A 144,179-nucleotide genomic window follows, 5' to 3' on the forward strand; every position below is an offset into this window, starting at 1 on the left:
AGATGCAAAAATACTCAACAAAATATTAGCAAACCGAATTCAAAAATACATCAAAAGGATCATACACCATGACCAAGTGGGATTCATCCCAGGGATGCAAGGATGGTACAACATTCAAAAATCCATCAACATCATCCACCACATCAACAAAAAGAAAGACAAAAACCACACGATCATCTCCATAGATGCTGAAAAAGCATTTGACAAAATTCAACATCCATTCATGATAAAAACTCTCAGCAAAATGGGTATAGAGGGTAAGTACCTCAACATAATAAAGGCCATATATGATAAACCCACAGCCAACATCATACTGAACAGCAAGAAGCTGAAAGTTTTTCCTCTGAGATCGGAAACAAGACAGGGATGCTCACTCTCCCCACTGTTATTCAACATAGTACTGGAGGTCCTAGCCATGGCAATTAGACAAAACAAAGAAATACAAGGAATCCAGATTGGCAAAGAAGAAGTTAAACTGTCACTATTTGCAGATGACATGATATTGTACATAGAAAACCCTAAAGACTCCACTCTGAAACTACTAGAGCTAATATCAGAATTCAGCAAATTTGCAGGATACAAAATTAAGACACAGAAATCTGTGGCTTTCCTATACACTGACAATAAACTAATAGAAAGAGAAATCAGGAAAACAATTCCATTCACAATTGCATCAAAAAGAATAAAATACCTAGGAATAAAACAAACCAAGGAAGTGAAAGACCTATACCCTGAAAACTATAAGACAGTCTTAAGAGAAATTAAAGAGGTCACTAACAAATGGAAACTCATCCCATGGTCTTGGATAGGAAGAATTAATATCGTCAAAATGGCCATCCTGCCCAAAGCAATATACATATTTGATACAATCCCTATCAAACTACCAACAGCATTCTTCAATGAACTGGAACAAATAGTTCAAAAATTCATATGGAAACACCAAAGACCCCAAATAGCTAAAGCAATCCTGAAAAGGAAGAATAAAGTAGGGGGGATCTCACTCCCCAACTTCAAGCTCTACTACAAAGCCACAGTAATCAAGACAATTTGGTACTGGCACAAGAACAGAGCCACAGACCAATGGAACAGAACAGAGACTCCAAACATTAACCCAAACATATATGGTCAACTAATATTCAATAAAGGGGCCATGGACATACAATGGGGAAATGATAGTCTCTTCAACAGATGGTGCTAGCAAAACTGGACAGCTACATGTAAGAGAATGAAACTGGATCACTGTCTAACCCCATACACAAAAGTAAATTTGAAATGGATCAAAGACTTGAATCTAAGTCATGAAACCATAAAACTCTTAGAAAAAAACATAGGCAAAAATCTCTTAGACATAAACATGAGTGACCTCTTCTTGAACATATCTCCCCGGCCAAGGGAAACAAAAGCAAAAACGAACAAATGGGACTATATCAAGCTGAAAAGCTTCTGTACAGCAAAGGACACCATCAATAGAACAAAAAGGTACCCTACATTATGGGAGAATATATTCGTAAATGACAGATTCAATAAAGGGTTGACATCCAAAATATATAAAGAGCTCACACACCTCAACAAACAAAAAACAAATAATCCAATTAACAAATGGGCAGAGGAGCTGAATAGACAGTTCTCTAAAGAAGAAATTCAGATGGCCAACAGACACATTAAAAGATGCTCCACATCGCTTGTCATCAGAGAAATGCAAATTAAAACCACAATGAGATATCACCTCACACCAGTAAGGATGGCTACCATCCAAAAGACAAACAACAACAAATGTTGGCGAGGTTGTGGAGAAAGGGGAATACACTGCTGGTGGGAATGTAAATTAGTTCAACCATTGTGGAAAGCAGTATGGAGGTTCCTCAAAATGCTCAAAATAGAAATACCAATTGACCCAGGAATTCCACTTCTAGGAATTTACCCCAGGAATGCAGCACTCCAGTTTCAAAAAGACAGATGCACCCCTATGTTTATCGCTGCACTATTTACAATAGCCAAGATATGGAGGCAACCTAAATGTCCATCAGCAGATGAATGGATAAAGAAGATATGGTACATATACACAATGCAATATTACTCAACCACAGGAAAAAAAACAGATCCTACCATTTGCAACAACATGGATGGAGCTAGAGGGTATTATGCTCAATGAAATAAGCCAGGTGGGGAAAGACAAGTACCAAATGATTTCACTCATATGTGGAGTATAAGAACAAAAGAAAACTGAAGGAACAAAACAGCAGCAGAAGCACAGAACCCAAGAATGGACTAACAGTTACCAAAGGGAAAGGGACTGGGGAAGACGGGTGGGAAGGGAGGGATAAGGGCGGGAAAAAAAGAAAGGGGGCATTACGATTAACATGTATAGTGTGGGGGTGGGGCATAGGGAGGGATGTGCAACACAGAGAAGACAAGTAGTGATTTTACAGCATCTTACTTTGTTGATAGACAGTGACTGTGAACAGGGAATGTGGGGGGGACTTTGTGAAGCGGGGAGCCTAGTAAACATAATGTCCTTCAAGTAATTGTGGATTAATGATACCAAAATAAAATTTTAAAAAAAGAGGGCTTTATTTCATTGCCTTGCTCCAGGCTGAGCAGAGGAGCTTGTGATTTCAAATCATAAACTGGAACTCTGACAAGTGGTTCCATAATCAAATGTAAGGCTTATTCAAAATGTGCACATTTCCTTTTAAAATAGTCTTGGGCTGAGTTGGCTTCATGGCCTCAGAGAATGGGCAGATACCTAAGAGTGGGCCTTCAGGGGCAAAGAATAAATCTCATGCTTCCTACAACATTTCCCCATTGTCTTACTGGTAATGAAAGTTATTTTAACTAGAACAAAGTCTTTTATTTTGCATTTGGTGCCAAGGATTAATATGCAAGTACTGTAAGTAATAAACTGACTCAAGTTCAAGAGAGAGATAACAAGCAAAATAATAGAGGCCAAGAAAAAATTTCACCTCCTTCTCAGTCTGGCTGGATATAGAAATGGTGGTATGGAACCCTTTTTACCCAGAGTAAACTGGGAAACACTTGAGAAACTTTCTTGAAAGATGATCAGCAACACAGTGTGATACTATTTACATAAAACACATATCAGCAAATCAACACCATACATTTTCTACATATTAGAAATACATCAAATACAGGTCTTGAGGCTATGTAACATGATAACAATGATTTCTTTTTTCTGGAGAAGTAGATTTGAGGATAGATCAACTTATCTGGAAATATTTTAAGTTCTTTGGAGATGTAGTCATACATTGTAGTCATACATTTTTAATAATTAGACAATAAAACTAAAGAAAAATAATCTAAAAAAGAAAAAGAGGGCTTTATTACATGAGACTAAGATGTGTGCAGCCATAGGAGAAGGGATTGCTATGTAAGCGTGAATTAAATTATAGGGAAGGAAACAAAAAGTTGATAGATTGGGTCTTTATAGATTTGGAAGGAGATAACGTGAATAAGCAGATAAACTAAGAGAAAATAAATCTTTCCCTTTACAGCATCAAAATGCAGAGTTGTGTGTGGTTTGGCTCTGACTTATGCTTGTCAGGCAGCTCTTTGCTTCCCATTGGAGGTCTGCAGTCCTCCGTTTCTGATTTCTCTGTGAGTGCCTCCTGTTATGTGTCTGTCTGGAGGGAGATGCCACAGCTCAGATCCTACCCCTCGTCTAATGTGAGGTAAGAAGGAAAACAGAGGTAGGTCAGGAAGCCCTGGGTATTAAAAGATGCCTTGATTCTGCCCTCTTCCAAACCCGCCTGGAGGGAACACTCAGTGAACCTTCTGATCACCAGAAGCTGGCCTAGTTCACCCCCATTAGCCCATCGCCCACCTGATACTGTCAGGATGCTGGTGGAACTGTGCTGCTCGGCCCTGGGGACTCCGCAGGTAAGGCTTTTTCCAAGGCAGTGTAGAGAAAGTAAGTGTGCTTCGCTAAAATCTCCTATTCCAAAATATTTTCAAGTTGTAAAATGTTCCTGTCCTTTTCTTTGTACCAAAACTTTCCCCCTTCCTTGTGACCCAATCACCTTTTGTCAATCCACTAATTCTTAGAGATTTTATGCTGGATTTTTTAGATGTCAACTTCTTTTTTGATTGTATGGTACCCATGGAGAGCAAACCACATTTTCATTCAAACATATGATTCAAACCCTCAAAATGAAATACTGGGAGAAGGAGGCATTCATTCATTCACTTAGTTTGCCTTCTCATCAGGAGCCAGTAGACAATGTCCTTCTTTTCTTTTTGTTCCCTAACGAATGTTATTATAAGGGGGCACTATTTCCTGTATACAAGTGATATACAGATGTTTTCTTCACAGCTCCCAAGTCTATTACTCTATCCTTCAGGGAACATTTTGCTGTTCACACCTTGTTCTCCCAATCTGACCCACAGAGCACAGATATGCTAAGTGAAACATACTCTGTCAGATAGCTGAATTCAAGAAAATCTGTTCAATGTCTTATGTTCACAAATAAAAATAAGTATCTCAAAATATGGCATCATGTTCTCATGGAGGCATAAATTAATTAGCATGGGAGAGTAAGTAAATTCATAAATTCATTATCTTGATTCTTTAGGCTAATTTGATAGAGATTTTAGCTCCATGTCACTTAAGGTTGAAAGGACTTTATTTCTTCCTAGTAGTGGATATATTTTCAGGAATAATTTTGTGTACTAACATATCTGTGCATTAAGTGTAAATCCTCAGACATATGAACTCTAAATCCATGAATATGAATCTTTATCTTAGCAAGGATAATTTTGAAGAAGAATTTCTCCAGATCCGTAATTAAATCGCAACAAATAATGGGCATTAAATAGACCATGTCCTAAGACCAGCTTATAATTAAGTTAGAAATACAATGTAAAATACAGCTTAAAATATCCTATATGTTTGTAAACTTAAAATCAGTTCAAAATACTTGAAGGAGCAAAAAGGAAATTGAAGTGGAAATTTCAAATGCATATGAGTGAACAGTTTAAATACTATAAGTGATACTTTAAGAATCAGCCCAAAATATTTACACAAAAATATATAGCCTTTAATATTACATTAGAAAATGAAAATTGGAAAATTGAGTATAATTGTTAACATTACAGAAGAAGATAAGCAGAATAAACTCAGGGAAGTTAGATGGAAAATAGTAACAATGGCAGACATGGATATAAATGGAAAAAAGGGAATACATGATAAAGAAGATTAAGAAAGCAGATAATTCATTTAATACTGATAAAATGATAAACATCTGGCCAGACTAATTAAATACATAGAAAATGAGAACTGAATAGCATTATGAAACAAAAAGGAACAAATTTTCAAAAGCGGAAGGTTTATAGTTTGTGTCCCTGCCTTACAAATGGGAAAATTCAGGTTTAGGGATACACCCTACCCTGGGGAATACAGGTTATGAGTAGGCCTAAATGTGAGTACAGCTCAGTGTGACGCCAGAGTCAGCACATTTGAATTTCATGCAATAGCACCATCCCCGTTATCTGGCAGACGAAACAAAAAGGGCCGCTCACCAGTTTCCCGAGCGCATGTGCATGGCTCACCCTTCCGTCCCTGGCCTCCTCTCTAATAACGTTTCTCCAGCTCTCCATCAAACGTTGATGTTGTGGAACACAGCTGATAAGAACGCAGCAACGTTCACAGTGCTGTTATTGACTTGCTACCCTGTACAGTTTGCATCAGTACACTTCCCAAAAGCAATAACTAAGGTGAATACGCTAATTAGACATAAATATATGATAAACATCTTTATAACCTTTGCTGTTCCCCCTCATAATAGCTGAACAGAATGATTTTGGGGGGGATGATCTTATAAATTTAAAATTAGGTAAACTATTTCTAAATTAGGAATTTTTTTCTGTTATTAAAGATATCTTCCAATATAGTTCTAATGGGAGATACCATATTTGTCAGATTTTATATTTAATTACTTAGCATTTACTAAGTTTTTAACATCTAAATTATATAAATAAGAAGAAACACAAAATATGGGGGAATATGGCAAATGCTTCATTAACCAAAGGATAATAGTTAACAATGAGAAAGACAAATTCTCCTTTAGGTCTAAAGAACAATCTCCCTTATACTGTTTTTATTCATATGAAAAAACATGAGCTAATCCAAGTTTAGTTGAAAAAGAACTAAAAGAATGAGAGATGAGAACTTTTGGAAGTGCTTCCTGTCAAGAACTTTACTTCAGAATAAATCTAAGGTATGGAAAGATGAATTAAGGTTTGACTAATGAAAAGAACATGCAAGTCACCTATAATGTCCTTTATTTTGAAAAAAAAAATTCTTTCATTTACTTGTTCAAGTAGCCTGCATAATGTGCTGATAAAAGTATATAAACCAAATACAGATTTCTGTGTCTTTCTGTAGATCTACCCCATTTTCCTTTCCACAAATTCATATACTTTTTTGATCTCTACTTGTGCAGAAACCATACTGACTAAAAATTTTCCAATAGCTAAGCCCTACTTCCTAAAATTATGTTATTCTTATAACATTGAATTGTTTTTTTCCAATTAAATAAGCTGTTTGAATTATTCTGAAAAATATTGATATTTTTGAATTTCAGGATCTATATTCAATAATGATCAATTCAACATCAGTACTGATTCAAAATCAATAATGATACTCAAAAATAACATGTCTGTAATTTGATACTTCTGTCATCTTTGAGAGTATTTATGCCAATTTCATGTTTTGTACCCTATGAGGTGAATGTTAATAGGAACCTAAAATTCTTAATATAACAGCTATATCTTTTAAAAAATATATGTTGATTGAGATAAAATTTATCGAGGGCAAAATTAATCCTTTTAGATACACAGTCCTATGAATTTGGCAAGTGAATACAGTAGGGCGACCACCTCCACAGTTGAGATATGGAATGTCTCTGTCAGCCAAGTTTCCTGTGTCCATTGCTGTTTGTTTCTGTACTCCATTCGTTTATTCGTTTCTGTGTGCTCATTTTGCAAGTGCTACACTGTCTTGATTGCTGCAACTTCATAGTATGTTTTGAAATCAGATGGTGTGAGTCATCCATCTTTTCCTTCTCTTATAACATACTCTTGGGTACTCTGGTTAATTTGCTATTCAATATAAATTTTAGACTAATCTTGTCTATTTCTACCCTCCAGATGTTTGTCTTCAGTGAATCAGGACTGCACTGAATCTGTAGATCAGTCTGGGGAGAAATAGTACCTTATCGATATTGGATCTTCTAAATCATGAACATAGGATACACACCCAAGTCTTTTGGTCTCCTCTGATTTTCCTCACTGATGTTTTAAAGTTTCAAACATAAAAAATCATGCATGTATATATTACTATATAGAAATTAGTTTTTGAATATTGACCTTGTATGTTGCAATGTCTCTATACTCACTTATTAGTTCTGAGAGATGTGTGTGTATTTATCATTTCCAGTATTCTTCATTTCTTCCTCTGTATAAAAATTAACATGTGGTGACATTTCCCTTCAGCCTGAAGTCCCTCCTTCTCGTATTGCACATATGCTGCTGGTAACTCAGTTAGCATTCATTCATCTGAGAACGTCTTGGTTTACCCTCATTCTACATGGATTTTTTTTATGCTGAATTTAGAATTCTGTCTGAACAGAATATTTTTCTTCTACCATTTAAAAAATATGAACTTTTCTCAGACATTCATTATTTCTGATGAGAAGTGAATTATTTATATTGCTTACTACATAAATTTTTTTATCTTGGATGTTTTTTAAGTTCTCTTTAACTTTGGTTTGCATCATTTTTCCTAAGATGAGCATGGCCCTTATTCCAGAACATCGGCCTATTTTTAGGCATGGATTGTATTTTCATGGGTCTCCACTCAATACCATGAGATGTCTTCTTTCCAGCTGGGCCAATTTGTTAACATTTCAGCATTGACTGTCCCTGGCCTCTCAGTCCAGGCATCTCCCAAGATCCCTTAGCAAGTCCCATGTACACTTCCTCCCCACTCCCTAACTTCCCCCCAGAACCCTCGTCTCTGATAAATTATCCCATTATATTCAGTTGCCTTCACAACCCAAAACATAGTGTCTGTGCTTCCTTAGCAAGAGATGGCTCCATTGGGTGATTTACGGCATATCCTTGTGTCAGGATGAGAATGAGACCACAGGCAGGAAACCAGTGGAATCGTGGTCTCATATCCTCATTTTTTTCCTTCTTCACAATACTGCACTGCCTGCTCTCAGGGCTATCTCTTGTGTTTTGTCCATCTTTATAATTTTTCTGTCAGGAGGACAGATCTAGTACCCTTGGCAAGAAACAGAAGTCTATTCCAAGACATATGTATGTTTTTGTAGTTTTACTGATTATTAAGCAAGCCGTTAGCTTTATTTTTTAAAACAATTCTCTATTAGTCAGAGGATGTTTTCTTTAATTCTCAGTTTGATCATGGATTGACAGACTGAAATTTATGAAAATGTAAAATTTCCCCAAAAGGATTTATGGATTCATTAAAATCTCTATCAAAATCCCAGCACCAAAACATTTAATGAGTCGTGATACTAATTCTAAAATGCATATAGAAACACAAAAGTCCAAGTATAGCCAAAATAATCTTGAAAAATGTTATCAAAGTTGGTGGGCTGACTCTAAGTTCCAAAATCAAGACAATACAACATGGCTTTGGTCTAGTAAAAACATAGCCTCTGCAAAGATCAGACGTGAAAAAAAAAAGCAACAGGAATACTTGGATGACCCCCAGTCAAAAGAAAATTGGAGAGAGAACTGTGACATTTGTTGACTGGTGTCAAATTTATTCAGGCAGAACAAAACTTGGGTTATATATAGTATGAGTTCTTTGTAATAAGGTGGTTTGATGCCAGAATGTTACAGAACCAAATAGTGACATAGAGAAAATGAAAGTCACAAATCAAGGTTAAAACAAAATACAAAATGAAGAGTGAATGATAGGAAATACATTTAAATGCAAGATTAAATGGAAAATTCGGGGAAGGAGAAGGTATAGTAAAGTTTGTAATCTCTGATTTTTACATTTGTGTGTGTGTGTGTGTGTGTGTGTGTGTGTGTAAAATCACATAACAACATACGTCATTTATTGTAAGAAAGCATTACATAGGAAATAATTGTAATTGTGGAGCCCAGTACCTTCTCAAATGTTCAGGCCATTTTTTTTTTTGCTTTTAATAATTTACTTGTTTGTTTGTTTTATTTTGGTATCATTAATCTACAATTACATGAAGAACATTATGTTTACTAGGCTCCCCCCTTCCCCAAGTCCCCCTCACATACCCCTTCACAGTCACTGTCCATCAGCGTAGTCATAGGCTATAAACCTGTCCAACTCTCACGTTTGTTCAAAAGACTTAGGAAATTAAATCAGTGCTGGAGAAAGTTGGATTATGCTGTAAATACTCTATTCTTTTTGTGCACAAAAGCTTAGGAACCTTGAGATTTATATATAGTGGTTGATGTGTTATAGGTATAAACAAAGGTTACAGTCACTGAATGATTAGCATGTACATTATTCAGTCCCTGGAAATAAGAAGCACCTATTTCAATTTCTGTATACAAATAGAAAGATATATCTTAAAAATATCCCTTTGAATGTATTTCACATAACATCACATATTTACTATTTCAACTTAATTGTGTATAAATTGCACTAATACATAAGGGACATTGGGCTCTTTCTACATAGCCCACAAATACATTAAATTAAATTATCAAAAAAAGAACAGCTATCAAGAGTTCAAGGTCTCCAGGAAGAGGTGGTTTTTTTTATAGCTTCCTGCAATGTGGTAAACATCCTTTTAATGTAATTTTTAAAGTTAGCAATATTAATAATTTTTTTAAACCCTCAAATATCTGTGCTAGACTAACCATCCCCTGGTACCCTTGCTAGTCTAGCATTTTAATTAAGAGAACAAAACCATTGCCCCATAGTCTCAAAAGTGGACCCTTGCTTCGAATTTAAGACAGAAATGAGAACGGCTATAAAATCATATCCTTACTTTTGTAATAGCAACAATCAGTCAAATTGATTCAAACTGTCTGCTTCATACCAGGCTGTGAACTTGGGTCAAGATCTTAGTGAGAAAAAGGACATGTTAACTTGTTTCAAATGGACAATAGTTTAAAAAAACTGAAAATCCATCAAATTACAGTTCTGAAGTTTCATTACATTTAACCACAAAACATTCAGTTTATCAATATTCAAGCTCTGTCTGACCCACAGAGAGTAATATAGCTGTGATTAAAATGAACAAGTCTCATTCAACATCATTTCACTACATATCTCATCCCAGGAGGAGACTTGTTGTAAAGTATTTTGTATTACTTATACCAGCTTTGTATTTCAGTTTAGTGTGATTTGGTTGCTTTCTATGAAAGAATTTTTGAGTTGTTTTTCTGACATCGTTTGATTAGCAGTAAATGACTGGATCTCAACAGTAAAATATTTGTGAACTTGCTACTCTCATCTTACAGGCTAATTGTCACCTCACCTGGAAGTGGCTTATTTTCTTTTTCCCCATCTAACTTTCGTGCTCACTAGCAATACCTTTTACTATCAAGAAAGTGAATTACACTGTCATCCTAAAGAAAAAAAATTGCTAAGTGAAACTGAAAGACCAAGTTAGATTAACAAAGAGTTGAGAGTTGTTTGTGCTAAGGTTAATTTTATTCCCACATGTGATATAGTATTTCAGAGACACTGTCAAAACAAAGCATGTCTTAACATGCATTAAATCAGAATTTTATTTATGGAGAAATGTTATCACATAAGTTTTATTTTTCCTAATGGATCAACTTGTTTTTAATCAGAGACCAGGATGGTTACAAATTCTTTTTAAGATAAGAATTGTCATGGAAGGTCAGAAAGGAACCTTAGGTACCATAATAAAAGAGGAATATATTTGAATCATATCACTGAGGGAACCACAGAATCGAGAAAAGACCACAGAACAAGAATAGAAAAATAGTTAAGAACCAAGAGATAGCAGGAAGGGTGAGCTTAAGGAAGCCCAAAAGATGTTGGCTAAAAGTTGGTTTTGCTGCCACCACTGATATTGCTTTTTATTCGTGTACTTTGACCATTCACATTTAAAGGGATTATTGACATAGTCATGTGAATATCTGTCATGTTTGTAACTATTTTCTATTCATTGCACTGTTCTTTAATTTCTAAAATGTATCTTCCTTTTTTCTGCCCCCTCTGGTTTTAAGTTTTTATATGATTTTACATGATTCCATTCCCATTTCTCTTAAAATATCAATTAAGCTCTTTTGTAAAAATTATTTTCTAATTTGCAACATCTATCTATAATCCATTTCACTCTCAGACACCCTGTTCTGCTTTACTGGTGGCCCAGTTTTCTAAAACAGTGTTCCCTAATCTTCCCTCCTGTCCCTGTAACTCTCCTGCCATTCATTTCAACTATCCATAAGATATAATCACTTGATACATTGTTACTAATAATACTTTGATAAGTTATCTATTAGATAAAGTAAGAATAAGACAATAATATTTATTTACTTTCATTTATTTCTCCTCTGATATTCTTCCTTTCTTTAGGGAGATCTGAGTTCTGACCATCTTAGTCTTCTGGGCTGCTATCACAAAATACTGCGGACTGAATGATTAAACAAACCGTCTGGAGGCTGGAAGCCCAAGAGGAAGGTTCTGGTAGATTCAGGTTCTGGGAGGGCCCTCTTGCTTGCTTGCAGGTGGCCACCTTCCTGTTGTATGCTTGCCTTGCCTGTCCTTGTTGGTGCTAATGCAGGCGAAGAGAGACAGAAAGATCTTGTATCTCTTCCTCATCTCACAAGGGCACTATGCCATCATGAAGGCACCACCGTCATTACCTCAAATAAACTGAATGGTATCCCAAAGGCCCCTCTTCTAAATACCATCACACTGGGGGTTAGGGATTCAACATGTGAATCTGAAGGAACACAGACATGCAGGCCATGACACTTACCTTTATCATTGTTTCCTCCCTGACGCATTTTTTAAAAATATTATTTCAGTGCTGTTCTGCTGGTGATGAATTCCTCCCATTTGTGTTTGTTTGATAATACCTCTTTTTTTTCCACCACTTCTGAAGGAAATTTTTGATGGATGTAAAATCCTAGGTTTTTCTCTTTCAACAGTTTAAATATTTCACTCACCTTTCCTGTTTGCATGGTTTCTAGTATAGGCAAGGTATTTTGTTGTTTTGTTTTATTTTCCCTTTGGATTCTTTCAATATTATCTCCTTGTCTTTGGTTTTCTGAAGTCTGAATATGATATCCCTACATACAGATTCTTCAGAGTTTGTCCCATTTGGTGTTCTCTGAGCTTCCTGAGTCTCTGGCTTTGTGTCTGCCTTTAATTTTGTAGAATTTGTGTCCATTATACCTCAAACAGTTATTTTGCTCCATTGGTTTTATGTTTTCTGGTATTTCAGAAACATGGTTATATCTGTTGCAACTGACCTATGATTCCTGGATTTGTTTTTTCTTTTTTAATTCTTACTCCTTTTTGTATTTCATTTTGGTAAGTTTCTACTTGCACATCCTTAAATTTATACATAGTTTCCTCAACTGTAACCAGTCTACTGATGAGTGAGTCTAGGGCATTCTTAATCTTCTCTGGTGTCTTTAAGGTGTTGTCTGCCCCTGTGGCACTTACACCTGTCATTTTACAGGAGCCTGTGACCTGGTAGTCATGTGTTCTATGAGCTTCTGATAAAATGTCAACATATAGTCAGCCCACATCTGGTTTGTGATTTCCACAAGTTTTTCTCCAGAGGTATAATTCCCCTCTCCACCTCCCTTTGGTGAAATGGGAGCACTAGAAAGGGCTGGGGTTGGAACATTTCTCTCCCTCCTGCTCCTATAAGACTCTAAGACTTTTTATTAGGGATCATCCTGTGCTCTGGAGAATTCTCAACCTGGCTCCAGTGACTTCTGTTCCAGATAAGGTATCAGCTATGACTCTAGCATTTGCCTGACTCTCCAGATTTTAGGGTGGTGGTTTACATTAGGACCTTAGCTCTCAGAAGGGTCCAAGAAAAGTCACTGATTCTCAGTTTTTTCACCTTTATCTTGTGAGGATGGTAATGATGACCTCCCATTCTTTACAAGACAGAACTCTACACCTAAAACTGAATCCTTGGGAGCAGAGCAAGAAATAAATATAAGCACAACAGCAACAGAAACAATGACTATATAAATGTACTTGCTTTCCTGTTTTCCTCTCCTCTTTATTAAGTGGTAATTTGCTCCTCAATCAAGCATATTGTTCTGACTTACACTTGCCCAGAAGCTGCCTAGCACTTCATGGAAACATATGAGGGTGTTCCCTTCCCTTGCACACATATGAAGTCAATCCTAAAGTGTGATATATCTCCAGAATGGGTAATAAAATGTTGTTACAGAAACATGGCAGATATTGGAAACTTAGTTTTAAAATATGCACATTTTATTTTGCGATGGTTTTAAAGCAGGTTTTCAAGTTTTATATATTTTAGCAGCAGTAATATAACCAAGGAATATAACATTTGGAAGTAGGAGATTAAATACCAGCACAGCTAAACATCTCCTGACAAAGCTACAATATTTGGCAGTTGTGAACTCTCTAAAGACATGCCAGTTTTATTTATTGGGTAAGACAGCCACAGTGTATTTGGGGACCCTGGTGTGCAGTGACCACAAGTAAACTTTGAGGGGACAGTCTCCACACTGCTAGCCCTGGCTGTATCCTCTTTGGGGGCACCTGTATGGGGAGTATTAAGCATCATGAAGCACCAAAGTGACTATTAACATACCATAAAATTCATTTTAAGTATGCAGCTTTAGTGGTTTTTAGTATATCTATGGAGTTGTGCCTGTACAACAAGTGAGAGTACAGCCTGGCATATGTGAAGTTTGTTACACAAACACACAAGGACTGACAAGTCTTATATAAAGAATAATGACTACGAAGATAGAGTCAGCAAAGAAACTCTGAAAACCCTGGGCAGAGGAACTCTCCTGGGGAATGATGTGGGGAAATCCCATCTTGATATTATTTTGAATAAACTGTGTGTTAAGCAATGAGTCTCCTCTTCACTATATTGAGAAGGGGGTGATTGATGGAAAGGAAGCTTATAAAGTTTTCTTACAATTTAATTGGAAAAAACAACCTAGAGCCTTAATACGCCCCATACAGGTGCCCCCAAAGAGGATACAGCCAGGGTTAGCAGTGTGGAGACTGTCCTCTCAAAGTTTACTTGTGGTCACTGCACACCAGGGTCCCCAAATGACGAGCATCCTAATCCATTTCAATTCTTGAAATATTCATAAATTCACTTACTTTGTTTTTGCTCATTCATGAAGCTCCCTCCATTGCACTACAATTTGTCCCATTTTTTTTTTACTGACCAAGTCATGTCCTTTCCAAAATGTAATGCATATAACATCTCCTCTAGCCCACCTTCTCTAATGACTTCATTGTAAGTTAATAATCCCTCCACTGTATTTTCTGTTACCATAGTCTATATCAAGCTATGCCAAAAAAAGAATTGCTCACATTTAAGAACATTTGATGGGACAATTGGTTGTCCATATGCAAAAGAATCACACTCTATACAAAAATTAACTCAAAGAGGATCAAGAAGCAAAATGTAAGAGCTAAATTATGAACCTCTTAGAAGAAAATATAGGAGAACATCTTTGTAATTTTGTATTAGCACGTTATTTCTTAGACAGGACACAATAGCATAAACAACAAAAGGAAATAAATACATAAAAATTATAACTTTTGTGCTGAAAATTATACCATTAAGAAAATGAAAAAAAAAAACACTTGTAAATCATATTGTCAGTAAAGCTATAAAATAAAAAGCTGTTAAAATTCAACAACAAAAAGATAAATAACCCAGTTATGAAGTGGGCAAAGGATATGAATATACATGTCTCAAAAGAAGGTATGCAAATGTCTAATGAGCACAAGAAAAGATGCTCAATATCTTCATTAGTTACTTATTACTGCTATAACAAGTTAGTACAAGTTTAGTTGCTTAGAACAACACAGACTTATTATCTTTTGGTTCTGGAGGTAAGAAATCTGATGTGGTTACCTCTGAGCTGTGTTCCTTCTGGAGACAGGAAAATTCATCTTCCTGTCTTCTCCAGATTCTAAAAGTGGCCTGCAATTTTTTCTCATGACCCCTTCCTCTGCCTTCAAAATGAGCAGAATAGCATCTTCCAACCTCTTTTCATTCTTTCTTCCAACATTCTACCTGCCTCATCCATATTTAAATGACCCAAGTGAATATACTAACTGCACTCAGGTAATCTAGCAATTTCTTATATTCAGGTCAGCTGATTAGCAAGCTTAATTGTATCTGCAACCTTGATTCCACTTTACCATGTACCATAATATATTCACCCATCCTAGGGATTAGAATGTGCGGCCATTTTCCTGCTGACCCCAATTTTATTAGTTCTGAGGACCATGCAAACCAAAACCACAGTGGGATATCACTCATACACACTGTTACAAGCAGACACAGCCAATAACAAGTTTTGGCAAACATGGAGAAATCAGAGCACTCACACATTGCTGGTAGATATGTAAACTGGTGCTGTAACTTTATAAAGTGACTTGACAGTTTTTCAAATGGCTAAACACAGATTTACTATAAGACCCAATAACTGTACTCCTACAACTTTACTAAAAAAGCTGAAGAGATATGCTCACAGGAAATAGATACAAAGGCCACATATTGTATGATTCCACTGGCATAAAATGTCCACAAAAGACATATATATATATATATATATATATATATTTAAAAAGCACCTTAGTAGTTGCAGAGGCTGGACGGAGGCACAGGTGTTTGCAAGATGATACTAGTAGACCAGATGTTCTTCGAGGGTTGGTGAAATATGAAATTAGTGGTAAAAGTTGCACAACTCCATAGATATACTAAAAACCACTAAAGCTGCATACTTAAAATGAATTTTATGGTATGTGAATTTTACCTTAATTTTAAAAACCAATAGTGTTTATGATGTGTATTAAGAAGATGTTAAGCACTTTCCCTATGCTTATTTAATCCTCACTACTACCTTCCAATGTGATTATTGCATCATCATCATTTTACAGATAAGGAAGGACTTTCCCAAGGACAAACAGTAAATAGGTGGCAGGACGCAGCAAAGCCTGGCATCCTCTGCACTGCCCGCTTCTGGAGCTGCCCAGCTGTGCAGTGGTTCTACCCACACAGTCTGATGGGTCTTGCCAACAGGATTCAAGTTCTTGTTGCAGAAGGATAGGATTGATAAGTCTTGGTGACCCCCAGTGTTCACACTGGAAGAGGGGAGTAGGGTTGTGATGTGGCTGTGTGCCTGTGTTGGTGATGAGATGTGTGGCTTTGAGAGGTTGAATCATATCTCTGACAATCATGTGTCCATGTTCACAACAGGGAGGGCACCAGAAGCCGGCTGGGGGAGTAACTGTATTAGCTGGTGGGCATGAAGCCCTAGTCACCATGTTTAGCATCCATCCATTCTTTCAGTATATATCCATCGTGTCTTCTCCTGGTGCCAGGGTCTATTCTGACTGCTGGTGATACGTCATGGGACAAGCAGGGAAAACCCTTGTTGTGCTCTATGACACTTGAATTCCAGTGAGAGGCTTACAAGATAAATAAATACATAAGCTATATTGCATGCTGCTATCCATTGGCAATTGAGTGTACTATAGAAAATAAAACAGAGCAGACTGTGAGGGTGACAGGTAATGCGAATATGGAAAGACCAAAAGGAAATGAGAAGATGTCTGAACAGGTCTGCAGGGCACCAGGAATGCATAAGTCTGGGGCAAGGTGCTCTGTCTGCAGCGAGCAGGTGAGGCCTGGATTTCCAGGCAGGAGAGCATCTGGGGAGTTTGCAAACACGTGGGCTGGAGTTGTGTGAGCACGAGGGAGGCCAGAAAGGTGATGGGTAGGTGGAGCCTTGCAGGCCAGAGCAGGCCAATCAGCCAGCCCTTGTAGATCAATTAAACATCGGGTTTGATTTTGAGTTAAGAGAGAGCACTACAGAATTGGTGATAGAAGAGCGATACTACATAACTTAACATTTTGAAGGATTGCCCTAGAAGGCCATTGCCAGTAATCAGGGTTACAGGTGACCTGCCTCAGCCAGGGTGACACCTGTGGAGCTGGAGATATTTTGGATGACTGGTGTGGGAAATAGGAAAATAGTCAAGGATGATTCCAGGATTTCATCCTGGGACTGGAAGGTAGGATTGCCATTAAAATGAGATGGAGCCAGTCAGATCAGGTGCTCGCTTTTGAAAATATTAACCAAATTTAACAGCTTCATGCATCCAAAGGGCCAGTAAAAGAGCATATAGAAGTTGTGAGAATTATCTATTAGGTACATGTTAGACATTAGGTAAATAGGTAAATATTAAACCATGGTGTTCTTCTACCTAAATAGCCATTTGGCTTGGTAATACTGTAAGAAAATAGTAGTTGCTTTCCTCAAAAATAAAAAGTTAGATTCTTTAAAGCTGCTGAAGATACTTTATTGTTTTTCTTCTACATCTATTCAAGTTTGACCCTACATATGAGAAATATTGTAGAGAATGGCTAAACAAGGTTAGCATATTTCCTCTCAAATTGACATGCATTTCTATACCTCTCTCAGCACAAGTCATTTGAAAATCAAGTATAGTCAAGATTACTATGGCTTAAATTATAGGACTTGAAAGTTACTTAAAAATTGCTAATTTGGCTGAGGCAGAACTGTTTTTTGTAAAAGCTAAAGATAGGAAAGGTAATTACTTTAATTGTCTTAGCTTTCAGTAATACATGACAACATAAGAGAAAAGTTCCAGTAAGAGGTCATTTTTTCCTTGTCTAGGAAAATGCTGTTATTAATTTAGCTACCAGAGAATGTACAAATTAATATAAAATGTCATCACCAGAAACTCCTGTGCACCTTAATTGCTTCTGTATTATTTATAATTAACACTGCAAGGAAAGACAGAAATGAGAAACTAGAAACTGGAGAGCTATTGTGTGGTACAGGAGACTAACCCAAGGAATTTGGCATGTAAGACATTTATTGTGTCTACAAATATTGATGAGGACTTATAATGTGCCAAGCAACATTTCAGAGAAATACAACTAAGGGATATGAAGCAGTTCTCCTGAAACACTGACATGCAGATAGAATTATTTTATCTTTTGTTGTAGGTGCATTAGCGGCAGCTATAAATCGTATGCTGAGGCAAATTCCTCCAGTAACCACCAACTCTGTGGAACAAATTTATCAAGTAGGTATACAGTTTTGACGTCTTCTTCAACTTTTCTTAGAATCAGAGCTGAAAGAGGATTCAGTTTCTTTGGGTATGATCCTCTGTGTCCATTAAAATTAACACCTAACCCCTTTGCAAGTCCAATGTCATTAGCCCAATCACCAATGTTTGTCTAAACAGGGAGCGGGATGGCTCCTAGCTGTTACGGAAGAACCTGATTAAGAACCAGTTGACAAAGTATGGTTATTATTAATCCATTAGGTAATCAAAGCCCCATTTACTGGATTTTTATGTCATGTAGTCAGGCAGCTGGAGAGATATCCAGCATTTGTCATCTGCTGTGCTCCAATGAGGCACTCAGTCCCGAACCTGGTTCTAGATCTGCTTGTCCTCTTTTCTCCTGTGACTGTTTTGGACCCCACACTTGCTGTTGATTCAGGAGGTACATAAACGTCCTTTCATGTATTCTTAAACCGGTCCCTCTTTTTAACACCTTTTTTATTTATTAACCAACTTAACAAGCAAAAGAGTTTTTTTCCAGAGTGTTACCAAACTTCCTTTTTGATAAAATCTTATCAGATTATTCAAAGGGAAACATACTTTATCTCCATCTTCATCTCATATATCTCTGCCTGAATACCTATGATTCTGTACAAAAACATTTGTCTACCCTATTCTGTAAAGCCAACGCTTATTTTTCTCTTGCTCATTATATGCACATTTCTTGACTTGTGACCACTCCCTTCCAGAATTTTATATCGTGGACTCCCTCCTGGCTACTTCTTCTCTGCTTTACCTGTACATGGGGACCCTATAGGGAAGTGTGTCCCTTCCTCACTTATGACACTTTTCATTTGTGAGGCCTGGCTCCACCTTTCCCACATTTTTTGCCATCCAGTCCTCCTGTCATCCATTTGTTTTGACCACAGACAGTGATACATCCTTAGCACCACCAGTCTCCTTCTGTGTAACATTGACTAATTACCAAAAATAATTACTGCTGTGTTTTTTTGAAATTCTCTGACACTGTTCTCAACTTTTATCTAGATTGTGCATTTAGTTGGAGGTTTCCTTATGGGAAAGAAAACTTGCTGGAAGAAGAAACTCTTCTGACAAAGGTGGGGGGCCACAGGACACACTGCCTGGGGAACCTCAGTGCGAACTGACAGTCTTCACCAGCACGCACTCTTCCATTGTGACTGTGCAAGTGGCCTGGAAGTTCCTGCACTTCTATGCACCACCTGTGCTCACACACATTCAATATCAAGATTATGGTTTTGTCTTATTATTCAAAGTCCACTAGACCCTTCGCAAGGTAGCTCTTTCCATATCTTGAGTCAGAAACCAGGGTCCACACACGTGAATAGAGTGCTCCATAGATGATGCATTAGCTAAATGTCCCACCATGTGAATCTAAAGGCACACTCTAGTAGATCCTTATCTGCTAGACAATTTCTGTGCATGGGATGGATAAGGCATTTGTAATGTTTGAAATAATGGTAGTAAATCACGTAGGTACATCACTACAAAGAGTAAATGGGTTATGCAATGATGGCCAAGGGGAACTTCAAAAAAGACAGTGTTTAGTGAGTGGGCGAGGGCAACACCATGTGACTCCCTACAGCTTAAATTAAAAAAAGATTTAAGAGACATATTCATCTGACAAGCGAAGTTTACTGTAAAAAGGAAACTCGATAACACGCTTTACATGTGAAATATCTAGAGTCAGTAATAAATAAGGATCTGGTGATTTATAACTCCTGTAAAATAATGTGATCTGGAATGGGAGGATTCTCTTTTGTGGGGCAGAGATGAGGGGTGGGGAGGTAGTCCTTTAAGATTCTTATAACCCTTTAAAGTACCATGTAAATATTGTTATCATTCTTAGGTGCAAAATTTTAAAATGAAAAATTATGACATGGATTAAACCATTGGTGTTTCAGTTTAGAATGGATTTAAATTTAAATATTTTTATGGGGTTTATTATTTTTTAAAATATTTGGGAAATTCAAAACATCAGACAAATAAATGTGCTACTGCATATTTAAATTTTAAGGGAATTTAATGAATTTGATTTGTGATCAATGTTGTTAAAACAGCTTTATTAGGACATGTTTTGTATGTAATATATGTAAATTTAATAAATTGAGCATGAAACACATTTCAGATAGTAGACAATCAAAAACCCTTAGTGCAATAACAAATATAATTATCCCAATGAAGCAAACAGTACTGATTTTCCTCTTTCCTTTTTGTTATTGACCTTTTGCTTTTATTGCAGCCTTCTTTTTACTTTCCAAGTATTTTCAGCTAACTACAGATTTTTTTGTTTTAAGTCAGTATGTATAAAAAGAAACATACCGATTAAAGATGGCAGAGTGAGAGGAGAGACAAAGGCTTCCTCCTAAAACTGGATACAATTAAAAAATTTAATTGGCGCAACTAATCCTGAGAGAGTAACAGGAAAGAGGACAATCAGACTGCACACACCTGGAGAAAAGAGCAGACCTCAGCGGGTAAGTACTGGAGCTGTGGCTCCGCGGGACCCGAGCCCCTCCCCCACCCCAGCTCACCAGCGGGAGGAAGACAAATGGAGCAAGGAGGGAGTGGAAGGCTTGGGCCTGCTGAATACCTAGTTCCAGAGATCTGCACTGGGAGCACAAACCTACATTTCATGGTGCTTTCATGAGACTCGCATGACTACTGGGTTGGAAAGTTAATACAGGCAGAGTTCCTGGGGAGACTTGGATTCCAGCTGCTTGTGGAAAGCAAGGATCCATATCTGGCTGCTCTGGGATAAAAACTTATACCTGTGTGCCTGGCCCACTGGCTCAGGCAGTGGAGACAGGCACAGGAGCCAGGAGGTGGGAACAGCTCTTTCCTACCCCAGTACCGCTCCCCTGCAACCCCTGCCATTGCTTCAGGGTCTCCGCAGCTCCAGAATAGAGCCTCTGAACACTAGAGGGCGCCATACACAAGCATGAAATGCCAAAGGAACCTTGTCCAGAGTAAAACTGTTAATACAACTCCCGAGAAAGATTTAAATGATATGGACCTCTGAAAGGGAGTTCAAAATAAAAATAATCAACATCCTAATGTTGGTTCTGTACCTAATGAGGTACGGAAAGACATCCAAGAACTCAGGAATTAATTCAGGTCAGAGATCCAATCGTTAAAGAACACGATGGAGGGTATTAAAAGCAGGTTGGATATGGTGGAGGAGACAATAAATGAAATAGAAACTAGAGAAGAGGAATACAAAGAAGCTGAGGCACAGAGAGAAAAAAGGATCTCTAAAAATGAAAGAATATTGAGAGAACTGTGTGACCAATCTGAACGGAACAATATTCGCATTATAGGATACCAGAAGAAGAAGAGAGAGAAAAAGGGATAGAAAGTGTCTTTGAGGAGGTAGTTGCTGAAAACTTCCCCCATCTGGGGAAGGAGATAGGCTCTCAGGCCATGGAGATCCACAGACCCCCCTACACAAGGGACCCAAGGAAGACAACACCAAGACACATAGTAATTAAAATGGGAAAGATCAAGGATAAGGACAGACTGTTAAACGCAGCCAGAGGCAGAAATAAGATCACATACAAAGGAAAGTCCATCAGACTAACAACAGACTTCTCAGCAGAAATCTTACAGGCCAGAAGGGAGTGGTATGATGTATTTAATGCCATGAAGCAGAAGGGCCTGGAACCAAGATTACTTTATCCAGCAAGATTATCATTTAAATTTGAAGGAGGGATTAAACAATTTCCAGATAAGCAAAAGCTGAGAGAGTTTACCTCCCACAAACCATTTCTGCAGTCTATTTTGGAGGGACTGCTATAGATGGAAGTGTTCCTAGGGTTGGATAGCTGTCACCAGAGGTAGTAAAATCATGGCAGGGAGGGGGGAGCAGCTGATTGTGAGGCAAATGCAAAATTAAATTGACTATCCCAAAAGCCAATCAAGGGATAGAGAAAAGTATAGAATCTGATACCTAATATATAAAAAATGAAGGAGGAAGAAAAAGGAGAAGAAATAGAAAAGAACCTTTAGATTGTGTTTGTAACAGCATACTAAGTGAGTTAAGTTAGACTCTTAGATAGTAAGGAAAGTAACCTGGAACCTTTGGTAACCACGAATCTACAGCCTGAAAAGGCAATAAGTACATACCTATCAATAATCACCCTAAATGTAAATGGACTAAATGCACCAATCAAAAGATACACAGTCACTGAATGAATAAAAAAAACAAGACCCATCTATATGCTGCTTACAAGAGACTCACCTCAAACCCAAAGACATGCACAGACTAAAAGTCAAGGGATGGAAAAAGATATTTCATGCAAACAATAGGGAGAAAAAAGCAGGAGTTGCAGTACGAGTATCAGACAAAATAGACTTCAAAACAAAGAAAGTAACAAGAGATAAAGGACATTATATAATGATAAAGGGCTCAGTCCAACAAGAGGATATAACCATTCTAAATATATATGCACCCAACAGAGGAGCACCAGCATATGTGAAACAAGTACTAACAGAACTAAAGGAGGAAATAGACCGCAATGCATTCATTTTAGGAGACTTCAACACACCATTCACTCCAAAGGAGAGATCCAACAGACAGAAAATAAGTAAGGACACAGAGGCACTGAACAACACACTAGCCAGATGGACCTAATAGAGATCCATAGAACTCTACACCCAAAAGCAACAGGATACTCATTCTTCTCAAGTGCACATGGAACATTCTCCAGAATAGACCACATACTAGGCAACAAAAAGAGCCTCAGTAAATTCCAACAGATTGAAATCCTACCAACCAACTTTTCAGACCACAAAGGTATAAAACTAAAAATAAATTGTACCAAAAAAGCAAAAAGGCTCACAAAGACATGGAGGCTTAACAACACACTTCTAAATAGTCAATGGATCAATGACCAAATTAAAATGGAGATCCAGCAATATATGGAAATAAATGACAACAACAAAACAAAGCCCCAACTTCTGTGGGATGCAGCGAAAGCAGTCTTAAGAAGAAGGTATATAGCAATCCAGGCATATTTAAAGAAGGAAGAACAAACCCAAATGAATAGTCTAACATCACAGTTATCAAAATTGGAAAAGGAAGAACAAATGAGGCCTAAAGTCAGTAGGAGGGACATAATAAAGATCAGAGAAGAAATAAATAAAATTGAGAAGAATAAAACAATAGGAAAAAATCAATGAAACCAAGAGCTGGTTCTTTGAGAAAATAAACAAAATAGATAAGCCTCTAGCAAGACTTATTAACAGAAAAAGAGAATCAACACACATCAACAGAATCAGAAATGAGAAAAGAAACATCACGATGGACCCAAAAGAAATACAAAGAATTATTAGAGACTACTATGAAAACCTATATGCTAAGAAGCTGGAAAACCTAGAAGAAATGGACAACTTCCTAGAAAAATACAACCTTCCAAGACTGACCAAGGAAGAAACACAAAAGTTAAACAAACCAATTACCAGCAAAGAAATTGAAGCGGTAATCAAAAAACTACCCGAGAAAAAAACCCCTGGGTCAGATGGATTTACCTCGGAATCTTATCAGACATACAGAGAAGATATAATACCCATTCTCCTTAAAGTTTCCAAAAAATAGAAGAGGAGGAATACTTCCAAACTCATTCTATGAAGCCAACATCACCCTAATACCAAAACCAGGCAAGACCCCACCAAAAAAGAAAATTACAGACCAATATCCCTGATGAACATAGATGCAAAAATACTCAGTAAAATATTAGCAAACCAAATTCAAAAATATATCAAAAAGATCATACACCACGACCAAGTAGGATTCATCCCAGGGATGCAAGGATGGTACAACATTCAAAAATCCATCAACATCATCCACCACATCAATAAAAAGAAAGACAAACACCACATGATCATCTCCATAGATGCTGAAAAAGCATTCGACAAAATTCAACATCCATTCATGATAAAAACTTTCAACAAAATGGGCATAGAGGGCAAGTACCTCAACATAATAAAGGCCATATATGATAAACCCACAGCTAACATCATACTGAACAGCGAGAAGCTGAATGCTTTTCTTCTGAGATCGGGAACAAGACAGGGATGCTCACTCTCCCCACTGTTATTTAACATAGTACTGGAGGTCCTAGCCACAGCAATTAAACAAAACAAAGAAATACAAGGAATCCAGATTGGTAAAGAAGAAGTTAAACTGTCACTATTTGCAGATGATATGATATTGTACATAAAAAACCCTAAAGACTCCACTCCAAAACTACTAGAACTGATATTGGAATACAGCAAAGTTGCAAGATACAAAATTAACACACAGAAATCTGTGGCTTTCCTACACACTAACAATGAGCCAATAGAAAGAGAAATCAGGAAAACAATTCCATTCACAATTGCATCAAAAAGAATAAAATACCTAGGAATAAACCTAACCAAAGAAGTGAAAGACCTATAGCCTGAAAACTATAAGACACTCTTAAGAAAAGTTAAAGAGGTCACTAACAAATGGAAACTCATCCCATGCTCTTGGCTAGGAAGAATTAATATCATCAAAATGGCCATCCTTCCCAAAGCAATATACAGACTTGATGCAATCCCTATGAAACTACCAGCAACATTCTTCAATGAACTGGAACAAATAATTCAAAAATTCATATGGAAATACCAAAGACCCCAAATAGCCAAAGCAATCCTGAAAAAGAAGAATAAAGTGGCAGGGATCTCACTCCCCAACTTCAAGCTCTACTACAAAGCCATAGTAATCAAGACAATTTGGTACTGGCACAAGAACAGAGCCACAGACCAGTGGAACAGATCAGAAACTCCAGACATTAACCCAAACATATATGGTCAATTAATATTCGATAAAGGAGCCATGGACATACAATGGGGAAATGACAGTCTCTTCAACAGATGGTACTGGCAGAACTGGACAGCTACATGTAAGAAAATGAAACTGGATCACTGTCTAACCCCATACACAAAAGTAAATTCAAAATGGATCAAAGACCTGAATGTAAGTCATGAAACCATAAAACTCTTAGAAAAAAACATAGGCAAAAATCTCTTGGATGTGAACATTAGTGACTTCTTCATGAATATATCACCCTGGGCAAGGAAAACAAAAGCAAAAATGAACAAGTGGGAGTATATCAAGCTGAAAAGCTTCTGTACAGCAAAGGACACCATCAATAGAACAAAAAGGTACCCTACAGTATGGGAGAATATATTCGTAAATGACAGATCTGATAAAGGCTTGACATCCAAAATATATAAAGAGCTCATGCTCCTCAACAAACAAAAAGCAAATAATCCAATTAAAAAATGGGCAGAGGAGCTGAACAGTTCTCCAGAGAAGAAATTCAGATGGCCAACAGACAGATGAAAAGATACACTACATCACTAGTTATCAGAGAAATGCAAATTAAAACCACAATGAGATATCACCTCACACTAGTAAGGATGGCCACCATCCAAAAGGCAAACAACAACAAATGTTGGTGAGGTTGCAGAGAAAGGGGAACTCTCCTACACTGCTGGTGAGAATGTAAATTAGTTCAACCATTGTGGAAAGCAGTATGGAGGTTCCTCAAAATGTTCAAAATAGACTTACCATTTGACCCAGAAATTCCACTTCTAGGAATTTACCCTAAGGATGCAGCACTCCAGTTTGAAAAAGACAGGTGCACCCCTATCTTTATCGCAGCACTATTTACAGTAGCCAAGAAATGGAAGCAACCTAAGTGTCCATCAGTAGATGAATGGATAAAGAAGATGTGGTATATATACATGATGGAATATTATTCAGCCATAAGAAGAAAACAAATCCTACCATTTGCAACATGGATGGAGCTAGAGGGTATTATGCTCAGTGAATAAGCCAGTGGAGAAAGACAAATACCAAATGATTTCACTCATCTGTGGAGTATAAGAACAAAAGAAAAACTGAATGAACAAAACAGCAGCAGAATCACAGAACCCAAGAATGGACTGACATTTACCACAGGGAAAGAGACTGGGGAGAATGGGAGGGTAAGGAGGGATGAGGCAGGGAAGAAGAAAGGGGGTATTATGATTAGCATGTATAATGTGGGGGGTGGGGGAAAGGGGAGGGCTGTGCAACACAGAGAAGACAAGTAGTGATTCTACAACATCTTACTATGCTCATGGACAGTGACTGTAATGGGATTTGTGAAGGGGACTTGGGGTAGGGGAGAGCCTAGTAAACATCTTCTTCAAAAAAATAAAAATTAATTAATTAATTAAAAAATAAAAGAAAAAAAAGTAAGCTGGTATAGCAAAACTCACAACAAAAAATAGACTTTAAAACAAAGATTATAACAAAACGCATAGAAGGTCATTATATAATGATAAAGGTGTCAATCCTAGAAGAGTATATAACATTCCTAAATATTTATGCACCTAAATATGTAAAGTAAATATTGATAAACAAAGGGAAAAGGTGACAGTAATATAATAATACTAGGGACTTCAACATTCCACTTACATAAATGGATATATCATCTAGAAAATTAATAAGGGAAACATAGACCTTAAATAAGACATTAGACCAGGTGGGTTTGATAGCTATATATAGAATATTTCCTAAAAAAAACTGCAGAGTACATGTTTTTTCAAGTGCACATGGAAGACTCTCAAGGATAGAACACATTCTAGGGCACAAAACAAATATCAGTAAATCTAAGACTGCAACCACATTGAACATCTTTTCCAACCACAACAGTATGCAACTAGAAATCAATTACAAAAAAAATAATAGTGATGTAAAAATTACAAAGCGCAGAGATTAAACACCATGTTACTAAACAAGCAATGAGTCAGTGAAGAAATTTAAGAGAAAATCAGAAAATACCTTGAAACAAGTAAAATTGGAAACACAACTGTGAATAAAGTGAAGGTTCCTCTGGCCAGGATTCTCACCTGACCCTGGTTGGCTAGCTCACTACACACATGTGGGAAAAACCTTCTTATTGACTCTATATAAGGAGTTCTGTCCAGTGCTCTGGGTGACATGATGGCACAACTGCAAGGCTGCAGGAGAGCAGAGATGAGACTGGAGTGGTGACAGTGCTGAGGACAGAGACTGAGATGGCTGCAGGAGTATAGAGGCCCACAGACAGAGACCAGCTTGCTGCATGCAGACTTTCTCTGAGTGGATGGAATTCTGAGTGGACAGGATTCTAGTGATTGACCTGCCACCATGGGAATAAAGCTGGTAACCCTTTCACCCCAAGAATGTTCTACTGTCATTTCTTTGGTCACACTGAATCCACAGTGAAATCTGGGGCTGAAACCCATTGGCAAGACAACTTTCCAAAATCTATGAAATACAGCAAAAGCAGTTCTAATAGGGAAGTTCACAGCAATACAGGCTGACCTCAAGAAAGAAAAAAAAAATCCCAAATAAACACTCTAATTTTATATACACAGGAGCTGGAAAAAGAAGAAAAACAAAGCACAAAATTAGTAGAAGGAAAGCAACAATAAAAACAGAGCAGAACTAGATGAAATAGAAACTAAAAAAAGAAGAAGAAATCAATTAAACTAACATCTGGTGTTTGAAATGATCAAATTAATAAACATCTAGCTGAACTCATCAAGAATAAAAAGAGAGCAGATCCAAAAAAAAATAAAATCAGAAATTAAAGAGGAGATTTACAACTGACACCACAGAAGTACAAAAGAACATAATGAATTACTACAAGCAATTATGCACCAATGAATTGGAAAGTGACAGGAAAGGATAAATTATTAGAAATGCACAACTTTCCAAGACTGAATCATGAAGAAACGGGAAATCTGAATAGACCAATTACAAATAATGAAACTGAATCAGTAATTTTAAAACTTTCAAAACACAAAAATCTAGGACCAGATGGTTTCACAGATAAATTCTACCAAACATTTAAAGACGAGTTAGTACCTACCCCCAGGCTGAAACTAAGATGTGAAACAATAAAAACATAGGTTTTAAGTTCCTTGACTTTGGTCTTAGCAATGCTTTTTCGGATCTGACTCTAAAGAAAGGGAAACAAAAGCAAAATAAATAAATGGAACTACATCAAGCTAGAAAATTTCTGCACAGTGAAGGAAACTATTAACAGCAACAAAAAAAAACCCTACTGAATTGGAGAAAATATTTGTAAATCATATATGCTACAAGGGGTTTATGTAAAAAATACATAAAGAATGTACAGAACTCAACACCACGAAAGTATAATATGATTAAAAAATGGGCAGAGAAACTGAACATTTTTCTAAAGACATACAGCTAACCAGCAGTCACATGAGAGTATGCTCAACAAAGCTAATCATCAGGTAAATGCAAGTCAAAATCACAATGAGATATCACCTTACACTTGTCAGAATGGCTATTATCAAAAGACAAGTAAAAGCAAATGCTGGCAAGTATGTGGAGAAAAGGGAACTCGTGCACTGTTCTGAAGAATGTAAATTGGTGCAGTCACTATAGAAAACAATACAAAACACAACAAATATTAAAAATAGGACTACCATATGATCCAACAATTTCACTACTGCTATCGATCCAAAAGAAATGAAAACACAATTTGGAAAAGATATTTGCACCCCTATGTTCATTGCAGCATTATTTACAATAGTCAAGATGTAGAAATTAACCAAGTGTACATCAATGGATGAATGGTAAAGAAGATGCAGTACAAATATATAAAGAAATATTATTCAGCTATAAAAAATAATTAAATCTTACCATTTACAACAACATGGATGGACCTTGAGGGTATTATACTCGGTGAAATAAGTGAGACAGAGAAAGAATAATACAACATGATTTCACTTATATGTGGAATCTAAATAAACAAAACAAAAAACAAAGAAAAAATATAAAACTCAGACTCATAACTCAATCTGTTACAGAAAACAGATTGGTTGCCAGAAAGGAGAAGGGTTGGGAGGTACAAAATGGGTGAAAGGAATTAAGAAGTAAAACCTGCAATTATTAAATAAATAAGTCATGGGTATACAATGTGCAACATAGGGAGTATAGTCAATAATATTGTATTAGCTTTGTAAGAAGACAGACAGTAATTAGATTTTTTATGGTGATCATTTCACAATGTATACAAATGGCAAATCATTATGCTGTACAACTGAAATTAATATAATATTGTGTGTCAGTTGTATCTCAATAAAAAAGATGCTTCATAAAAAAAGAAACATACCATTTTCTCCCATAAAAAAGTGTTACCTATATATATGTATTTTGAGTACCAACTTTCTAGACTCTAAAAATGCAAATCTTGAGTTCATTTTAGCTCATGTTTTTACTACAGCCTTAAGCCCAAATCAAGCATGAAATGTTATTTTTTTAAATATCTCTTGACATCTGTATCTTCCTTTATAATTTCCATGGCCATTTATTATTTCCATTATATTAAAAGTTCTTACCACTGAACAGGCTCTAGAACACACTGTACATTCATGACAAGTTTATTATATTGAGCTCAGCGTGTCCCGTAAATGCCATGCTCAGGGGACCTCTGAACATTTCACCTGTGAAATGTACTCTTTGTGTCTCCCACCTGTACACCTTCTACTCAGCCTTTGAAAATACTAATTTCCAGCTCACCTGTGACCCATCCTCCTACACAGTTAGCTCTTTCTCCACAGTATTTTTGCATTTACAATACTGCACCATGAATATTAGTTGCTTCCACAAGTAGATTAAAAGCGTGCTACGGAGGACATCCTTTTTTTTTAATGCATTCACTGTACTATCAAGCAGTGTCCTAAGCACATAATAAAGAACTATTAAATTATTTTTATAGATAATTTTAGATTCTAATTCAGCAAATATTTATTTTGCAACTTTTCTATGAATATCTGCTCGACATTACACAGAGAAAATTATAGTCCCATTTAGATAGCCTCTTAATCAGTTTGCAGTGGGGAAGACAAAGAAAGACAATTTCAATAAAGTAAAAGGAAAGCACATACAATTTGCAAAGGAAACATAAAGAAGGAAAGAGGAATGGAATTTTCAGGAAGAGGGTACTGTATATACAAAAGATTAAGAAATACAATAGACACACATAGTCTTGCACATTGTCAGTCTCTTACTATTTTATTTTATGTGGTTGGTTACTTGTTTATTGCCAGTCTCCCAGATTAAAATATAAATCCTATCAGAGAATAGACCATCTCCAGCCAGCTCTCCAGCATACTGCCTCACATGTGGTATCCCTAAACAAATAATTACTGAACCATGAACACATGAGGCTCACAATCACTTGGTTAATAGATACATACATACATACAACAGACTGAATGTACGTAAATTCCTTTCTGTGTGTCTATTTGTGTTTGGCAGAGGCATAGGCAGCAAGGAAGATGGAAAGTTTGAAATTAGTTATTTATAAAGATTTTAATGTATTCTGAAGATGAAGAAGACCCACAAACAAGACAGTAGAAGGAGATGCCAAAGTCAGACATGCTTTTGGAATGATCAATCTGGCACTGGTATGGGAGTTAATTAAAAGAATAAGCTAAGACACTGGAAATCCACTTGTAGGTCATTGCATCTGTAATTCAGGACCTTTAACAAAATGAACAGTGGGATGCAAATGAGGGTGTGGATTCCAGAAATATTAAAGTTGTGGGAATGTGGACTGATAGAACCGTTCTGGAGAACATTCTAGCTCACGTGAATCATATGCTCCTCGGTACAGATCACATAAAAATGTTTAGCTGGGTATGGAGGGATGTACCAGAATATTACTGTGGCATTATATCTGGCAGGCAGGCATTTTAGATAATGTAGTTGCCTATGATTGACAGAGTGGATAGGTTAAATGTAGTATATACACAGTGTGGTGTATTAGCAAAAACTATAAGCAACGGATTGAATGTATGTAAAGCACAACATAGATGGATCATAAAAAATATAGTACTTGGTTGAAAAAGTAAGGTGGAGAGTGCAATATCTAAGAAAATTACATTTACTTAACAAATATGCATGCACACAAAGTTAGCATCCCATTTTGCAATAAATAAAACAAAATACCTAAGTATCAGGAAAGAAACCTACCTTATTTCAAGACAAAAAAAATCTGTTGTTATTTTTATTGGTATTGCAGAAAATTTATTTCCAGTAGTGATATTAGCAACATCATCATGTTTAGTTTTCTTATTCAAAACCAGTAATACAACTTTTCATTTGTTCAAAACTCTTAAAGGTGAAAATTTAAAGGCAATAAAAACAAGGAGGCACGGTAGCGGTGTTCCAGGTTTGGTTTCCGTGAACCATCAGCTTGCTCCCCATAGGGTGAGATCCACTGGATTACCTGTGTTGTGGGTTGCTAAGCATTAGTTTGGCTAAGCAAATTAGCCAAATGACACAGGATGACTGATGAGTAAAGTGGTTTCCAATGCCTGCCCTCTTCAGGAAAGGCAAGGAGCATTGCAACGGCCTCTCATGTCCCCTTTACGTCCAGCCTCTGATGCTCTTGTGGGTCTTATCCTAGAAGTCACACTGAACAAATTCCTGTTGCACAATCAAAGGCTTTTTTAGACATCCCTGGCCCCAGAAAGTGATGGGATTTTGACATTCAGAGCATTATGCAATAATTAAATTTAAGCAGATAAGTAAAGAAAAATATGTTAATGAAGAACATGTCTTACTTTGCCAGTTTTTTTAAACAATAATTTATGCCTAGAGACCTTTTTTTCCAGTTACTAACACATCCCTAAGTGAAATCACTGATGCCGAGCCAGGGATCTTTCTTCCATTCTATCTTTATCTCACAGATAAAAGAAGCAATCACTCAGATTAAGTGGTTTGTGTTGTAATTATTCTCTAACTCCTTGTCTCTATTGATTACTGACTGTGTCACCACTTTGAAGGTGAGTTTTTTTCACTCAAATGGCTCCTTTGATGATGAACAGATCCTCTGATGACCCTTGAACTAGCTCACCCTTGGCAGGATGCTGCAGGGCATGAATAATTGTTGAAGTGTTGTAGACTCTGATCTTTATGCAACTACTCAACACTCCCTCAAGCCAAGTGCTACGGAGCTTCCACTCCCTCTCGTCTTTGTTTTCAGTTCATTATGAGAGAAATAATAGACATTTGCTTTCAAAAGAATAATGACTTTTAAATACATTATGGACATGGTTTTCATTGTATATCAATTTAAGTGAAAAATATAACATTATACTTGGTTTTGTAAAGATCCTTTAATTTTTAGTTTCTTAGAAAAATTAGAGAGATCCCTTTAGATATTAAGTTCCCTGAGTTCAAGTTCCCTAAGAGGCAAGACACAGCTGGTGGGACAGCTGAGCTGGGCTTTGGGTCTGTCTTTCAAGCTACAAAACATCATCTGAGGTACTTGAGCTCTCCTAATATCATCGCTCTTGTATGTAAAATGAAAATCCTGTCCACTTCTGTATTGGAATTCTACAAAAAAATGGAGCCAATGGATACACAGAGAGATATGTCAAAAAGGATTTATTAGGAGGGACTGGCTTGCACAGTTGTGGAGGCTGAAGTGTGATCTGCCATGTATAAGCTGGGGACCCAGGAGAGCCAGTGGCTCAGGTCCACTCCAAACCTGAAGACCTGAGAGGCCAGGGATCCCATGGTGTTAAGTCCCAGTCTGACTCTTAAGGGCCAGAGAACCCAGAGCACCAGTGTCCAAGGTCAGAAGATGGACATCCAGCTCAAGCAGAAATCAAATTCTCCTTTGCTCCTGCCCTTTTGTTCTGCTCAGGCCCTCGAGGATTGAATGATTCTGTCCACAGTGGTGAGGATGATCTTCTTTACTTTGTTTGTCAATTCAAATGCTAATTGCTTCCACAGATGCCATTGAAGACACACCTAGAAATAGTATTTTACTAGCTATCTGGGCATTCTTCAGTCATCAAATTGACCCATAAAATTAACTATCACTGCCTTACAGAATTGTTGTGCAGACTAGCAATCATAAATAAAAGGTGAGTGGCCACTGCAGGTGCTTAATAACCGGGAGATAACATCATAATTATTTAGAGATGTAACAGTGTAGAGAAATAGAGGACAGGGATTTTAAAGGCAGTCATAGATGGATTCAGATCTTAGTTCTGACACACATTAGCAATTTAACTCTTCTGAAATTCACTTCCATCTCAGTAGTGTGTGTGGGCTTTGTTATAAGAGATTCATTTCTAGATCTTCATTAATATTTTGTTGGGTAAAAATGGGAAAGTCCCAATGAAGAGTCCTTAAGCGTTGCTGTTCTGAGTATCTCTTTATGTGTCTGAGTGATGACTCAGAGTGTTTTGCAATTTTTATCATCTCTTCCAAACAGGAGTCTTTCTTGTGCCTTTTTAAATTTCTGGTCTTGGGTGCTCTTTGAGATTTTATTCCATTAGACACCAGTCACAGATAATCAATAAATCTTTCAGTTACATCCACCCACAGAAATATTCATTTTGCATCCTCTTTCAAGATTATCAAAACCTCCCCTCTGTCATGGCTGTGATGTTTCCGGCATCCCATCCTCATTGCTTGCAGGTAGGAAGTCAGTGATAGTAATTTGAGATGTGTACTTTCAAGCTATTTTCAAGACAACTTGCAATTTTCCAGATATAAGCCGCAAACCATCCTGAGTAGCATTAATTAGGTTTGTGTCATAATAACCATATATCCAATAATTTTTACCAAATATCATGTCTGCTTCGTAGACAATTAACATTGGCAAAACACATTGCCAACAAATGATTTCTGAAACAAATGCAGAAGGACAAGGTGTGATTACCTCTGACATGTTTCAAACAGCCAAAATGGGTATAAATTTGCCTTTTTTCTGTGAATGAATTTAATTAAATTTGGGGATTTCAAATTTTAGTCCCATTTTGCATTTGAAAATGTTTATAACAGGCACCAACTAACTGTTTCACATTAACTTGAAGTAAATTTTCATGATCTGTTGTTGATTATGCTACAGATAAAAGGCGGTAAAATTTGTGTAGAGACCTGTGGTTGTATAGAGGACCACATTGCAAACGAACATATGTAAATGCACCAGAAGACGGAAGTGAGTAAAGGGACCCCTATACAGGCTTTTACATGGTTTAAGGTTGCCTTTGTATTGATGACCTCATTTAAGCTAGTGGGCCTTTTTAGACCTCTCTAAATGTGATTCTATTTTTTTTGTCACTTCTTTATAATTTATCTTTTGTTGGTTAAGAGTGATATTAAGAGATGGTACACACATCCTAGAATTTTCATAAAGTGAATACATTTGGTCCATCAGTCACCCTGATCCAAACTATACCAGCACCCAGTGACCTCTCCTGGTTACACACAACCCTGCTAGGGTGACTATGATCCTGACTTCTGTCACCACAGTTTAGTTGGCCTGTTTTTGAACTTTGTGCCTGGCTTTTACTTAGCACTGTGTTCATGAAAGATTCACATTGTGTGTGGCAGTTATTCATTCAATGTGATACAGTGCTCCATGGTATGAATTCACCATGATTTATTTATCCAGAATCTGCCATCAAGGGACATTTGAGTTGTTGAACATCTTTGCACATCTTTTGGTGCACATATTGGGTGTATTTTTACAGGTTAAATATCTTGAGGTAGAATTAGCCAGGTCATTGGGTGGTGTGTATAAATGCAGATTTAGTAGACATTACCATTCAATAAAGTAGTTGTACATATTTACACTCCCAACAGGGGTTGTGAGAGATTGGTATTGTGGGTCTTTTTCCCTTTAGCTGCTCCAGTGGGAGTGTAGTAGTGTGTAATTTGTTGTAGTGCAATTGCTGGATAAATTAAAGACAACCTCCAAGTCCAGCAAGCAGTCAGGAATTAGTCACAGCGTGGTCTTTCTGCCTAATGTAATACAGTTTGGCCATCCACACTGATTGATGTCTGTGGAAGTGTATTTTCTTAGATGATGCAATTACAAAGGCAAAATATGCTCATACAGAAATGTGATATGGAAGCATATGCTTCCCCAGTTTTTTCCCCACCACTGACATACACATTCACACATGGACACAGCCATTCACCCACTATTTCTGCAGCTTGGTATTCTAATTCAACCATATTTCTTGAATATCTTCTTAGGTCAGTTTTTTTTTAAGCTTAATCTCTATTACATGACTGCTTATTATTGTATTGAGGTACCATGATCTATTTGGTCCCATCTACTAAGGTGAGCCTTTGGGTTGTAAGAGCACATTTACTGACTCAAGAAGTAGATCACAACATAAGTGAATAATTGAAACATAATTGAAACACCACAACATAATTGTTAACTGAAAGAGTATGCTGCAAAGCAGTAAATCCAATGTAATCCCATTCTTGTTGGAAAAAAGTCTATATTAAACTACAATGTATGGCCATATACCAAGGCATCATGTGTCATGATTCATTTTTCTTGGTCTTACTACACATTCTTTAATAATTATGTATTCCTTTGTAATAATAATAAGAAAACATGGGGTCATTTAATTGCATCTATATTCACTTAAGTTGCTGTTAAGTAAGGAAAACTACTGCCATGGGTTTGTTTGTGGGACTTTCCTTTGCCAACTCCTTGGAGTAGGAGCTGAGGGTGAGGTGGCCCACCTGCTCTAGAACCTTCCCTTGGTTACTCATGAGCCACCCCTTCTAGGCTAGCTTCACCCCAACGGAGGGCAGACTCAGTAAGGTGCACAACGATGTCCAGCAACTGAAGGCATCGGTTAAGACTACGAGGGGATGATCGACAACTATAAGAGTCAGGTAGGCCTCTCAGGCCATGGCCCTGCTTCCCAGTAGGCTGGGAGATAAACCCTGTGGCCTCTCCACGGAAGGGTTGAGTGTGGAGGTATTTTTCACTAAAATCTGGCTGTGTCAGGATGGGCTGATGCTTTGTTCGTCCCTAGGTGATGAAGACCAGGTTGGAGGTTGATGAAGTGGCTACCCAACTGGAGCTCTGTGGCAAAGAGAGCAAAATCCTTAAAGATGAGATGAACAAAGAGATTGAAGAGGTACTTCTTCCCTTCTCACTTTCTTCCCCCCAATTTCACATCTGTCCATCTGCCCCTCTTGTTGCCTTTGACCCTCCCTGATTTGGACACAGATTAACAAAGTTTCCTTTTGCTGAGCTGGTCCAGCCTGACCATGCATGTGCTCTCTCTCGTCTCTCTGGTCTCCTCCCTTCTCTCATTCATGTTTCTTTATGCCTTTTTCCCTCCTAGTTTTCTTCTTTCTCTAATTTCCTTAAAAAAAAAAAAACAAATCTGCCCTGCTTGGAGCATCCGAGTGGATTCAAACCCACATACATACTAGGACTTAGGCATGCCTGCTTCAGTCTGCATGGGGCCTTTATTTTGCACCAGGTAAAAATGTGCCTTCTGTCCCCTTCTCCAAAAATCATGATTCTTCTAGAATGTTTGGCTGTCTAGAAGAGGGACTATCTTCATAGTAACCTTGGAGATGGGCTGAGGTCAGGCTCAGCCACTAGCTTGATGTCTAACCTTGGGCAAGTCATTGCTGCTGGCCAGAGCTCATTCTCCTTGTTAACACAGAGGGGGACTAAAACTGGCTAGTTCTTACCTTTCCCTCTGACCTGTGGCATTGTGAGGACCTTCCTTAGGACTTTGGAGTTAAACTAGACTTTGATCCTGACTACCAGTTTCTAGATGAGAGGCCTTGCTTGGGCAAGTGACATTGCTCCCTTGCTCCTTAGTGTCCTTGTATGGGGACAATAGCACCTACTTCATAGGTCATTGAATGAATGAGTGGAGTAATTCAGAGAGCCCTTAGGACAATGCCTGTTTCCTGGTGTTTGCTCTGTGGTTATCTGATAACTGATTTAGTAGCAGGCTCCAGGGGCAAGTCAGGGCCAAGTGTGTTCCCCAGAGAACAGCTGGACACCCTCAGTGGCCTGTGGTGCAGACAGGCTGCACTTTACACAGCAGATCTTGCAGGATCCTCTTCTGGGGACTGAGCGCAGCCCTACTCTAACTCCAAAGAGCTCTACCAGCCCCAGCAGCCAGGTCCTTCCCAACAGTGGACTTTTTCTCCCACTGCAGGCACAGAGGCAGTTCCAGTCCCAGCTGGCTGACCTGCAGCAGCTGCCTGACATCCTCAAGATCACAGTGGCCAGGACCAGCTGCAGGGCTATGAGAGGAAGAACATTGACCTCACAGCCATCATATCAGACCTGCACAGCCGGGTAAGGGACTGGCAGAAAGGGTCCCATGAACTGGCCCAAGCAGGCGCCCACCCACCAAAATGAGCTGTGTGCCTCCCAAGGGAGGACTACTTCCTTCTCTTGGCTGCTGCTCTCTGACAGGAGTGAGCCCTCCTCAGTGCTGTGCAATAAGTCTGGTGTGCCACACGTCTCACGTTTGCACAGTAATTGTGGTCACAGGAGCCGCCACTGCCCTGCTGTTGCCCTGCCCCAGCGCTCCACGTCTCCACCTGCCTCCGGTCTGTGCACGTTGCTGCTGCCCTCAGCTGAGCACCCACAGATGGCAGGCCCCACGCCTTAGCGTTTCTTTCCAACTTTCTCTTGTTGCTGCCTTTCCCTGCTCTTAACAGACTGCTGCCTGAGATTCTGTCCTGAAAGAGGGCTCCCTCTGGGCTACTGTAGTCATACGTACAGCATCTAAAGAAATCCTATGTGTCTCTTTTGCAGTGTGACCTTGGGCAAGACCCTTCCCCTCTCTTGACCTGCTTCTTTGTAGTAATCATACAGTAGCTACCCTTTTTTTCAGCATGTGCTCTGTGCTCCTGCATTCTCTCAAGTATTTCTCCCAGAAGGGTGTGAGGTGGAGGTATTCTCTCTGTTTTAAAGAAAGCAGCTGAAGGGGTGAGTAATTTCCTGAGGTCACAGAGCTAATGCTTAGTGAACAGGGCATGGAACCCACCATCTCTATCTGGTTCCCCAAGACCATGTTCTCAGTATTCTTGAAGGCCTGCCTTCTATTGAACCTGGGCATTCTCAGGGCCTTTTGAGCCCTGATAGTGGAGGTTCTGCATAGAGCAGCCCTCTGGATGAACTTGCCAACCTGAAAGACTTGACAGATTTCCTATTTCCTGGCCTACACTTGTTCCCAGTTAAGGAGAGGATGGAATCGCTGGTGCCGACAACATAATTGGTAAAGCTCTGTGGGGTGTTGTGTGGGCCAGTTAGGCCTGCCATCTGCTTCTGCCTTATGTCTGCCCTGGATCCCACTGAGTGGCCTCCTCTGAACAAGAAAGTGTTGTAATGGTTCTTGAGGATCAAAGCTGGCTTCTCTGGGTGTGGGAACACCTTCAGTCACGGGACTGGGGCTAACCTGTCCCTGCTCCGTTCTCCTCCAGGTTGTGCACTGAGACCTGGACGCCTGCTGAGGGCAGTGTGCCTCTTTCCTGGGTGTGGATGACAGGTCACAGGGAGAAGAAAGGAGTGCTGTTCCACAGTTCTTTCACAAACCAGTCTGTGTTCCTGTCATTTTAGATGGAACATCAGGGGGACAAGCTGGAGATGGCGAGAGAGAAACATCAAGCTTCCCAGAAGGAAAATAAACAGCTGAGTCTGAATGTGGATGAACTGGAGAGGTTACAGGCACCTAGTCCAATCTCTGTCCTCTTCCTAGGACCTGAGACTTTCAGCCACTTAGCTGCTTTGGGCTTAGTGTGCGGAAGTGTTTGAGGGATTCAAAGCCCTGGAAGGTACTAGGCAGACCTCAGAGGAGAGCTGTTTCCATTATGATGGTGAGCATTGTGTGAGGAGAGCAGTCTCTCAGCCAGGGGGACACTCTGTAACAGTGCGATCAAGATCAGACCACCCTGAGGCACCATCTACCAGAGGGGTTCCATCCAAGCAAACCAGCAAGGCCGGTATGCTGCAGAGTGGGGCATTTACCCCCCATATCTGTTCTCTGTTTCTGATCCTCCTTCCCCACGACCTTTCTGATCTGATTCTTCACTGGTACTTAAGGACTCTCGGAAGCTGTCAGAGGTGAAGAATAGTCCTTTTGGAATCAGAATCCCTGGCCTTGGGTCCCAGCTTGGCCAGATAACCTGCGTTGTAATGTTGAGTGAACCATTTAATGCTTTTGAATCTGTTTACTCATCTTGAGATGGAGATCAAGGTGGGGATAACAAAAATCTAGCTCCTGGGATTATTGCACATCTTCAGTGAAATAATCCTTAGAGGGCTTATTACAATGCACGTTGCTTGACATACAGAAGTGCCCAATAGCGTTAGTGTATATTAGTTGGTATAATCCCAATTTTAAGTATGAGGAAACTAAGTTCAGAGAGAGGTTAAGTGACTTGTCCACAGTCACCAGCTGCTACCTGGAAAACCTGCAATTTAGGCCCCTAACCTCCTTCAGAGCTTTCGGCATCTGTAAAAGGAGGGCTGGAGCCTCAGTTTCAGAGGTGAAAAGGCCTGAGTTTCTTGCGGGGCTGTACAACCTCAGGTGGCTCATGCGGCCTCCAGGCAGGGACCAGACTCAGTCTCCTCCCGGGCTCCATCTTTGCTCTGTTCTGCTGGCCTCGAAGATGCAGCTGGATTCAGCACGACTTGCAGGGTTCCTTTAACTGAAGGTGTTCTGGAAGTGCAGTTGGGACCTTGTGTATACATCGGGATGGCCACGACTGCACCATGACGGGTCACATAAGTCCCTTTGCTAAAGGAGCCAGCAGTGAACAGGTGGAGCTGAGGGCATGGGTTTTGGTGACAGACCTAGCAGCACTACTGAACTTGGGCCAATGACTTTTACCTCTCTGTGGTTCAGTTAATTCATCTATAAAGTGGGGATAATGATAGAACCCACCTTCCATGTGGTGACACGCATGCTTAGCACAGCCCAAGGTACATCTGTGCTTCCCTGCATTTCAGACAGTCCTCTAACCTGCTGCTCCACTTACCAAGTTCCTTGCCGCCTTGCTGATTAGCAGATTTCTTTGCTTTATTCCTGTGGTTCCTTGGAGATTCTGTCGTGAGGAGAGCCCTCGTCCAGGGGTGACTGGCAGCCCCCTGGTGGGGTGGAACAGACAGGCAAGGGTATGAGCAGGATCTAACTGAGTACTTTCACCTGGGAAACTGGAGGTGACCAGTGCCCAGAATATCGAGTTCCTACAGGTGATTGCCAAGAGAGAGGAGGCCATCCACCAGTCCCGGCTGCGGCTGGAGGACAAAACGCAGGAATGTGGGACCCTGGCAAGGCAGCTGGAGGGTGCCATTGAAGATGCTAGGAGGCAGGTCAGTCTCAGTTGTTTTACTAACTAGCTCTGGGACCTTGGGCAAATTGCCTGTTTTCTCAGCTGATTTCCCCATCTGAAAAATGAGCATATAGTAGCAATACCCACCTCATGGATTTGTCATAAATATCAAATGAGGGCTTGGCACTTTATTCACCATTGCTCATTTAATTGGTACCAGCATGGAACTCTAGTTTTCAACCTTAGGTGATGACTGGTGGGCGTTGGGAGAACGTGGTAAAGCTGGGTTGTAGAAGCTGCCCCCACCCTGAGGCCCAGAGAACTCCTCACAGTGATGTCCAAGGACTTTGTGTGAGACCAGACAATGGGAGTGGCCCAGCCTTCTCTCTGCCAGGTGTTCCCGTGTCAGGTCAACCAGTCCCACCTCCATGCTTCCTGGGCAGGTGGAGCAAACCAAGGAGCACGCAGTCACCAAGGAGTGTGCAGCTTAGAACAAAATTGTGGACCTGGAAAGGCAGCTGAGCAGGACTAAAACCGAGCTCAGCCAGCTGCGGCGGAGCCGGGACAATGTGAGTCAGTCTGGTGGGCAGGGGCAGAAGAGAAGCAAGTGGATTGAGAGTTAGCTTCCTGAGGCCTCCAGGGCTAGGTGTTTGTTGTTTTTATGAATGTGACAAGGTTTTATTTTTCTCCAATCACTGTCCCCATGCCTTAAGGATATCCCAAGTAGATCTTTTTTATGCCTTTATTTAGATACCATTTACATGCCGTAAAATTCACTTCCAAAATTGTATAATTCAGTGGTGTTTACTGTACTCATAGAGTGGTGCAGTTATCACAACAATTGAGATTGAGAATATTTTCAGAAAGAAATAGTTTTCTTAGAACCGCGTACTGTTAGCAGTTACTCCCATCCCCCTGCTCTCAGCCCCTGGCAACCGCCCGGTGTCCGGCTTTGTCTGTCCCGGACATTTCCCACACTTGGCCCCCACTGTTTCTCCTTCAGGCTGACCACCGCTACCAGAGCCAGCTGCAGGACCTGAAAGACCACCTGGAGCAGTGGAGAGCACCAGTCGCAGCATGCAGAACTACGTCCAGTTTCTCAAGTCGTCCTATGCCAACCTGTTTGGGGACAGTGCCTACACTACCTACCTGACCAGCTCCCCCATCCGCTCCCGATCTCCTCCTGCCTGAGGCTGCCAGTCTCAGGCTAGGAGCCTGATTGATACCATGGGATCTAAGGAGTTGCTAAAGCCATATTTGAAAAGCCTATAAATTTTCTTCTCTCTCCCAGTGATGAAGTGTGTTCAGGATTTTGTCTTAGCTCCTGGCTTCAGAGAAGTCCCTAAGGCAGTGGGGGATGTAACAGAAACCACTTAGCCCTCTCCTTTCTGATAGAGTCACCTGATGGAGGTTTTTGATTACTTTAACCACTGTGAAGGTACAGAGGTTAGCTCACTGTGACTTTGCTCATCCCTTTCCTGAGAGGAAGTCTGGACTGGACTTTTCCCTCCAGTCCCCTTAACAGTGCTCCTCTTTTTTAGGAATGTCTTGGGTTTTCCCTGACCTGAGCCAGCAGAAGCCTCTAACCAGAGGTCCTCACCACCCATCCTGGGCTGGGAGCATGTTGTTCCCTTGCTGTTTATTTCATGGGTTTGTGTTTGCCCCAAGGCTCACTTCCCAAGCCCAATGGGCACCTTGTGCCCAAGTTTCCTTGATGCCACTTGCCCCTGGCACTTAGGCCCAAGGGCTCCTCTCCAGTTGGCCTTTTAAAAGTGTAATCCCAATCTCGTTGATTTTTGTTTTTCTTTGCCAGGTTTGTATCTATGGACTACATTTATTCTTGCAATATGTGTGTTGTTTTACAAAAATCTCCTATAATTAATATTTGAGGCTCTGTTGCATAATTTCCTTTACCCACCCCATCCCTTTTCTAAAAATGATTAAGTCAAATGCTGCAGGAGACCAGTAAACATTTTTATGGCACTTGCTACACGGAACATGAGGTTTTTTCCTTTATTTTTTGGCCAAAGTCTTTTCTTTCTCTTTGTGCACCTTCATATCATAATCCTGAGATGAATGGAGAAAACAGCATTTGGGGGCAGACCACTTTAGCTGTTAGGAGGAAGTCAGGATGTTTATATACTACTGTTTTGAAAATGTTAATTGGTTTCTGAAAAGGTTATAGGCTATTTTTGTTTCTTTCCCATTTTCCTGTACTTAAAAGAACGAACAAATTCCTTAGAGAGGAGAACAGATTTGGAGTTTGAACCCTAACTTTTCCATTCTAGCTGGTATCAGCTTTCTGGATGATCCAGTCTTGTCCTCTCTAAGCCACTCGAATCAAGTCCAAAACCAAGAAAATTCTTCTCTGTCCTCAAAGGCAAGTGATCCCACCCATGCATCTGCATTTCAAGACCAGGAATACCACCCACCCACCCCAAATTTGGGGGACATTTGTAATTTCCAGTTTTTAATTTTGCCATGGGAGCTCACTGAAAAAACAACAATTTTTCAAACCAAAAAACAAGTACTATTGCCACAAAACCTGGCCTGTTTTCACTCCCTTAACGCAAACAGACTTTTTACCAGGTGGTAGCAGTACTTGAACTTAGAATGTATGAGAAACCTTCCCAAGAAAGGACAGTTGGCAGATTTACACCAATGTGCGTGGGCATCTTGTTTGTTTTCCTTTTGTCGAGCTAATGACACCCTCCTCAGTGCAGAGCAGTGCTATTTAGAACGTGGGTATGGAGAACCTGTCAGAGTCCATTGCCAGGTCTCTATCAACAATTTGTCTTTGTAAAGTATTTTATTACAAAAAGCCCAGAGAGTTTGTAAAAAATTAAAAACTGAAACATGTTTATATTGCTCCAGAGGCTTTTCCTTTCTACCTGAAGCTGAGAACCCATAAAATAGGCCAAAAGTTGAAGGGTCCTACCCAGTTAAAGCTCGTTCCTGGCAACTGTGAATTCCCTAATGCAACTGTTGGGGGAGAGGCGTTGTGTATTTTCCTCAGTTCTTGTCCCCGCCGGCGAAGGGCAGAGACACAGTGAAGCAAAATAAAAGTTTTATTTAAAGTTACTGAGAAAGTACAGGTGACCTCAGAGAGAGGAACATCCCGAAACGTTGGAGAGAAACAATTTGAGATTAAAAGGTTACACTCTCAAAAGTGTGGGCGACTTCAGAGAGAGGAGCGCCCTGAGAGGTTGGGGATTCCCCCTTTTAAGGAATTTTTTTTTTCAGGACTATAACCAAGGGCTAGGGGTGTGGACTTGTTATGTGGTCTCAAGTATCTTTGATGAGACATTAAGTTTCTTATCAGTCCTCTAGGTAATTCTGCAAAATGAGCTTAACCTAAGAGATTTACTGCTCTAGTCCCCTCCCAGGATAATAACTTCGTGGTTTCGGAGCTTGTTGATCAATACCTTCTGCTCTTCCTCCAAAGGGGGCAGAGTTATTTGTTTGCTAAAGATACGTTAAGAATCTTCTTAAACGTCCTAGTTTTTTTTTCAAAATGCAGTTTTGACTCTAAGTTGGGATCTCCCTGTTTTTATTATGCTGTTTATAGGTGTAATTCCGGGGAGAGGAAATCCCGGGGCAAAATACCTCTAAAAACCGTGATCAGTCCAAGGGAGAAATAAAGTTTAAAATCCGTTTATTGCATACAAACTTCAGTCTGGGGCCGTTACTCTATTTCCTGCTCCAGCAGAAGCCAAAAACCCTCCCTCTCCCTCAACTCTCAGGTACAGATAAGCCCTCCTAGTCCAGGTAATTATCCACTGATACGGAAATGAACTTCTATTCACCCCTGAGGAATGGTGCAAATGCACTAAAGCCATACCCTTTTCTCCCCTGAACGTCTATTGATATGCAGATGTACTAAAGCCAGGCGAGCTGTCTGGAAATGTTACAATTTTATACCCACAATAGGTAGGCCTTTTAGCAGGCTAGAGTAAATCTTACAGTGATCTAATTGACACAGTGAAGACCTGGGCTGTGCTCAGATACTTCTCTTTATCTGGGGAATATTCAAACATTCAAGGCCAAGTTACTCTTGACCTTTTGAGCTTTAACTGATTAACTTTAACTCTGAGTCTTTTCTGGATTTCTAGTTCTAACTGGTTAACTGAGTCCTTTCTAGGGAGCTTTACTGACTTTGTTCTCTTTCCTCCCTGCTCAATATCTATTTTCCTGCCTAACACAACTAGCACCTTTATCCAGTTCTAACACATTTACATTAGCCTACAATCAAATATACTCATTAGCAGCCACCACCCATTTCCCCTTCCACCAGCCCCTGGCGACCAGTAATCAAGTCTCTATGGATTTATCGTTTCTGGACATTTAACATAAATGAAATCAAACAATATTGTAACCAGCTTCTTTTCACTCAAAAAAATTTCAAGGTTCATTCATGCTGTAGCGTGTGTTTGTACTTCATTTGTGTGGCCTAGTAATATGTTGTATGGATACACCATGTATTGTTTACTCATCAACTGATGGGCATTTGGGTTTCCACTTCTTAATTATTATGAATAATGCTGCTACGAACATTCTGCAAGTTCTGTGTGGATGCACATTGCATCTCTATTGGGCATATACCTAGGAGAAGAGTGGCTGGTTCAATGGTAACTCTTTAACTCTTCCAGGTGTGCTGAAAGACTGGCTGGGCAGGGCAAGCGGGCTCTAAGCCATTAGGGGAGGGGTTGCGCGTGCGTGCCCCGGGGGCGGAAGCACGCCAGTTTGGGCGTGGCTGATTCAAGCTTCTGTGTTGTCACAACAGCGTCTGTGAGACAGCCTCGGTGAGAAGGCGTCTACGAGAAGGCGCAGGAGCCTTAGCCATGCAGTGGTAGGGTCGCTGTTGGGAGACCCTGGAGGCGCTGCGCACTTCAGACAAAGGTCGCCTCAGCTACAACCCCTACTTGCTGCTGTGGAGCGACATGAGCGGTGGCGCTGGAGGGGGTGGTAGCCCTTCCGATCCCTCGCCACGGACCCCTGCTGTTACAGAGCCCTGGGCGTGTCCTGCCCGGGACCGGTGCGTTCTTTTTAACCTGCATTTGTTTCTTGACTCCTGTGTGTGCCTCGCCCTTTCTACGGTTTCTGTCCTCTCCTGCCTATTCGAGTGTTTCCGGGGAGCTCTCCGTACTTTAGAGGTGCTTTTTTCTCTGAAGGCTTCATTACTGCCTGCAGTCAGACCAATTCTAGCTCACAGGGTCAGTTAATTTGCTGTGCATCTCTTGTACTGGGCGATCCACATTTTTAGCAGCGAACGGTAAACTTGACCTAACTTACTGCTGCCAGTGAAAAGACCAGATTTTTAGAAGACATTAGGCAGACCGGAATTGTTTAATGGTACTGTGGTCACTGTTCCTAGGATTTGCAAAACTCCATTAGTATTAGACCGTAGGTGTTAGGGTCATGTAGAGACAATTAAGGCATAATTCTTGTTCCGGAGTTGCTACTGATTTAGCTACAGATAGGAAGCGTTTGCCTGTCTTTTATGTCTTTGACAGTTTTAAAGAGTAGATACCTTACATTCTATAGGATAAATCCCAGTATGGATCTGTCCCGACCCGCGGGATTAACGTGGAGTGTAGCCGGAGACGCCTGCAGAAATGAACAAGCAAGGGACACAAAGAACGACCAGCAAGACAGGATGTCTGATCAAGCTGGCGCAGTTTATTTGCAGCAGGCTTAATTTATACAAGTCAGCAAGGAAGGGGAGGGTCAGAAGATGATTGGTCACCAGGTGGTGCTAGCAGGAATGTGTACAAGGGTGATTGGGTCTTGGTGGGTACTGGCGGGAATAGTAAACCCGGAAAAGAAGCAGGAAATCCGCCATCTTGTGGGTGTGGGCCCTTTTGGTCTCCGGCATCTCCTCCTTTTCTATTCTTTTTAGGAGGGATTGGGACAGGAACTTGGAGCTTTTTATCTACTGGGTAGACGGTGCCTGTCTTAGGTTTAGAGGTTTTGTACCTGGCCTCTGTTTTTCAGGAGCTTGCCTCTTTTTGGAGTCGGCCTGATATCTTCAGGGGAGCTTGCCCTAATACTGGATCGGCCTACATAAATAGGAGCTTGCCCCAGTATTAGATCGGCCCCTGTTATTTTTATCAGAGGTCTTATGTCTGTCCTGTATTTCTGCAGGTACAACCTCTTAATTACCCGTCATGGGGGTATAGTCCTCTGTCGACCACTCCCTGTCTTAGGTTGGTATTTACCATTCAACCATATCTTACCCGTCACTGGCTACCATACTTGACTTTAGATCTTATGATTTACAAGTGGGGGGGCTGCCTGCAATTTCAAATAATGCAGGTCTCTTAAGGCTTGTTGGATGAGTTTCCACATGCTGCGAAGGACACAAGGCCCTAGTAACAGCAATAGAAGACATAAAATGCTTAGGGTTAAGAGAGGTATGACAGCGTGCCAGACACTATTCAGGGGTTCTCTGAACATGTCGAAAGACAGACATAACTTGAATATATATATAGGTTTTAAAAAACTGCTAGTTAAATTGCATATACACATTAACAATAGGAATATAGATACATAACAAAGGCAGACTTACAATTACTCGTTATATCTAATGAAATTAAAAAACTAGTTAGATAGCTTAGGCATTTGTAAAAACTTATTGACAATATGAGGGATATCATCTAATTGATTTTGAGTAGTTTGAGAAATTGAAACAGCACATTCTTGGAAACTGATCACATCTTACATGCTCTTTTAACATCAGACAGTCTAGAGCAGCACGATTCTGAAGCACTGCAGCTCGCAATTCTCTCAGCTTTTGGTTGAGTTCAGATAATACAGAAGCAGTCAAGTTTGTTGTTTTGCTATATGCACAGGCCAGCTTAGATATCTCTTTCTGCATTCTAATGACAAGTCCAGGAACTGGCAGGAGGAATGCAGCTGCAACTGCAACAGCGACAGGATCTCAAAGTTTCAAGTTTTCATCACAGTCAGATGGCAGAACTCAGAGAAGTCTCTTGTGCTTATATCCAGGTGGTCTATTAGAGCAGGAAGAATGCATTCCACATCACAAACACCTCGATAGTGTGGAGAAAGGGCTCGATATCTTTTGTTATTACGCAAAAATACCCAACTATTTGGAAGTCTATATCTAGAAGACCATTTTACATTGATTGAAGAATTATAATAAGAGGGCACATGAGTACAATTAATACATACACAATCAGTAATTATAGTAATACTAACAGTTAGATTTAATTGGGCATCAGGAGCGAGCACTTTAGGGGTAAGAGTGATGTTTATGTAACATGAAAGATTCAATAATAAAGTTTAGTATTATTCCTTTTGACAGTGCTTTCCAGGTAAATATATATCAGGTAAATAAGCCAAATTAGTCAAATATTTTCTTGATGAAGAGAAGAAATTCTACTGATATGTTCCAGGGGCCCTCTGGAAAATATCAGAGTTAATCGAGAGGTAAAAATACCTTTTTAAATTTTGGTTATGGGAAGCTGTCAAAAGTTTTTAAGGCACTTGCCTAAATAGAATTATAGTTATTAAATAACACTTATTATTTAACTGGAATGATAATAAGAAAGTTTAAAAGCGAATGCAGAAGGTTACATAGTTGTTAACAACACTTAGCTTAGTCTTTTTAATATTAAGATCTTATTTTCTTAAATAACTTGGCAAACTTTAAGAATTTTGGTTACCACAAAAATTCTCAGGCTGTTTGCAGATATATACATTGTTATAGATTAATACAGTATTATTATTAAAAGGTTTATTTGCTACACTTGTTTACTTATTTTTAGCAACTATGCTAAATTACTTATAAAACTTTCACCACACATCAAAGTCAAGCTTTTCTTTAAGTATTTTCTTGGAATATTTAACAGGTAACATCAACTTAAATGACTTTAAGTAAACTTTGGCAGCTAATAACTATAAAGACATGTCCATTTCAGTTAAGCTTAAATTAGCATTAATGCATAATATTTTTTAATTAGATTTTCTGGAAGTTTTAGAATGCCCAATTTTCACAAGCGCATGTTTTTAAATCAATTTTATTAATACCCTCCGGAGGTGGAAAATATATATATTTTTTTACACACTTAGTCACACAAACATACAGACCGAGACATAATGACTACAGTTAGTAACACTCTTCATACAAATACATATACACAGACAAACTGACATAAAGATTTGAGTTTCTAATACTCAATGGTCTTCTTTCTTCTTAGTTTATTTGATGAAAAGTACTTCAGTTTCCAAGAATACACTCTAAAGGCAAGCAGTTTACATAACTGGGTTAAGGTTTAGACAGCCCCAGACTAACAGGGCCGATGGAGGCTCTGAACTGATAGGGACTATGTGTGTCTAGGGGGCTGGAAATGAAATGCAAGTACAATTCTAGCTCCAGTCATTTAAAGCCAGGCTGTATTGCAGAAGATAAATTTCTTCTATCTCAGGGAGTTTAGTTTAAGACTTCTCAATTCTCAAAGACAGTGATGAACTTAATAAATAGAATAGATGTTCACTAAAACAATTCAGAAAACTAGCTCTACATTGTAGCAGTTCATGGAACTCTTGACTATCCTCTTCCCTTGTGGCAAAATATATTTAGCTGCATAACATTATATTGCATACTTCTTTCAGGGGCCAAGCCTCTCTAATCAGAGTTTGTACTGGGGCCAGGTTTGTGTGCAGAAGGTAAGATACTTCTTTTTAGAGTTTAGGGATCGAATTGCTCTCAGTTAGTTTTCCTAGTTTTTTCTGCCTGAGCTATTGTCATTCCTCAAGAGGCCCCTGCCTGTCTGATAAATCCAGGGACTGTGTGACTTTTCGCTACTAGAGCCCTGATCTGAGTCACAAGCTTGTTTGGCTTCCCTGGGGCTGCTGAGGAGGTTTTGGGATGTAAGTTATGTGAGTCAATTTGGAGAGCTCTTGATCTAAATCACGGACGGCCTGCAGGAGTTGAATTTGCTCTTTTCTGTTTTTGACCATGTGCCTGAGGACTGAGAGGTCATTTGTCATATGCAGACGCTCGCGGGAGAGAGTTGATGAGGCAGGGAACACTTGGTCAAGGACAGGGAAATGATAAGGTGGTGGTGGGAGGAAGGGAGGCAGGCTTACAGGTGGGCTTATAGTTGGAGGGCGGGACGTAGTGGCAGGGATGGGCGGGGCCGCATGAACAATAGCAGGGCTTTTTGATGGCCAGTCAGAATTATTATGGCACGCTGCCCCTTCCTCTAGCGTGGCCTCATCAGCGGGACTAAGGGGCTCATCAGGGTTTAAGTCGATGAGAATAGGGTAAATACTTGGGGGAGAAATAACAGGATCGGCAGAACTATCAAGGGGAGGGGACGGAGAAAGAGGCTCAATTGTTGGCAAGGGCGGGAGCTCGCTTGGGTCCTGGGAGGGGTTTGTAACAGGATCTGAAGGGTGTGTTTTAAAAGAAGGGGAAGCTGGCCGGGAGGTTTCGGAAGGGGGATGGGAGCGGGATTTTTGCTAGGGAGGTAGTAGCGGAGCCTTTAGGAGGGAGGTGCCACCAGGCTTTAAGGGCTGCGTTTTGGACTTGAGCTAAATGGCCTGGGGGGAAGGCTGCTTGGGCTTCATTTGTTTCATAGGGGCTTCGCCCAAGCAGTTTATCTCTTGTCCATGCGCGTGAAGTTTTACTTTCACTATTGCGCTGCGCAATCTCACAGCAATTTTCTACAAAGTCAGTGCGCCATAAAACATACTCTCCTCCTGACAAGGCGGCTCGAGCTAGGGAAAGCCAGTCATTAGGAGTCACTCAGGCTTTCAATTAAGGCTAATGTAAAAGGAGCTGTGGGGCCATAATTGGTAACAGCTGTTTTTAAGTCTTTTAAGTGTTTAAGGTTAAGGCGGCAGTATTTCTGGGCTTTAGCTGGTTTTTCTATACGATCACCAGACTCTTCCAACATTTATGATTGATAGTGCCTTCGAGGGGAAACCAGGGGCAAGTCTCATGAATAAAGGAAAAAAATACCTAAGGTCTTTTCTTTTAACCCTAATTCCTCGTGTCCTGAGGGACTCCTTGAGTCCAGTAAGGAAGACTTCATGGGAGTTCAGAGAGTTGCCCATCACTATGGCCGCAACCCTTGCACTGTAAAAATTTGAATCCTTTCCTCCAATTTAGCTGCAATTACATCAATGTCCTGAAACACTGGAGCCACTCTCGTCAGCTCTGACGAGCCCTTGTTTACGTAGGACAGTCGGCAGGTACAATCCGCCTGCTCGGACCCTCTAGGGCAGGGACTCTGGAGTCGGAGTCCCCTGGGTATGCCTTCGAGGTGGACGACCTTTAGCCCAAAGTAAACACAAGGTTTTCAGAGAGGAACGGCCAGTGAACAAAACAAGGAATAAATCGCGGCAGCAAACTGGAGGGAAGTGATAAGATCAAATGGACTGCTGAACACCCAAGAGGTTGTCTGAAATCTTGCTTGGGGGATTCGTCTACTCACCTCTCAAGGATCTGTATTACGGACGGGTGAGCCGCAGTGATCCTTCTCCATGCAGAGTCGACATCAGGTCAATACCCGTGCGGTGACTCAAATGAATGCCTGGCCAGGGCTTCCGAGCAGACGTTTCAGCAGGAGTCCCGGGGTGCCCCACGTTGGGCGCCAGTTGTCCCGACCCGCGGGATTAACGTGGAGTGTAGCCGGAGACGCCTGCAGAAATGAACAAGCAAGGGACACAAAGAACGACCAGCAAGACAGGATGTCTGATCAAGCTGGCGCAGTTTATTTGCAGCAGGCTTAATTTATACAAGTCAGCAAGGAAGGGGAGGGTCAGAAGATGATTGGTCACCAGGTGGTGCTAGCAGGAATGTGTACAAGGGTGATTGGGTCTTGGTGGGTACTGGCGGGAATAGTAAACCCGGAAAAGAAGCAGGAAATCCGCCATCTTGTGGGTGTGGGCCCTTTTGGTCTCCGGCATGGATCTATCTGGTATAGACTGCGGATATTCATTCATGGCAGGAATACCACAGATAATGGTGCTGCATTCTCAGTAATCACAGATGCTTCAATCCATCCCCAGTACTGGAGATGCTAACCTTGATCACCAGGTTGCTTTGGTATCTGCCAGATATGACCACCTAATTCATCAGTTTTCTCTTTGTAACTAATTAGTATTTTGTGGGGAGTTATTCCAAGATTACACTAGTATTGTTTCCCCCATGAAACTTCCACCTTTAGCATTCATTAATGGTTTCTGCCTAAATCAGTAGCCTCTCTGCTGTAGCCAAATAGTGTTTCTTTCTATTCATCATTCCTTCTACACTTGCTAGCTGGCAGTCTACCTTGATGAAGAGTTTTAATTCTATCAGCATGGACTCCTGGGTTCCTGTTTTTTTAATGAGTATAATCCATTACTTGTGACCTTGTGCATGTGCATTTTCAATTTTGTGGCAAGTGTGTCTTATGGATACTCGGAATTGAGATTTCTAGGTCAGAAGGGAAACATAGATTTAGTTCTGTTATATAGTGCCACATTCACACATCCCCCAATAATGGATGTATCAGTTTGCTTTCCAGTCAGCAATACATGATCTTGCTTGTTGGTCCATTGCCTTGCCAACAGAATGTGTTACTCTGATTTTTATTTATGCCTAGCTAATGGGTAAAAGTGAGATCTCAGGATAGTTTTGCAGTGCATTTCTCTTTTGATAAGATTGGATGTTTTTCCATATTTTCAAGAGCCAGTTTTATTTGTGAATTACTGGTATTGTGTCTTTTGCTCACTTTTCTTTTTAGGTTTTGGTATATTAAAGTTTACACATTCTTTATTTACTAGGAATAATAATAGCCCTTATCTGTATATACATTGCTTTTTTCCCCCCCTAGTCTGTCATTTTTTTCTGGTTATGGCATTTTTGCTTTTTACATCTGAAACTTCAGCCCTGGGATTTATTTTGGTGTAAGGAATGAGAAAAAAAAAAGTTGTCTCAACATTACTTGGACAATGTCTTTAAAATGAGCTTCATTACTGTTTAAAATGTGCATACAGCCTGTTTGCTTCTCTGTTCTGATTATTCTCCTTGGGATTATTGTCCATGGGTTGTGTACCTCTGGTGCAGGTCACATCTCCAGCACAGCATTATTGACCTTGTGGGCTGGGTTGGGTAAGTCTTTGTTGTCAGGGGTGCTTTATACGGTGTTTACCAGCATCCCTGGCCTCTTCCACTACTAGCTGCCGTTGGCACCCTCCCACTTGTGACAACCAAAAATGTTCCCAGGCATTGCTGTATGTCCCCTGGGGGTAAAACTGACTGTACTTGAGGACTACAACTAGGTAAAATAATTGTTTGCAGTTTTTGAGTAGTTATGTGTCAGGTACTGTTCTAGGTCCTTTATGTCTATTGCTAACCTAATCCTCCCCAAATCCATTGAGGTGGAGCCTTTTTACTATACCATTTAAGGAGTGATGAAGTTCAGGCACAGAGGGGTTAGATAACTTGCTCATTGTCAGGCAGCTAAATGGAATACAGATACGGAATTCAGACCAAGACAGTTTGATTCCAAACTCAGTACTCTGGATCACTGTTACAATGTTTCTCCATATTTCCTGGTAATATTTTCCTGGCGTTGAGTACAGTTCTCAGCCAGACTGTGCGGTGTGCTTAACTGCAGTTAAATGGTGTAAGTTTCTCTGGTTTAAAGCGCTGTACATCAGACATCTTAGAGACAATAGTTATAAATCCTACTTTTTTAAGCCATTGCTTTTTACATAAGGAACTACTTTTTTATTGGAAATATAGTTGATATGCAATATTATATTGATTTCAGATGTACAGCATAGTGATTCAGTAATTACAAACATTACTAAGTGCTCATTAGGTAAGTGTAGTCTCCCCCTCATGACTATACCAAGATATTACTCTATTACTGGCTATATTCTCTATGTTGCACTCCCATTCCTATGACTAAGTTATTTTATACTTTGAGGTTTGTACTTCTCTATCACCTTCACCTATTTCATCTATCCCCCCAACACCTCCCCTGTGGTAACCAACAGTCTGTTGTCAATATTTATGGGTCTATTTCTTTCTGTTTGTTTTGTTTTTTGGGTTCTACATTTAAGTGAAATCATGTGGCATTTGTCTTTCTCTGACTTATTTTGCTTATCATGATACCCTTTAGGTCTATCCACGTTGTCACAAATGTCAGAATGTCCTACTTTTGTATGGCTGAATAATACTGTGTATATGTACAACATCATCTTTATCCATTCATTTCTTGGTAGATAACTTTGTTGCTTCTGTATCTTGCCTACTGTAAATATTGTGCAGTAAACATAGCTGTAATATATCTTTTCGAATTAGTGATCTTGTTGTCTTTGGGTTAATTCCCAGAAGTGGAGTTGCTGAGTCATATGGTATTTCTGTTTTTAGTTTTTTGAGGAACTTTGATATTGTTTTCCACAGTGGCTGCAGCATTTACATTCCCAGCAACAGTGTAGGAGGGTTTCCTTTTCTCTACATCCTCACTAGCACTATCATTCATGTCTTTTGGGCAGTGGCCATTCTGACTGGCATGAGTTGGTACCTCATTGTGACTTTGATCTGCGTCCCCACTGATGAGTGATGTTGAGCGTCCTTTCATGCATCTGTTGGCCATCTGTATGTCTTCTTTGCAAAAATGTCTATTCAGGTCCTCTGCCAATTTTTGAATTGGGTTGTTTGGGTTTTTTTGGTGTTGAGTTGTGTGAGTTCTTTGGATATTCAGGATATTAGCCCCTTCTTGGCTATATCGCTCCCATATTCTCCCATATATTCCGCACATATATTCTCCCATACAGTAGGTTGCCTTTTTGTTTTGTTGGTTTCCTTTGCTGGGCAGTTTTCAGTTTGATGTAGTCCCACTTGTTTATTTTTGCTTTTATTTTTCTCGTCTGAGGAGATGTATCCAGAAAAAAAATTACTCATGCTGATGTTCACAAGATTCTTGCTGGTGTTTTCTTCTAAGAGTTTTATCATGTCATGTCTTACGTATAGGTCTTTAATCCATTGCTAGTTTACTTTTGTGTATGACATAAGACAGTGATCTTGCATGTAGCTGTCCAGTTTTCCTAACACCATTTATTGAAAAGACTGTCCAGTCCCCATTGTATATTCTTGCCCCCTTTGTCATGTATTAATTGACCATATATGTGTGGGTTTATTTCTGGTCACTAATTCTGTTCCATTGATCTATATATCTATTCTTGTGCGATTACCATACAGTTTTAATCACTGTTGTAACCACTTTTTATGCCTTTTTTTTAATAAACCTATTTTCATTTAAAGAATTACATGTTCATAACAAAATTAAAAACAAAATTTAAGGAGAAATATGTCACTCATCAGTCAAACATAACTTTATTTCCTTTATTTATTCTTTTTAGTGTAGTAGTATTTTTTATTTCTGGTAATTGTAGCCATATTGATTTATCCCCTTGGTTTTTCGCTTAGAATTGAATCTTGGGAAGAGCGAAATGGAGGAAAGTGGTCAAATGATACAAACTTCCAGTTATAAAATAAATAAGGAATGGTTATATAATGTACAACATGATGAATATAGCTAACACTGTGTGCAATATAAAGAAAGTTAAGAGAGTAAATCCTAAGGGTTCTCCTCACAAGGAGAAGTTCTTTTTTCCTTTTTTATTCTTTTTATTGTATCTATTTATGAGAAGAGGGTTGTTAGGTGAACTTACTGTGATAGTCACGTCACTATATATGTAAATCAAGCCATCATTCTGTACACCTTCTACAGTGATGTATGTGAATTGTTTTTCAATCAAACTGGGGAAAAAATTTAACATTAAGTATATTACATAGGATTCACAGTATTTTTTTTGTAGATAATTATTTTTTATTGAAGGGTAGTTGACACACAGTATTATTTCAGGTGTACAACACAGTGATTCAACATTTATATACATGATAATTCTAGCTACCAGCTATCACCATACAAAGTTGTTACAATATTTTGACTATATTCCTTATGCTATACATTACATCCCGGTTACTTATTTATTTTACAATTGGAAGTCTGTCCTTTTTATTTATTTATTTACTTTTATTTTTTGTTATTTATTTATTTATTTATTTATTATTTTTTTAGAGGGCATCTCTCATATTTATTGACCAAATGGTTGTTAACAACAATAAAATTCTGTATAGGGCAGTCAATGCTCAATGCACAATCATTAATCCACCCCAAGCCTAATTCTCGTCAGTCTCCAATCTTCTGAAGCATAATGAACAAGTTCTTACATGGAGAACAAATTCTTACATAGTGAATAAGTTACATGGTGAACAGTACAAGGGCAGTCATCACAGAAACTTTTGGTTTTGATCATGCATTATGAACTATAAACAATCAGTTCAAATATGAATATTTGTTTGATTTTTATACTTGATTTATATGTGGATACATTTCTCTCTTTATTATTATTATTTTTAATAAAATGCTGAAGTGGTAGGTAGATGCAAGATAAAGGTAGAAAACATAGTTTAGTGTTGTAAGCGAGCAAATGTAGATGATCAGGTGTGTGCCTGTAGACTGTGTGTTAATCCAAGCTAGACAGGGGCAATAAAACCTCCACAGATGCAGAAGATTTCTCTCAGAACAGGGGGGGTGAGGTTCTAAGCCTCACTTCTGTTGATCCCCAATTTCTCACCTGATGTCCCCCCGGCGACTGTGCCTGTCTTAGGTTGTTCCTCCCTTAAGGAATCTTACCCGTCTCTGGCTAACCAGTCATCTTCCGGGGCCATACAGGGAGATGTAAAGTTGGTAAGTGAGAGAGAAGCCTTATTGTTTGAAAAGGTTAGCTTTTTACTTCTTTGAATATTTATGCCCTGTGTCTTCTATTCCCAGCATTTGTCTTGAGGTATCTTTACCACTTGGAGGAATTATGATACTCGGAAAATTCGACATTAGGCTCAAATTCTATTTAAGAGTTGTAATTAGGAAGGAAGAAGAAAAGCTATAGAAGTAGCAGACGGAAGAAAACATGGGAGGATTGATTATTTCTTTGACATATCTTCTTGTAGAGTAACTTAAGCATGTATAGGTTTTAAACTACTAATTAAATTGTGCACACACATTAACATAATAGGAGTACAGTTACATAACCAAAGCAGACCTATAATTACCAGCCATCTCCAGTGAAACCAAGAAAACCAGTTAGGCACCCTAGGCATTTGTGAAAACTTATCTATGATATGGTGGATATTGTCCAATGGAACTTGAACAGTCTGAGAGAAATCAGACATATTAAAACAACCCATTCCTGGGGACTGTTCATATCCCATATGTTCTTTTAACAGTAGATCGTCTGTAGTTGTAAAATTTTGGAGCACTACAATTTGCACTTCTCCTAATTCTTTGTTGAGTTCCAACAGTATAGATCCAGTCTAATTTGTTGTTTTACTGTATGCACAGGCCAGCTTAGATATCTCCTTCTTCATTCCCATGGCAAGTTCAGGAACCGGTAGGATGAGTGCACCTACAGCTGTAGCAGCGCCTGGATCTTTGTTGAGGTTTTCTGATGATCATCTTCTGGTATAAGTCTTCCAGAGAGTGCTGATGTTGGAAGTTCTTCTTCATATTGTATCTTAGTTCGTTTCCTGGGTAGCCAAATTAGGCTTTGATCCTCTGTATAAACACAAACAGACCCTTTGCCTACACTTTTATATGCCCTGTATACCCTTGTGTAGAACTCATTGAAGGTCACCACACAGGAACTGCTTTTTTTTTTTTAAGAGAAGGGAATATTATCAGAAAAATGTACCTCCATAGCCGATCTTTTGATACCCTTTAAGTGGTCAAAAATTAAGGGTATTTAAAGCATGCATTAATCGTTGATTTACACTTAGTTTTATCCTATCAGGGAGTAATCCCCCTTTTCTTTCTTTCTTTTTTTTTTGTTATCATTAATCTACACTTACATGATGAATATTATGTTTACTAGGCTCTCCCCTATACCAGGTACCCCCTATAAACCCCTTTACAGTGACTGTCCATCAGCATAGCAAAATGTTATAGAATCACTACTTGTCTTCTCTGTGTTGTACAGCCCACCCTCCCCTTTCTCCCACCCCGCCATGCATGCTAATCTTAATACCCCTCTTCTTCTCCACCCCCTTATCCCTCCCTACCCACCCATCCTTCCCAGTCCCTTTCCCTTTGGTACCTGTTAGTCCATTCTTGGGTTCTGTGATTCTCCTGCTGTTCTGTTCGTTCAGTTTTTCCTTTGTTTTTATACTACACGGATGAGTGAAATTACTTGGTATTTCTCTTTCTCCGCTTGGCTTATTTCACTGAGCATAATACCCTCCAACTCCATCCATGTTGCTGCAAATGGTAGGATTTGCCCTCTTCTTATGGCTGAGTAGTATTCCATTGTGTATATGTACCACATTTTCTTTATCCATTCATCTATCGATGGACATTTAGGTTGCTTTCAATTCTTGGCTATTGTAAATAGTGCTGCGATAAACATAGGGGTACATCTGTCTTTCTCAAACTTGATTGCTGCGTTCTTAGGGTAAATTCCTTGAAGTGGAATTCCTGGGTCAAATGGTAAGTCTGTTTTGAGCATTTTGATGAACCTCCATACTGCTTTCCACAATGGTTGAACTAATTTACATTTCCACCAACAGTGCATGAGGGTTCCCCTTTCTTCACAGCCTTGCCAACATTTGTTGTTGTTTGTCTTTTGGATGGCAGCTATCCTTACTGGTGTGAGGTGATACCTCATTGTAGTTTTAATTTGCATTTCTCTGATAATTAGCAATGTGGAGCATCTTTTCATGTGTTTGTTGACCATCTGTATTTATTTTTTGGAGAACTGTCTGTTCAGTTCTTCTGCCCATTTTTTAATTGGGTTATTTGTTTTTTGTTTGTTGAAGTGTGTGAGCTCTTTATATATTTTGGACGCCAAGCCTTTATCGGATCTGTCATTTACAAATATATTCTCCCATACTGTAGGGTTGGTTCCTTTTTGTTCTATTGATGGTGTCTTTTGCTGTACAGAAGCTTTTCAGCTTAATATAGTCCCACTTGTTCATTTTTGCTGTTGTTTTCCTTGCCCGGGGAGATAAGTTCAAGAAGAGGTCACTCATGTTTATGTCTAAGAGATTTTTGCCTATGTTTTTTTCCAAGAGTTTAATGGTTTCATGACTTACATTCAGGTCTTTGATCCATTTTGAGTTTACTTTTGTATATGGGGTTAGACTATGGTCCAGTTTCATTCTCCTACATGTAGCTGTCCAGTTTTGCCAGCACCATCTGTTGAAGAGACTGTCATTTCACCATTGTATGTCCATGGCTCCATTATCAAATATTAATTGACCATATATGTTTGGGTTAATGTCTGGGGTCTCTAGTCTGTTCCATTGGTCTGTGGCTCTGTTCTTGTGCCAGTACCAAATTGTCTTGATTACTATGGCTTTGTAGTAGAGCTTGTAGTTGGGGAGTGAGATCCCACCTACTTTATTCTTCTTTCTCAGGATTGCTTTGGCTATTCGGGGTCTTTGGTGTTTCCATATGAATTTTTGAATTATTTGTTCCAGTTCATTGAAGAATATTGCTGGTAGTTTCATAGGGATTGCATCAAATCTGTATATTGCTTTGGGCAGGATGGCCATTTTGACGATATTAATTCTTCCTAGCCACGAGCATGGGAAGAGTTTCCATTTGTTAGTGTCCCTTTTAATTTCTCTTAAGAGTGACTTGTAGTTTTCAGAGTATAAGTCTTTCACTTCTTTGGTTAGGTTTATTCCTAGGTATTTTATTCTTTTTGATGCTGTGAATGGAGTTGTTTTCCTGATTTCTCTTTCTGTTGGTTCATTGTTAGGGTATAGGAAAGCCACAGATTTCTGTGTGTTAATTTTGTATCCTGCAACTTTGCTGTATTCCGATATCAGTTCTAGTAGTTTTGGAGTGGAGTCTTTAGGGTTTTTTATGTACAGTATCATGTCATCTGCAAATAGTGACAGTTTAACTTCTTCTTTACCAATCTGGATTCCTTGTATTTCTTTGTTTTGTCTGATTGCCATGGCCAGGACCTCCAGTACTATGTTAAGTAACAGTGGGGAGAATGGGCATCCCTGTCTAGTTCCCGATCTCAGAGGAAAAGCTTTCAGCTTCTCGCTGTTCAATATAATGTTGGCTGTGGGTTTATCATAAATGGCCTTTATTATGTTGAAGTACTTGCCCTCTATTCCCATTTTGCTGAGAGTTTTTATCATGAATGGATGTTGAACTTTGTCAAATGCTTTTTCAGCGTCTATGGAGATGATCATGTGGTTTTTGTCTTTCATTTTGTTGATGTGGTGGATGATGTTGATGGACTTTCGAATGTTGTACCATCTTTGCATCCCTGTGATGAATCCCACTTGGTCATGGTGTACGATCCTTTTGATGTATTTTTGAATTCAGTTTGCTAATGTTTTGTTGAGTATTTTTGCATCTACGTTGATCAGGGATATTGGTCTGTAGTTTTCTTTTTTGGTGGGGTCTTTGCCTGGTTTTGGTATTAGCGTGATGTTAGCTTCGTAGAATGAGTTTGGGAGTATCCCCTCCTCTTCTATTTTTTTGAAAACTTTAAGGAGAATGGGTATTATGTCTTCCCTGTATGTCTGATAAAATTCCGAGGTGAATCCATTTGGCCCAGGGGTTTTGTTCTTAGGTAGTTTTTTGATTACCACTTCAATTTCGTTGCTGGTAATTGGTCTGTTTAGATTTTCTGTTTCTTTCTGGGTCAGTCTTGGAAGGTTGTATTTTTCTAGGAAGTTGTCCATTTCTCCTAGGTTTCCCAGCTTGTTAGCATATAGGTTTTCATGTTACTCTCCGATAATTCTTTGTATTTCTGTGGGGGTCCATCGTAATTTTTCCTTTTTCATTTCTGATCCTGTTGATTTGTGTTGACTCTCTTTTCCTCTTAATAAGTCTGGCTAGAGGCTTATCTATTTTGTTTATTTTCTTGAAGAACCAGCTCTTGGTTTCATTGATTTTTGCTATTGTTTTATTCTTCTCAATTTTATTTATTTCTTCTCTAATCTTTATTATGTCCCTCCTTCTGCTGACCTTAGGCCTCATTTGTTCTTCTTTTTCCAATTTCGATAAATGTTACATTAGACCATTCATTTGGGATTGTTCTTCCTTCTTTAAATATGCCTGGATTGCTATATACTTTACTCTTTAGACTGCTTTTGCTACATCCCACAGAAGCTGGGGCTTTGTATTGTTGTTGTCATTTGTTTCCATATATTGCTGGATCTCCATTTTGATTTGGTCTTTGATCCACTGATTATTTAGGAGCATGTTGTTAAGCCTCCATGTGTTTGTGAGCCCTTTTGCTTTCTTTGTACAGTTTATTTCTAGTTTTATGCCTTTGTGGTCTGAAAAGTTGGTTGGTAGGATTTCAATCTTTTGGAACTTACTGAGGCTCTTTTTGTGGCCTAGTGTGTGGTCTATTCTGGAGAATATTCCATGTGCACTTGAGAAGAATGTGTATCCTGTTGCTTTTGGATGTAGAGTTCTGTAGATGTCTATTAGGTCCATCTGTTCTAGTGTGTTGTTCAGTGCCTCTGTGTCCTTACTTATTTTCTGTCTGGTGGATCTGTACTTTGGAGTTAGTGGTGTGTTGATGTCTCCTAGAATGAATGCATTGCATTCTATTTCCTCTAGTTCTGTTAGTATTTGTTTCAGATATGTTGGTGCTCCTGTATTGTGTGCATATATATTTATAATGGTTATATCCTCCTGTTGGACTGAGCCCTTTATCTTTTGTTACTTTCTTTATTTTGAAGTCTGTTTTGTCTGATACCAGAATTGCAACACCTGCTTTCTTCTCTCTGTTGTTTGCATGAAATATCTTTTTCCATCCCTTGACTTTAAGTCTGTGCATGTCTTTGGGTTTGAGGTGAGTCTCTTGTAAGCAGCATATGGATGGATCTTGCTTTTTTATCCATTCTATCACTCTGTATCTTTTGATTGGTGCATTCAGTCCATTTACATTTAGGGTGATTATTGAAATGTATGTACTTATTGCCATTGCAGGCTTTAAATTTGTGGTTACCAAAGGTTCAGGGTTAGCTTCTTTACTATCTTACTGTCTAACTTAACTCGCTTGTTGAGCTATTATAAACACGGTCTGATGATTCTTTATTTCTCTCCCTTCTTATTCCTCCTCCTCCCTTCTTCATATGTTGGGTGTTTTGTTCTGTGCTCTTTTTAGGAGTGCTCCCATCTAGAGCAGTCCCTGTAGGATGCCCTGTAGAGGTGGTTTGTGGGAGGCAAATTCCCTCAACTTTTGCTTGTCTGGGAATTGTTTAATCCCTCCTTCATATTTAAATGATAATCGTGCTGTATACAGTAGTCTTGGTTCGAGGCCCTTCTGTTTCATTGCATTAAGTATATCATGCCATTCTCTTCTGGCCTGTAGGGTTTCTGTTGAGAAGTCTGATGATTAGCCTGATGGGTTTTCCTTTGTAGGTAACCTTTTTTTTCTCTCTGGCTGCCTTTAATACTTGGTCCTTGTCTTTGATCTTTGCCATTTTAATTATTATATGTCTTGGTGTTGCCCTCCTTGGATCCCTTGTCATGGGAGTTCTGTGTACCTCTGTGGTCTGAGAGGCCATTTCTTCCCCTAGTTTGGGGAAGTTTTCAGCAATTATTTCTTCAAAGACACTTTCTATCCCTTTTTCCCTCTCTTCTTCTGGTACCCCTATAATGGGGATATTGTTCCATTTTGATTGGTCACTCAGCTCTCTTAGAATTCTTTCATTCCTGGAGATCCTTTTATCTCTCTCCACATCAGCTTCTCTGCATTCCTGTTCTCTGTTTTCTAGTCCACTAATGGTCTCTTGCATCTCGACCATTCTGTTTTGAAGTCCTTCCAGAGCTTGTTTTATTTCTGTATTCTCCTTCCTTAGTTCTTGCATATTTCTCTGCAAGTCCATCAGTATGGGTATGACTTTTGTTTTGAATTCTTTTTCAGGAAGACTGGTTAAATCTATTTCCCCAGGTTCCTTCTCAGGGGAAGATGTAGCAGATGCTGAAGCTGTCTGGGTTAGTCTTGTCTGGATCATATTTTTTTGCCTTTTCATGTTGATAGGTGCTTTTGACTGTTAGCTGGGAGGGCCAAACTTTTCACTCGCTACTGGCCTTTCTTTACTGGGACAACTGCGACCCCTAGAGGCTTGTGTTGGGTAATTGCATGTAGACTGGGTCTTTGTGTCTTGCTCAGCCAGTATGGAGGAAGCACCCTGGAGGGGTAATGGACAGGGGGGCTGTTTGGCTATTTACCTCTGTGAGGGGTCTCAGAGCTGTTGCCCAGGGGGTTAGTGTGCCCAGTTTTCCCTGTAATTTCCAGCCACTGGGCTGTGACCTATGTTGTTTCCATCCAGCTGTAACATCCCTCTCCCTTTAAGACTTTCAAAAAGCACTCACTTTTCTTTGTTACAGGGGCATCAGCTTTGGAACCCACTCAGAGGTCTTGCTGCCCTGTTTCCCTAGTTTCCAGCCCTCCACGCATGCACTGTGTCTGCGCTCTGGTGCGGGTGGTTGGGGCTGGGTGTTTAGCTGTCCTGGGATCCCTCTCCCTCCCTGTGCTCCAATACCTCTCCACTCGCCGGGAGCTGGTGGGAGGCGTGCTCAGGTCCCTCCAGGCTGGGGGTTGTATCTTACCCCTTTCACCAGGCGCTGGGCTCTCGCACGTGTGGATGTAGTCTGGCTGTTGTCCTGTGTCTTCTGGTCTCTATTTTAGGATTAGTTGTATTTGTTGTATTTTCAAAAATATATATGTTTTTGGGAGGAGATTCCCACTGTCCTACTCATGCCGCCATGTTGGCTCCGCCCCGGATTCACAGTATTTTTAAGTGACTGATATTCCATTGATCATGTATACGGTAGTTTACTTCAAAATTCCTCTTGTGTTCATTTCTGTTCCAGCGTTTCAGGCTGCTTTCAAATATGCTTTAATGACCTTCTTTGTACATTGTTCCTTTTTCCATAGTTAGGGTTATTTAGCCCCATACCCTAAAAGTAGTCAGGGTCATTATCAAGAAACTACTGTGCTTTCTCTTCATCTCTGATTGTTAATACAATTACTTTGCATCTTTGGTATGTATAAGTGTATGTATTGGGCATTCTTAGATTCTCAGTAAGGCTTGTGGATTCTAAGGATAAAATTATCTTTGATTGCTGAGATCAGATGACATGAAAGTTGGGCTTCACCCTCTTCTTCTCTCTAGGATATTTTAGAAGAAAGTATGCCTCCTCCCAAGCTATCTTCTTACTGTGGATGGGTGATAGATCATGTCTTAGCCCATCAGCAAGAGAGCCCACTTCCCTCAAAAACTTCAACATCCTCTAGATCTACTTCAGACCTAGACCAGCCTTCATTTGTTCCCACATCTCCTGTCACAAGCCCTGCCTTCCCACCAGCCTCCTCAGCACCAAAAGGAACCAAGGGAAGGGTTTTAATGAGCTTAAGACAAAAGACTATGGTGGCTGTCTAAAGCTGAAGTGTTTAATACATCCTACAACAATTGAACTTACCCAGAGAAAAATAATGACTGCTGCTTCTTGTAGCTGTTTGTAGGGACAATGTTTACTACATCACCCAGTGTTCTTTTTATGGAGACCCAGAGAGAGAAATTCAAATTCCCCTCTGTTCTTAACACCAAGAATACTAATTAATTTTATGAGCAGTTGGATTGTTTTTTCTCATGAGCATTGCATCTGTTTGACTCATAAGGTCTCCCTTTTTGTGTTGGCTGCTGGAAGGCTTAGTGTAAAATTTATACCAGCTCTTGAATTTATTTAGCATTTGCTCTGCATGAATTTTTACCCTCTTTTGGCTCTTTTGTCCCCAACTTTGTTTCTCCTACTTAAAAAGAGTTAAATTGTTATTGGTGGTGTCCTTCCTATCTGGTGCTGAACAGAATTGCTGAGATCCTCTCCAGGTATACAATTCAGTCATTCTTGAGGTTAAATGAAGTTTTGGAGGGCTTTCTATAATGGATTATTGTATCATTTAGGAGTGGTGTTTAAGAAACAGAAAACCAATTTAAACCAGCTTGAGCAAAACAAGGGAGAGACAAAGGAATTAATTAAATAATTGATTATTAATTAATTTCTAAGTAGGCAGTCTAGGAGTGCATTTAGAATCAGTTAGGTGATCTGTTTTCTGCTTATTTCTGGTTCACATCATTTCTGGCATGATCCAGTAACCCAGACACAGGCCTTTGCTTCTCCATCTCTCGATTCTGCCTCACTCTTCCTGGTTTATTTTTCATGTAGACTCCATATGGCAAAATGGCTGTTAGTAGCTCTTGACACACATCTTCCTACGTTAACATCCCCAGATGAAGAGAAAGCCCTCTTGGAAGCTCCATCAGAAAAAGAGAGGTGGACTCTGCCCCAGCTTGGGTCATATGCCTCATTCCTGAAGCAGATACAGGGTGACAGAGTCCTTTGATCGTAGGCTGGTTGTATGATTACCCCTGAGGCTAGGAGTGCAGAAGAATTGGGGATGTGGGTTGGGGTTGCTCCATCCACATGACCTGGGCACAACTGGATACTTAACAGAAGAAGGGGGAAAAGTTTTCTGGGAAGAGCAAAACAAATAGTTAAGGGAGAAGAAAAATCTTCCCAAATCAACAAACATCCAGTTTTTAAGGAAAACAATTCAAACAGGGTCAGTATCATGTAAAGCACACTGGTCTGACCTAAATTGTTTTGTTGTTGCTTTTATTAGTTGTTGTTCATAAGTAAGGATGTGGTATTTGTATAGAGAGGATAATACCAACTCTATCATCCTAAAAGCTTGATTTCATCATCTTCTGTCTGTACAGAGCATACGTGAGTCCCAGCATGCAGGATCTATGGCAAGTCCATCCCCCTGGGGAGTCACAGTGAAAGGCTGCATCCGGATGTATGAGGTGGTGCGCAGACAGGAAGCATGGATAAGTGACTTCTGAAGTAAGGCCAGGTGGGCCACCTAGGGAGCTGCATGTAAATACATTTCCTCGGGGATTATGAATGCCCACCTTGTGCTACTCATCATGCCCCCACTAGCCTGCTCAGGGTGAAATAGAGGGCATGGGAGGATGTCAGAATATTTGCAGATCTCTGTAAATCATTACAGTACAAGAGCCTGGTATCCGCCAATTTTAGACTAATGATATGGGGAAGGGGGCAGGAGTTGACTGTCCACAAACATTCCAGCTGATGTCTCTACTTTCACCTCATGAGCCCCACCTGATTTCAGGCCTGCCATTTCCCAGTCCTCAGCCTCTTGGAGGTTCTGCTGGTACACTGGCCTCTACCTGAGAGGCATAGTCTTTGTGTGTGTCTCCTCGGGCTTTCTCCGCTCCGCCCTGTCAGTCCATACTCCTCCATGGACTCCTCTCTTCTAGAGAATGTTGACAGTTTTTCCCTGTTGACGATCTCCCTCGTGTGCTCTCTGATGTTGTCTTTTTTTCTTCTTCTTCTTCTCAACTCTTATTTAAACAGAGGCTCCAAGGAGAAGATATATATGCTTTGTTTAATTTGCCTTCTTACACTGGAAGCTTTAAAAAAAGTTTTAAAATAGAGTAACATAATGTATTTTGACATATCTCCATGACAGTATATGTGGTATCTCATCCTCTTGAAAGGCTGCAGAGTATTCTCCATTATGACACACTGTAATATATTTAACCAATCTCCATTTAATTTGTTTAAAATTTATTGCCATTATCAACAGGGCTGCAGTGAACGACCTTGCTCATAAATCTTTGCACACGTATGCAACTATTTCCTTCGGATAAATGCCTAAAGGGGAGCTAGAGTCAAAGTATATATATATGCTTCAGATTTTGACAGTTAAGATGTCACATCACCCCTAAAAACCATATGGGAACCCTCATGAATAATAATAGAAATACGTGGTCCTCTCAGATATAAAGGAAAGGGACTTAGCTAAGTGGAGGTTGGCAAAAAAATCTAGGCAAAATAATAGGACAAGGAAAGAAGTGAGATAGGAATGTGCATAGCGTGTTGGTGGAGTCAGAGCAACGATTTCTGTAGAATACCCTGAAACCATCATAAGATCACAGAGGATGGAGGCTTCAACACTCGGGGCTATTTGGTACTATGTTGGTGAATTCCCACCCATTTCCAGCTTATACTGGCATGACATAAAGGGGATAGGGCAAATTGGAGGAGTTCACCAAACAGCTGAGTTTAAGTATCAGCCCAAAGGGGTGAGCTGACTTGAGCAAAGTTTCTGAGAAGGCAGCAGATGATTCCATGCCCTGGAGTAGCCTTGGCGTTGTTGGTTTGATGGGAGGGCATTCCAGGGGGTGAGGGAGGCGGTAAAGGTGCTCCAGAGAGCAGTGCTGCTTCTCTCCAGGAGAGGCTGAGGCGCCGGCAGGAGTTGATGGAGAAGACGGTGCGAGCCTTCACTGACATGGCTTCTGAACAGCTGAAGCAGTTATGATGAGTGGAGGGAGCTGAAGCATCGTAAATAACTCCAGGACCTACGGGAAATGATGGAGAAGAGATGGGTTGCCCTGGGGGGGTATGACCAGGAATGTCAGTATGCTCAACTGGAACTCTTTCCCAGCCCAAAACCCAAAGGGAAAAAGAGTCCAACTTATTTTGAATCCTTAAAGTATCAAAATAACAGAGAAGCTTTTAATGTAGAAAACTGAGCAACCTTGGGAAGAGGACCAACATCTGACAGAGAGGGAGGCTGTTAGGAGAGGTCAAATGACCACAGGAAGCATCCCCAGTTCTTCTTCCTGCCATTTTCCTCTCAGCTCCAGAGAAGCCCTGGCCCGCCAGGAGAAGCTAAAAGCTGAGCATCGTCACAGAGCAGAGGTCAGAGCCTGGGCAGTCCGTGTGGGTGGTTCAGCGTCTGGCTGTACACTGCCTGCGGAGTCATGTTCTGGCAGTCATGGAGGACCTGGCCCATATGCCTCTGTATGCCTGGCCTTGGGCTGTCCTCTTCTTGCTCTGGGGCCACACAGGACTTGAAGAATGTAGAGACAGAAGGCCCAGGAGCCCCTCGGAGAGAGGTAACCTGACAACCCTTTCTAGAGATTCTCAACCAGAAGCTGTGGGAGGCAGAGCAACAGCGCCTGAAACGAGTGGAACAGGAGCGGCTGCAGAAGGAAGAAGGCCAGATCCGCCTGCGGAGACTCTATGCCCTGCAGGAGGAGATGCTGCACCTCATCCGGCAGCTGGACGCCTCGGAGCAGCAGCAGAGACCTGAAGGCTGACCTTTCTGCCTTCCGCACCTGAGGCAACCAGCTGTGTGGCCTCATCTCGGGGATCATCTGGGCCACTTGTGAGGTGAGGGGGCTTCAGAGGGACTCTGTCTTCTGTCTTTGACATGGAGAACCTTAAAAACAAAATTGTTTTCTGATTCAAAACTAATGCCTGCTTATTGTAGAGAATGGCAAACATCACTTGTCATCTCCTAAGCTAGAGTTAACCACTGTTACATTTTCTGTTTCTTCCCTGACAGTGTGTGTGAGATTCCACACCCCAAACTGGACTCATCTAGGTAGAGTTTCATACTGTAACTTAAAAAGTACATGTTTCTTCTGATTGCAAAATACTTTAATTCATTCAGTAATATTTACCTGCTGTGCTTGTGGTAAAAATGGAAACTTTACAGAAATGCATATTGCTTTTCTTTGAGCACATAACTACTGTAATCATTAAAAATATTTTGATGTTTTTAAGGTGCTGTTAAGAAATACAGGTATTGCCTTGACACACAGTAGATATGAAATAAATATTTGATAAACAGATGAAATTGGAGACTTCCAACATATGCCATACTAAAATTTATTGAAAAAAATACTGCCTGTTGAATAGTTAAGTTTCTTTATTCTCACTACCATGCATAACACAGCAGCTTATATGTCTTATCCATATTTCTGATCATTTGAGATAAATTCCTAGAAGTGAATTAGTCAAAGAATTTTAAGGTTTTTGATTCACATCCAAAAGTTATACCAATTCACACTTGTATAAATTGTGTGTTCTCACCCTTAGTTCATATGTCTACCAGAGTTCATGATTTAAAAAACCAACTTATATGACCTATAAATTATTAAGAACTTTAAGCATTTATCATATCTGAGGAAGAAATTTATTTTTATAGCCTGTTGTTCTCTTTGAATTCTCTCCATGGCTTTTGCTTACCTTTCTTTTTGTTAAATTTCAAACCTGTACAGAAATAGAACAGCCCAGGGGGCCTCATGCACCCATTCCCCAGCTTCAACAAGACTCAACATGGGGCAGTCTTGTTTCATCTATTCTTCCACCTGCGCCCCTCCCCCAGATGACAAACACAGAAACATGTTGGAATACGGAAATACTTTGGTATGTACCTCTAAAAGGGGTTTGTACCTCTAAAAGGTAAAACTCTGTTAACGTAACCAAATACTAATCTTACATCTAAAAAAGTAAAAAGTTTCCTTAATATGACCAGATATCAAGTCATTGTTCAAATTTCTGTAATTGTTTCAAAATGTTTTAAGAATTGGTTAGAAAATTAACATCCACACAGCGTTCAGCCTTTTGGTTTTCTTTATATATGTCTTCTTCCCAGATAAAAGATAGCTTACTGGATGTGCTATTCTAGACTTTGCTTATTTTTTTTTTTCAATTTAAGGGTTGTTTGAGGGGTGTGGCCCAGTGCTTTCAGGCTGCCACCCCCTGCCCCTATTTTTTTTTTATTTAAGTGTCATTGATATACAGTCTTATGAGGGTATCACATGAATAACACTGTAGTTTCAACATTCAACCATATTATCAAGTCCTCACGCCCCAACCCCCCCCGTTGCAGTCACTGTCTATCAGTGCTCTATAAAGTCATTACTTATCTTCTCTGTGCTGTACTGCCTTCCCTGAGACCTACCTATATTGTGATTATGGATTATAGTGTCCCTTAATACCCTTCTCCCTCCCCACCCACCCTGCCCAACCCCTCCCCTTTGGTAACCACTAGTGCTTTCTTGGAGTCTGTGAGTCTGCTACTGTTTTGTTCCTTCAGTTTTGCTTTGTTCTTAATACTCCACAAATGAGTGAAGTCATTTGGTACTTGTCTTTCTCCGCCTGGCTTATTTCACTGAGAATAATACCCTCTAATTCAACCCATGTTCTTGCGAATGCTAGGATTTGTTTTCTTCTTATGGATGAATAATATCCCATTGTGTATATATACCACATCTTCTTTATCCATTCATCTATTGATGGACACTCAGGTTGCTTCCATACCTATTATAAATAGTGCTGTAATAAACATAGGGGTGTATATGTCTTTTTGAATCTGGGATCTTGTTTTCTTTGGGTAAATTCCTAGGAGTGGAATCTCTGGATCAAATGTTATTTCTATTTTTAGTTTTTTGAGGAACCTCAATAGTTGCTTTCCATAGTTGTTGAACTAATTTACATTCCCACTAACAGTGTAGGAGGGTTAACCTTTCTCTGTATCCTTGCCAGCATTTATTGTTTCTTGTCTTTTGGATGTTGGCCATCTTAACTGGTGTGAGGTGATATCTCATTACAGTTTTAATTTGCATTTCTCTGACGAGTAGCGATGTGGAGCATCTTTTCATGTGCCTGTTGGCCATCTGAATTTCTTCTTTTGAGAACTGTATGTGCATATCCTCTGCCCATTTTTTAATCAGGTTGTTTTTTGGGTGTTGAGGTATGTGAGTTCTTTCTATATTTTAGATGTTAACCCCTTATCAGATATGTCATTTATGAATATATTCTCCCATACTATAGAAAGCATTCTTGTTCTACTGATGGTGTCCTTTGCTGTACAGAAGCTTTTTAGTGTGACATAGTCCTACTTGTTCATTATTTATTTTGTTTCCCTTGCCTGAGGAGATGTATTCAGAAGACTTTGCTTTTTTACACATAATTTATCCTGGAGATAACTGCTTAGCAACACATAGAGTTTCCCTCATTTCTTTACATAACTGCATAGAACTCTATTGTGAGGATGTATATAGTACAACCATAGTTTATATGCCATTTTTGATGTAAAGAAATTCTGGGGGGGTTTCCTCATTTAATCCATCTGCAATTTGTTTGATGATTGGTGGGAGATAAAGATATTAATTTAAAAATATTCATACTGTTTTATCACCACTTTTCCATCCTGATTTGTAAATCTCTTTTACCAAGCTAAATACTACCCTGGGAGCTCTTTTGCAATAATCTTTTCTGTTTTCTTGATATCGGTTTTTATTCTTATACCAGAATCACCCTCTTTTAGATATAGATGTATAATACATTTTAGTATCAAAAAGGGAAAACTTAACATGAATTTCCTGTAGAATTTTCTTGTTCTACTACCTTGGACAAGTTGACTTAAAATGAGGGGTGTCATTGATTTACTGGAAAAAACCATGAAATGTGTTTATAGGACAGAACATAGAAAATAATGTAGAATGTCCTCAATTCATTTTATAATCCTGATAGACAAATTCTAACACAATAGCACACACACAAAAATGTGCATTTTGTTCTGATTTATGCAATCTCATTTATGAGCAGAAGTTCTAAATAAAAGATAAGTAAATAAAATTTATCAGAGGCACAAAAGAATAATGCATTATAACCACAGGTGTTAGTCAAAGAATAACATGAAGCTGATTCAGTTGTTATGAAATCTGTTCATGAAATTCATTTCATCAATAGGTTAATGACGCACATCATATGTTTATCTCATCTGATATTGTGAATGTGTATGTTAAAATTTGATGTCCTTACCTAATTAAAAAAACTTACACAGTAAACAGAATAAAAACATGTTTCTTGTTAGCATGATCAAGAATATGTATCCATCTATGACTACATTTCAGATAACGCTGTTAAAAGTGGGAGACAAATAATATAGCACATTGTTACCTTTCTTCAATGTTGTTTTTAAAGTTTTAGCTAATACAAAGTAATTATAACAAAGTGTAAATATTTAAATGAAGAAATGTGATTTGGTGACAGCATGTCTACCTCAAAAGCTAAGAGTAAGAAAACTGGAAACTATGAGATTTTTTAAATGAGTTTTAGTTATGTAGCCAAGTTAAAAATACTCTGTCAAAAAAAAAAAAGTTAAAAAATAATGATGAAATACAAAATACCTGGAAATAAACTAACATGAAATAGATGCGATTTACGTGGAGAAAAGTATGGAACTTAGTTGAATTTATAAAATGAGACTTGAATGAACAGAAGAATTTACCATGTTCCTGAGGCCTCCTTAAAGTAAGTTACCAAATTTGCCCAAATCAATAAATCTAGTGAAATTCTAATAAAAAATATGTAGACTGTTTCAAAAAGAAATCTACTGATGGGGGACTTGCAATCAAATAAAAAAACATTTTCTAACACCATAGTTAAAGCAGTTTCTTCTTGCCTGCGTACAGACAGCAAGATTAGTGGCACAGAATAGCAAGCCCCAGAAAGACACACATTTTTTATAGGTAATTAATATATTACAAAGGTATCATTTCAAATCAGTGGGGAAAAAGCAATTATTTAGAACCATAAAAGCAAATATTAAATTTGTACCATTCTTTCATCTTACTCCATATTTCTGGGGTGTTTAAATGTAATATTGTAGAGAAACAATAAGAAAAAATTATGTTCAGTGGGAAAAAATTCAGGTGAATATATATTTGAATTAAGGCATGGAAACCCTGTGTAAGCATAGCAATAAAAGCCAATGTAAATGGCAAGGATCAATAACTGTAAGCACATAAATGTTAAAGACACATTTTATAAGTTAGGAAATGTATCTGTGGCATATGCAGCAGAGCTATATTCAACGTTCATGATACGAAGAGTTCTTGTGATTTATGGGGAAAAAAAGGTAAGTACATCACGCTCTTTCTACCTACCTCCATCCCACTAATGGAAAAATGAGCAAAGGACAGAACAAGCAGCCTATAAGAGCAGAAATATAATTGCCTCGTAAATGTTAAAGTAAGTTCAAAATCACCATTAGCATATGGAATACACAGTATCATTTTTATCTGGAGTGTTGTCCAAAGCTTTTAAAGAACTATTCCAGCTATTATTGGTGACAGCATAGAAAAATCTATCTTCAGATACTGCGGATATGATGGTAAATCAGTGTTACCTATAAGACAACAGAAAACAGTAGGTCTGAATGCATTGAATGTGGGTACTCCATTGGCACAAAAATCCCAATTCTGGAAGCGTATTGATTTGCATGAGGTATGATTCCATTCCCAGGTGCCTAGGCAATAACCACTAAGGTCTGTCTCTGTCACCCTGACAGCACGGCCTTCCTACAGCAGAGGACCAGGCTGTGGCAGAGAGGGCTCTGCAGGAAATGCGGGACCTCCTTAGGAACTCGGAGCAGGATATCACCAGGACCTGTGAGGACAAGAGGAGGCAGGAGGCGGAGGAGGCCTGGGTAAAACAGCAGGAGTCCCAGGTGAAGCGGGGGCCTGAGGTCCACACAGAGTCCCTGGCTCCCAGCCAGGGCCTAGGAAGGAAACAGAATGAAGGTAAGTTTTGGTGTGGCGAGAACCCTTTAACTCTGAGTGTGAAAAGAAAAAAGAATGTGCTTTACATATTGTGTTAGGCCACAGGACGGTCTCCTAGAACTTTTACATAATGTGCTTTTACTGAATTGCAGTCAGTTTGGTTGCTGTAGAGCCTCACCTCAGATTGCAGCCTATGTCACGAGGATTGAAATTATGTGTAATCCTAGTAGATGTATTATTCCAAGCATTTCTGCCACTGAGTATTTTAGATAAACATGTCTGAACAAGATATGTGTTTATTTACTACATCAGGGAATAAGTATAGCATACCAGTTGAGAATAATGCTGGTTTTGGAGCCAGATTGGTGGCAATCTAGTTTTTCTGCTTCCTAGCAATGTGACTTTGGATATTACTTAACCTTTCTGTGCTATTGCCTAATCTATAAAATGAAGATAATTACAGTGTCTCCTTCACAGGATTATTATGATGCTGAAAGCAGTTCGTAGCATATGTAAGGAGATGAGAATAGTGCCTGGCTCATCAGCAAATGCTGGCTATTAAGAAAGCCCTCTCTGTTACCCCTCAGAACTCCAGTTCAAGGAACAAGACAGCACAATGCAGTGGTACCAACAGCTACAGGAAGTTGCCAGTCAGTGTGTGTTGGCCTTTGAGGGACTGACCAGCAGCAAAGACAGTCAGGTAGGCAGCAGTGTAAATCAGGAGTTCTCTGGGCCTTCTCATGCTGTGTCCCCAGGAAGGTCTCTAGCCCCTCATGTTCCCTGACCCTAACGGCATCTACTCAGCTCTTCAAAACTCTCTGCCTTCTCACTGTTTTCTTCGGGCAGGTCAGAAAGATAAAGATGGATCTCTAGAAGGCTGCCACCATCCCAGTGAGCCAAATCTCCACCCTATCAGGTTAGTCAGAGGGGCTAAGAGCATGGCCCTTCACTTCATTTCATTGTTTTTTAAGATTCTGAATCTATTTATCTGTAAGGTTTCTATAAACAGAGTATGTTCAAACAAGCGTTCACAGTTGAATCAGGTACGTGTCAGTTCTGTGCGTCCTGTTTTACTCTGATTTATGTCCTCTTCAACACACAGAAGGTAATAGTTATGTGTTTGTTGACTCGTTTTTTTTTTTGAGAGGGCATCTCTCATATTTATTGATCAAATGGTTGTTAACAACAATAAAATTCTGTATAGGGGACTCAATGCTCAATGTACAATCATTAATCCACCCCAAGCCTAATTCTCACCAGTCTCCAATCTTCTGAAGCATAACAAACAAGTTCTTACATGGTGAACAAGTTCTTACATAGTGAATAAGTTCTTACATGGTGAACAGTACAAGGGCAGTCATCATAGAAACTTTCAGTTTTGATCACACATTATGAACTATAACAATCAGGTCAAATATGAATATTCATTTGATTTTTATACTTGATTTATATGTGAATCCCACATTTCTCCCTTATTATTATTATTATTTTTTTAATAAAATGCTGAAGTGGTAGGTAGATGCAAGATAAAGGTAGAAAACATAGTTTAGTGTTGTAAGAGAGCAAATGTAGATGATCAGGTGTGTGCCTGTAGACTATGTGTTAATCCAAGTTAGACAAGGGCAATAAAACATCCACGGATGCAGAAAATTTCTCTCAAAATGGGGGGGGGGGTTTGAGGTTCTAAGCCTCACCTCTGTTGATCCCCAATTTCTCACCTGATGGCCCCCCTGCGACTGTGCCTGTCTTAGGTTGTTCCTCCCTTGAGGAATCTTACCCATCTCTGGCTAACCAGTCATCTTCCGGGGCCATACAGGGAAATGTAAAGTTGGTAAGTGAGAGAGAGGCAATATTGTTTGAAAAGGTTAGCTTTTTACTTCTTTGCAGATTTATGCCCTGTGGCTTTTATGCCCAGTATTTGTCTTGAGGTATCTTTACCACTTGGAAGAATTATGATACTCGGTAAATTCAATATGAGGCACGAATTCTATTTAAGAGTTGTAAATTCTATTGAGTTTATTTCTATTAAATAGGAAGGAAACAAAAGCTATAAGAGTAGCAGACGGAAGAAAACATGGGAAGATTGATTATTTCTTTGACATATCTTCTTGTAGAGTAACTTAAGCATGTATAGGTTTTAAACTACTATTTAAATTATGTACACACATTAACATAATAGGAATACAGTTACATAACCAAAGCAGACCTACAATTACCAGCCATCTCCAGTGAAACCAAGAAAACCAGTTAGGCACCCTAGGCATTTGTGAAAACTTATCTGTGATATGGTAGATATTGTCCAACTGAACTTGAACAGTCTGAGAGAAATCAGATAAATTAAAACAACCCATTCCTGGGGACTGTTCACATCCCATATGTTCTTTTAACAGTAGATAGTCTGTAGTCGTAAGATTTTGGAGTGCTACAACTTGCACTTCTCCTAATTCTTGGTTGAGTTCCAACAGTATAGCTCCAGTCAAATTTGTTGTTTGGGATGAATGCAGCTACAACTACAGCATCGCCTGGATCTTTGTTGAGGTTTGTTGATGATCATATTCTGGTATGACTCTTCCAGAGAGTACTGATGTTGGAAGTTCTTCTTCATATCATATCTTAGTTCATTTTCTGGGTAGCCAAATTAGGCTTTGATCCTCTGTATAAACACAAACAGACCCTTTGCCCACACTTTGATATGCCCTTTATACCATTGTGTAGAACTCATTGGAGGTCACCACACAGGAACTGCTTTTTTTTTTTTTGAGAAAGGAATATTATCAGAAAAATGCACCTCCATAGCGGATCATCTGACACCCTTTAAGTGATCAAAATTAAGGATATTTAAAGCATGCATTAACTGTTGATTTACAGTTAGTTTTATCCTATCAGGGAGTAATCCCCCTTTTCTTTCTTTCTTTTTTTTTGTTATCATTAATCTACACTTACATGAAGAATATTATGTTTACTAGGCACTCCCCTATACCAGGTCCGCCCTATCACTGTCCATCAGCATAGCAAAATGTCGTAGAATCACTACTTGTCTTCTCTGTGTTGTACGGCCCTCCCCATTCTCCCTCCCCACCATGCATGCTAATCTTTATGCCCCCCTTCTTCTCTCCCACCCCTTTTCCCTCCCTACCCAGCCATCCTCCCCAGTCCCTTTCCCTTTGGTACCTGTTAGTCCATTCTTGGGTTCTGTGATTCCGCTGCTGTTTTGTTTCTTCAGTTTTTCCTTTGTTGTTATACTCCACATATGAGTGAAATCATTTGGTATTTCTCTTTCTCCGCTTGATACCCTCAAGATCCATCCATGTTGCTGCAAATGGTAGGATTTGCCCTCTTCTTATGGCTGAGTAATATTCCATTGTGTATATGTACCACATTTTCTTTATCCATTCATCTACCGATGGACATTAGGTTGCTTCCAATTCTTGGGTATTGTAAATAGTGCTGCGATAAACATAGGGGTACATCTGTCTTTCTCAAACTTGATTGCTGCGTTCTTAGGGTAAATTCCTAGGAGTAGAATTCCTGGGTCAAATGGTAAGTCTGTTTTGAGCATTTTGATGAACTTCCATACTGCTTTCCACAATGGTTGAACTAATTTACATTCCCACCAGCAGTGTAGGAGGGTTCCCCTTTCTCCGCAACCTCACCAACATTTGTTGTTGTTTGTCTTTTGGATGGCAGCCATCCTTACTGGTGTGAGGTGATACCTCATTGTAGTTTTGATTTGCATTTCTCTGATAATTAGCAATGTGGAGCATCTTTTCATGTGTCTGTTGGCCATCTGTATTTATTTTTTGAAGAACTGTCTGTTCAGTTCCTCTGCCCATTTTTTAATTGGATTCTTTGCTTTTTGTTTGTTGAGGTGTGTGAGCTCTTTATATATTTTGGACGTCAAGCCTTTATCGGTTCTGTCATTTACAAATACATTCTCCCATACTGTAGGGTTCCTTTTTGTTCTGTTGATGGTGTCTTTTGCTGTACAGAAGCTTTTCAGCTTAATATAGTCCCACTTGTTCATTTTTGCTGTTGTTTTCCTTGCCCGGGGAGATATGTTCAAGAAGAGATCACTCATGTTTATGTCTAAGAGATTTTTGCCTATGTTTTTTTCTAAGAGTTTTATGGTTTCATGACTTACATTCAGGTCTTTGATCCATTTTGAATTTACTTTTGTGTATGGGGTTAGACAGTGATCCAGTTTCATTTTCTTACATATAGCTGTCCAGTTCTGCCAGTACCATCTGTTGAAGAGACTGTCATTTCCCCATTGTATGTCCATGGCTCCTTTATCGAATATTAATTGACCATATATGTTTGGGTTAATGTCTGGAGTTTCTGATCTGTTCCATTGGTCTGTGGCTCTGTTCTTGTGCCAGTACCAAATTGTCTTGATTACTATGGCTTTGTAGTAGAGCTTGAAGTTGGGGAGTGAGATCCCTGCCACTTTATTCTTCTTTTTCAGGATTGCTTTGGCTATTCGGGGTCTTTGGTGTTTCCATATGAATTTTTGAATTATTTGTTCCAATTCATTGAAGAATATTGCTGGTAATTTGATAGGGACTGCATCAAATATGTATATTGCTTTGGGCAGGATGGCCATTTTGATGATATTAATTCTTCCTAGCCACGAGCATGGGATGAGTTTCCATTTGTTAGTGTCCCCTTTAATTTCTCTTAAGAGTGACTTGTAGCTTTCAGGGTATAGGTCTTTCACTTCTTTTGTTAGGTTTACTCCTAGGTATTTTATTCTTTTTGATGCAATTGTGAATGGAATTGTTTTCCTGATTTCTCTTTCTATTGGCTCATTGTTAGTGTATAGGAAAGCTACAGATTTCTGTGTGTTAATTTTGTATCCTGAAAATTTGCTGAATTCTGATATTAGCTCTAGTAGTTTCAGAGTGGAGTCTTCAGGGTTTTTTATGTACAGTATCATGTCATCTGCAAATAGTGACAGTTTAACAACTTCTTTATCAATCTGGATTCCTTGTATTTCTTTGTTTTGTCTGATTGCTGTGGCTAGGACCTCCAGTACTATGTTAAATAACAGTGGGGAGAGTGGGCATCCCTGTCTGGTTCCCAATCTCAGAGGAAATGCTTTCAGCTTCTCTCTGTTCAGTATGATGTTGGCTGTGGGTTTATCATATATGGCCTTTATTATGTTGAGGTACTTGCCCTCTATTCCCATTTTGCTGAGAGTTTTTATCATGAATGGATGTTGAATTTTGTCAAATGCTTTTTCAGCATCTATGAAGATGATCATGTGGTTTTTGTCTTTCTTTTTGTTGATGTGGTGGATGATGTTGATGGATTTTCGAATGTTGTACCATCCTTGCATCCCTGGGATGAATCCCACTTCGTCCTAGTGTATGATCCTTTTGATGTATTTTTGAATTCGGTTTGCTAATATTTTGTTGAGTATTTTTGCATCTACATTCATCAGGGATATTGGTCTGTAATTTTCTTTTTTGGTGGGGTCTTTGCCTGATTTTGGTATTAGGGCGATGTTGGCTTCATAGAATGGGTTTGGGAGTATTCCCTCCTCTTCTATTATTTGGAAAACTTTAAGGAGAATGGGTATTATGTCTTCTCTGTGTGTCTGATAAAATTCCAAGGTAAATCCGTCCGACCCAGGGATTTTGTTCTTGGGTAGTTTTTTGATTACCATTTCAATTTCTTTGCTCATAATTGGTTTGTTTAACTTTTGTGTTTCTTCCTTGGTCAGTCTTGAAAGGTTGTATTTTTCTAGTAAGTTGTCCATTTCTTCTAGGTTTTCCAGCTTGTTGGCATATAGGTTTTCATAGTAGTCTTTAATAATTATTTGGATTTCTGTGGAGTCTGTCATGATTTTTCCATTCTCATTTCTGATTCTGTTCATGTGTTTTGATTCTCTTTTTCTCTTAATAAGTCTGGCTAGAGGCTTATCTGTTTTGTTTATTTTCTCAAAGAACCAGCTCTTGGTTTCATTGATTTTTGCTATTCTTTTATTCTTCTCAATTTTGTTTATTTCTTCTCTGATCTTTATTATGTCCCTCCTTCTGCTGACTTTAGGCCTCATTTGTTCTTCTTTTTCCAGTTTCGATAATTGTGATGTTAGACTATTCATTTGGGATTGTTCTTCCTTCTTCAAGTGTGCCTGGATTGCTATATACTTTCCTCTTAAGACTGCTTTCTCTGCGTCCCACAGAAGTTGGGGCTTAGTGTTGTTGTTGTCATTTGTTTCTATATATTCCTTGATCTCTATTTTGATTTGTTCATTGATCCATTGATTATTTAGAAGCATGTTGTTAAGCCTCCATGTGTTTGTGAGCCTTTTTGTTTTCTTTGTAGAATTTATTTCTAGTTTTATATCTTGTGGTCTGAAAAATTGGTTGGTAGAATTTCAATATTTTGGAGTTTACTGAGGCTCTTTTTGTGAGCTAGTATGTGGTCTATTCTGGAGAATGTTTCATGTGCACTTGAGAAGAATGTATATCCTGTTGCTTTTGGATGTAGAGTTCTATAGATGTCTATTAGGTCCATCTGTTCTAGTGTGTTGTTCAGTGCCTGTGTGTCCTTACTTATTTTCTGCCCGGTGGATCTATCCTTTGGGATGAGTGGTGTTTTGAAATCTCCTACAATGAATGCATTGCAGTCTATTTCCCTCTTTAGTTCTGTTAGTATTTGCTTCATATATGCTGGTGCTCCTGTATTGGGTGCACATATATTTAGAATGGTTATATCCTCTTGTTGGACTGAGCCCTTTATCATTATGTAGTGTCCTTCTTTATCTCTTGTTACTTTCTTTGTTTTGAAGTCTGTTTTGTCTGATATTAGTACTGCAACCCCTGCTTTCTTCTCACTGTTGTTTGTCTGAAATATGTTTTTCCATCCCTTGACTTTTAGTCTATGCTTATCTTTGGGTTTAAGGTGAGTTTCTTGTAAGCAGCATATAGATGGGTCTTGCTTTTTTATCCATTCTGTTACTCTGTGTCTTTTGATTGGTGCATTCAGTCCATTTACATTTAGGGTAACTTTTGAGAGATATGTACTTATTGCCATTGCAGGCTTTAGATTCGTGGTTACCAAAGGTTCAAGGTTAGCCTCTTTAGTATCTTAGCGCCCAACTTAGCTCACTTATTGAGCTGTTATATACACTGTCTGGAGATTCTTTTCTTCTCTCCCTTCTTATTCCTCCTCCTCCTTTCTTTATATGTTGTGTGTTTTGTTCTGTGCTCTTTTTTGGAGTGCTCCCATCTAGAGCAGTCCCTGTAAGATGCCTTATAGAGGTGGTTTGTGGGAAGGAAATTCCCTCAGCTTTTGCTTGTCTGGGAATTGTTTAGTCCCGCCATCATATTTAAATGATAGTCGTGCTGGATACAGTATCCTTGGTTCAAGGCCCTTCTGTTTCATTGTATTAAATATATCATGCCATTCTCTTCTGGCCTGTAGGGTTTCTGTTGTGAAGTCTGATGTTAGCCTGATGGGTTTTCCTTTATAGGTGACCTTTTTCTCTCTAGCTGCCTTTAAAACTCTTTCCTTGTCCTTGATCCTTGCCATTTTAATTATTATGTGTCTTGGTGTTGTCCTCCTTGGATCCTTTCTGTTGGGGGTTGGGTGTATTTCCGTGGTCTGTTTGATCATTTCCTCCCCCAGTTTGGGTAAGTTTTCAGCAATTATTTCTTCAAAGAGACTTTCTATCCCTTTTCCTCTCTCTTCTTCTTCTGGTACCCCTATAATACGGATTTTGTTCCTTTTGGATGGGTCACACAGTTCTCTTAGTATTGTTTCATTCCTGGAGATCCTTTTATCTCTCTCTATGTCAGCTTCTATATGTTCCTGTTCTCTGGTTTCTATTCTTTCAGTGGCCTCTTGCATCTTATCCATTCTGCTTATAAATCCGTCCAGGGTGTGTTTCACTTTTGTAATCTCCTTCCTGACATCTGTGATCTCCCTCTGGACTTCATCCTATTGCTCTTGCATTTTTCTCTGCATCTCCATCAACATGTTCATGATTCTTATTTTGAATTCTTTTTTCAGGAAGTCTGGTTAAGTCTGTGTCTCAGGTGTTGACTCTATGATCTTTGTCTGCCTGTAATTTTGCCTTTTCATGGTGATAGAGATAGTTTGCAGAGCTGGTATGAGTGACGACTGGAAGAGCTTTCCTTCTTGTTGGTTTGTGGCCTTCATCTCCTGGGAGAACAGCGACCTCTAGTGACTTGTGTTGGGCAGCTGCACGCAGGCAGGGGCACGCAGACAGGGCTTTGGCTTCCTGCCCGGCTGTTATGGAGTTTATCTCCACTGTCGCCGTGAGTGTGGCCTAGCTTGGGCTGCTGCTCCAAAATGGTGGAGCCCCGTTGGAGGGGGAGCAGCCGGGAGGCTATTTATCTCCGTAAGGGGCCTCTGTGCTCCCTGCTGCGGGGATTAGAGTGCCCAGAGATCCCCAGATTCCCTGCCTCTGGACTATGTGCCCTGCCCTGCTCCTTTAAGACTTCCAAAAAGCACTCACCAAACCACAACAACAACAACAACAACAACAACAAAAAAATTAAATAAATAATTTTTAGAAAAAAGAAAAAAGAAAAATGCATGATATTCTTTGTCCTCAGGCACCACTCACCAATCTTGCTGCCCTATTTCCCTAGTATTGGGGTCCCTGTCCCTTTAAGACTTCCAAAAAGCACTCACCAAAAAAAAAAATGACCGCTCCCGTTTCTTTGTTCTCTGGCGTCGGCCTCAGGCACCCACTCACCAGTCTTGCTGCTCTGTTTCCCTAGTATCCAGGACCCCACACATGCACTGTGTCTGCGCTCTTGTCCAGATGGCTGGGTCTGGGTGTTCAGTAGTCCTGGGCTCCCTCTCTCTCCCAGCTCTGACTCCTCTCCTCCTGCTGGGAGTTGGGGGGAGGGGGTCTTTGGTCCCGTGGGGCCGGGGCTTGTATCTTACCCCCTTTGTGAGGCGCTGGGTTCTCGCAGGTGTGGATGTGGTCTGGATGTTGTCCTGTGTCCTCTGGTCTCTATTTTAGGAAGAGTTGTCTTTGTTATATTTTCATAGGTATATGTGGTTTTGGGAGTAGATTTCCGCTGCTCTACTCATGCCGCCATCTTGGCTCTGCCTCCCTGTTGACTCATTTTTTAAAAATAGGCTGTGTATTAGTAGTAAATTATTTAGCAAGGCTCTTAGCTGGAGTTGAAAGTTACTGCTGAAAACATTTCTAAGGGAATTTAGGATGTGACCTATTCTTTGCTTTTGTCCTGTTTCATCATCTTTCCAAACTTGAAGTCTGCCTAAATACTTTAAAACAAGTCCATTTCTCCCCAGAGACTGAGATTTAGAGTAAAAATCATACAGGAAAGACCCTTCTTCCTCTTCTATAGAAACAGGTTCCATTTCACAGAAGCCTCTGGATTACCGACTGCGGCCAAGTGGCCAGGGCGTGTGTACAGCTGGAAGGCTGCTCTGACTTAGTATGGGTCCTGGTGCCCCTGATTAACTTATTACCTAAAAAGTATGGGAGAGTCACAGCTTCTGCCCTTGAGAGGCTATGTCACAATGTGGTAGGAAGCCAGGGAGACAAAGTTTCTGTTGAGGCCTCAGGAACGTAGAGGTATCCCAAGGTGCTTGAGATTGAAGCGATGTCACAATGTTTTGATATTGTGGGACTCAGTGGTATGGAACAGCTTGTTGATCATAGTCGTGGAAGCCCATTCATTTATAATACAGTATCTGGGTAACCTTTACAGAGATAGATTAAAATATAACTAGCATCCTAGGTACACCTGTATAGCTCCCACTGCAATGGTTCCTGGGTGCTGATACCCCACCCCAACCTTCTGCTGAATGTATAAAAGGCATGGCCCTGCTGCGCTCGGGGCTCAGCCTGTGGATAGGAATCTGCTGAGCCAGGGCCGGCACTAATAAATGCTGCTGCTCCCCGAACATGTTGGCGTCCCAATGCCTTGTTTGTAGTTGCATGATACCTGCCACAACAGAACTCAGTATCACTTTGCTGCCCGAAATTCTCTCTGGAGCAGGGCAGGGTATAAATAAAAAGAACGTATAGCTTTCAGGAATGTGAAGTGCCTTTTCCTGTGTAGCCACAAGGGAGATGCTGACTAGATGGCCGTTCCTCGCCTGCATTGCCCTCCTCAGCTCATCCTCAAGCCCCCTGGGAGACCACAGTCAGCCCTGAGAGCCGGAGGTGCTTGCCCCTCCCACCTGCCCACAGCTATATTTCCCCCTTAGCATCCTGGTTCAAAGAACAGGTGTCCTTCCTGCCCACGGGTCCTTCTCCCTTCGCTTGTTCCCATCCCTTCCCACCTCCTTCAAGACTTCGCCTCGTCATTTCTTGCCTTTCTCTCCTGTTTGCTGCAAATTGTTCCCTTCTGTGGGCTCCTTTCTCTTTAAACATACTTAAGTGCCTCACATCCTAAAATGTTCCCTTTGATTATATATGTAAGTATTTTCTAGTCTTCCTCATGGGTGTGCTTGGTGCCAGGGATTATTCCCTTCCTTGTGGCCTCTATTTTGTGGGCTTCAGTTACAGTATTCTCTTCCAGGTTCTCCTCCAACCCCTCTTCCTCCTGTGTGGGCTTCTGCTCCCTCTAACTGTAGGTGTTTCCTAGGAACCCACCTCACCCCTCAGTGCTTCTCATTCTGCACACACCATGGCTTCCAAGGTGACCTCCAATGCCGGTGACTCTGCAGTCTGGTTCGTTCCTTCCCACTGAGCTCCAGGTTCCCTACCTTCAGCTGTCTGAGCAGCGTCTCTCCTGGGTGTTAGTGAGCAGCTCCCACATGCCTGGGGTTCAGCGCATTCCAGTCTGAACTTGTCATCTTCCCACGCCTGCTTTCCTCCTGTTCGTGCTAAGTGACCAGCACTGTTCCCAGCTAGTCACTGAGCTGGAAACCTGGAAGTCCGCTTGACTGCCTCCTCTGTTTCACTCACTCTCCCCGTCTGACTAGGCTCTAGTTTTGCTGTTCTTCACTTTTCTGTGTGTCTCCTGACTCTGTCCCTTTGTCTCTGTCACTTCTGGAAGCCCTTGTCCTGCAGCCAGACACAGATGTGTACTAGCGTCAGTGCTCAGTAAACGTCAGGTCACTGAGAGAGCACCCAATTCCTGTCTCTGTAGAGGTGATGTCCACGAGTCGTTAGATTCAAGCAGAATTTAAGTATCTTTGGTGCTGGCATGGTATATGGGATGTGGGAGGCCGTGTCAGCCATCGGGTGGGGGGCTGGCTTTCCTAACAGGAGAAGCATGGAGAAAGGGACTGGATGGGGGTCTGGGCCAGACAGCTTCTCTGAAACCCTCAGTAAACTAGTAAGTATGGATGTGAGCTGGCTGTGTTTGTATGGAAATGTACGTATTTTAATAATCTCTGTAAAGTTTGAGTCTCTATTTCTCTTTTTCTGGGTATTATTAGCCTAGGGGTTTCTGTAATATCTCATGATTTAATTCTTTGTTCCCTCCTCCCTTTTTTACTTCCTAAGAAATGGGGTTGGCTTTTTTTTTTTAATGGAATTGAATTGGTTTGGGAAGGATATTTCTGAGATTTTTATAACATTTCTCCAAGTAATTAGGAATTGATCTGGTATTTCTAAACTAGCGATGCTGTATTCATTCATGTAAATTTTCATTGCAAATAAAGGAAACTAATTTAGAGCTGCTTAATAAAAAAAAAGGCATTTGTTCTTAAGGTATAGGGGTTTTTCACAGAACGTAATGACAGGAATGGGGCTATGTGGCTATGTTCTCCAGAAGCAGAAACTTTCGTACCTTTCTCTCTTCCATCTTGTCTTCACTCTGTATATCTTTGTTCTTATTTTTGGTCCACATGGCAGGTGCTAGGCCCACTGCTCACAGGTGTGTGCTGTAGGCCATCACTGCAAGGAGTTGACTGTCCAGTGGCTGGTTCGGCTTGCCTACTCCTCCTCTAACTGTAGCCAGTGCTGGGGATGGGGCACGCAGGACCTGTATCCAAACAGCTAGTGTAGCCCACTCTTCTGTCTCTTGAGGATGAAGGAGAGCAGGTCCTGGGGCAGTGGGGGTGGGGAATCATTATGTGTTGGGGAGATCCTTTAGATGTTTTTTTCCTGGAGATGATATCTTTGTTTTGGAGATACCAGCCACAGCCCATAGGGTCTGTTACAGTTCACACCTTTTCCATACTGTTTGTCTCTCTGATGTGTCAATTTCAGAATTAGTTCGTTCCCAAGTAAGGAATTCTTTTGAGATGGTACCATGTCGTATGTACTTCTGCACCTCAGACAATGTGCATTTGATTGTCAAATATTTATCCATACCAGTCTCTTGACTTTAGGCTCTGAACTTCTATAGCACTTAATAGCTGGAGTTGTATAGAGGCCTTGTTATTACAATGATGAGAAATAATCTGCAGTTGTGTCTTCTCACTAAACTATCTCTGTCATATCCAGGCTCAAAGCTGAAAGAGGTCTTTGACAAGACCCATGACCTACTCTCTGGAAAATCTGTTCAGTCTGGTGGGCGCCCCGTGTCTGTCGCACTTCACCCACAGGGCCTAGACTTTGTCCAGTACAAACTGGCAGAGAAATTTGTGGTGATAAACCTTATTGCCAGAGGTATGGAAGAAGGGGTTGGTACACAATGTTTAAGCCTCTCGAATATTAAAATTGCCCTGTCTCTCTGTCCCCAGAAACAAGGAGCTGAGGAAGTGGCCTCACACCATGAGGCTGCGTTTCCCATTGCAGTGGTGGTGTCTGGGATCTGGTAACTCTTCCCCAGAGTGGGGGCCCTCATTCTGGCTCATCTGTACAAGAATTGCCCTTACTCAGTTCCTTTCTGCCCAGCCTTCAAGGAGGCATGACTTTGGAAGACTATCAGAGGTAGAGTTGTTTCTCCTCACTGGCTATGAGGGTGATGAGTGAAAGAGAAATAGAATTGGGATTCGTTTCACCCCCGCTTTCAGCTCCTCTTAACACCCCTTGAGTGCACTATCAGAAAACACAGTGTCTTTCATGCAAACTGGGTGACTTTAGGAATTTGTGGATTTGGGTACAATAATCAAGATAGTTTAATGGAAAGAATACTGGATCTAGAATCCAGGGGGTACCTGCTTTGTCATTTAATAGATTTGCAAAATGGGTAAATCATTTAACCCCTTTGAGCATCATTTTCCTTATTTGTATATGGGGGCAACAATACGCGTTACCTCCTGTGAGCTGCCTCAAAGGGCTTATATGATGCACAGATTCGATCATGGAGATGAGTACTTTGTAAATTAAGTATTCTACAAATGTAATATTTAATAATTTAATAATGCTAAATGTAATACTAATGTAGTGTTATTTTAGCCATGAAAATAGATTGTCACCCTCACTTCAGCCTTATCACATTGAGATTTTTCTTCCGACTTAGGATGCTTGGCTACGGAGTGGAGGATTCCAAGGTGGAACAGCACAGCAGATTTCTGAAACACATGTCTGGGATGATCCATCTGTATGCTGCCATCATCCAGCTCTGGGGGCCATATGAGGGCCAACAGGAGATAGCCGACCAGGCCTCCTGGCAGTGATGAGAGTCAGCCCTCATTCTCATGTTCTAGCTAAAGCAGATACTCTATCCAGGGAGTCCTCCAGAGAGGGCAGTCTAGTTGCATGTTAAGCTAAAGGATATTCCGGCTTCATAGGTATTCTCTAAAGAAGTTCTTGTTAATTATTAGGAAACTTTTGGATCATTAGAGCCATTTGTTCAAGGACTAATTCATGTAAGACACTAAAGAACTGGGTTTGTAGAAGAGGCTGTCAGACAAGAGTAACGTAAATCAGTCATTAAGGTTAAAGATTTTATTAGAAGAAGTGTGAGCAAGAAAGTGTCATGTTAGACCCAGTTGGGCCTTAGAGGTCATCTAGGTCGTGTCCTCACTAATGGACAGATGGAGGCTTAGCAAGCCACAGGGATCCACACTGTCAAGGACAGAGCCAGGGCCCTATTCTTTTCCCAGGATACAGATTAGAGATGAAGAAGTTAATGGACTTGGAGACATGAAGAGAAAGGAATATAAACGAACTGGATCTGAGCAGTTTTTATTGTGTACTTGCTATGTCCCAGGTTCTGTGCTAAAGGCAGCAAAAGTGATGAGTAATAAGTAAAGCATCTATAAGGGTAGCTGTTGGCCTGTGGAACTCCTTGAACTACAGGTGACAGATGTGTATTCAGGGGATTCTGAAAAGAATATGTGGGTCCCAGTGTGCTGGAACATTTAAAATCCTGATTCGCTTGGGTTGTGCTTCTGCCCTGAGGCATGTGATTCTTTTAGGTGATCTGCGGTTTCACATCTAATGGCTGGATTCTAACATTGGGAATTTAGATCGCTGAATAAAATGAGATAGAATTATAGGCAAACTTCGGTTCTCCCAGGCTTATCCTCATGTCCTAAATCATGGCTGGCGTTGGTTGGCACAGATATTAAACATGGAGCCACTGTTGGACATGACAGCCACCCTCCTCTTTGACTTTCTGGAGGTACGTGATGCAGTTGTCCCAGAAGGGAGGCAGTGGTTGCGGCAGCCCTGAGACCCCTGCGTAATGTGAATGGGATAGCGGTGTGGAAGTAGAGGCTAGTGGTAAGCAGCTCTAGAACCCAGTGTCAGAATTCCTTCTCAAGCCCCAACACAAACCAACCTAGCTCTCCACTTCTCCCACTGTTTTTTCCTTCTCTCTGTGGATGTTTTCTTGTTTTAAACAACAGAAAACTGCATCCTAACGTGAGGGAAAAGGTGAGTTTATTTTAGGGTGGAGAGTGACACCAAGAATGAAGGGTGGGGCATGTGGTGGAATCTCACGAGGGCTGGGACCAGGAACCAAGTGTCTCCAGGTACCAAGAGTCTCTCTGGGGCCACGTGATTGATCATTTGTGCTTCTCCTGCAAATTGCCTCATTCCTGCCATATAAGCCAACTTTCCTCCAGCTCCCTGTGCAGAAGGATGCTCCCAGTGGAGAAGATGGCCATCCAGGCAGTATCCCTCAGCCTCAGCATGGTCACCCAGCCTAGTGGAACTGGTGTCCCACTACCATGACCCCTAATTCCCAGGAGAGAACATAAGATAAACCAGTGCTCCCACTCTAGGGTGAGGGTCAGGCTTCTGTGGGAAAGAGACACTTCTGAAAGAATAAAGGCAAGGCTTGGCATACATACCATACAACCTGGAGTCATTTGGCCTATAATGTCAATAGTTTCTAGTCACCTTTCAGTTCCTGAAGTTACATACATGAGTAGTGATCCTGAATCACTGAGAACACAAGTGGTGTTCTGTATACTGTGCTCAGTGAGGTTGAGAGGTATGCCACATGGTTCAAAAGGCTTCCATTCAATAGAATCAAAGAATATTTAAGTTTGATTCACATTTTCTGGTTTTCTGAAATATCTGGCTACCTGGCAGTCTGGTTAAAGGGAGGTATTGGCATATACAGAGGAATGCTTCTGAAGAAAGTTGAATTTTTCCATCGTTCCTGTAGTTAACTAGCTAAGTGGCATTGTGGCTAAAATTCTTGATATGAATGGAAGGCAGAGGGCTGGTTGTGCTGGAAGGGGTTTCCCACGTGAGTGAATTTTCATTCTCTACTCTCTACCTGTCTTCCCCTGCAGGTATGTGGGAATGCCCTCGTGAAGCAAAACCAGGTCCAGTTCTGGGAAATGATGCTTTTCATCAAGGAAGACTACTTACCCTGGTATTAGCTCACTGAGCAGACACTTGGGGGTTTGGTGGGTGAAACTCATGACAGCAGATACCTGTAGGCACTGTTATGTGCTGTTTTTGACTCAGTTAAAAACACCTGTGCAAAGTGTGACATGTCCCATCTTTTCTTGATATTTGAACAAACAGTTCTTAAGAGTCTCTCTTACACATTATTAGCTAAAAGAAGAAAACAAATTAGGAAGATCTTAGATTCAGATACCGAACATTTTTAAAACTCTGTCCTTTTCCAAACTCCCCCAGATAATCTGGGATGGTGATTACATGCAGTTATGAATTAAACAGAGTCAAATCCCATCAATCAATAAATCTGTTGGAGAAACTGATTTATCGACTATCTGGCTTGAATCTAGTGTGGGTTTTACGCTATCCGGAGCCTTCTTACCCTTCCCAGCTCATTGGCATCTCAATGGGGAGAAAGACATTGGCAGCCATATCCCACCTGACTACAGACACCTTGGGGAGGAACAGTGCTCTCTTCTCCTTCGTCTGGTTTGAAAAGAAGGTTGAGACCATTTGGAAAAGCAACGGCATTCTTAGTCTTTTAAGACATCTCTTCCCCTTCCATCAGATCAACAGGGTGCTGAACTTGGCTCCAAAACACAGGTGTAAATTGTAGGTGTGACTCAATGTCTCTTTTCTCTCCCTGTAGGATCGAAGCCATCACAAGCTCAGATAAGATGGGTTCCTTTACATGCCTCAAACGGTTTGTGGAGGTAAGACACCCTTAGACCAGCATGTCCCGAACTGTTGCTGTCCTTGAATGGGCCTGGGTCTGACAAGCTTCAGATCTCTAGACTCTGATTGCAATCTTCTCTTGATTTTTCTGAACCCTACATTTTTTTAATCTCTTCTCCATCCTTTCTGTAATTACATCTTCAAAGACCCTATTTTTTTATTTTGTTATGATTAATCTACACTTACATGCAGAACATTATGTTTACTAGGCTCTCCCCTGTACCAGGTCCCTCCCACAATCCCCATTACAGTCACTGTCCATCAGCTTAGTAAGATGCTGTAGAATCACTACTTGTCTTCTCTGTGTTGCACAGCCCTCCCCACGCCCCCCCCCATTATACACGCTAATTATAATGCCCCCTTCTCTTCTATGCCTTGTCCCTCCCTTCCCACCCATCCTTCCCAGTCCCTTTCCCTTTGGTAACTGTTAGTCCATTCTTGGGTTCTGTGAATCTGTTGCTGTTTTGTTCCTTCAGTTTTTCTTTGTTTTTATACTCCACATATGAGTGAAATCATTTCGTACTTGTCTTTCTCCACCTGGCTTATTTCACTGAGCATAATACCCTCTAGCTCCATCCATGTTGTTGCAAATAGTACGATTTGTTTTCTTCTTATGGATGAATAATATTCCATTGTGTATATATACCACATCTTTATCCATTCATCTACTAATGGACACTTAGGTTGCTTCCATTTCTTGGCTATTGTAAATAGTGCTGTGATAAACATAGGGATGCACCTGTCCTTTTCAAACTGGAGTGCTGCATTCTTAGGGTAAATTCCTAGAAGTAGAATTCCTGGGTCAAATGGTATTTCTATTTTGAGCTTTTTGAGGAACCTCCATTCTGCTTTCCACAATGGTTGAACTAATTTACATTCTCACCAGCAGTGTAGGAGGGTTCCCCTTTCTCCACAACCTTGCCAACATTTGTTGTTTGTCTTTTGGATGGTAGCGATCCTTACTGGTGTGAGATAATATCTCATTGTGGTTTTAATTTGCATTTCTCTGATGACAAGTGATGTGGAGCATCTTTTCATGTGTCTGTTGGCCATCTGAATTTCTTCTTTGGAGAACTGTCTGTTCAGCTCCTCTGCCCATTTTTTAATTGGATTATTTGCTTTTTGTTTGTTGAGGTGGGTGAGCTCTGTACATATTTTGGATGTCAACCCTTTATCGGATCTGTCATTTAGGAAAATATTCTCCCATACTGTAGGGTACCTTTTATTTATTTATTTATTTATTTATTTATTTATTTATTTATTTATTTTTTATGAGGGGGCATCTCTCATATTTATTGATCAAATGGTTGTTAACAACAATAAAATTCTGTATAGGGGGGTCAATGCTCAATGCACAATCATTAATCCATCTCAAGCCTAATTCTCGTCAGTCTCCAATCTTCTGAAGCATAACAAACAAGTTCTTACATGGTGAACGAATTCTTACATAGTGAATAAATTCTTACATGGTGAAAACAGTACAAGGGCATTCATCACAGAAACTTTTGGTTTTGATCACGCATTATGAACTATAAACAATCAGGTCAAATATGAATATTTGTTTGATTTTTATACTTGATTTATATGTGGATCCCACATTTCTCCCTTTATTATTATTTTTATTTTTATTTTTAATAAAATGCTGAAGTGGTAGGTAGATGCAAGATAAAGGTAGAAAACATAGTTTAGTGCTGTAAGAGGGCAAATGTAGATGATCAGGTGTGTGCCTATGGACTAAGTATTAATCCAAGCTAGACAAGGGCAGCAAAACATCCACGGATGCAGAATATTTCTCTCAAAACAGGGGGGGTGAGGTTCTGAGCCTCACCTCTGTTGATCCCCAATTTCTCACCTGATGGCCCCCCTGCGACTGTGCCTGTCTTAGGTTGTTCCTCCCTTGAGGAATCTTACCCGTCTCTGGCTAACCAGTCATCTTCCGGGGCCATACAGGGAAATGTAAAGTTGGTAAGTGAGAGAGAAGCCATATTGTTTGAAAAGGTTAGCTTTTTACTTCTTTGCAGATTTATGCCCTGTGGGTTCTATGCCCAGCACTTGTCTCGAGGTATCTTTACCACCTGGAGGAATTATGATACTCGGTAAATTTGATATGAGGCACGAATTCTATTTAAGCGTTGTAATTAGGAAGGAAAAAGAAAAGCTATAGAGGTAGCATATGGAAGAAAACATGGGAGGATTGATTATTTCTTTGACATATCTTCTTGTAGAGTACCTTAAGCATGTATAAGTTTTAAACTACCAACTTGTGCTCACATATTAACATAATAGGAATATGGTGACATAAACAAAGCAAATCTATAATTACCATCCATCTCCAGTGAAGCCAAGAAAACCATTTAGGCACGTAGGGTACCTTTTTGTTCTATTGAAGAGCCCTACATTTTTGTCCATGATTTTCTCATAATCTTATGGGCTGCCATTTCATCTCCTAAGTCACTGTCCATATTGCCTGTGGAAAGCTATCCTAAGAGATAAATAAAATGTGTTGAATAACTCTTGTCTCACCAGTACACTTTTTTGCATAATGGCCAAGGTTCTGGTCTCAGTCTCAGGTCTGGGGAACTGGTAAATGTGGTCACTTTTCTCCATGAGAACAAACCATACTTTCAGCCAGACTCCTCCCCTGTTTCCAAGAGCCAAACATTTTTTTTCTGGTATCCTTAATCTACAATTACATGGGGAACATTATGTTTACTAGACTCCCCCCTTCACCAAGTCCCCCCCACAAACCCCACTACAGTCACTGTCCATCAGTGTAGTAAGATGCTGTAGAATCACTACTTGTCTTCTCTGTGTTGCACAGCCCTCCCCGTGCCCCACACACACATTATACATGCTGATCATAATGACCCCTTTCTTCTTCCCCGCCCTTATCCCTCCCTTCCCTCTCATTCTCCCCAGTCTCTTTCCCTTTGGTAACTGTTAGTCCACTCTTGGGTTCTGTATTTATGCTGCTGTTTTGTTCCTTCAGTTTTTTTTTGGTTCTTATACTCCACATATGAGTGAAATCATTTGGTACTTGTCTTTTTCTGCCTAAGAGCCAAACATTTTTAAGAGGTTAACTTTGATAAATAATTTATGACTCTTTGTTAGGTCTTCCAAGACTGTCCACAGACTTCCAAATTCCAGTGGCGTGGCCCTGTGGGGAGAACAAGTGACAGCGAACAACGAGGCCAGTCCCTGGGGACAAGTGCAGAACACTTGTCCTCTGTCATGTCTCATGCAGAAGCAGACGTCTTACACACAACATCTATACATTTTCCCTTTTGACTGCTGTTACATAGGACTTAATGTGCTGCGCCTAAGAGTTTCTTCCGGCTTCAGAGTGTTGGATGGTGCGTTACGAGAAAATCATTGTTTTCTCCATCTTTCCCCGACCAGGAATGTTGTGAGCGCAAGGAGATTTCTGTGCCCAAGGGCTTTTTGCCTCCCTCCTGGCATTCCTGATGTCTGCCATCATCCATCACCACCATTTTGTTGTGGAACAACAGTAATAAAGCAGCTCAAGACAACTGTATTTGGAAGAAGGCATGTCAGATGCAGAAATCTACCAATAACCATCATTATATATTTGTGTCTTGTGACCAGGAATGAAGATTTTCATGGGTCACAAAACCTAGGTGGCCCCTTAGTAGATTTGATGACTTCCTAAGGGGTCCATATGCTGAGCAATGGACTCAAAAGGTCCACTTTTACAGTGACTACAATGGGGTATGTGGGGGGGACTAGTTAATAGGGGGAGTCTAGAACCATAGTGTTCAAATAATTGTATATTAACAATACCAAAATTTAAAAAATAATTTAAAAATAAAAATAATTTTTAAAAACGGTCCACTTTAATTGTCTCAGTTAGTAGCCAAGGCCCAGTCCTTACCTGCAAGTCAAGGTTGTGGTGGCTTTTGCTTTCCTCAGCTTGTGACATAATTGTAAATTCAGAGGAAATGCCTGATGTCGACAAGGATGAAGTCCCAGACAGCATCAGAGGTAGTTTATAGTGTCTGGGATTAGGGCTGTTAGCACATGTATTTTGAACCAAAAAATACTGTTTGTTCTTTAAATTTGGAATCTGGTCTGTGGACTACTAGGGATGCAAAAACCAGGCAGGTGCCTTGGTGTTTTTCAGTTTGGGTTAGATTGGGCTGAGATGGGGCCTGGTACGCTGTGCATGGGCTGAGCATCTGTAAGCTGTGGACACAGGGTTAAACATGTTAGGGAAGAACTGAGAACTGCTTTCTAATTTTTTACGTGTTCTGCATAATGAATGATGATAGGGCTTGGTTCTTCAGATAAGGATGGAATTTGTTCCGTGGAAGACTCATTCTCCTTCATACTGCAGAGGCAGCAGCCATGGATCTGTTCCTCTGGGCTAAATGTCATGGGAGGGATGTGTTTTAGGGGTATTCCCTGCTATTCTTGAGTAGCTTGAAGTGGTGTATTCCATGAATTATTGACTATGGTGCCAAAACATGAGTAATAAAGCTTGATTTTTAAAAAGCCATTGCTCAAAAATGAACAAGTGGGACTATATCAAGCTGAAAAGCTTCTGTACAGCAAAGGACACCATCTATAGAACAAAAAGGTACCCTACAGTATGGGAGAATATATTCATAAATGACAGATCTGATAAAGGGTTGACATCCAAAATATATAAAGAGCTCACGCACCTCAACAAACAAAAAGCAAATAATCCAATTAAAAAATGGGCAGAGGAGCTGAACAGACAGTTCTCCAACGAGGAAGTTCAGATGGCCAATAGACACATGAAAAGATGCTCCACATCGCTTGTCATCAGAGAAATGCAAATTAAAACCACAATGAGATATCACCTCACACCAGTAAGGATTGCCACCATCCAAAAGACAGACAACAACAAATGTTGGTGAGGTTGCGAAGAAAGGAGAACCCTCCTACACTGCTGGTGGGAATGCAAATTAGTTCAACTATTGTGGAAAGCAGTATGGAGGTTCCTCAAAAAGCTCAAAATAGAAATACCATTTGACCCAGGAATTCCACTTCTAGGAATTTACCCTAAGAATGCAGCACTCCAGTTTGAAAAGGACAGGTGCACCCCTATGTTTATCGCAACACTATTTACAATAGCCAAGAAATGGAAGCAACCTAAATGTCCATCAGTAGATGAATGGACAAAGAGGAAGTACATATATACAATGGAATATTACTCAGCCATAAGAAAAGAGATCACACCATTCACAACATGGATGGAGCTAGAAGATATTATGCTCAGTGAATTAAGCCAGGTGGAGAAAGACAAGTACCAAATGATTTCCCTCATATGTGGAGTATAAGAAAGAAGAAAAACTGAAGGAACAAAAAGCAGCAGAATCATAGAACTCAAGAATGGACTAACAGTTACTAAAGGGAAAGGGACTGGGCAGGATGGATGGAAAGGGAGGGATAAGGGCAGGGAAAAAGAAAGGGGGCCTTATGATTAGCATGTATAATGTTGGGGGGGGGCATAGGGAGGGTTGTGCAACACAAGACACGTAGTGAGTCTACATCATCTTACTACGCTGATGGACAGTGACTGTAATGGGGTTTGTTGGGGGGGACTTGGTGAAGGGGGGAGTCTAGTAACCATAATATCCTTCATGTAATTGTAGATTAATGACAATAAAATGAATTTTAAAAAACCATTGCTATCTAGTTGTTTCAGTATGATCAATTTCCTTACCTTGAGCTATAAATCATCGGCACAAGTCTGGTGCCCAAGTCTAGGTATAGAATGCTATGTGTTTTTCTCTTTTGTATCTTTACCTTCACCTTGGGAAAATGGTTTTTTTTTTTTTTGTCATTTCTCTTTTGGAACTATATACCAGTAACTGACCCTGGTTTATCTAGCAAAAATGGAAAAATAAACACCAGGGAAGGAGTCAGACTTGTTCTAGGTTTTCACTTTTAGTTTTTTGTGGCCTTGGGTAGGTCACCACCCTCTCTGAACCTCTGGTCCCTAGATCAGTAGTTTTCAAATTGTGCTCCTGAGCAATGCCTTCCCGGAAGGCAGAACATCCCAGCTGGTGGGTAATGGCAGATCAATAGTACAGGGAGGGGCCCTGAGCCAGTGGCCGTTTGCACCTCCTCTCTGCCTGTTCTTTACTGATGCCATCTATGTCTGTGTGTCCTGACAGGGAGCGAGTTGGGAAGTACTGACTTTGGGGTGTTGAGTGGATGGGCTCAGCTCTAGTCAGTCGGCATATGGAGGCTTTGCAAATTTTAAAAAGGTCTCCCTTCAAGATACTACTGCCATCTGAAACAATGAATAAAACAGCAGTAGATTCACAGACACTGAGAAGTAACTAGTGGTTACTATGAGGGAGTGGGTGGGATGGGTGGGTAGGAGAGGGATAAAAGGGCACAGAAGTTCTCAATCATAATATCAGTCAGTCACGGGAATAGTAGTGCAGCACGGGGAATATAGTCAATTCGGTAACATCCTCCTCTGTTGACATAGAAACTGCACTGGAGGGTGGGAGGATCAAGTAATACGGGTAACCATTAAACCACTGTGTTGTATACTTGAAACCAATATCAGATTGTATATCAATGATACTTCAAAATAATAATAAAAAATGACTACTGCCATTTGCTGGAATATTGTCTGTAAGGGCTGAAAAGCCATTTTCTGAGTACGTGACTTGGGGGAGGACAAACTGGGTAAGGCTTGATAAACAGGTTTTGAAGAACAAATTAATCATGGACACCAGGTTGTGGGCGGCTGCGACCCTGATCAGCTTATCTTGCAAAACCACTCTGTCTAATTGAGGAGTGGTCTTATCTTGCTCTTGCTTAACCCCCAGGTGTGTGACTTGCAAAAATAATATGTAACTGTGGAAAACTACTGTGAGTTAAGTGCTTTGAAAATGCTATATAAACCCTTGGCTTTGAGTGCTCTGGGTCCTTGTTGAAACCCGCTGTGTCGGGCAGACACTTGGACCCCAGCTAGCTTGAAATAAACCTCACTGTGTGACTTGCATTATCGTGTCTTCTGTCTATTTGAGAGGTGGTTGACTCTGGACCCTAACACAAGCAATCTGTCACTAGACAGTTCCAGAGACTTCATCTGTCATGATGAGGATCTATGGTATGTTTACCCCAAATCTCACCACTGTTCATCCCTCTGGGAAATTCCCAATGAAGGGAGACTTAAGCTATCCTACAGCCAGTGCCCCTTGATGGACCTCCAGTGTCCTTAACCAAGGGATCCATTTCTTATTGGAGAATAAGCTCTAGCAATTTGTGCCATCTCAGACTCAGTATGCTTCTCACATATTCAGCCTGGTGTGTCAGCTTCATGTTCATCCTGGAACTTTTTAATTAGTTTCCTGATATGTCCATGCAGCTGTCTGCTGGAAGAATTTCAACTACCTACAGCTTTTCCCTTAGCTGACTGAGTAACTCAATCCAATTATGATTACCATAACATATTAACTATCACTGGTAGTTGTAAGTCTTACTCCAACCCCCAAAATATTTTTGTGGCTGTGAAAATATAAGCTGAAGAATATTCATTTTCCTGAAGAATATTTCCTAAACTTTGCTTGTATTCATTAACTTAAATAATTGTCTCCAAACACATATAGTAACACTAATATTAGCATAGCCAAAAGTTACTATCTGTTTCTCAATGTGTTTTTACATTTGACTGTATTTCCTTCAGTATTTAAAAAAGACCTGCTATATAGAAAATAATTAAACAAAAATATTAAGACAATGAAGCAAGGAACTGGAGTATGAAAAACAGTTATGATATTAATTAATGTGGCCAACAATTGCTATTCCTATCATTCACCTTCCATTGTTTTTCCTCTGTGGGTTTATTTGTGTTCATTAAGTACAATATGGTAAAGGGAAGCCATTCTCCAAATCACTTTCTGCAATGTTGATACCAGTTTGCATTATTCAGTTGCGTAAATTTTAAATATTTTGCTAAATTGGTAACATTAAGATTAAAAGAAAAAGAGCTTGGGTTAATGGGCATAATCTGCTAAGGAATCCTGCAGAATAATTGGTTCAATGAGATGATGGGAGCTTTGCAGGATCACCCATCTTCCCTGGGTGTTGGTGTTTAGGAAGGAATGGAAGGTGTGCAACAGAGGAACAGGCAGTAGAGGTTAGCATGGAAGCTCCCTTCAAGGGGTAAATGTCTAGCTGAACTAGCTTGGTAGGGAGAGCACAGTTGAACTGTGGTCAATTGGTATGTTTGATGATATTAAAAACTTACAAAGCTAAAATGTTATTAGGCAATTAAGTTTGTCCATTAGCATTTCAGGTAGGACCCTCCTTCCTCCATTGCCTAGCTCAAATCTGTTTATTACAGTTCAGTCTTGTCTCAATAACATTCACTAAGGATATTCACTAATTACGTGCTCTCACATCGGTAGTTTACATTACTACAAAATATAGAACCCCTGTTGTCTTCAGCCATTAACAAAACCTCTAGCTAGGTGAACTTGAAGGAAAGAATAGGGATGCTCCCTACCACACAGTCTTTATTGACCATCTTCTGGCCTTCTCTCTGATTCTCACATGAGCATCTCTCGTCTACCCCCTTGTTGCATGGAATAATAGCTCACATTGTTCATCCTCTGCACAATGTATCTGAGATCTCTGCTCCATCAGTCTTTGCCCAGTTACTCTGTTTTGTTTCTTTGTTGCATGTATTGCTATGCATAATAAAATTATTCATTTGTTTACTCTTTCTCACATGCTAGAATATCATCCCTTAAAAGTAGCAATACTTATCTGTCTTATGCACTGTTACCTGCAGATCCACCACACTTTCAGCCAGAGTTTGGGTCACCCCATCTACAACAGACATACATATGGTAATTACATACATGCTTTACTAAAAAATAGTTATTTTGCCTATAATTGAGGCAAATTGTTAGCACTTATGACAAATAAAATCTGTTACAGATCAACCCCAGGATTAATCTAACACAGTAATGCAGCTCACAAAACCTTAAAGGCATCTGGTCCATTATGCTGTGCTTTAATTTCCTGAGGGTTGATGATTTATGGTATGATGATGTGTTTTAAATTGATTGGCCACTACTTCCTGTGTCATCAGATAACATTTACCTGACTCTGTTTAAGTATGCTTCTTATGAAGAAGTAACATAGATAGTTTTGTGATTCTAAGAAAGCTGCAGTTGTTTATTTTTTCTGCATGAAATGGTCTGTAGAACCAAGCAGATGCTATTTTGCCTATAAAGATCCAGACTCAGAAGTCATGCAGTGAAGTTTCTACCACATCCTATTTGTTAGAAATTAATCATTAAAGCCAATCCAGTTTTAAGGGAACGGGAATTGCATCCCACCTTTTCATGGGAGGATTGTCAGAAATTTACAGATATGTTTGGAAATTATAAGAACATTTATGGTTTTTATTTATGACAAGATGGGAAAAAGCAAAATAAATTAATAACAAGTTAACTAGTCATTCATAGAGTTTTACAGTTGGAAATGCTCCCAGAAATTAAGTTCTGTTTCCTTTAAATTTTAGATTTAAAGGAACTAAAATTTGGTAGATTCAATAGACTTTCAAAAGGCCAATAACTAGTTAATTTATGGCAGATTCAACAAATGGAACCAAGGTTTTCCAGTTCTAAAATAAATTGCTTCTACGCACATGAAAAATGAGAAAAAAATTTATTCCAAAGATATGTCAGGCTCAGCTACAGCAAGTATAAGATAGTCAAACCATATAAATTTCAAATTACTTTTTAATATAGAATAATTACTCTTGGGGAAAAAAAAACAATGGTCATTTCTATTTCATTATTTTAAAAAATCAAGGATGTATCTCTCCAGGCAAGGGAAACAAAAGCAAAAATGAACAAGTGGGACTATATCAAGCTGAAAAGCTTCTGTACAGCAAAGGACACCATCAGTAGAACAAAAAGGCATCCTACAGGATGGGAGAATATATTCATAAATGACATACCCAATAAGGGGTTGACATCCAAAATACATAAAGAGCTCACATGCCGCAACAAAAAAAAGCAAATAATCCAATTAAAAAATGGGCAGAGTATCTGAACAGACACTTCTCCAAAGAAAAAATTCAGATGGCCAACAGGCACATAAAAAGATGCTCCACATTGCTAATCATCAGAGAAATGCAAATTAAAACCACACACCAGTTAGGATGGCCAACATCCAAAAGACAAACAACAACAAGTTGGCAAGGATGTGGAGAAAGAGGAACCCTCCTACACTGCTGGGGGGAATGTAAATTAGTTCAACCATTGTGGAAAGCAGTATGGAGATTCCTCAAAAAGCTCAAAATAGAAATACCATTTGACCCAACAATTCCACTCCTAGGAATTTACCCTAAGAATGCAGCAGCCCAGTTTGAAGAAGACATATGCACCCCTATGTTTATTGCAGCACTATTTACAATAGCCAAGAAATGGAAGCAACCTAAATGTCCATCAGCAAATGAATGGATAAAGAAGATGTGGTACATACACACAATGGAATATTATTCATCCATAAAAAGAAAACAAATCCTACCATTTGCAACAACATGGATGGAGCTAGAGGGTATATGCTCAGTGAAATAAGCACGTTGGAAAAAGACAAGTACCAAAAAATTTCACAATTATCTGGAGTATAAGATCTGTGGAGTACAAGAACAAAGCAAAAACTGAAGGAACAAAACTGCAGCAGACTCACAGATCCCAAGAATGGACTAACAGTTACCAAAGGGAAAGGGATTGGGGAGGATGGGTAGGAAGGGAGGGATAAGGGGGAAAAGGGGCATTACTATTAGCACATAATGTAGTGGGGGCCATGGGAAAGCCAGTATAGCACAGAGAAGACATCTTACTCTGCTGATGGACAGTGACTATAATGGGGTATGTGGTGGGGACTTGATAATGGGGGAAGTCTAGTAATCACAGTGTTGCTCATGTAATTGTATATTAATGATACCAAAATAAAAATAAAAGTAAATAAAAAAATAAAAGGTGAACTGAAGTCTCTTTTGTTTGCTTAGAACCAGAATACTAAGCATTTCTATATCTTTAATTCAATAGAGGCTCTCTCATTGCCACAAAGAAACATTACTGTACAAGCATTTTAAGAATCTACCTAGGTAAACAGTGAGGTGGCAGAGTGAGTTAGACATAGTCCCTATCCTTTTTGAAATTAAATCAAAACCAGACATACTAATGGCTACAGTTTCATTTTGGGATAATGAAAAGTTCTAGAGATGGGGAGTGGTGGTGACTGGGCAACAATGTGAATATACTCAATGCCACTGAATCATACCCTTAAAAGTGGTTAAAATGGTGAATTTTATGTTATATATAATTCACCACAATTAGTATATATGAAAATTAAATGCTAAATAAAGACAAATTTTTAAATACATAGATAAAATCAGATGACAATACGGTATTAAACAATGGCCTGGCTTGATTTATGAAGTATTAATTAAATAAAACCTTTAGAAATAATTATGACTTTACAAAAAAGTTAACAAAGGTAGTAGAGTTCCCTTATATCTTTCATCTGATTTCTCCTAATTCAGCATGTACATAACCATGGTGCTTCTGTCGAAACTAAGACATGAACATCAGAATACTGCTATTAACTAAACTTGAGACTTTAGTCGGAGCTCATCAGTTTTTCCACAAATGTCCTTTTATTGTTCCAGGATCCAATCCTAGATACCACTTTGCATCACACAAATGGGTTTCATTATTTTTTTTAGCAATTGAGGCTCAGAGCATATGTATATTTTTCTAAAGGGTGGACTTTTGATAACTTGTCATTTGCACATCGTAATTTTTTCGTTAGCCTCCTTAATTTTTCTTCTACTCAAGTGTATTTTACTCACATAAGCAGGTCTTAACAGTCTACCTTTAATTGTGCAAGTGTGTCTTTGCTGTGTGCCTACAAAATTAAGTGAGAAGCCCATGCTGATCCACCTCAAGCTTCATGCTCCAAGGCAGATGCTCTCAGCGCAGATGCGAGCACTGCTGACGCCAACCTCACAGACCCATTTTTCCTTCTTTGGATTCATGCTTCAGTATCTACCAGGTAGCCTTGAGAAAATTACTTAACCTCTTTTTAGACATTTTAAGTAATCCCAATAGCACTAAGTTAGATGTGGGTAACTGAAGAGTGAATGACATCAGAGGAATTTAACTAGTGCTCTAAGTATGGAAAGCAGAAAGAATCAGGGCTGCCAGCATTCTGACTCTGGAGAGAGGAAGAACACTGCAAAGTCAGCTTCAAATACTGTCAAGATCTGTCCTGCAGGCCATTTGTTTATATACTACCTTGTAAGCAATGTATTTCAATTTTTATCAAGACCTTACCTATTTAGCAACAACTGTGTGCATTAACAGGAAAATATTCTATGCTAAATAATCAAGCTTTAAAGAGATGTTTAGAGAATTTAGACAAATTCATGGCCCATTTGAGGGTCCATCGTGAAGCTAAAATTCCTTTTAGGAATTTCCATTCCAGAATATGTTTATGTCTTTCAACATGTAGAGTGCTATGTTAATAGTGTTTATGCTCCTTTGTACAAAGAACATGTACTGCTTTGATTCTTAAAAGTTTATTATAGAAACTTTGGAAAAGAAAAAAGAAAAATGTAAAAAGCGTCTGTGGCCACATGAAAACACAGATTCTACCACTTTGTGATGGATATTAAATAAGTCTTTTTCTCTATCCATCCCACTTTATTATTATGGTAAACATAGACACATCTCTACTCATTCTGAAATGTAGTAAAATGATATTTTATAACCATCTCACCATTTAACAGTTTATCAACATCACATATATGTTCCTTTGTATCAACTGTATTATAATTGTATTAACTGATTTGCTATTTTAATATGTTAATATATTTTATACATGTTGTATATTATATATTTATTTACAGCCAATGTTTGTGGTTGCCAAGGTTCCCATCATGTGATTTTATTCAATCTCTTATTTAATATCTTTCACCATATAAATAATAAATACAATGATGAATATTCTAATACAAGAGAAAAGTGTACAAAACTGCTTTTTTTCAATAATAAATATTTGGAAATTGAATTTTTAGGACAAAAGGCAAACACATTTAAATCATGTGGCTCTGAATTTCTCCCCTGAAATGATTTACCAGGTTCCTCTGCTATCAATAATACAAGAGCAGTCCACTTTTTCCTACCCTTGCAATGGCAGTGTTCAAATGGCAGCATCCAAACTTTTTCTCCCTTCTCCTCACTTCTTCCTTTGAACATAAAGAACTAATTCTCTCTATGAATGTCAGTGACAGACCAAAAATAAGTAAATAAATAAACTTTAACAATTCTTTAGAATGTTCCAATATTATCATATGGCTGAGGACATAGGGGCATTGGAAGTGGTCAAAAAGTCATGTATTTCAATATTCAAAACATAATATTTACATATACTGTTTTGATCATGTGAAGGTGATTCAAGTTATCATATAGCTTACTGCAAGAAAGCAGGTGGTTTTTTTTTTTTTCCATTCATCCATTTGGGATGCAAGATGCTCAGGTCACTGGATTTCAAGCAGGTTTTACAGAAGACCACTGCATGCTATTTTCATTCCAAGCAATCACTCAGAAAATAGAATATTCCACTCTGGTCACTTCAGTTTCTGATCACTTTGCAATTGGAATATTTACATACATATTACAGTTAAGACTCAGTTGAACTGTTTACTTGTGTTTCATCAAGTCAATTGGAATTATTAATTTAAAAGTCACCAGAAGAAAACTAAAACTCATCCCTCTATTTGTATTAATATACTTTCATATATTCAGTAAGTTACATCAATATTCCAAGAACTCATATTTGTTGCACGCTACAAGAAAGAATAATATGAAGAAAAGTAATGACTGTTAAAAACAATTTTTTCAAAGCAAACTTGTTTCTGAAATGGTATGTTGAAATAGATGAATCAGTAGGGAATTAGATTTGTTTAATTCTATTGTAAGTTTTCTGTCTTTATTGCTTTGTTTTTTCATTTTTCAATTTTTATTTTCCTTTTGACATCTGAGTTTTGTTATAGGATAACAGTTTCATTAAGTATTCCTTTGAATAAAGAGTAGCTGCCTTCCATCACATGATAATCTCTTAATAAACATTTGTTTTGTGAATTTATGAATAATGAAATTATTATTTCCTTTATTTTATTTCACTCCATGCCATTCATCTACTGGGTTTCAGTCAAGTGAGTATGCATAGGATATTAATTTAATATATACAGAAGTGGAGAAATGTAACCTCAGATAATGAAGTGACTCCCAAACTCCTGTATTGTAAAAGCAGCATTTTATTCCACAGAATCACTCAGAATTAATTTCACAAACACTATGACAGAAACTTTTCTATGAAATTAATCAAAGTTAAAAGAAATGACAAGAAAGCAATCATCATAGGTTAGAAGAAAGAATTGCAAGTGATTAGAAAACAGCTGAATTTAGGAATTTATTAGGAACTTATTATGCCAATAAATAATTTTTAAAGAAAAAATAAAAACAAATTTATTTTTCATGGTCAGATAAAAATGAAAGAAATTTTACTAAAATGTCACTAACATTTAAATAAGATTTTTAGTAAATTTTAAAGTCCAGCATCAATCGTTTTAAAAATCATTTTTAACTAGATCAAGTAGTTTTTTAAACATAAGCATCTTCCCGTTTTACAGAATAATTCACCTTTTAAAAATACAAGACAGCATTTTCAATATTTTTTATTGAAGTATAGTTGATATACAATCTTATATTGGTTTCAAGTATACAGCACAGTGGTTCAGCAGCTCTCTACATTGGTAAATGCTCACCCCCACTATCATAGCAGCTAACAAGACAGCATTTTTGTAAAATAGGTTGAGAACGCAAAATTGCTACCTTAGATACATTCTTAATGTCGAATGGTATCTTTATATTTCATTATAGAATGAACTTTTTTACTGTTAGTGTGCAGTTTGAATTTTAGTGAGTTTTGTGTGTGGAAAAAAATCATGGATGGAGAATCTTTGCAGCAAAAGAACATCCACCCATTCAGGCAGCAGAGCAGACTGACAAGTTGTTCGCCTCTCCAATGGTCTGGTTCACAGCACATGACCTCTGCGCAAAGGTCCAGTGTTTGGTCCAATGTGCTTCTGGAGATCTATGAGAATGCTTGCCTGTCTTATCTCTGGACGTGGATCTGGTGGTGTGATTGGATGGGTACTTGAGTACACACAAGCCCGAGCAGAGACGTGTGCCTCATGGCTGTTGCCATTCTGGGCCACCCAGTCACACAGAGCTCGTACCCACAAGCATACCATTCTGGGAAGCCCAAGACTTGTGGGGGTGCAACATGCTTGGAGCACGTGCAAGGTGAGGGTGCCAGGGCCATGGCTCACTATGTGCTGGGTGCCGACAGTCCCAAGAGCCACACTGCATTCAAATCAGAACTTGCTTCAAACATGCAAGAAAATGGCATTCAAGAAACATCTGTGACCAAACACCCAATCATGTCCTTTCTTATGTCACTTCCCTGAGTTAGCCAACCACTTACACTGAAGATGAAGACATAGAAGGACAGCAAGCACCCCAGTTGCTGTCCCTCTCAAGGCTCCCTGACTCACCCCCTAAGCCCAGGGCAGAGAGCTTTGGCAGAAAGTGCACACACATCAAGTGAAATAAAACTGGCTGGGTTAGATTTGGGTAGTATTTCTAGTTTTCTGGAAAGAATGAAATATGTGTACATGTGCAAGCTATGAAATATAAATTGTAGAAATGTAGTGATTCTGCATATGAGTTAAATGGTCATACATTTGCATCAAGACTCTCATCACATAATGTAAAAACGAACGGTAAAATGCATGCATGTAATTCTAAACTATAGTTTTTTACTTATAATGACACTGAACAACAAATTTTAAAAACAAGTTGAGAGAAAGAAAAAGATCATAGAAAAAGGAAAAATAGTTTTATATTATAATGTCTTTGAAACCATGCTATCTCTGGTTTTTGACAAGGACCCATATTTCATGTTGCACTCAACTTTGCAAAATTATATAGCCAGTTCTCACAGAATACAAGCTTTGGTATCTGAAATAATATATGCTGTTCAGATTGATGGCTCTGTGGAGTAGCATGTGCGTAGGGAAGACCCTGAGGTGGTGACCACTCCCTCTATTTATTATATCTATAGTCTTTAGAGGTCTTTGATTCTTTATATTAAACCTTCCCTCTTCAAATTACCTTGTGGTTTCTGTCTCATGAATGAGCTAAAACCAATACAAAAGGGGAGACAGATTAATTGAAATGGACTAATTTTGCCTCTTTGAGAGTATCCGTGTTTTATGAGTGACTTTTTTCACTCAGCATAATATTCGGTGACTTATCAATGCTGTGGGTATCAGAAGTTACTAGAAGTTTGTTCCTTTTGTTGTAGGGCAGTGCGCCTTTGGGTAAGCCTACCACAATGTGTTTGTCCATCTTCTGTTGATAGATATCTGGACTGATTTTACCTGGGGATTATTGTGAATGAAACTGCTATGAGCATTCTGTGTAAGTCCCTTATTTAGCAAAGATTTCCATTTGTCTTGAGGAAATACCTAGGAGTAAATTGCTGTCACCAAGAGTAGGTGTTTAACTTTATAAAAGTATTTGCCAGACACTGATGACGATCTATTCCAGCATATTACCAGAACTCAATGGAAAACTTTATCGTGTATCTCTTACAGCACTTTTTCATAACTAAGCTTTTGTGTCGCTCATCCCACTATTATGTAAATGAACTTCTGGAGCAAACAGTTTGTATCTAGTTCACTCCTCTACGCCATCCCATAGAAGAGAGACAGACATGTAATAGACATTTAATACCGATTTGTTTATAAATGCATACTGAATGAATGAGCCCAAAGCTTGTCATTAACCTAATAATTCCTACATTCTGAAATCACTGGGAAATTATAGGCTATGATTTAGCCCCAACACAAACTCTGAAATGCAGAATCTTTCATTTTTTTATCCTGCTTATTAATTATACATCAACTTTTCTGCAACTATATAGATAGCTGTGCCATATTGCCTTCAGATAATCCATACTTTGATGTGAATATTTCAGGCGAGCAAAATTCATTAAAATGGCCATTTATATTCAACCTCTTTATTCCCCAAACCTTGTCTCTCAAACCTTAGTAAAACAGCATTATAGTAATCTACGGAACCACGGAGAAATGCTGGAGAAGACAAATTATCTTGGTTTAATTACTCATTTCCCCGTGGCATGCATATCCTACTGGGATGTTCTGGAGCCCCTTCACACCCCTCCTCAGTTCTCAATGAACATCTGCCACAACCCATCCTCCCCGTGGTAATTCCTGGTGCTCTGTGAATGTGGGATCCGGAATGGTGAAGTAAGGGTGGCCTTAGCGAGGAATGAGAGCAGGGCATGGACAGAAGGAATCAATCGTTCTCTCTGGGCTCAGAGAGGGGGTCCTCACAGCCACGCAGGGCCACAGACAAGCCCTAGGCTCTGGCAGGTAGCGGATGACTTCAGCAGGGACAGCGGGAGCTAGACTCTGTTTTGCGGGCTCTGAAACACAGGCAGGCAGAACAGAGCAAAGGAGGGTTGCTCAGCTGGGATAATTAAACAGGCTGTGGGCTGTAGGGCTGGTTTCCAGGTGCCAGATGCCTGGTCCTGAGATGATTCAGGGCAGGAGAAATACTGAGAGTGTGATAAGGAAAGTAACTGGGGCTGTAGACTCTGGAGTGGTTCATGTGTACATGAGATACGTGTTCCCAAACCCTTTTCTGCCTCCAGGAATTGGCTAGCTTTGGAGGGTCAGACCCTCCCCAGCCAGCAAGTACAGAAATGTACAGCAAGTACAAAACATCCTAAAGTACAGAAATGTTTTTTTTAAATGTGACTAATATGCCTCAACTTAATTTCAGTCTTCTGTCAAAAAAAGAAAACATATGGAAAATCTGATTATTTAAGCCAAGTCCGTAAGTAAAAAAAGGAAAATGCTGACAGCTATACAGAGCTTTTTAATAAGACTTTAATCCCAGCTGTAACCCTGTACACTGTATGAAGGAACAGCCTTTATTAGCCAGAAAAAGGGAGCAAGTATGTATCTGGATATTTTATCTGTAGACATAATTCTTTTTCTCCTGGTATCTATTCTTCTGAAGATTTGAATCAGATAAAAATCTTTAGTTGGGGCTGCCTGATAAAGGTCATAAGGCAGCACCTGTTAATTCCTCCAGCAATAATTTTTCCTTAAAAAAAAAAATTAGGCAGAAAATTCTCCAAATGGGACTACTGTAATTTATAGGATATTTGAGTCCTACAAAGTGAGGGAGCTGACCTCCAATATTGCCACAAACTGTCCTCTCTGGGTCCATAGACCAGCTGTGCCTCCTTGCGGGCACGTGCGTATCTGATGCTCTATTGCAAACCAGTGCTGACCACTCACGTGTTTGGTGGGCTCACCATCTATTGCCCTTCCTCTGACCCCCACCAAACACATGATGCTCTCTGTCTAGTCTCCCCAGATTCTCTCTGTCTAGTCTCCCCAGATCCCTTTCCCCCACCACTCTCACGTGTTCCTGAGGGCCAATTTCTGGCCTGGACGTCCTCTTATGTCTTGACTCCTTGGACTGATTATCATCCCTAATGTCACTGTTTTATGCTGTCATTGTCTCCCACCTGGTTTACTGGGTCCCTGCCTCTCCGTTTCTTGTCCTTACACTACAGACACCACGACCCTCTTAAAGCTAACAGATTACATAAAACTTTTTGCCATTGGGACCTGTGAGGCCCTTCTGAATCCAGACCTCACTTAACCACTTATCCGTGTATTAAGTTCAAACCATGCTGATCCATGTTCAGATCATCAGAATTTTCCATACTTTATCCAGATTCTCACCTTGATACATTCTGCTTCCTCTATCTCATGGCTTCTTTTTCGCTCCCCAGAAAGATAGGCCTAATTGTCCCCAAACTAAGAGGGAATTACATGCTGTTCCAAAGTACTCTCATTGATTTTTACTCTCATCTGACTGCTGTCGCTTCTCCTTCAATGTAAGTTAACCACTATCATTTTCAGTTGTCAGCTAGACAACTTGGACTTCATTAATAATATCAACTGATGTGTATAATTCACAACCTATAGTATTTTTTAAAAGGAGCCATAAATATTTCTTAAACTTTTTAGAGAACTGGCTGGAAATGTTTTCAATTATGGCATCACTAAAGAGACTAATGATCACCTCCATTTTGTTGTAAAATAAATAAAATAATCATTATAAAAATATTACACTTATTAAAGAAAGAAAATTAACACTTCTCTTTGAAAAGAAACAAGGTCTTTGTTTTCTCCCCATAAGTCCCATGGCTGTTTGGACCAAGTATGGCAGAGTGACATTATGTGAGGTCTAAGGCTAGAAAAAAATGTTTTTTTAGGAGAAAGTCGTACATGTTTGGTATGAGACTGTTGCTACTCTGGCCTCCAATCCTCAGCAGCAAAACTCTGCAGGGACTTTGAAATGTCATCTTTTCAATTTCAAAACATTTATCGCCTTTCCACTGATCCCTCCCTGATACCACCAAGACAATCTCTTCCCCGAAGTAAACCTTCCTGCAATTTAGTCTCCCTCCAGGTTAAATCTTCCTGCAATTAAGTCTCCCCAAATTGAGTCTTCCTGCACTCCCTGTCTCGGTTAATAGAAAAGACCCTCCCTCTGCTCACATAGGTCCAAACTTTGGAATCATCCCTGAGTCTTCTATTTCTCTCAAAAATCACAGCCCACATCTGTTCCTTCAACAAATCCTATTGATGCAATGGGCAAACATGTCTGGATCTGACCATTTCTCATTTCCTCCAGTGACAGCCCCTGGGTCTAAGCCACCATCTTCTGCATTTTGAAAGAACCAACTCACTGGGCTCCTAATCTCCACACTTGCCTCCAATATAGTCTAAACAATGTAGCCACAGGTGTGCTTTTAGAACAGAAGCTAGATTACAGTGTTCTGGGCTAAAGTCCCAATGGCTCTGTTTTACTGCATTGAAATTCCTACAGTAACCTACATAGTCCTGCACCCTGTTTTCCTAAATGATGTCCTCTCCTAACAGTCTCAACCCCTTTGTTCCATAGTAGCAAAACTGATCATTTTACTGTTTCCTGAATCTTCAGGCATGCAACCCTTTCAAAAATTTGTGCATGGCCAGGGAGCCAGGATGGCGGCGTGAGTAGAGCACTGGAAATCTCCTCCCAAAAACACATAGAGCTATGAAAATATAACAAAGAAAAATCTTCCTAAAATAGAGACCACAGGACACAGGACAACATCCAGACCACATCCACACCTGCAAGAACCCAGCGCCTTGCAAAGGGGGTAAGATACAAGCCCCGGCACGGCGGGACCTGAGCGCCCCTCCCCCCGGCTCCCGGCGGCAGTTTTTTTTTTTGGCGAGTGCTTTTTGGAAGCCTTAAAGGGACAGGGACCCCATTGCTAGGGAGGCAGGGTGGCGGGACCAGTGAGCGGGTGCCTGGGACCGGCGCCTGAGGACAAAGAATATCCCGCATTTTTCCCTGCGGGAAGGTGGGCGGGTACCTGAGACCGGCGCCTGAGGACGGAGGAAATCACGCGTTTTTCCCCTTTGTTTTCTTTTTCTCTTTTTGGTGAGTGCTTTTTGGAAGCCTTAAAGGGACAGGGACCCTGATGCTAGGGAGGCAGAGCAGCAGGACCGGTGAGCGGGTGCCTGGGACTGGCGCCTAAGGACAAAGAATATTGCGCATTTTTCCCTGTGGGACCGGTGGGCGGGTGCCTGAGACCAACACCTGAGGACAGAGGAAATTGCGCGTTTCCCCCCCTTTTTTTTTCCCTTTTTGGCGAGTGCTTTTTGGAAGCCTTAAAGGGACAGGGACCCCGGTGCTAGGGAGGCAGGGCGGCGGGACTGGTGAGCGGGTGCCTGGGACCGGCGGCTGAGGACAAAGAATATCGCTCGTTTTTCCCTGCGGGACCAGTGGGCGGGTGCTTTTTGGAAGCGTTAAAGGGACAGGGACCCTGGTGCTAGGGAGACAGGGCAGCAGGACCACTGAGTGGGTGCCTGGGACCAGCGCCTGAGGACAAAAAAAAAATCGCGTGTTTTTACATTTTTTTTATTTTTCTGTTCCCTCACTCATTGCTGCTGTTGTTGTTTTGGTTTGGAGAGTGCTTTTTGGAAGTCTTAAAGGGGCAGGACAGGTCACTTAGACCAGAGGCAGGGAATCTGGGGATCTCTGGGCACTCTAACCCCCTGGGCAGCAGGGAGCACAGAGGCCCCTTACGGAGATAAATAGCCTCCCGCCGCTCCCCCTCCAATGGGGCTCCACCATTTTGGAGGAGCAGCCCCAGCCAGGCCACACCAACAGCAACAGCGGAGATAAACCCCATAGCAACCGGGCAGGAAGCAGAACCCCTGTCTGCACACAGCTGCCCAGCACAAGCCACTACAGGTCGCTATTCTCCCAGGAGAGGAAGGCCACAAACCAACAAGAAGGGAAGCTCTTCCAGCAGTCAATTGTAACAGCTCTGCAAACTATCTCTATCACCATGAAAAGGCAAAACTACAGTCAGACAAAGATCACAGAGACAACACCTGAGAAGGAGACAGACCTAACCAGTCCTCCTGAAAAAGAATTCAAAATAAAAATCATGAACATGCTGACAGAGATGCAGAGAAAAATGCAAGAGCAATGGGATGAGATGCAGAGAAAAATGCAAGAGCAGTGGGATGAGATGCAGAGAAAAATGCAAGAGCAGTGGGATGAAGTCAGGAAGGAGATCACAAATATCAGGAAGGAGATCACAGAAGTGAAACAATCCCTGGAAGGATTTATAAGCAGAATGGATAAGATGCAAGAGGCCATTGAAGGAATAGAAGCCAGAGAACAGGAACGTATAGAAGCTGACATAGAGAGAGATAAAAGGATCTCCAGGAATGAAACAACACTAAGAGAAATATGTGACCAAGCCAAAAGGAATAATATTCGTATTATAGGGATACCAGAAGAAGAAGAAAGAGGAAAAGGGATAGAAAGTCTCTTTGAAGAAATAATTGCTGAAAACTTCCCCAAACTGGGGGAGGAAATAATCGAACAGACCATGGAATTACACAGAACTCCCAACAGAAAGGATCCAAGGAGGACAACACCAAGACACATAGTAATTAAAATGGCAAGGATCAAGGACAAGGAAAGAGTTTTAAAGGCAGCTAGAGAGAAAAAGGTCACCTATAAAGGAAAACCAATCAGGCTAACATCAGACTTCTCAACAGAAAACCTACAGGCCAGAAGAGAATGGCATGATATACTTAATGCAATGAAACAGAAGGGTCTTGAACAAAGGATACTGTATCCAGCACGACGATCATTTAAATATGATGGCGGGATTAAACAATTCCCAGACAAGCAAAAGCTGAGGGAATTTGCTTCCCACAAACCACCTCTACAGGGCATCCTACAGGGACTGCTCTAGATGGGAGCACCCCTAAAAAGAGCAGAGAACAAAACACACAACATATGAAGAATGGAGGAGGAGGAATAAGAAGGGAGAGAAGAAAAGAATCTCCAGACAGTGTATATAACAGCTCAATAAGCGAGCTAAGTTAGGCAGTAAGATACTAAAGAAGCTAACCTTGAACCTTTGGTAACCACGAATCTAAAGCCTGCAATGGCAATAAGTACATATCTCTCAATAGTCACCCTAAATGTAAATGGACTTAATGCACCAATCAAAAGACACAGAGTAATAGAATGGATAAAAAAGCAAGACCCATCTATATGCTGCTTACAAGAAACTCACCTTAAACCCAAAGATAAGCATAGACTAAAAGTCAAGGGATGGAAAAACATATTTCAGGCAAACAACAGTGAGAAGAAAGCAGGGGTTGCAGTACTAATATTAGACAAAATAGACTTCAAAACAAAGAAAGTAACAAGAGATAAAGAAAGACACTACATAATGATAAAGGGCTCAGTCCAAAAAGAGGATATAACCATTCTAAATATATGTGCACCCAATACAGGAGCACCAGCATATGTGAAGCAAATACTAACAGAACTAAAGAGGGAAATAGACTGTAATGCATTCATTTTAGGAGACTTCAACACACCACTCACCCCGAAGGATAGATCCACCGGGCAGAAAATAAGTAAGGACACAGAGGCACTGAACAACACACTAGAACAGATAGACCTAATAGACATCTACAGAACTCTACATCCAAAAGCAACAGGATATACATTCTTCTCAAGTGCACATGAAACATTCTCCAGAATAGACCACATACTAGCTCACAAAAAGAGCCTCGGTAAATTCAGAAAGATTGAAATTCTACCAACCAATTTTTCAGACCACAAAGGTATAAAAGTAGAAATAAATTCTACAAAGAAAACAAAAAGGCTCACAAACACATGGAGGCTTAACAACATGCTACTAAATAATCAATGGATCAATGAACAAATCAAAATAGAGATCAAGGAATATATAGAAACAAATGACAACAACAACACTAAGCCCCAACTTCTGTGGGACGCAGCGAAAGCAGTCTTAAGAGGAAAGTATATAGCAATCCAGGCACACTTGAAGAAGGAAGAACAATCCCAAATGAATAGTCTAACATCACAATTATCGAAACTGGAAAAAGAAGAACAAATGAGGCCTAAAGTCAGCAGAAGGAGGGACATAATAAAGATCAGAGAAGAAATAAACAAAATTGAGAAGAATAAAACAATAGCAAAAATCAACGAAACCAAGAGCTGGTTCTTTGAGAAAATAAACAAAATAGATAAGTCTCTAGCCAAACTTAAGAGAAAAAGAGAATCAACACAAATCAACATAATCAGAAATGAGAATGGAAAAATCACGACAGACTCCACAGAAATACAAAGAATTATTAAAGACTACTATGAAAACCTATATGCCAACAAGCTGGAAAACCTAGAAGAAATGGACAACTTCCTAGAAAAATACAACCTCCCAAGACTGACCAAGGAAGAAACACAAAAGTTAAACAAACCAATTACGAGCAAAGAAATTGAAGCGGTAATCAAAAAACTACCCAAGAACAAAGCCCCGGGGCCGAACGGATTTACCTCGGAATTTTATCAGACACACAAAGAAGACATAATACCCATTCTCCTTAAAGTGTTCCACAAAATAGAAGAAGAGGGAATACTCCCAAACTCATTCTATGAAGCCAACATCACCCTAATACCAAAACCAGGCAAAGATCCCACCAAAAAAGAAAATTACAGACCAATATCCCTGATGAATGTAGATGCAAAAATACTCAATAAAATATTAGCAAACAGAATTCAACAGTATATCAAAAGGATCATACACCATGACCAAGTGGGGTTCATACCAAGGATGCAAGGATGGTACAACATTCGAAAATCCATCAACATCATCCACCACATCAACAAAAAGAAAGACAAAAACCACATGATCATCTCCATAGATGCTGAAAAAGCATTTGACAAAATTCAACATCCATTCATGATAAAAACTCTCAGCAAAATGGGAATAGAGGGCAAGTACCTCAACATAAGAAAGGCCATTTATGATAAACCCACAGCCAGCATTATACTGAACAGCGAGAAGCTGAAAGCATTTCCTCTGAGATCGGGAACCAGACAGGGATGCCCACTCTCCCCACTGTTATTTAACATAGTACTGGAGGTCCTAGCCACGGCAATCAGACAAAACAAAGAAATACAAGGAATCCATATTGGTAAAGAAGAAGTTAAACTGTCACTATTTGCAGATGATATGATATTGTACATAAAAAACCCTAAAGACTCCACTCCAAAACTACTAGAACTGATATCGGAATACAGCAAAGTTGCAGGATACAAAATTAACACACAGAAATCTGTAGCTTTCCTATACACTAACAATGAATCAATAGAAAGAGAAATCTGGAAAACAATTCCATTCACCATTGCATCAAAAAGAATAAAATACCTAGGAATAAACCTAACCAAGGAAGTGAAAGACTTATACTCTGAAAACTACAAGTCACTCTTAAGAGAAATTAAAGGGGACACTAATAAATGGAAACTCATCCCATGCTCATGGCTAGGAAGAATTAATATCGTCAAAATGGCCATCCTGCCCAAAGCAATATACAGATTTGATGCAATCCCTCTCAAATTACCAGCAATATTCTTCAATGAATTGGAACAAATAATTCAAAAATTCATATGGAAACAACAAAGAACCCGAATAGCCAAAGCAATCCTGAAAAAGAAGAATAAAGTAAGAGGGATCTCACTCCCCAACTTCAAGCTCTACTACAAAGCCATGGTAATGAAGACAATTTGGTACTGGCACAAGAACAGAGCCACAGACCAGTGGAACAGATTAGAGACTCCAGAAATTAACCCAAACAAATATGGTCAATTAATATTTGATAAAGGAGCCATGGACATACAATGGCAAAATGACAGTCTCTTCAACAGATGGTGCTGGCAAAACTGGACAGCTACATGTAGGAGAATGAAACTGGACCATTGTCTAACCCCATATACAAAAGTAAACTCAAAATGGATCAAAGACCTGAATGTAAGTCATGAAACCATTAAACTCTTGGAAAAAAACATAGGCAAAAATCTCTTAGACATAAACATGAGTGACCTCTTCTTGAACATATCTCCCTGGGCAAGGAAAACAACAGCAAAAATGAGCAAGTGGGACTACATTAAGCTGAAAAGCTTCTGTACAGTGAAAGACACCATCAATAGAACAAAAAGGAACCAACCCTACAGTATGGGAGAATATATTTGAAAATGACAGATCCGATAAAGGCTTGACGTCCAGAATATATAAAGAGCTCACACGCCTCAACAAACAAAAGACAAATAACCCAATTAAAAAATGGGCAGAGGAACTGAACAGTTCTCTAAAAAAGAAATACAGATGGCCAACAGACACATGAAAAGATGCTCCACGTTGCTAATTATCAGAGAAATGCAAATTAAAACTACAATGAGGTATCACCTCACACCAGTAAGGATAGCTGCCATCCAAAAGACAAACAACAACAAATGTTGGCGAGGTTGTGGAGAAAGGGGAACCCTCCTACACTGCTGGTGGGAATGTAAATTAGTTCAACCATTGTGGAAAGCAGTATGGAGGTTCATCAAAATGCTCAAAACAGACCTACCATTTGACCCAGGAATTACACTCCTAGGAATTTACCCTAAGAATGCAGCAATCAAGTTTGGGAAAGACAGATGCACCCCTATGTTTATCGCAGCACTATTTACAATAGCCAAGAATTGGAAGCAACCTAAATGTCCATCGGTAGATGAATGGATAAAGAAGATGTGGTACATATACACAATGGAATACTACTCAGCCATAAGAAGTGGAAAAATCCAACCATTTGCAGCAACATGGATGGAGCTGGAGAGTATTATGCTCAGTGAAATAAGCCAAGCAGAGAAAGAGAAATACCAAATGATTTCACTCATCTGAGGAGTATAGGAACAAAGGAAAAACTGAAGGAACAAAACAGCAGCGGAATTACAGAACCCAAAAATGGACTAACAGGTACCAAAGGGAAAGGAACTGGGGAGGATGGGTGGGCAGGGAGGGATAAGGGGGGGGAAGAAGAAAGGGGTATTAAGATTAGCATGCATGGGGGGAGGGAGTAAGGGGAGGGTGGGCTGCACAACACAGAGAGGACAAGTAGTGACTCTACAACATTTTGGCAAGTTGATGGACAGTAACCGTAATGTGGTTGTTAGGGGGGACCTGATATAGGGGAGAGCATAGTAAACATAGTATTATTCATGTAAGTATAGATTAAAAATTAAAAAAAAAAAAAGAAAGAAAGAAAGAAAGAAAGAAAAGGGGGATTACTCCTTGATAGGATAAAACTATTGGTAAATCAAAGATCAACGCATGCTTTAAATATCCTTAATGTTGATCACTTAAAGGGTGTCAGATGATCAGCTATGGAGGTACTCTTTTCTGATAATATTCCTTTCTCTTAAAAAAAAAAAAAAGCAGTTACTGTGTGCTGACCTCCAATGAGTTCTGCACAGTGGTATAGAGGGCATGTCAAAGTGTGGGCAAAGGGTCTGTTTGTTTCTATGCAGAAGATCAAGGTCTAGCTTGGATACCCAGAAAATGAACTAAGATACGATATGAGGAGGAGCTTCCGGCATCAGCACTCTCTGGAGGACTTGTGCCAGGGGATGATCATCAAAAAGCCTCCACAGGGATCTGGACGATGCTGCGGTTGTGGCTGCATCCAGCCCACCGTCTCCTGGACTTGCCATAGGAATGAGGAGGGAGATGTGTAGGTTGGCATGTGCATACAGTGAGACAACGAATTTGACCGGATCTGTACTGTTGGAACTCAACCAGAAGTTGGGAGGGGTGCAAGTTGTAGCACTCCAAAATCTCATGACTATAGACTATCTACAGTTAAAAGAACGTATCGGATGTGAACAGATCCCAGAAATGGGCTGCTTTAATTTGTCTGATTTCTCTCAGACTTTTCAAGTACAATTGGACAATATCCATCATATCATAGATAAATTTTCACAAATGCCTAGGGTGCCTAAATGGTTTTCTTGGCTTCACTGGAGATGGATGGTAATTATAGATTTGCTTTGTTTATGTCACCGTATTCCAATTATGTTAATATGTGTGTGCAAATTAGTTAGTAGTTTAAAACCTATACATACTTAAGGTACTCTACAAGAAGATATGTCAAAGAAATAATCAATCCTCCCATGTTTCCTTCCATATGCTACATCTATAGCTTTTCTTCTTCCTTCCTAATTACAACCCTTAAATAGAATTCGTGCCTCATATCGAATTTACCGAGTATCATAATTCCTCCAGGTGGTAAAGATACCTCGAGACAAGTGCTGGGCATAGAAGCCACAGGGCATAAATCTGCAAAGAAGTAAAAAGCTAACCTTTTCAAACAATATGGCTTCTCTCTCACTTACCAACTTACATTTCCCTGTATGGCCCCGGAAGATGACTGGTTAGTCAGAGACGGGTAAGATTCCTCAAGGGAGGAACAACCTAAGACAGGCACAGTCGCAGGGGGGCCATCAGGTGAGAATTTGGGGATCAACAGAGGTGAGGCTCAGAACCTCACCCCCACTGCTTTGAGAGAAATCTTCTGTATCTGTGGATGTCTTGCTGCCCTTGTCTAGCCTGGATTAATACTTAGTCCACAGGCACACACCTGATCATCTGATCATTTACATTTGCCCTCTTACAGCACTAAACTATGTTTTCTACCTTTATCTTGCATCTACCTACCACTTCAGCATTTTATTAAAAATAAAAAAAATAATAATAATAGAGGGAGAAATGTGGGATCAACATATAAATCAAGTACAAAAATCAAACGAATATTCATATTTGACCTGATTGTTTATAGTTCATAATGCGTGATCAAAACCGAAAGTTTCTGTGATGAATGCCCTTGTACTGTTCACCATGTAAGAGTTTATTCACTATGTAAGAATTCGTTCACCATGTAAGAACTTGTTTGTTATGCTTCAGAAGATTGGAGACTGACGAGAATTAGGCTTGAGATGGATTAATGATTGTACATTGAGCATTGACCCCCCTATACTGAATTTTATTGTTGTGAACAACCATTTGATCAATAAATATGAGAGATGCCCTCTCAAAAAAAAAAATTTGTGCATGCTACCCCTCCATGTGAATTTTTCCGTTTTTTCAGTTCTTTATTCTAATGTTGTCTTCTTGGAGGAAAACATTAGATTCTTGTGAATGCTTTTACTTATTACAAACATTTTTAAACATTAACAAAAGCAGAGAGCTGCGTTATGAGTCCCCATGAACATATTACCTAGATATAAAAATTGTCAACTCATAATCTTGTTCCACTTACATCCCCTTCTATTTCTCTGGACTGACCTGTGAACTATTTTCAAGAAGATGCCAGGCATCATATAGTATCATTCATATATGTAAGTGTATACATTATAGTTATTCCACACTACTTATATACATACATCCTACAATAGGCAACACCCATTCCTTTACTTGCTTATTTTTCTCTGTATCATTTACTATTATCTGATATACTGTGTCAGTTCCTTATTTGGTTTATTTTCCATCTCCAGTCTCTATTAGAACATAAACTCCATGAGGAGTTTCATGTTTTGTTCACTGCTAAGTCTACACTCACAGTCGCTGTAGACCATTACTTATAGGTGTGCAGGTAATATTTGGTAAATAAGAACATTTATTCTCTGGTCCTCAGAAATACAATATTATGTGGGCTGCCTTTACTAAACATGCATGGTCTCTCATAGCTACATATGAAATGCAGCATACCCTCAAATAATGAATCCAGCACTTGAGGGGTACAATGATACACTGGGGAGGGATGGTTTTATTTCCCACCATCTTTAGAAAGGGGTGCATCACATGATGTTTATTTCCTAGCACACTCAGAAGGTAAGCGAAAAGTGCTTTAAACACATTTACATTTCTGAAACAGGAACACTCGATCACATATTCAGTCTAACAATATTGGCACGTACCTGCCAACACACAAATACATTCATCAAACTGATGGGGAAATGTACACAGGTGGAAACAATTCTGCATTCAGATTGCTAGAAAAAGAAAGGATTTTTCTGTACAGATGTGTTCCCTGGTATTAACACTGAATACTATTAACACATGGGCCAAATATATGCCAAGTGCACTTGCTGTTTCAATCATTATAAATAATTTCAACAAATACAAGCTTTTTATGACTCATCCTTCATTCACAGGGGTATTCTTCACAGTCTCCTTGTGGATTCATTAAGGACTGGCTTTTCCATATTAGGCTTTGCACATAGCTTTGGGCTTATTGTGGATTTTCACGGCTGATTTTATTTTCTGTGAATGCCAGGATCATATACTTTCTTTTCAATTCATTATTTCCAGCCTTAGCATGACCTTTCAGTTTTGGTTTTTTTGCCCTTTCTCAACCATTAGCAATTCTAGTTTATTTCAACAAAGCAATCATGTTACTGATGGAAAATAAGGTAATTGAGACTCATTTTAGTTTCAATGTAAATACTTTGAAACACAAAGTTAGGGTACTTTTCAAAGCATTTGAGTGTCAAATGGTCGCATATGAAAATGAATACGTGAAATGACAGAGCTGGAAAATACAGTATTATACAATATACAAAATAATCCCTGGCCTCTGGTTCTGCTCAGGATAGAGGGCATCTTGAATTAACTGTGTAATTTTGGGTCCCTGGCCCCATGTTCCTGAAGTAGAAGATGGGAATTAAACTTTTGAGCATTTTCCTTACAAATTTTTATGTGTCATAGTTAAATTACCTTCACAACTTGGTTGAAAGAACTTGAAAGAGCTGGAAAATAGCTGCATTTATAGCCTTCACTCTCCATTTCCCACTATAATGAATTAACAGAAGAGAGAGAGAAAAAGAAAATACAGTAATTTTAAAATGTCATCTTAGAATTTTGCAAAGAGACGAATTAATCAGGAGAGCTGAAAAATAAAGGAATACAATGAAAGTATACCTTTTGTTGAAGAAGAAATGTTACTGGGGTCAAGAACAATAGATTGCCTAAATGGTGTCAAAGCTGATAAAACTGCTACAGTTATGGGCATTTGTGTGGACATTTGGCAAAATTCTAAATGCTGTATGAAAAAGAAAATTTTATCAAATATAAAAAAATTAGTATTCTATGAAGTTATGTTTCCAAGTTGTATGACTCAGAGAATGCTTATGAATTCAAATAAGAGCACAAAGTGGGAACTTTAAAAACCACAACTAAACTGCTGAGAATAAAATCCATCAGTATGTGAAACAGGAACGTTTGATTTAAAACTTTCCTCTAAAGAACACTCAATTAGTCAAGCTTTAATGTATTAATTCACCAATGTTCATTAGTGTATTAAATAGGCCTGCCACTGTGATATGTGGAAGGAATCTAGTAAATGAATGAAATCCCTATTCCCCACATCCTTCCAGTGGGAGGAGAGGACTAGAAATAAAATTTTGCAATAAAATGTGCCGAGAATTAATGGAAAGAGCAATGGAGATGGTGGAGAAGATTGCATTTTGGTGGGGAACAGTTAAAATCCTCAAAGAAAGAGCATGCGTGACTAAAAATTTAAAGCTGAAGCAAAGTCCACCATCATTTTGAAGAGTAGGAGGAGCATTCTGGTTTTGGAGAAAAACATGAAAATCCAGGACTATGATTTTTAAGATACATTTCAAATTTTTGCCTTTATAAATAATACATCAAAAAGCATCTGGTGGAAAGCTGGTGGAAAGCCAGAAGGACTCGGCAACCGCGGGTTCCTCCAGGAGGGGTGTGGCCCCCTCCTCAGGCTGTGGAACACTCCGTGCCCTGCTTCTATCCTCAGGCTCAAGCACAATAGGAAATATGGTCTGCTTCTCGAAGGAAGAATTTAAAGGGCCCCATGAAGGTCACGAGGATGTAGATGTGGGTTGGTTTGAAAATGCAGGAGCAAACAAAGAGATTGGATGACTGGAGCTGTGTCAATTGAGACCGGAGCAGCGGTTCCAGCTGCTGAGGACGAAGCAGAAGGCAGACATAAAGCAACAGGATTGGCTTGTGTGTCTGCAAAACTTTTTGGTGGAGAGGCGGGAGAAGGTGGGTATTGTAAGGCCCTCCCATAGTCCTTTTGGTTAACTCCTTTGAGTAGAACTGATTGAATACAACCAGGATGAGCACTTGGAGGCAGTGGATCTTCTCTGGCTTGAGGGTCATTATAATTTGTTAGAACTGGTTTGCATGTACAATGGATCTCCACAGGTTTGAGGATTATTATAATTTGTTGTAATTTTTGTTATTTGTATATTGTTGTAGCCTCTGTTGTTATCATGGAATTTGGTTACAATGCTCTAGCTTTCTCACACAGGGACCATTGCACAGGATTGAAGGCACAGAAATTGAGAGGAGAGAATCCTGAAGGGGTGGAGTGTGGATAAATGAAAATTCCTATGGCCAGAATTCTCACCTGGCCCTGGTTGGCTAGCTCACTACACATGTGTGGGCTCTGCCCAGTGTTCTGGGTGATACGGTGGCACAGCTGCAAGGCTGCAGGAGAGCAAAGCAGAGGCTGGAGTGGTGGCAGCACCAGAGACAGAGACCCAGAGGATGGTTGTGCGGACCGACTGGCTTGCTGCATGCAGACTTGCTCTGAGTGAATGGGATTCTAGTGACTGACCTGCCATGGTGGAAATAAAGTTGGGTATAACTCTTTCACCCCAAGAACATTCTACTGTCATTCCTTTGGTCACATTGAATCTATAGTGAATTTTCCCAGAGCTGACAACTGTTGGCAGGACAAGTGCATACCATCTGACCCAGCAATTCCACTTCTGTGCATTAACCTAAGAAAATCACTGGTGTATTGTAGCATCATTCATAATAAAGAAAAATGAGGAACCTTCTAATATCTTAGAGGTCATTATAGTCATACAGTGGAATAATATGCTCCCATTAAAAAGGACAATGCTTTTCCTTTGTTGGCTTTGAAGAAGCTGCCATGCTGTAGAGGGTCTCTTGTGGCAAGGAGCTGAGAGCAGCCCACTGCTGACAGTCAACAAGGAAATGGGAACCTCAGTCTATAGCTGCAAGGAGGTGTATCCTGCCCATTACCTGATGGTGCTTGGAAGCAAATCTTTCCCCCATCAAGCCTCTGAAGAGACTGCAGCCCTGGGCAACACCTGGCTTGCAGCCTGATAACAAAAATTGTGACATAATAAATATGTGTTTTAAGCACCTAAGTTTGAGGTAATGTTATGTGAAGCTGTCTATGTTAAGTAAAAAATAGGTTATGAAATAGTATGTGATATGATCTTATTTAAAATTATACTTATGTTTGAGTAGATCTTCATAGAAAAATGTCTTGGGTAACATAAACCACTATGTGTACTCCTCACACTTCTCTCCCTTTCTTAAAAGTCAGTTTTTCGATAAACATGTATTTTATAATTAAGGGTAGATTTCCATTTTTTAAAGAAAGAAAACCTGTATTCAAAACCCTTGGGAGGAGAGTTTCCCTGTGATGGTGTCATTTTTGTGTCCTGATGATGCAACATTTTTTTTTGCATCTTGGAACATATTGACATTCATTTATTTAAAGACAATGTACCACATTTGCATTCACTAAGGTAATCTGTAGATATGATTAAACATGGATGCCCATTTCATACTAAGGAATAAAATGAAAAAATTGCAGATATTTTGTACTGGTAAAAATAGCTCACAGTAAATTGAGGAAATTAATTTGTGGCTTATTTAAAACACAATTGCAAACAATTATAAGGAAACAAAATCACCATGGGTAACTGCTATGCCAAAACAGTTATTCTACCCAATAATGGGACATTGAAGCAGGACTAACAGGGCAAGTGCCTCAAAAAGAGCATCAGTGACTGTTTGAGAATGTCCTTTTACCTCCATTAAAATAGATGGGTGCAGAGGCATGGTTAGGCAGTGGTAGATATATTATTAATGAGAGCATAACTAGAGATAATGACATGGAATTAAACAGTTTTAATATTAACTAAAGAATGCATTTGTAGAAGGTTGGAAATATGACTTCAAGATTTATATTTATATCAGGATTTTCTTGTTAATGCTCTAATTCATAAAGCAGTCTATTGAGTCAGGTCTAACAATCATTAATTTTCAAAGATTCAGATCTGGGAAGCAAAAAAAAGAAATAAGAGCATGGGCTAAAATACACAGAAATGTTAAAAAATGTCATTTTAATCAAATTTGCAAACTTTTTATGCCTTAAGAAAAAATTTTACTTTGAAAGTGTCACCAGAAACACAGTATCACTTATCAAAAATGAGTTAAAAAGTTTTCTTGCAAGTGGTTCTAATTAGTGGCCCACTTGTAGTTCAAGAACAAAGCTGTTTTCATTCCACTGACAGTGTTGTCTTCTTTCAACATTATTCTTTACCACAGGCACATCAGGGCTCCCTTTTCCCAGAGTTAATACCAATTCTTCTAGGCAGGGTTTCCTATAGCAGGAATAATTAAACAGCTTTGTTATTCAATAAAGAAGTAATTTTCAGATGTTACCCTTAAAAATATAACAGTTATTTTACTAGCATAAATGGATTTATTCAGAAACAGCAGAGAATTACAATTCAGAACAAGCAAGCTATGGCAAACCACAGGCAAGTCCAGACAACAAAGGAGAGGAGGCTCTTTTATACAGGAAAGAGAAGTTGGAGGACTGTTCTAAACAAAAAGCCCTCTGGAGGAAACTGCGTCCCATGGTGTCATGGTTGTTCATTGGCTGAGCTGCGGCAGCCTCTCATTGGCTGGCCTGTTGCTGGGAGAGATGGAAACCTTCTCTCCTCCTGCTAGGGAGTAAAGTAGCCAAAACAATATGACTTGGAAAATGCCCTCTCTTCCTTCCAGTGGGACGGCAATTGAAAAGGAAGGGTGGGTGTGGGAGCTCCCCCTGCAGGCCTCTAGTGCATGTCAGTGAGGTTGCCTTTATTAACTGTCACACAGTTACTTTGAAGTTGCTAGAAAGAAAATTAAATCTTATCTGCATTAATTAAAAAGTATTCCATATGTGATAATATTTCCACAGCAATACTTTTACTCTAGGATGGCAGTGAACAGAGAGAAAGTACATGTTAGTGTGTGAATCCTATTCTACTTTCACTATCAGGAACATGTACACTCTGAAATTCACTTTATTCACTAGGAAGGAATGACTCAGACTTACAGGAATAAATTCAATTAATATCTAATTCCCCAATCAATTTTTCTTCCTTTATCAGTAATTTTGTTAGAAAGTCAGTATTCTTTGCTGAGGTAAAAGTGCTTAAAATCCAGGTTTATAAGTAATAATATACTCTTTCATTTAAAAAATTTGTTTTAATATATCACATAATATAGGATTATGTGACTTTTATTTTAAAAATTTATGCTTTTTAGTATATCACATAATATAGGATTATGTGACTTTTGATTTCAAGGGTTTAAAAATGCAATGTACCAACTCCCATCTGGCTTCTGCGCTCACATCAGAGTACCACTGGGGAAGGTAAGGGTAAGAGTGAGACCTGATCATTCCTCTGGCACCAGGGCATTTGATGGCATCTCTAATGTGGTGTGTAATGTGAACTGGTATTCACCATTTCCATTCCGTTCTCCTTCTGGCTGGACATGTGAAAAAATTACTGCACTTCTCACATTCTTCTAAAGCTAAATTCTTAGTGTAAGTTAGGATTATGTGACTTGGAGGTAGAAGTGAGACAAGGTCCTCTTCCCCTTCAGCTCCTTCCACTAGGAAACAAAGTCTTGGATATGTCAGGTTCTTCTGTCTGGTTCTCCAGGAGCTCATCCTCAGGGATCAGAAGTCATTACAGCAGCTGAAGCAGCACCTGCTTATCAGGCCAGTCTGAGCCCTGGGCCACAGTGGCTGGCCACGCCTGGAACCCCCGGTACTATTGAGGGCCTTAGAGTTCTATCTGAGGTAAAAGCAGTCACCTCTGTTCCATTCTGGGAGGGAGGATGCAACAGGTTTCGGCCCTTAAAAATTTAGAAATCTAAAGAACTCATGTATAATATAAATAACACAGTGATCATTTTTCCACTGGGGAACCTTGTTGTTATTGGGTTGAAACTCCAAGAAGGTTGTGAGGTAAACATGGAATGAGAGTAAAACTGGATAGGGTTTTTTGGTTTAACACCCCATCCAAGTAGTCATAAAGAAATGATGTCTGCATGGTCTGGATTTTCCAAAACAGTGCTGATTTTAAATACTAAGTATTTAATATTTGGTTAGACAGTATCACAATAACTATAGACTACATCTTTCCAGGGACTAAAATGTAGTATTTATATCCACTTGTGAGATGTGATAATGAAGTCATGAGACTCTAGGTACTGAATTTGCTAAAGAAAACATCACACATAACCTCTATTCTTGGTTGTGCTTTCCATCCACTCTTGTAATCTTTTATGCATGCATCCTCTCTAGTGGGGATGGCTAAACACTCAGTTCTCCATCCCACTACTTTTCCTCTCACTTTTGGTAGATCATCTGATGGGTGTAGCTTGAGTCAATCGCTCATCCATTGGCTGGGTCAGCAGAAGGTGTCTAAATTAAGAATGCCACTAAGACTGCATATGAGGTAAAGTAACTCCCCCAAAGCAAGGAGGGAATGGATGTCTGTAGCTATAGAATGCAAACTCCTTGATGGGTACATGTGACCCATCATGACAAGGGACTGCCTAATTCTTCAGCATGCTCTTCTACCAGCTTTCTCTTTAAACCCAATCAGTTACACATGCTATACGCTGTCAGCCCACACACTGTTGTACTACCATTCCCTATTCTTAGCTTGGTACTCTGCAGTTTCATTCAAAACCTGGTCTAGTTACCGTCTCTTTAGGCCATCTCTGACAGTTCCTTCTCCCTTGCTTCCCCTCCAGGTCAGATGCCCTTCTTACTTGCCCCCTACACCCAAAGTTATTATGATGTGTTCAAATTGTGATCTTGCTGTTCTCCCTAGACTGTGGGATCCCTAAAGCAGGGTAATGCCAAACTCACCTCACTAATCATCGATGCTTAATACAGCAGCAGGTATTCAATAGGCATGAAAGTTTTTGAATGCATAACACTAGTGCCATTACTTATTAATAAACCCTAGTGTGGTCTCCCTCGGACAGTGCTGAAAAATGTCAGATTCAAAATTTTCAATTCTCTTTTAGTCTTCTGTTTACCAAACACATTTGTTTTTACATCCCTGAACTGGTGTATTGACAGTATTTTTACACTGGTGTATTATGTGAAGCCTGCTTCCTGAGCTACTGGGGAGTGGCTTTATCCTCATCTTGTTTGTTCATTCTTGCCAGCTTTAGACAGTGGCCTTTGTTGACTTAGTACACAAAATTATACACCTTAGGCCACTGCTCTTGAATACTGTGTAGCTACTCATACCAGACCATTTGGTATATCTAAAAGCCCTCTACATTCTGATCACCAGTGTCTTCCTGTGTCCATCTGCAACCCAGGGCTAATAATGTCTGCCTTGCATATTGCTGATAATAGGGAAATAAATACATGTAAAGCATCTAGCACAGATCAGCCATAGGGTACGTATTTGCCTAGTAAGTTGTTCAGCACACCCGGGGAAAAGACTTATTTCTACTGAGCTGTGTGACACAGGACTACTTGCAAAGGTTAAAAAATATATCAGAACAGAAAGTAGCAGAGTCTGTCAGTTGTCTGCCGAGATGCATTCTTCCCTCCTTTTTTGGAAAGGAATTTTATTGAATTAGGTGAGGCCATGTTACTAAGGAGCTCAAGCTAGTGAGATATGGGTAAAGTTGTTGGGTGGTGCCTTTTGTAAAGTAAGAATGTGAAGGCTGGGGCCCCAACAACGATCTTGGCCCAAATTTGTGGATGGAAGAAAGTCTGCATCCCTGGGGCACCTACCTGACACCTTTCATGAAGGAAGGAAAAACAGCCTTGGAGTATCGAATGTCGGAATTCGGGGGTTTCTGTTACATGCAGGCAAACTCCGTCAGCCCGTGTATGAAGGGCTGACTGCTGGGCTTGCTCTGCCTAGCACTCCACCCCTATGTAGTCCCTGGGAACGTCCCGCGACCAGCTAAGCGCGTGGCTGTCAGCACCAGGGCGGCACTAGAGGACCAAAGACAGGAAAAGGGCCCCAGCTGACCATCCTGGCGGCGGTGGCTCGCTCCACCGGGGCTCTGTCAGCTGTCTTCCACCGACTCTTTTCCCACCCAAGTCTGGCCGGGGTACGTAGTCAGAAAGGAACTTACTTGGGTTGCCCGCAGCCAGGCAGAGGCGACCCCGCGACCTCCCTCTTACACCTACGCCTTCACGGCCCCAAGACCCTCACGCCCGACTCCCTTACAGTCCACAGGCCGCAACCCGCGTACACCAAACCCGCAGAACTCAACCAGCGACCAGCGCCCGCCGCCCGCTTTGAAAGGGCCCAGAGGAACCGCCCGCCGCAAGGGCCGCCTCAGGCTGCCATTGGCCAGCGTGCGTCACGTGCGGCGGTGCGCGACGGCGATTGGTGCGGCGAGCGGTGGCGGGGCGAGGCGCCGAGCGCGGCCCCGCCAGCGCAGCTTCAGCCCGGAGCGAGGGCTGGAGGTGGGTGGTCCGCTCGTCTGGCTGTTGTCATGCTGGCCGACGGTGCTGCCCATCCCGCGGGGGCAGGATGAGCGGCGGGCCTGGAGACGCGCCGGCCAAGCGCGACCTGTGGGGGCCCCTGCACCGCGGAGCCGCGACCTGCGGCTGCGGTAAGTGCTGGGTTCGTGGCGGCCGGACCGGGCTGCGTGCGGAGCGCAGGGTGGGGCTCACGCATGGAGGCTGCGGAGGTTCGGTGTCAAGCGAGCTGGGGGAGCACGGGCGTGAGGGCGGACCCCCAGGCAGTGTCCTCCGTCAGGCCTGAGGGGCAGCGCCTTGTCTGAGCCCCGCTCCCGGCCTTCGGGGACGGGGGCGACGGTGGGGGTCCCTGAGAGGTAGCCGGAGCTGGGGGAAGGCCGAGGCCTGCATGGCTCCCGGGGAGAGGACGTCCCCGGAGAAGGGGCCTCGGGGGAGGAAAGGCGAGGTTGCCTCCAGGACCCCAGAGGTCCCCCAGTTGCGCTAAGTTCCGTGACACACACGGACACGCAGTCATTTAACTTGGTCTCCACAAAGTAAGTGTCTTTAGCTTCTCTGAGGAAATCTAGTCGGGGGTGGGTTGGGGTTGACTTGCTACAGTCAGAGCTCCTGTGGACTGGAAGACCGGGGATTTGAACCTGTCTGTCTGTCTGTCTAAAACCACCTACTCAGATCGTCTCTGCCTCCGGTCCAGTGTCCAAACCATTTTGCGCACAAGAATTCCACCCTGTGACTCTTGAAAACGCAGATTCCAAGTCCCCCACTCTGAAATATGGATTCAGTATTTGGGACCATGCTTGGACATCTGCATTTTAATAACTTTCCCGGCAACTCTATTTGGGGGATCCCGCGATGATTGTGAGAACAACTGTTCTAGCCTAAAACCCCCACTCATGTCCTCTTGGGATTGTAGTAACAAAGGGACCCCAAATTTCCCTTCCTAGGCATAGATTCCATCTCCTCTTCAGACTGGTGACCCACCAAGCCTTGGGAGGAAGTGTTTTGCTGGGAGAAGCCCAGGTTTGAGAACTTTTTTCACTGCTGAACAGCTCTTACTTTGAGAAAGTGCTGACAATTTTGCTTTGGCCTTTTTCTTTTTGTAGAGCTTCCTTCAGTGTTATTTTGACCCTTCTAAAATAAACCAGACTCAAGGCATTTATTTATAGTTAGTATTAAACTTTAAGACACCATGAAAAAAAGTTAAACCACAATTCGTCAATAATGCCACCAGTCTGTTGTATTCTACTAACAATTCCCCTCTTTTTAAGCTTAACAAAATTTAGAAACTTCTTTGGAGAGATGGACTTGAACATAGAAATTCCTATTGGAAATCTGAAAATTATCTAAAGATAAAACCTTAAATAGTTTTGAAAGATATCTCAGCTTTTTTTTCCAAACTAAAAATGCTTCAGAATCTTAAGATTTTGTTCTAAACTAAGTGGTTAGTGGTGTGAAAATATATACATTGAAATGTTTCTTTTCCTAATGATAGCTGTTCTTTCCCACCTTACTTCAACCTCACCAAAACATATATTTAATTATTTAATTTGCATATATCCCGGTTCTAAAAATGCTGTCAGTTAATCAAAACATTTCTTTACAAATATTAACTAGCATTAATGCTCTTAATGTGTTGTTCCTGAAAAGGTTATGTTTACTTATTTTTTGGTTCTTACAGAGGCAGCATGGGGTAGAGGAAGTGAATTTTGGTTTAAGGAAAAGCTGGTATTCCAGTTCCAATACTCTCTTGACTTTGAGCCAGTGACTTCCTCTCTGATTCTCACTTTGCTCCTTATTGAGATGGGGACAATGCCTCCAGGGTTTTATATGAGACAGCATGTATAAAGCTTTCGTAGAAGACTAAACATAAATATTTTTCTAGTTCTTTCTCCTTCAGATTCTTTAGAGCAAATTTGTGAGTTTCAATCCTGATGTAATATTCAAGATCGTTTTCTTTTTTTTTATTAAGGTATATTAATATACAATCTTATGAAGGTTTCACATGAGCAACATTGTAGTTACTACATTCACCCATATTATTAAACCCCCCCAAAATCCTGCCCCCCCCTGCAGTCACTGTCCATCATGTGTAGCGAGATGCCTCAGAGTCACTACTTCTCTGTGCTACACTGTCTTCCATGTGACCCTCCCACATCATGTGCACCAATCATAATGCCCCTTAATCCCCTTCAACCTCCCCACCCCCCACCCCCTTTGGTAGCCACTAGTCTCTTCTTGGAGTCTGTGAGTATGCTACTGTTTTGTTCCTTCAGTTTTGTGTTATACTCCACAAATGAATGAAATCATTTGGTAATTGTCTTTCTCCTCCTGGCTTATTTCACTGAGCATAATACCCTCTGGCTCTATCCATGTTGTTGCAAATAGTAGGATTTGTTTTTTTCTTATGGCTGAATAATATTCTGTGGTGTATATGTACCACATCCTCTTTATCCATTCATCTACTGATGGACACTTAGGTGGCTTCCATATCTTTGCTATTATAAATAGTGCTGTGATAAACATAGGGGTGCAATGTCTTTTTGAATCTGGGATCTTGTTTTCTTTGGGAAAATTCCTAGGAGGGAATTCCTGGGTCAAAAGGTATTTCTATTTTTAGTTTTTTGAGGAACCTCCATATTGCTTTCTACAATGATTGAACTAATTTACCTCCCACCAACAGTGCGGGAGTGTTACTGTTTCTCTGCATCCTATTTGTTGTTCCTTGCCTTTTGGATGTTGGCTATCCTAACTGATGTGAGGTGATATCTCACTGTGGTTTACTTTGCATTTCTCTGATAATTAGAGATGTGCAGCGTCTTTTCGTGTACCTGTTGGCCATCTGAATTTCTTCTTTGGAGAAGTGTCTGTTCATATCCTCTGCCCATTTGCTTTTTGGGTGCTGAGGCATGTGAACTCTTTACATATTTTGGATGTTAACCCCTTGTTGGATATGTCATTTATGAATATATTCTCCCATACTGTAGGGTACCTTTTTCTACTGATGGGTGTCCTTTGCTGTACAGAAGCTTTTTAGTTTGATGTAGTCCCATGTGTTCATTTTTGCTTTTGTTTCTCTTGCTTGAGGAGATGTGTTCAGAAAAAAGTTGCTCATGTTTATGTTCAAGAGATTTTTACCTATGTTTTCTTCTAAGAGTTTTATGGTTTCATGGCTTACATTCAGGTCTTCGATCCATTTTAAGTTTACGTTTGTGTATGGAGTTAGACAATATTCAGTTTTATTCTCTTACATGTAGCTGTCCAGTTTTGCCAACACCAGCTGTTAAAGAGGCTGTCATTTACCCATTGTATATCCATGGCTTCTTTATCATATATTAATTGACCATATATGCTTGGATTTATATCTGGGCTCTCCAGTCTGTTCCAGTGATCTGTGGGTCTTTTCTTGTGCAAGTACCAAATTGTCTTGATTACTGTGGCTTTGTAGTAGAGCTTGAAGTCTGGGAGCATAATCCCCCAGCTTTATTCTTTCTTCTCAGGATTGCTTTGGCTATTTGGGGTCTTTTGTGGTTCCATATGAATTTTAGAACTATTTGTTCTAGTTCATTGAAGAATGCCATTGGTATTTTGATGGGGATTGCATTGAATCTGTAGATTGCTTTAGGCAGGATGGCCATTTTGACAATATTAATTCTTCCCATCCATTAGTTGGGATGTTTTTCCATTTATTGGTGTCTTCTTTAAGTTCTCATGAGTGTCTTGTAGTTTTCATGGTATAGGTCTTTCATCTCCTTGGTTAGGTTTATTCCTAGGTATTTTATTCTTTTTGATGCAATTGTGAATGCAATTGTTTTCCTGATTTCTCTTTCTGCTAGTTCATCATTAGTGTATAGGACTACAACAGATTTCTGTGTATTTATTTTGTATCCTGCAACTTTGATGAATTCAGTTATTCTAGTAGTTTTGGGGTGGATTCTTTAGTATTTTTAATGTACAATATCATGTTATCTGTGAACAGTGACAGTTTAACTTCTTCCTTACCAATCTCATTGTGTTTTATTTCTTTGTGGCTTGATAGCTCTTTTTATGCTGTGGCTAGGACCTCCAGAACTATGTTGAATAAAAGCAGAGAGAGTGGGCATCCTTATCTTGTTCCCGATCTTAAAGGAAAAGCTTTCAGCCTCTTGCTGTTAAGTATGATGTTGGCTGTGCATTTGTCATATATGGCCTTTATTATGTTGAGGTACTTTCCCTCTATACCCATTTTGTTGAGAGTTTTTATCATGAATGGGTTTTGAATGTTGTCATATGCTTTTTGGATATCTATGGAGATGATCATGTGGTTTTTGTCCTTCTTTTTGTTGATGTGGTGTATGATGTTGATGGATTTTTGAATATTGTACCATCCTTGCATTCCTGGAACAAATCCTACCTGATCATGATAGATGATCTTTTTGATATTTTTTTGAATTCAGTTTGCTGATATTTTGTTGAGTATTTTTACATTTATGTCCATCAGGGATATTGGTCTTTAATTTTATTTTTTGTGATGTCTTTGCCTGGTTTTAGTACTGGAGTGATGCTGGCCTCATAGAATGAGTTTGGAAGTATTCCCTCCTCTTCTACTTTTTGGAAAACTTTAAGGAGGATGGGTAATAGGTCTTCACTAAATGTTTGATAAAATTCAGCAGTGAAGCCATCTGGTCCAGGGATTTTGTTCTTAGGTAGGTTTTTGATTACCAGTTCAATTTCATTGCTGGTAATTGATCTGTTCAGATTTTCTGTTTCATTCTGGGTCTGTCTTGAAAGGTTGTATTTTTCTAGAAAGTTGTCCATTTCTTTTATGTTATCCAATTTATTAGCATATAATTTTTCATAATATTCTCTAATAATTCTTTGTATTTCTGTGGTGTCTGTGGTGATTTTTCTTTCTCATTTCTGATTCTGTTTATATGTGTAGATGCTCCTTTTTTCTTGAGAAGTCTAGAGGTTTATCTATTTTGTTTATTTTCTTGAAGAACCAACTACTAGTTTCACTGATTCTTTCTATTGTTTTATTATTCTCCATTTTATTTATTTCTGTTCCTAATCTTATTATGTCCCTACTTCTACTGACTTTGGGCCTCATTTGCTCTTCTTTTTCTAGTTTCATTAATTAAGAGGTTAGACTGTTTATTTGGGATTGTACTTTTTTTTGAGTTAAGTCTGTATTGCAATATACTTCCCTCTTAGTACCTTTGCAGTGTTAAGTTACTGTTTTCATTTGCCTCCATATATTGTTTGATCTCTGTTTTTATTTGGTCATTGATCTGTTGGTTATTTATGAGCATGTTGTTAAGCCTCCATGTGTTTGTGGGCTTTTTTGTTTTCTTTGCATAATTTATTTCTAGTTTCATACCTTTGTGGTCTGATAAGCTGGTTGGTCCAGTTTCAATCCTTCTGAATTTACTGAGGCTGTTTTTGTGGCCTAGTATATGATCTATTCTTGATAAGGTTCCATGTGCACTTGAGAAGAATGTGTATCAGCTCTTGTTGGATCTGAAATGTTCTGTAGGTGACTAGAAAGTTTATGGGATTCTTCACGTCTACTGTTACTTTGTTGATCTTCTGCCTCATTTTCTATCCTTTATTGAAAGTGGAGTATTGAAGTCTCCAGTGGGTTTTGTGGAATTGCCTATTTCTCCTTCAGGATTTCAGTTTTTCTTCATGTATTTTGGGGCTCTGTGCTTAGATGTATGTATCTTTATAGTCATTATACTTTCCTGATGAATTGGTTCTCTTATTGTAAAATGTGTTTCTTTTGTTTCTAGTAACAATTTTTGTCTTATAGTATTCATGTGATGTCAGTATAGCCACTGTAACTCTATTTTGGTTACTGTTTGCCTGGTATATATTTTTGCATCTTTCTTAGCCTGTTTGTGTAACTGAATCTAAAATGTCTTTTGGAGACAACATATAGTTATATCATTTCTTTAAATTTTGAAGGAATCTAATTTATGCCTTTTTATTTTATGCTTTCTGGGTCCATCTTTTTTAAAGACTTCTTTTAGAACAGTTGCAAATTTCCCAAAAATTGAGAGAAAGATATAGAGATTTCCAATATATCCCCTGCCCCCATGTCCACAGCCTCCCCCATTATCAGTGTCACTCAGTACAGTGGAACATTTGTTACCAAGGATGAACCAAACATTGATACATCATTATCACCTAACGTCTGTAGGTAACCGTGGGGTTCACTTTTCTTGTATATTCTGTGGATTTGGGTAAATGTACAATGATATCCATCATAACAATATCATACAGAGTGTTTTCACTGCTCTAAAAATCCTTTGGACTTTGTTCATCCCTCCCTCCTCCGATGCCAGCAACCTCTAATCTGTTTATTGTCTCCATAGTTTTGTCTTTTCCAGAATATCATATAGTTGGAATCATACAGTACATAGCCTTTTTAGATTGGCTTCTTTCACTTAGTGATGGCATTTAAGATTCCTCCATTTCTTTTTATGGCTTGATAGCTCTCTTTAATGCTGAATAATATTCCATTTTCTGGGTGTACCACAGTTTATTGATTCATTCACTAATTGAAGGGCATTTTATGAATACCCTGTATTAATAAAACTGCTGTAAACATCTGTGTGAAGGTTTTGTGTGGACATAGTTTTCAACTCCTTTGGGAAAATACCAGAGTGCACTTGCTGGATTGTATAGTAAGTGTATGTTTAGTTTTGTAAGAAACCATCAAACTGCCTTCTAAAGTGACTGTGCCATTTGCATTCCCACCAGCAATGTATGAGAGTTTCTGTTGCCTCCACACTGTCAGTATCATTTGGTGTTGTCAGTGTCCAGGTTTTTGTCATCATAATAGGTAGTGGTATCTTGTTTTAACTTACATTAAATGGTGATATGATGTGAAGCATCTTGTCATTGCGTATTTGCCATCTGTATATTGTCCTTGGTAAGGTGTCAAGGTCTTTGGCCCATTTTTTAATCAGCTTGGTTCTCTTATTGTTGAATTTTAAGAATTCTTTGTATACTTTTTGATAACAGTTCATTATCAGATGTGTCTTTTGCAAATATTTTCTCTGAGTCTGTTGCTTATCTTCTCATTTTCTTGACACTATCTTTTGCAGTTTTTAGTTTTAATTAAGCCCATCTTATTATTTCTTTCATGGGTCATGTCTTTGGTGTTGTACCTAAAAAGGCATCACCATACTCAAGGCCACCTATGTCTTCTATGTTATTTTCTAGAAGTTTTATGGCTTTGCATTTCACATTTAGGTCTGCCATCCATTTTGAGTTAATTTTTGTGAAAAGTATAAGATCTGTTCCTAGATTTTTAAAAATTTTCATGTAGATATCCATGTCCACTCTTTCCAGGATAGTTTGCTGAAGAAACTTGTTGTTGTTCCATTGTATTGCTTTTGCTCCTCTGTCAAAGATTATTTGACTTTAATTATGTGGTTTTTTTTCTAGGCTCTATTCTGTTCCATTGATCTGTATGTCTGTTCTTTAGCCAATCTCACACTTTCCTGATTACTGTAGCTTTACAGTAATCCCTGAAGTCAGGTAATGTCAGTCCTCCAGGTTTGTTCTCCTTCAGTATTGGGCTGGTTATTCTAGTTTTTGTCTTTCCATATGAACTTTAGAAACAGTTTGTTGTTATCATAAAATAACTTTTTGGGAGTTTGGCTCAGACTGCATTGGATCCATAGAGCAGCACATTGGGAAGAACTGACATCTTGACTATATTGAATCTTCCTCTGGATAAAATGAGAGTTCCTGTGGCCAGGATTCTCACCTGGCCCTGGTTGACTAGCTCACTGCACACCTGTGAGCAATACATGGCTGTTGACTCTATATAAAGAGCTCCTCCCAGTGCTCTGGGCACGATATGGTAGCAGGGTTGCAAGGCTGCAGGAGAGCAGAGCAGAGGCTGGAGTGGTGGCAGCGCCGAGGACAGAGGCCCAGAGGATGGCTGTGCAGGACGACTGTGCAGACAGAGGGGCCCAGAGGCAGAGACTGGCTTGCTGCATGCAGATGCGCTCTGAGTGATGGAGATTTTAGTGACTGACCTGCCACCTGGAAATAAAGTTGGGTATAACCCTTTCACCCCAAGAACGTTTTGCTGTCAATTTCTTTGGTCACATTGAATCCATAATGAACTTGCCCGGGGCTGAAACTCATTGGCAAGACACTTCCTGTCCACAAACATGGACTATTTATCCATTTATTTAGTTCTTTGATTTTTTTGATGAGAGTTTTGTAGTTTTCTTCTTATGTATGTTATTTATCTATTTTGTTAGGTGGAAATTTCTTTTAATCCATTCTGGCAATCTTTCTTCATGTGGATTCAAGTTACCCTTTGGTGTGCTTTATTTCAGCCTGAAGGACTTTATTTATTGTTTTTTGTAGGGCAAGTCTGCTTGCAACAAATTCTCTTTTTTTTTTTAACCTGGAGATGTCTTAATTTCTCCTTCATTTTTCAAGGAGAGTTTAGCTGGATAGAGAATTATTGGTCGACCAACTGTTTCTTTCAACACTTTGAAGATGGTCATCACACTGTCCTCCATCTTTTCTGATGAGACACAACCATCTGTTCTGCAGGGAAGATATGTACCTCACCTGCACTACCTTTTTTGTGGTCACATTCTCGACTGTAGCTTCTTTATCTCAGGTTTAGTTGCCCTTTTATCTCTTTCTGATTTCTTTCTTCAGAAGCTTACTGGGGTAACTAGTCCATTATTAACCTCCTCTTGCTCCTTGCTCTTTGTGCTTATTCTTCTTAAAATCATTTTCCCAGGGTCTTAGGAAGAAGGGAAAGCTAGTGTATGAACTCAGTCCACTACTTAATACAGCCTGTGTATCTTGCTGTAGAAGGTTGGCTGTAAGCCTGTGAAGTCCTAGGAGCCACACATCTGCCTATGCTTTAAGTGACGAAGGCTTGTCATCCAAGTACTTGAAATATGTTTCACAGAATAGTTTTTTCTTAGAGAAATAAGAAATAACTCAGTGTGGATAAAATGAGAGTTCCTGTGGCCAGGATTCTCACCTGTCCCTGGATGACTACTCACTGCACACCTGTGGGCAATACATAGCTGTTGACTCTATAAAAAGAGCTCCACCCAGTGGTCTGGGCGCAACATGGTGGCACGGCTGCAAGGCTGCAGGAGAGCAGAGCAGAGGCTGGAGTGGTGGCAGCACCGAGGACAGAGGCCCAGAGGATGGCTGTGTGGGACAACTGTGCAGAGAGGCCCAGAGGACGGCTGTGTGGAAAGAGGGGCCCAGAGACAGAGACTGGCTTGCTGCCTGCAGACTTGCTCTGAGTGAATGGGATTCTAGTGACTCACCTGCCACCTGGAAATAAAGTTGGGTATAACCCTTTCACCCCAAAGAACAGTTTGCTGTCAATTTCTTTGGTCACACTGAATCCATAGCGAATTTTCCCAGGGCTGAAACCCATTGGCAGGACAATTGGCGTACTCAGCAGGATTCGCTGTTGACCGAGGAAAAAGACAGGCTGCCCTTACGGGAGGGGTGCTTCAGCAGGCTGCCCCTGTGAGTGGGGAGACAGTGGATTGTCCCCCAGTGGCTATGTGGTCTGAGGTGGCTTGCCTCCTAGAGGCCTGGGCCCCACTCCAGGACTGGAGGCAAGCGGAGGTGACACCTGAGGCAGTAAGGGTGGCTCTTGGTAGAGTGAGCAGATCCTTTGAGAACCAGAGTGCCCGGGAGGCCGCAGGGACTGTGGGTTGGCTGCTTCTCACAGTCTTAGAAAGGTCTACAGAGGAGACCCAAGAAATGGCAGCACAAGAACGCGAGCTGCAAACTTCTGTGGATACCCTGAGGAAGGAGATGGCCTTGATGCGGGAGGAGCAGCACAAGAGTGCCGGCAGCAAGGTGCCACTGGAGACGAGATGGCAGCACTGCCAGGAAAGGAAAAGGATGGGCTCCTGAGGGAAGCACAGGTAGAGGTGGCACAAGAACGTCAGCTGTGAAGCATTGAGGTGACCTTCAGAAGGTAAGTGACCTTCTGAAGACTGAGCTGGCACTGTTGCGAGGCTCTGTAGAAAAGGTAAAGGTTGTAGCAGAGGAGGCACTTGGGGGAGGGGAGAGAAAGGTGCCATCAGCTCCGGAAATGGAGGAGCTGGGGAAGGATGAAGGGGTGGTGCCAGAGGCACTGGCCCCTCCTGTATTGAAAGCACACCCAGTGGTTGTAAAGAAAATAAAGACCCAGCAGCTGGAAGTTCCCCAAGGAGAGGAGCAGCCCCCTCCCCAGGTCGTGGAGCACTCTGTGGTCCCCCCTATATGCAGGCTGAGCCAGTGGCTGTGGGACTTAGGGGTGGATGGAATTATTCTGTCGGGATCAGAGATGGGAAAGCTGTCTTCCCCGACAGTGCAGCCCACCTTGAGGCAGCGATTACAAAATGCGAGGTGACATGTACAGTAGCTGAAGAAATGAGAACCCGGAAAGAAATAAGACCTGTTACTCACAGGAGGAATTTGAGGGGCCTCATGAGGGTTATGAGGACCCAGATGAGGGTTGATTTGATACGGGCAGGAGTAGATGGAAGGAAATTAGACCGGAAGCCAAATAGGATCTTACTGGAGTTATGACAACAGCTGAAACCAGAGCAGCAATTCCAGCCGTTAAGACCAAAGAGACAGAGGTCAGAGACTGAGCCATGAGTCTGGCTTGTGTGTCTGCAAGACTTTTTGCTGGAGAGGCTGGAGAAGAATGTTCGAGCTTCCTTGCACAGGGACCATTGCAGAGGACTAAGGGCACATAGATTGAGAGGAGAGAATCCTGGAGGGGTGGAGTGTGGATAAAATGAGAATTCTTGTGGCCAGGATTCTCACCTTGCCCTGGTTGACTAGCTCACTGCACACCTGTGGGCAATACATGGCTGCTGACTCTATAAAAAGAGCTCCACCCAGTGCTCTGGACACGACACGGTGGCAGAGCTGCAAGGCTGCAGGATAGCAGAGCAGAGGCTGAAGTGGTGGCAGCACCGAGGACAGAGGCCCAGAGGATGGCTGTGCATGATAGCTGTGCAGAGAGGCCCAGAGGACGGCTGTGTGGGACGGTTGTGCAGAGAAGCCCAGAGGACAGCTGTGTGGACAGAGGGGCCCAGAGGCAGAGACTGGCTTGCTGCATAAGACTTGCTCTGAGTGAATGGGATTCTAGTGACTGACCTGCCACCTGGAAATAAAATTGGGTATAACCCTTTCACCCCAAAGAACGTTTTGCTGTCAATTTCTTTGGTTACACTGAACCCATAGCGAGCTTGCCTGGGGCTGAAACCCATTGGCAAGACACTCAGGAATTGAAGAGGTAGAAAATTTTGTTATCCTTCCTAGTCTATAAATGGCACTAGTAAAGTGAATAACAAACTGCTTTACCCACTATTTTAAAGTTTTCATGTTGAACTAGGTGGATTTGATTTTTTAAAATTGCAAACCATGTCACAAAATATGTATTTAAAGGTGGACATAGTTATATAATCACATATTTATATGTTTATTGAAAGAAATATTCAGATAATAAACACCTGTTGGTTAGGAATCCAAATTTTGGTCTCCAAAGTGGTGTGGTACTTGGTATTTGACTAAAAAGTGACTGATGTGGGAAGTCTTTCTTCTTGCTGATACCACCTACAATATCCTGAATCCAAGTGGTGTTTGGTTTAAAATAGAATTATAGTAGGAACATTAGTACCCAGGTGTGGAGAAAATGGAAGTTTATATTGCCAGGATCCTCAGCTGACCCTAAACTAAATTGGCCTACTGTTAGGCTACTGCTTTTACACCCACTGGCAATAAGCTATTATTGACTGAGTCACTGTGTAAAGAGCTCTGCCCAGTGCTTCAGAGGCAGAAATGAAGATAAATTACAGACCTGCAGACTGCTGGATGCAGACAAGATTCTAGTGCTCGACCAACTGCCCTGAGGATAAAGCCAGGTATAAACCCTTTTACCCCAAGAATGTTCCATTGTCATTTCTCTGTCTCACTGAATCCATAGTGAACTTGTCTGGGGCTGAAACCCTCAGGCAAGACACCAGGTTGACCCAAGAATCTGAGGCTTTTTCTAGATTTGATTGATGATGTGGGGCTTCTTAATGTACTTCAAGATTTTGCACAGACTGGCTTAGGATCTGTAAAAAGATTTTATTGTTTGATAGCTAAATAGAACACATAAAACACAGTAACCTGTATGAATAGCCGCTGTTGAATGAATGCAAACTGCTCTGCTTTTGGTCCTCAAAGCAGCAGTATCACTGAAAATAAGAAATGCAGATTCTCAGCCCCACCCAGATCAACTAAGAAATTCTGGGGTGCGACCCAGCAGTATGGGTTTTTAAGAAAATCCTGCAGGTGGTTCTGGTGGGTGTTAGGTTTTTTAATGAGTTTAAAACTGGTGATGAGGTTGATGTGATGTCTCAAACCCGTAGGATTAACTAGGTGTGGCTGTAGTTGTGGGAAAAGGCAAGGGACTATAGAAACCTTGCTGGTGAAAACCAGCTTCACCTATTGTTAACATTTTATCCATCTGCTTTATCATAATTTGTTTTCCACAGAATCTAAATCAAACAGCATATTTCTTTAAATGATGAAATATCAAGGATCCTACTTAACGTTGTTTTCCCCTGCTCTGTGACAGTCTCCTGAGAGCTGGGGGCCCTCCCTGAGGTGTATTTAAGGTGTGAGATTACAGAAGTGAAGTTCATAGCAAATTGCCAGATACAACATATATTCAAGGCAGCCCTTAGTTCACTCCCTGAAGATTTACCTTGTTAGAATGGCTGAAGAGGTCTGTAAAAAGAAAAGATGCTTTTTAAATGTTGCCTGTCTGCCCCTCAGAGTGATTTGAGGAGAAAAGGGATTTTATATAGTTCTGTCACTTTTTGAGGTTGTAGACTCAAAGGTGAGAACATTTCAGGTTAAAATCAATCTGTTTTGTTTGTTTTACTACATAAGGAATTCTAAGGTGTGCTTTAATTCTTCAAGGACAAAACCCTAATATGGTATTAGAAAACTATTCTATAGTTTTAAGCTTCAGTCAGCCCTACATGAGGAAGGGATGTGAATAAAATGTGTGATTGGTATTAGGGAAGGCATCCTAAAGGAAAGAAAATTTGGGCTGAGAGTTAAAGTTGTTGTCCTCTTGCATATTTGGCTGAAAAGAATCCAAAACCCCTCAGGGAATTAGAAGGAACACAGATTTGTCAGGTTGAAGATGGGCAAGATGTTGGAGATACAAATGTGATCAGGAAAATGCCAGGCCTTGCATTTGCGTGATGGTATTCTCATGTAATTTATATGCTCTTATCAATAACCTTGAGATAAGGTAAGGCATGATTACATCCCTCCTTTACAGACTAAAAGGCTGGCTGAGATTCAGAGAGATTAAATGATAATGGTAGTGTTGGCAACTATCTTTTATTGAATGTTTATTCGTGTATTTGTTCAGCAAATCTTTACAGAGCCCCTACTCCATGCCAGGCCCTGTTTTGAAGATGCCAGAAGGGTTTGAAAGAGAGGGGTTAACAAGATCAGCTGAAGTTATTAACAAGGTCACTGACTGCTCTGTTGAGAACAGACTGAAATATGGATCAGGCACAGAATTCGGTTTGTATACAGGCTCTCACTCTATCAACAACCACAGGTCAGATAGTCAGAAGTGTTAAGTGTGCTTAAAATTGCAGAGCTACTAAGTGCGAACAAATATCAAAAATGTATTTGGATTTTATAACCTTATGTACACATCAGCTGCATTTCTATTTCTGTTAGGAGGGAAGAGACCAAAATGTGTAAAGGAGCTGTGTTCTTGATATTTGTCTTTGGGAAAGCAGTAAATGAATATTTGGATGAAGGATCAGCAAATTTCACAAAGCAAAACAAATTTGAAAATCTTGCGGTGGATAGGGTGATCTGAAAAGTTTCTTCCAAATGAAGAAATTAGTAATGGTGCACAATCCAGTGTAGCTGAGTTAAAATGCATAGAGTAACAATGAAATTCCTTTTATTTATTTTGCTGTTGAGAAGCTGTATGTGTAGTGGTTAAGAGCACAAACTCTGGAGCCAAACTGTACGGTTTCAAATCCCAGCTCCCCTACTTAATAGCTGTGACTTCAGGCAAACTGTTTGACTTCCCTTTGCCTTAGTTTCCTGATCTGTAAAATGGGAGTAATACACAAAACTGAGCACCTTAGCATATGATCCAGCAGTCATGCTCCTTTGTGTTTCATCACAGGAGTTGAAAAATGTATGTCCACACAAAAACCTGCACACACATGTTTATAGCAGCTTTATTCATAATTGCCAGAACTTGAAAGCAACTAAGATGCCCATCAGTAGGTAAATGAATAAACTGTGATATATCCAGACAGTATTATTATACAGCACTATATTAGGGAATGAGATATGAAGCCATGAAAAGACAGAGGAACCTCAAATAGATATTACTACATGAAAAGAGTCAGTCTGAAAACGCTGTATACTGTGTGACTCCAAGTATGACATTCTGGAGAAAACAAAACTATAGAGACAATAAAAAGACAAGTGGTTGCTGGGAGTGGGCTTGGGAGACAGGATGACTAAGCCGAGCACAGGATTTTCAGGGCACTAGATGACACTGTAATGGTGGGTACATGACACTATACATTTTCCAAATCCACAGAATGTCCCAACACCAAGAGTGACACCAATGTAGACTATGGATGTTGGGTGATGATAACATCTCAGTACAGGTTCATCAGTTAAAACAAATCTACCACCTGGTGGGGGCGCTGATCATGGGGGTGGCTGTGGGTGTGGGGAGAATCTCTACCTTCCACTCATTTTTTCAGTGAACCAAAAACTGCTCTAAAAAATAAACTTTCTAAAATGGGAATAATAGCAGTGCTCACCTTATAGTGTTGGGTGAGGATTATATGAGTTAAGATACATAAAGCACTTGGAATGGTGCCTGGCATGGAGTGAGCTTATGTGTTTTATACTGTTAGTATATTATTCATGAACATAAATATATTTATAAAACTTTCATAGGTTTGCCTGTATACTTGAGTTTCCACCTCTCTTTTTCCCATACAAACTTGAGTTTTTCAACCTCAAATTTGTGTATAATGATTGCTCCACAGAATCTAATAACAGTGTGGGCAGAAGGCATCCTACCTCAATGAGCAGGAGATCAAGTTGGTAAATGCCGACTGTTACACTCTTCACCAGCTTACCAACTTACCAAGTCAGAGGTGCCAAGGAATTTCCCTTTTCCTCAAACATCCAAGGTGATTCTGATGCAAGTCAGAGTGCAGTGCTGAGTCTGGGTAGGGTGAACTACTCTGCTGACCTCCCAGACACTTCTTCATGCAATCCCCACCATTTCTCTCCCAAAAATGCACATGCTGATTTTGGCAGAACACTGTGTATCTGGAAGACAGAAGGTCAAGTAGTGAGCTGAGAACTTCTCAGTCCATCTTAGAGCCCAGTCTCTGTGTGAAATGACATTTTTATGAAGAAGAACATTTTTTTGTGTCAAACTCTTTCTTCTTGACAGCTCTTCTTAACAGTATAAAATAGTCCATTGCCATTCTAAAATTTACATTATTAAGTATTTATTAGTGAGCATGTGATTAATTTTAAACAGTTGAGTCATTTGAGGGACTTCTTGGAATGAAAGCAAATTGTAGAATAGAGTGGTTAAAAATACTGTCATTAGCAATGGGAAATGCAATCTATATGTGATTGTGAAGGGAAGTGACAGAATTACTCTTCAAACCCTTTTACTCCTGACTCTACAAACAGGCACATGAAATAAATTCAGTTGTGAATGGAGATAATGTTTTCATAAATCTTCTTGAGAAGCTCAACCACTACTAACGACTGGCAGAACTGTTCTGCAGTGAATGAAGAAAATAGTTGACAAAGTCTTATAAAAATAAGAGGGAAATTAAGTGAATACAGACAAAGAAGGGAAAGAAACAAAGCTACATTACAGATACTGGTTTGCAATATAAAATAATAAACATTTATTGAATACCTGTATGCCAGACACTGTGCTAGAAATACACACACACTTGCTCTTCATCCTTGCAGCAATCTAGGAAAGTAGATATAATAATCCACATTAACAGAAGAGGAAATTGAAGCTCAAAATGGTTCATATACCTGGCAATGAGGAGTCCAGATTTAAACACAGTACTTCTGACTTGACAGTATAGTTCAACTAATCTAGCTGAGCTGTGTATAATTGATAAGCAGTTACATGCAATTGGACCATAAATTAATGTCTTTATGCCAAGTGGATGCACAATGAGCACCCTTGCAGAGTTCTCCTGGATTTGAGCGACTTGAAAGAGGGCCAAGGGGAATTTCTGCTTCCAACCAAAATGAAGTAACAGACCAGAATTACTCTCATGCATTAAACAATTAGAAAATAGACAGAATATATAAAAAATG

At 40.0% G+C, this 144,179-nt stretch overlaps 2 long non-coding RNA genes and 1 pseudogene across 2 annotated transcripts; 2 read left to right on the top strand and 1 right to left on the bottom strand.

The window, feature by feature from the left end:
* Window positions 1-40,253: 40,253 nt before the first annotated feature.
* LOC108384696 (uncharacterized) lies at window positions 40,254-41,819 on the top strand. Its single transcript, XR_012123775.1, has 3 exons — window positions 40,254-40,569; window positions 40,973-41,098; window positions 41,533-41,819. It is a non-coding gene; the product is annotated as an uncharacterized lncRNA (long non-coding RNA).
* Window positions 41,820-45,325: 3,506 nt separating this feature from the next.
* On the top strand, window positions 45,326-94,967 carry LOC118966908 (mRNA export factor GLE1-like; annotated as a pseudogene).
* On the bottom strand, window positions 46,189-51,470 carry LOC140847756 (uncharacterized). Its single transcript, XR_012127879.1, has 2 exons — window positions 50,996-51,470; window positions 46,189-48,791 (listed from the first exon to the last, which is right to left on the bottom strand). It is a non-coding gene; the product is annotated as an uncharacterized lncRNA (long non-coding RNA).
* Window positions 94,968-144,179: the final 49,212 nt, after the last annotated feature.

This window comes from Manis javanica, chromosome 2 (assembly GCF_040802235.1).
Source record: "Manis javanica isolate MJ-LG chromosome 2, MJ_LKY, whole genome shotgun sequence".
In the NCBI taxonomy this organism is placed as follows: Eukaryota; Metazoa; Chordata; class Mammalia; order Pholidota; family Manidae; genus Manis; species Manis javanica.